The sequence below is a fragment of the Peromyscus leucopus genome, chromosome 20, assembly GCF_004664715.2.
Source record: "Peromyscus leucopus breed LL Stock chromosome 20, UCI_PerLeu_2.1, whole genome shotgun sequence".
NCBI classification, from domain to species: Eukaryota; Metazoa; Chordata; class Mammalia; order Rodentia; family Cricetidae; genus Peromyscus; species Peromyscus leucopus.
Window position 1 is genome coordinate 24,294,685 of NC_051080.1, and position 143,702 is coordinate 24,438,386.

Sequence of the window (143,702 nt, forward strand, 5' to 3'; positions counted from 1 at the left end):
AAAGAAGATGAATAGAGAACTCTCCTTTCTTAAGAAATGAGGTCCCTTTTCGACTTCCTTTTATGTCTCCCTGCCTAGAATTGGTCAGAGGCCCAATCTGAGTGAATAACTAAACAAATCATCAGAGTGACCTTTGGGGAGCCATGTCTGTGGTGATCACAAATGACTTCTGTGGGTACAGCCACTGCTGCTCCAAACAGACAGCATCCCCTACTAATGAGCTGCCAGGAGAGGGAAGGGAAGTGAATGCTTTGTGCACAGAATGGAGTCTTCCTACTAAGCAGGACTCGGGCAGGCAGCAGAGGGGAGGTGTCATGGGGACAGGACAGAGGAATGGTACTCAAGAGCCAAAGAGGAGCCCCTGGCAGACATTGGCTGACAATACCCAGGAGATGACCCATGCTGGCCATAATGCCAGTCTGCTCTGGTCTCTCTGGGATGCAGGAACAGGAGAATGCAGAGGGAAAGCTGAGGCGGGAGGCTAAACAGTACCCGTGGGGAGCTTCTGGGACTTCATGACGTGGATCTGGATCCTCAGAAGAGTCTCTGCTCCCTTCGCTTTGTCATGCACACGTGAGATTTCTTTGACTAGGTCTAGAAAGGACCAAGGCCAGGAGCCCCATCCCACCAAGAATAAGAAATATCCAAAGACACAGAAGGCAGGCTAATGGACTGAGGATCCTGGCTGCAGAACCAGCTGAGAGAGGAACTGCCACCAGCGTCCATGGCCTTGAGGAGCAGTGCAGACCCTGCTGATAGCTGGCTGGCACCTTCAGGCATGTCAGTGGTAAATTCTTGTCATTTCTGGGTGGAGTAAGAGCCTCCTTTGCTTGCGGCTGAGTCAGAGGTGGGAAAGACAGTGAAGAAAGGCTAGCCCGTGGGAAGAGAGCAGTGGGACAGAAGGGAAGCTCCCCCCCCCCCCAGCCCTTGCAAAGCCCCCACACTGTCTCCAGCATCCCCACATCCAGCCTGCATCCTCTGGCTTCCTCCCTCCTGCCCCCCCCCCCCCCCCCGAGAACCTGATCCTTCCAAGAACAAGGAGGACAACGCTGGGTGAGAATTCACTCCCCATGTGGAGTCAGTCCTGGGACTTTCCCTTTAAGAGCTGTCAGAGCGGGAGGCTGGCCAAGCTGGGCTGGAGGTGGGGACAGAGGGAAGAAAAAGAGAGAGGGAGAGAAGCAGGAAAAGTTTTTTTAGAGGAAAATGCAGGGCTCTAGTCTGTTGGCCTGACGTCAGATGTCGCTTTCATAAACCCCCCCGGGGGCTGAGGAAGGCTCTCCGCTGCTCTGATGGGCCAGCCCAGTCCTGGCCCAGCTCCCTGGAGAGGCATCTGCATCTTCTGGGCTGAAAGGTAGCTCCTGTGCCGCTGACTTCCAGGCATGAGGTGGCTCCTGCCCTGGACGCTGGCAGCTGTGGCAGCCCTGGTGGCGGGCAACGTCCTGGCCACGGTGAGTCCTGCCTGGAAAGGATCAGTGAGGGGGACCTGATCCCTTCCTGCCTGGTGCTGAGGCCAAGGGACTGGGGGTCAAGGCAAGATGGGTTGGAATGGTGGACAGATAGGGAGAGGGCTGCTGGGATCAGAAGCTGGTGGCGTGGGGGCAGAAGGAGACTCTTCAAGAGATCCAGGCTGCTTTCCTCTCTTTTCATTCGAGAACACTCAACAAAACAGGGGCTTGGGGATCAGCACCCCGGACTGGCTGTGTGATCTGGAGTGGATCACTCACCCATTAAAGAGCAGCATTAAATGAGGGGGTTGTTGGGGGCATCCAGAGCCTGTGAGTTTGAAAATCCCAGGACTCTGAGCATCAGCGCTCCCAAGAGGAGAGGTGCTGGGAAGCCCCAGGGAAAGCTAACTAGGAAGGAGCATGCCTGCTTTCAGCAAATTCCCTCTGAGCAAGCCACATTGGGGTGTTTTCAAGCTGCATTGGTTGACACCTTGGGTTCCTGTGGCCCTTCATGGTTTGTCCAGTGAGTATGTTCCTGTCCTGTCGTTCCCAGAAGGCATCTGGAAGCTTCTCTCCCACCTGGGTCCAGAGGGAGAGACAGCAGTTTGCACCCTCAAGAGCCAAGGAAAGGAGACACGTGGCAAAGTAGGGAAGCCTGCTGGAGCAGAGCAGGGGCGGGAGAGGGAAGGGGTGGACAAGAGGGCAAGCTGGTGGGGCAGTGAGGGGGGTGGCTAGGCAGAGGGGAGGCACCCTGGGGCAGCAGGGTGAACCCCAGCCCCTCTGAGTCTGAGTCCCACATGAGGGCCAAAACCGTGGGAGTCGCAGGGCTATTGTTATGGAATTATGCCAAGGATTTCTTTGGGGGGGGCTAACATGCCTATTCATGATTGAGGAGACTTGGAGTCAGGGTTCAGCTACCTTCCTGTGGACACACAGGCTCAGTCCATTTCCAGTGAAGCTCAGAACTAGACTGGGCTGGGACTGGGTAAAAGGCACCTTGAGGTGTTGCATGCAGAGAATGAACTTGTCCAGTGAGTTTGCACCCAAGTCCTCTAGTCCTTGCATGGTGCTTGTTGGTGCCAGCACTTAACCCTACAAAAACAAACAAACAAACAAACAAACAAACAAAAAGCCCTCTTCACAAAGGACAGCCAGAAAGAAGCAAAGGTTTGGAGTGACTTGGGACTTGCCTGGGGTCAGGATGAGTAAGTGGCCAGGGTCACAGTCAGACACTGGGGCACATCCTTCCCACTCAGTCCTCCCACCATTTCCTATCTCTGGAGCCCAGGAAGGAAGGAACTAGGCCTGCCTCTGCCTCAGGACTGGATGTGACTGGGTACAAGCCTGCAGGTGGCGGGGCCTGGGAGGGCCGGGTGTGGATGGAGAATTGGTAAGAGGACAGTCAGAGTCAGGGTGAGGGGATGAGAGGAGAGGCTCGTGGTCAGGCCTGCACTGGAGCCTGCTCACTTGCCACTAAAGCTGCCATGGCCGGGGCATAGTGGGGGACAGAATCAGGGCTTTTCAGGGGATCTCAGCTGAGAGATCCAGAGTCCGGAGGGGGTGCTTTCAGCAAAAGCTCCCAGGCTACTCACTCATCCTCTTAGGGGACTCGAGGCCTCTTAGTAGAAAGGTCTGGGTTCCTAGGATGTCCTCAAAACCCCTGACACAGTACCCTTGACGGTAAAGGGGCTGGGCTCTGCCCAGAAGCCAGTGCCTGGCTTCGTGACCAGATTCCACACATGGCATCCTCCAGAACTAATACAGAATGGGAGTTCAAGTCCAGCAAGGGGCCTGTGGGCCCCATGGAAAGAATGACTCGCATTGGCCGTATGGAAGGGAAAGTATGTGGGAAATGAGGGTTGCCAAGGAGACTTTGAGTAAGTGGGCCGGGAGGGAGAGGCTGTCTGATGTGCACGCAGCTTAATGGGCTGTTGGCAATGGGGGAGGCCAGCTGGGGAGGGGGCCATCCAAAGTGAGGGAGGCAGGTCCTCAGTTCAGACGCCAAGCCTGGTGCGTATGGCCGTGTTGTGGTTGACGCTTGGTGTGAGGAACAGTTTGTTTTTATCTCGTTTCTTTTTCTTGGACAAGTGTCGAGTGCCCACCTGCTAAGAGGTAGAGGATAGGGTATGTGAGCCTTCCCAAAGGCTGTGTCCCTGGTAATACCCACCCGTGTGCCATGCCTGTGCAGAGAGAGAAGTACTAGCCTTAGCACCCCCAACATCTAGTGATTCTCAGCGTCTCTGAAATTCCTGTCATAATAATAAGAAAATGCAATCAACCTCCTTTGTAGATACAAAAGCTGAAGCTCAGAGAGGGTAGATAACTTGCCTAAGGCCACACAGCTAATAGTCTGTGGATATGACATTTGAACGTAGGAGCAGCCTTCTTCAATGAAGTCTTACACTGTTCTGAGTCCTTGCCCAGAAATGGGGTACATGTGGGCTAGACCCCAATGGAGCTGGAGGTTGGTGAGGCTGGAGGTTGGAGACATCCACACACGTGTTGGAATGAGAGATGAGAGAGGACAAGGCAAGGTCTTCCAGGATAAACAGGTTGGGACGCGGTTCTGCAATTGGCTGAATCTTCTCTCCCTGTTTGTGTGTGCATGCTATTCACACAATTTGTGTGTGTGTGTGTGTGTGTGTGTGTGTGTGTGTGTGTGTGTGTGTGTAAGTGTAAGTGTAAGGAAAAGATGTGGGGAAGGGGGAGGGGGAAGAATTCATTGTTTAGATAGAAAATACAAACTCATTCTCTATTCCCAGAACCTATGACAGAATCCCAGAGACCTGGGTGTGTGATGAAATCTGCCCTCTAAATGAGAAATCAAGCGGGACCCACAGACAGTCTCCACAGACCTAGGCACAGTGCAGCCTGTGAGTCAACAGCCCCGCCCACCCCCACCCCCAGATTGGAGCCCTGCAGTGTCTTGAAGTCCTGGCTGGCTCAGTCCTACCACAGGGCTTGTCAGGGGGCTGCAGGAAGGCTGCTGACAATCAGTTTGGCCCCTTGGGTATGGCATTTGTCCAGGGATGGATGTCAGGAGGGCTACCTCATACCAACCTTGACAGACAAGTGCCCCACCTATGGGCTGGGCAGTCCTCTAGTCCTTTGGCAAACACACACAACACAGGGTTTTGTAATGGCTCTGTCTACAACTGAGCAGGGACCTGCCGAGGCTGCTTGGGACCTGGTGCAGACACCAACTCTAAAACCTGCTGTGGTACCCCACTATCTCCCAGAGACCACAAGAGTCTCCCCGAAATGATTCCACCGAGAGCAGGAAGGAGCCACACCACGGCTAGGCTACCACAGATATGGAAGCCACTCAGGGTTGGGAGGGCGTCTGTAAGGCCTCAGAGTTACGCTTTGGCATGTGAGCTCTTAGGGGCAGCGTACTACAGATGCCCCACTTGCCAGCCCCAGGAGGATAAGAGACCCACTGAGTTCTGGCACACAGCTTTAGCCTCCATGTATACCAACACATTGGAGCATTGTCCACTGAGAAGGCAGTGTGTGCTGGGTCCAGGGCCTCATTGCCCTTTGCAGCATCTGTCCCAGCCACTGGGTCCCTGAAACCCTGATGAATGGTCCATTGGATTGCAGACGTCAGTGGAGACAATCCACAGTAGTAGACTCTCTAATTCCTACCCTGACTCCTCTTGACAGGATATGTTTAGACTGTGTTTTGGGTTCAACAAAACATACAATTGAAGTCAATTTCACCTGCTTCTGGCTTCTTTTGATTTAGCTACTAGAAAATTCTGTCTGTGGCTGATAAATGGACACAAAGGTGCAATGTTTGGTGGGGAGGGGTCATCTGGGGGAGGGTTCTGAGCTGGGCTTGTAAGCTGAATATCTTGGGGGAAGGTGTCCCTGATGCAGAACTGTCCCTTTAAAGGGGAAAGTGTCCCTTTAAACGTTCACACTAGATTCCAGAGAGGGTGGGAGGGTGGAGAAGATGGAGGGAAGGCAAAGAGAGCCTGCAGACTCAGCAAACGGTCCCATTGTCCCAGCAGCTGTGCTGGAGCCCAAGCAAGTGGAGGCCCAGGCTTCAGGCAAGCCTCCAGCCCAGGAGTACAGGCACTAGGGGCCTGGGCTCACTACCATACCACGCATGCGCAGAGCAGGACAGGGTCTGCTCTCCAGGACTCAGAGCAGGGAATCTTTTAAAGCCAGGTCCCCAGCCCTGAGAGCAAAGTCAGTGAGCACTCCAGGAGAGTGCTGTGCAAGAGAGGAAATCGGGTGGCGGTGGCATGCTGCTGCTGGGCACGATAGTGGTCACGAAGGTAATGGTGAGGACAGAGACGGTGGTGACAATGGTGTTGTGATAGTGGTGAGGGGGTGATGATACAGATGGCGGTGACAACAGAAATCCCAGTGATGATGATGATGATGACGATGATGATGACAGGGATTACGGTGTTGATAGTAGTTATGGTGATGGTAAGTGATGACAGAGATGGTGGCGATAATAGTGAGGTGATACTGAGGATGCTTGCAGGGTTGTGTGTGTCTCAAAAAAAAAAAAAAAAAAAAAAAAAAAAAAGAACTGAGTAAGGGGCAATAGGCCCTCCATTTTGACTGTAGGGCTCATAGCTTATTCTGTTAGGAGGCAGGGACACCTGCATAGGATCTGCGTTAGATGGTTGAGAAAGCAAGGCACCTGCGTGGGCAATGGTTTCCTGATAACTCAAGCTTGCTTTTGGACTTTAAAACAATGGATGAGATAAACTATTCTCTGCTCCCATGCTGACATCCTGACACTTATTGGCCAGTGTTCCCCCACCCCATCCCCTCCTCCTCTACCTTCCTCCTCCTTCCTCCTCTTCCTCCTCCTCTTTTCCATACACTAAGAGGTGAAGGAGGCTGGAGGGAGGAGGGAGGGAGCGAGAAGAGGAAGAAACTGGGCCTCTGAAAGGGGATAATGGACATTCCAGGGATGCTATTTGATCTTGGCCCGCCCACCAGTCTGGGATTGGAGGCAAGACCAGGCAAGGTTTCCACTGTTGAAGATCCGCTGGGGGCAGGGGGTGGGGAGGGCAGAGGCCAGGCTCTAAGAGCTCCTCCAGGGACTCTGCCTCCAGTCTGTAAAGGAAGAAAAGGAAAGTGGGCTGTGAGTCTCTCTGGGGCTAGAGAGGTCTGAGGGGGCTCGAAGGATAGAAGAAGATTTAAGAAAGCTAAATCTTAACCCCGTCCTTAGTAGAATGGTAGACTCCCTGAGTAGCTGGGCAACTCTAGGCACCCCACTTTCCTCCCTATGTTCATTTTCTCATCTTGAAATCGAGAAGAGGTTGGACTTGACTCTTCAACTTGCTTCCTGCGGAAGCTACCTGGAAACCACACGTTCATTCCTGGAATGGAGCCACCATTGAACAAGCTGCAGGACTCACACCGGTTAATCGTGGGGGTTGGGGAGGTGGGGGAGATATTAATACCTTCCTGCAGAGAGCTGCTAATCTTGCTGCCAAAACCAATGTGTCCCTGTTCGGAGATGTCCCATTGGTCATGTTCCTCTCTCCAGGGCCCAGGGCTGTTTCTCCAGTCCTAGTGTTCGTCGCAAATCCACAGCTGTTCCCTGTTGTCCTGACCAGAGCTAACCCAGCCTGACCCTGGGGGTCCCACCATCTTGGTGGGCACTGCAGGGCCCTTAACCAGCTCTCACTGCCCATCCATGTTTTTGAGACTCACCCTTCATGACTATCTTGCTCATTTTGAAAACTATTTCCTGGGTTCATTTTCCCAGCTCTCCATTCTGCATACATACCCTGGTTGTTCTTCCATTCTAGCCTTGCCCATCCCATGCCATGAGTGGTACCTACTAGGGACACCTCCAAGAAACTCTTCTCACACCTCCCAAGTAGAACTACAGGTATCCCAAGAGATCTTATCCTTGTTGAGTGGAAGGGATCACATCACCCAACCGGAACTGCACTGGCATCACCCTATGGAAGACCTTTGTTCATACCCTGTACTCCTACAAAGCTTATAACATCTCTTAATTTTTGATCCACCTGGGCTCCTCAACTCTGGGCCTTTGCATACGCTGTGTTCTCCACAGGCCTGGCTCATGCTAAGTTCCTGACGTGCTGCCTACTGGTCTGTCAATGGCTGTTCTAGTACACTGTAGGTGCTCAGGGCAGGCTTTGCTGTGACTCATAAAGCCAGGCCAGGCCTGGTGGGGTCTAGGCAGATTGTATGTGGGGAGGGTGGACAGAAAGGGGTGACCAAGGATCTTGGTGGAGATGCCCTGCTGCAGGGGTAGGAGGGTGGGGGAGCCTGAGGGGGGCAGGGAATGTTGAATGAGAACCTGACCCAGTAGCTAAGAGGCCCAGGCAGCAATCAGTGGCTTCTAGACTTGGTACCAAATTAAGAATCTTGAACTCAGAGATCTACCTGCCTCTGCCTTCTGAGTGCTGGGATTAAAGGTGTGTGCCACCACTGCCAGGCTGTATTGTGATTTTTCTTAAAACTGCTGGAAAAAAACCACCTCTGGTCTCTGCATAGAAGCCTTGAGCTGTAGGCAGGTTGTGGCTGCCTCACCCCTCCCTTGGTCTTTTTCACATTCTTGTCTTCTCTGAATGAAGGGACTAGAGCTTGAAGTGGGTATATATCATTGTACCTGGAGGTCAATAGAGGCTCTAAGTACGTTGTCCTTTGCTTTTGAGATAAGGTATTGATATACATCCTAAGCTAGCCTAGAACATTCCAGGCTATCCTAGAACTCAAGATCTTCTATCTCTACCTCTCAAGGACAGAGCACTTGTTCACAAGCACTATTTACCATGCCTTGCCTCTGAGTAAATTTGAAGAATGAACAAATGAGTGCTTATAGTTTGGAAACATCTTTATCTCTTGTCCCCTTTATCCTCTCTACACAAAACTACCTTGTCCTGCCAGAGGATCCCAAAATACAGTATTTAAAATTGATGGCAAGAAAATTACAAAGTCTTCCTTGTTCCTTGTCCCGATCCCTAGCCAGCTGGAGTGAACATTTCGGCCAACTTCGCTCCCTGAAAACCCTCTTGAATGTGCAACATGGGAATCCAAGGCTGTGCTTAGAGGGCATAGGGCCCTGGCCCAGGCCTGAAAGACTTGGGGCCAAGATCCACCCATACAGTGGTCTAGGGGACCAGATGTCCAGAAGCTCCCAGGAGACACTGGAAAAGTGGCCCCATCCAAAGAACCAGAAATACAGCAACAAGGCAGTGGAATCCACAGGTTCCTGTAGTGCGCACCACAGCCTGGGCCCAGACCCACCCTGTCTCTTACCTCCCCAGAGCCTCTCTTCTCAGCCTCTGCTTCTAGGCAAGGAGACTCCCCCCAGATCCCTAGTCATTTGATGTGTGCTCCACCATTCTTGCCTCAACATTGACCCCTGGTGGAACATCTAGGCATAGCACCCCAAAGGCTTCAGCCAGGCTCTCCACCCTCACCGGCTGCTTCCTCATCATTGCCCAAGTGTGCGCTGGAACCTGTGGGCACTCAGGAGGTTTCCCCTTGCTGGACAAGTGGATAGAACTATTCTCTCCTCTTGTGGGACCCTTTGGAAGCAAGGATCATCCCTGTTTATTACAATCCTGCCGTGGCCCATACTTTGTCCCCCCAGGCTCCCGGTACTCAGCAGAGGCTTAGTGTATAAGTGTGATGGGAAGGTGGAAGAACAAATGAATGAACATGGATGGATGAGGGTGTGGTGCAATGACAAATTGCATAGTCATTCGTCTAGCAAGGGGAAACCTCCTGAGTGTCCACAGGTTCCAGGGTGCACTTGGGCGATGCTCAGGGAATGGAGTTGGGGTGGGGGGAGTGGAGAGCCTGGCTGAAAGCCTTTGGGATGCTGTGCCTAGATGCTCCACCAGGGGTCAGCTAGCAATGACAAATGCATACTCCGGAGGGAACACCAGGGTCAGACACAACTTCAAAGGAGTTCCTTCAGCTCACTGAGCCTTCATTTCTTCCATTGGAGTTGGGGATAACGCTTCCCATCAGGACTGATGAAGGGCCCTGCCACCACCATCCTTTTACAAATGAGGACAAGAGCTCAGATAGGATGACAGTCCCCAGTGCCCAGCCGTGGCAGTGGTGAGGATGGGAGGCTGTCACATGAGGTCCCCTCACTTCCCCCTGTCATCTCACCACTGGGCAACTCACGCCCTAGGAAAAGAGAGACAGGCATCACTGGGCCCCCTGGTGGGTCCTTTCCACCCAGGCTGGGTCCCATTTTCTGATCCTCTGTCTCTATTGGGCACCTTTATAAAAATGGAGTAATCCCGTGGTGGGAAGCCCAGAGGACTGACTTAGTTTCAGGGTCCATCTAGAGTGATGGACCGGGCTGCCCCACCCTCAATCACTGCTCACCGGTAAACAGCACATCACAGTTGCATATTCAGGCTTTCCCACGGCGCTGGACTTTCCTTCTCCACTCCAATCAGCTTAGGCGCTCCTGTGCGTAACAGCAGAGATTTTTACCCTGCCTGCCCACTGTCTGCTTTGTCCAGAAGTGTGGGACTCTTAGTGACATTGCCACTAAGCTCCTTTCAGACACTTTAACAAACTCTCGAGGGCTATGATGAGTTGCTATCCATCCCTTAACAGCATTGTGTCCTGAAAGGTGAAAGAATGGTGTATGCTCCACAGCTATGTCTGGAGGTTCTGTGTAGGGCACTTTGAGGCACTTTATACCATGCATAAAGTATAGGCTTCCCTGGCCCCCACCCACTGTTCTCAAACCATTGTTCCTATCCTCTTAAGAATCACAAGGATGACAGGCCAACTCAAGCTCTAGGCCTATCTAGAAGAATCTAGAGAGTTCATTTGGGATCAGGGCATCTGTGTTGGTGGTGGCTGCATTCAGAACTATCCAGAACAGCCTTGCTGCCCATCTCCTCTCTAGCAGCCTAAGTGTGGATCTCTGGGGACCGTAATAGATTGTCAGTGTATTCTGGCTGTCGAGGTGATTCTTCTGGTGGGTAAGAAAGTCCAGGAAGTTCTGTTGGGCTTTGTGTCTGCTAAAGAATCATGAGCAGGGAATGGAGAGGGTCTCGGAGTGGAGAGGGCAGGTAGGCCTTGCAGCTGTGGAGCTGGGTAGGCCAGCTATGACCGAGCATATACTGTGCATTCAGTCTGGGAGGCATCTCAGGCTTGCCAGTTTCTCCTCGTCTTCCCATTAACACAGTAGCATCTGCAGGGTCTGGTGCCAGAGGCACATCGTAAAAGGAGTTTTATGTGAACAACTTCAATTTGTGAAGACCAAGCCTTTTGTTTTGTTTTTGTTTTTTTCTCTTTTCCTGTCTCTGTCCTTCTTAGCCAGGACTCTCCTTACTTGATGATTTACATTCCCCTTTCTGCCTTAAGAGTAACACAGGGTCCCAGGGCAGCGTGTCTGCACAGATGTGTCTGCCTACGTTCAGGGTAGGCACACTGACCCTGTGATGTGTAAGAGGATGACAATCAGGGCTCTCTGGGGGAAAGCAGGGACAGAATTCCAAGAAAAATAAGAGTGCAGGAAGAGGGTCTTATGGGTCCAGGGCAGTATCCCCCAAAAGGAGGGTACCTCTGGAGATTCTATGGCACCTTAAGGAGCACAAAGGGCTGCTCCTCCCTTTAGGTCAGCAGGAGATTCTCCCCATCCTCCCACCTCACCCAGAGCCGTGCTCCCAGACCATGTGAGGCTAAGTTTTGCAAGCTATTGGGCTTACCTGCATACCTGTTGCTTCCACAGGAAGTTGATGGGCTTGCCAATTGTATTCTGAGTACAAGGCTCACCAAGTCTTGATCTCTTTGGCCCCAGGAGCACAGTCCTCCTGGTGAGTTAATTGCAAGGGCAGATGAATTAATTGCTTAAAAACTCCAGGGAAGAGGATGGAGAGCTTACTCTGCAGTTATGAGCACTTCGTCCTCTTCCAGAGGACCAGAGTTTGGTTCCTAGAATCCATGTCCACCAGCTCATAATCCCCTATGACTCCAGCTCCAGGGGATCTGATACCCTCTTCTGGTCTCTTTGGGCATCTACACATGCATGGCGTGCATACAGATACAGACATACACAGACATACAGACATAGACACACACAGTAATAATAATAATAATAATAATAATAATAATAATAATAATAATAAAAACACTTTTTTCAAAAAGCTTTGGGCAGAGAGCAACTTGGTCCCATTCATGACTCCCTAGGTGACCTACAGACCAATTGTTAGGTCGCTAATGCTCTCTGAGGGCCCAGTTCCTCACCACTCAGGAAAATCAGCAGGCCCATTTCGTAATATGTTAGACAATTTATGAGCTAGAGTGTGAGTACAACGCTACAAGAAGCACTCCATAAATGCCAGCTGTAGAGACCTCCAAGATTTGTGTATTTATTCATACCACAAAACAGGAGAATGGCAGGTGACCCTGCTCTCAAGGGTTCAAAGTTCAGCTGAGGAAATGTACATTAACTTATCTTTTCTGTTGACGGGGGCGTATTGACACCTATCATGTGTCCAGCTCTGTGAGGTCTGATCTCTGCCCCATAATTGCCAGCTCTTATTTATTTTTAAATTTTGATTGTGATCCTAATAATGGCCGAGCCATCTCTCCAGCTCATTCTTTTTTTAATTTTTAACTCATTTTTATTTAGTATCAGTTTGTGCATGTGTGGAGGCCAGAAGACAGTTTTCAGGAGTTGGTCCTCTCCTTCCACCTTGCTAAGGCAGGAAGACCCTTTCTGTTTCTGCTAGACTGCCCATTTTGGGCTAGCTGGTCCACAGGCTTCAGGGAAATCCTCCTCTCTCCCCACCTGTCCCACTATAGGAGTCCTGGGATTACAAATGCACGCCATGGCATCTGTCTTTCGTACATGGATTCCACGGGTCCAGCTCAGGTCATCAGACTTTTACAGGCGAAACCATTTCACCAGCTCCCAGGGGCTTCTTGGCTACCTCCCCAGATGGTATCCTGAATGTCTTTCAGCTAGTTCCTTTCATCAAACAATTCTCCCTTCATGCACCATAGTGGGAAAAATGCTAAATCCAACAGACCTGAGTTCTAATCCATGTTCTGAGATAGAAGGTGTTCTCATCATCTTCCTGATGTATAAAATACAAGTAATATACCTATCAACATAGGGAAAAGAGGTAGTCGAAGTGACAGAAGGTCCATTGGATGCTGGTCTCATGTCCTCCGGGTGGTGACTCTCAGGGGACAGACTGTACAGCTGGGGCCTATAGCATAAAGCTGTTCACTCAAGGATAAGTAAGAATGCCACTTGCAGAGGAGAAAACTGGGCTAGAGATCACTCATGCCACAGGAATGATGACCAAGCAAAGGCCTGGCACAATGGCTCAGTGTGTTTTGCTCCAAGCCCACATCTGCCCCAAGCATCTCCTGCTAAAATCTCTCAGTGGGTGGGGCCTTCGGGACTATTCTTGGCCAATGCACTCAGTGGGCATCAGCAGCCAGCCAGTCCCTGCCTCTTCACACCCACCCTGACTTATACAAGTGCTCCTGCACTCGGGATACCACATGCCACCAACTCAGTATTCTGTGCCGGCTGTTTCATGGACTCCAGTCCCCGGCCCTCCTTCCTGATGCTGGGTCCGATCTTGCTCTTCCATCGTGGTTTCTACAGCCTTGCCACTCCTGCAAGACGTTGGCCCCCATCTTGTGCACCTCCACATTCCTTCTCTCTACTCCTGAAGTCAGGTGTGCTGGTTTGCCTCCCCCACTTCAGTGCCCAGCCTGGCACCCAGGACCAAGTCAAAGCTAGAGTTGTGTTGAGTCGACAAATGAAATGTGTGAGCGGATAATGTCACTGCGGCTACTCATCACCTTGTTGCAATTATCGTGTACACATCACCCCTGGGTATGTGTTAGTGAGGGGAGGGACTCCATGTAATGCTGCTTCCTCCAAGGCCATCACAGAGTCTGGCACACAGTAGGTGTTTGGTAAGAATCAGTGGATTCATTAGCCAAAGAGCCAGTGCGTATTTCTGTCTGAACTGCCCATCTTCAGACAGAAGTCCTCTGTAGTCATCTGTGTGTCCCTGTATGTAACAGAGGGTTGATCCGTAAAAGTCTGAACTAGCTGCTAGCCTGTAGTCTTAAACCCAGATAATCCTGGGATGGCAGTGTGCTTCTTGCTTGGAGTAGCAGGAAGCCTTGCCTCCCACTAGATGGCACCAACAGCCAAGGCTTGGTCTTGGTTTTGCCTATAAGACACTGCCCAGTGCATCGCCTAAGTCTGAGAAGGCCTTCCTACCTTCCCTGCCCAGATGCTGGGGGCTCCAGGTAGATACCTAGAAAGAAGGCTGCCTTATGAGATTGCTTATTCTAGATGAATGGAGGGGGGCTGATGGTGACCCCACAGAACCTGTACACCAACTTACAGCCTGTTCCAATGAGCTGGGGAAGCATCTGGAAGTGTGTTGTCTCTCATGTGCTAAGCCCCCATGTTTCCACACTCACTAGACCTTCGATATCACAACAGCTCTCAAAGTGGCATCCTTGTACGCAGTTACAAGCTTCAGGAGGCCAGGGATGTGTGTCCAAACCCCACCTGGAAATACCCCTAGCTAACCTTCTCAGACTCCGTGTTCTCTTCTTGACTCTCGAACTTAATGCAGAGAGGAAAGGTTCGTTCAGAGCATGACGTCATGAATATCAGGTGACCCCACAGCACTTGCAGCCAGGACTCCACCTTCACATTCAGTTGATACCTAGGGAGCCCACTATGCACACTGTGTTACATTCAGAGAGAGAGAGAAACAAACCCTAACAGAGAAGCCACTGTGTCTGTCCCCAACAAGGCAGTTAGTCACTCCATCCACACTGCAGACATCTAGTAACTGAGGGTTCAGAGTGTCACCGTAGGTCACAGAGAGCAGGGACATGCATCTCAGCTGCAGAGAAGTACGCCGAAGATGCCTGAGGTAGGGAAAGGATGCACTACTAGGCTGGGCCCTAAATTAAGCCTGGAAGTGATGCGGCTGGGACCTTACATCAAGGCTACAGGTGGGCTACAGACTCACTATGATCACCTCGCTGGCCTTCAGTGCCTTCTTTTTTCTTTGCATCAATGTCTGTGCACTTGTGATGTCCAGGTCCTGAACCTGCAGGTCAGACTAATGCAGCAGCTCATCTCTGGTCCTCTTTAGTCAGAGCTACTCCTGTCCCACGTTCCAGAGAGCTTCTTTGCACTTTCCACAGCAACCATAGTCTTATGCTGTGATCCATAATTCCTAATGCTTGTCTTTCCTATACGTTGCATGAGCTTCAAGTATGGGACCTACTAAGTTTTATCTTCAAGTGTCTAAAACATAGAGAAGGCTACATGCTTGCTCAGCAAAGGTCTACTGAATGGCTGAAACAGCCCAGAAATAACTACAGGGTGCAGGTGATCCTCTTCCCTCCTTCAGGCCTCTCAGTCTCCTCTAGTGCAAGGCAAAGAACCCAGATAGGGCCTGAGTGGGCAGGTGAGTAGATTACCGAGATGCAAGCATCTTGAAGGTCTTATGCTTGGACACCAGGGTCCTACCACCTGCCTGCTATCCAGCGCAAGACACACTGGGGCATCAGTTTCCCTTTCCAGCTGACCCATTCTTCTCTTTCCCACATTTTCCAGAGGGGAGATGAACTTGTGGGCTGGGGGATAAGATGGCGCAGGTGGGAGAAATAAGGCGTTTGTTCTGAATGAAAAAATGAAGACTCCTTTCCATCTTCCTTCCTTGAGTCACAGAGCCTGGCTCTCTCTCCTCAAGGTCAGCGAAGACACAGCTGCAAAGAGCTGAGGTCAGAAATCTGCTACTGCAGCTCGGTGGCCCTGCTGCCAAGGCTCATGTGTTAACTACAGTGAAGAGCTAGCCTGCTGAACTTGGGTTTAGAGAGGAGCCATGTTGGGGCTGGAGAGAAAGGTCCATCAGTAAGGAGCTCACCACACACTGGGAGGATCTGATTTGCATCCATGGAACCCATGTGAGAGGCCAGGTGTGGTGTGATCCCAGCACCAGGGAGATAGGAACAGTCAACTCTAAGGTTGACTGGCAGCCACTGTAGCTAAAGCAGCAAGTTCCAGGCCAGTGAGAGACCCCATCTCAAAAGACAAGGTGTGCAACACCCGAGGAAAACAGCTGAGGATGTCCTCTGGCTACACACATCAACACACATACACATACATGCAAAGGCATACACATACCCATGCATGCATGAACACCAACACACGCACGCACACACGCACGCACGCACTCACGCACGCACGCACGCACGTGCGCCATCTTACTCTACCAGGCACAGAAGACTCAGTAGAGGAAGAGCTTGGAGCTACAGAAGGGAGCAATAGCTGTGGGTTGAGAGCAGCTCTCCAGCAGCAGGACAGATCAGCCAGTCTGCACTGTCCAATCCTGGGCCCCCTCTCCTGGGACTCAGTACCACCACACACACTCCTGCGGCTATCAAGACACCAAGGAAAGAAGGAAGCCAAGGTGGGCTGAGGTGGATGCCAGGCCCCAGCACTTCACAGACTGGGAATTGCTTTGAATCCCCTAAACTCTGAGATCCTTAATCTTACTGGCTTTATTGAAAGAAATGGATGTTTGTCTATTGATCATATGGAAGTAAATAATTGTGAAACCCCTCTAAACACAATGGAGATGGAAAGGCAGTTGCAACCATTTGGGCTTGGGAAGCCTGGACTCAACAACCCCCTTTTCACCTCTACCCTTCCTCCACAGGTCATCTCTCCAACCCCCACAACCATGACTTTCACCCCAGTGCCACTGGAGGACACGACGACACGCCCTGAGTTCTGCAAGTGGCCATGTGAGTGCCCACAGTCCCCACCTCGCTGCCCACTGGGCATCAGCCTAATCACAGATGGCTGTGAATGCTGTAAGATATGTGCCCAGCAGCTCGGGGACAACTGTACAGAGGCTGCCATCTGTGACCCACACCGGGGCCTCTACTGCGATTACAGTGGGGACCGCCCGAGGTACGCAATAGGAGTGTGTGCACGTAAGTGAGAGACTCCATATCTTCCAACTGCCCCCACGCCCCAGCTCTGGCCCACGAACACCCACGGCCCTTCACCTGGCCAGGCTTAGCTTGGCAGGAAGCCTGCACCAACCCAGTCCACAGTTAGAAGCCACAGGATGGGTCATCCTGGGGAGAAAGCAATAACTGCATTATTCCTATTTTTTATAGGAATATAGATTATTCCTATCCCTAAGGTCTCGTGTCTTGCTCTCTTCTATATTAGAGACATTTTTCCCTGAGGAAGGAAATTCTGCCAAGAAATACTCAAGCCTGGTTCTGTTCTCTAGGTAGATAGGACTCTTTAATAGATGCCCAATGGCCTCTCAGGTGACACCAAATCACTATTGTACTTCAGACATTTTAATGATCCTTTAAATTAAAAATGCTTAGTAATATGCTTAAGAAAAGCCAGTGGCCACGAAATAATGAAAACTGGCAACCTGCAGTCACCATTTCCTGGTGGCCAGGCTTTACCAGTGACTACCATTGCTTTAACTTAGCTAGCCCTTTATTTTTGTAGTTATCACTACATAGCAATGTCTTCTGCTAGATCTTAATTGGTTTGCTATACCAATTTTGGATCATTTATTAACATCCCTCCACGATAGTTGATGACTTAGCTCCCTGATGCTATCAGACATCTTCGATGTCTTTCAAACGTCCTTGTTCTGATTTTTTTTTTTTTTGGCTCTATAATCATGACTATTTATTATGTTCTGATTATGTTCACCAGAACCTAAGTAGGGTACCTGTTTGAACTCTCCCTTTCCATGGTGCCTTTTACTCTTCCTGCTGTTTCTAACTGCCTTTGCTTTCTTTGATTTGGGTGTGTATAGTATCCTCGTGTTTGGAGGAAGGCTGTTGCTTATTCTACATGTGGTCCATCCCGTGTCCCCTGTCCTGGCTACTGTTCCTAGAGACCATGTTTCTGAGACTTCATTACCTCCTGCTTCTCTCTGGACTCTTGTGTCCTTAGTCTGAATTCTCTAAACATCACTTTGCCAAATGATGAGAGCCAGCATGATGATGAACAACAGCCTGACACATGAAACATTCCTTGAAGTTTCATAAATACAGGAACTCTTCTCCCATTAGTATTCAATCAAGACTCCTCCATAACTATGAGTCTACATCTTGCCCACTATCCCCATATACAGTCCAGTCCCTCTTTCTATCCAACACCTTAGATTCCTGGGGGGGTTGTTCATGAGGATTGTGTGCACACAACCCAAGTCAGTAAACCCCACTTGAGCCTCTGGTTCCTTTGTGGCTCTTTTCTTTCTTGTCTTCTGTGTTTTTCATTCATTTACATTGATACCTTTGTTTTGTTTGTTTGTTTTTTTGTTGTTTTGATTTGTTTTGTTTTTTACTTTTCGAGACAGGGTTTCTCCGTGTAGTTTTGTGCCTTTCCTAGAACTCTCTTTCGAGACCAGGCTAGCCTCGAACTCATAGAGATCCACCTGCCTCTGCCTCTCAAGTACTGGGACTAAAGGCGTGCGCCACCACCACCCAGCTATCTTTGGCTTTTCCAGTAAATGCCCCGCTTCCCCCATCTCTCCTGTTTTCTCCTCTTGCTGGAATTTGTTGTTAATGCCACAAAACATGTTCAAGGAAGACTTGCACCATAATTTGTGCATAACCACCCAATGCATTGATTAAAAATGTATACCCTGAGCATCAGCCCCAGCCTGTTTAAATAAACCCTTGAGTCCCAGGTGATCTCTGCTTGCTGGTGCTCAAGACTGACATTATAAATAGTTATCTACCTTTTTCCATAACTCAGGGAGAATTGGCCAGCCTCCCTGTGCTGGAATCACCCATGAGACCAGGCCTACTGGACCAGTTAATAATTCCTCTCCTGGCTAACAGCTATCTTTAAGGTCATTTGAAAGGTAATTCAGTTCACTGTGATTACACTAATCTCCAAAACCATAATAGGATCTTACACGCCAGGCCTTGCCCCCTTATAGACATTGTCTCATGGACCCAGAGACTGTCTTCCCTGCTTCCAATTGCAGATCTCACCCCCAACCACTACAGTCTCTTAGCTCCCCTCCACCAGGGACCTTGATGTAGTTCTTTTCCATTTATTTGGGAAAAATAAATAAACACCCTGACCAAAGGTAGGATTCAATAGGTTTTTGCATTTCCTATGACTTCCCTGGCCATGTGGGTTTGCAGACATTGAAATAAATACAGTTAACCAGGACTTACAAGGGACTTGAAATGACTCAGCCCATTGTTAAGTTTGTAAAGGAGCCTCCACAGAGCACTGTTATTTCCAATTCCAACACTTAACTCTTTCATCCAGGTACATTGTTACCCACGAGCCCTACCACAAGCAGTCACACAAATGCACATCAGGTGCATTCTGTACATATGCACATGCATGCACTCTTATGCATACATACACACACACACACAAACACACACACATGCACATACATTTCATATTTAAACATGTGCATGTATATACATGATTCACTGGTGTTCCCCAGGCATTTCCTCAGAAATGCGACATGTCAGAATTCACGAGGCCCAAATGCAAGAAGCAAGACAGAGCCTGAAAGTGCAGAGAGGGTGAGAAAAAAGCAAAAGCGAGCCTCTCAAACAGACAGCCCGTCAGCACATGGTCAGCTTAGCTAAGGCATGGCCCCCAGGACAGGCTAAACCTGTCTGGAGATTTGCAGAGAATTAGGCCAAGACAAGGCGAGCGCAAAACAAGTCATCGGAATGCTCCACACAGGACCCAGGAGGCTCAGCAGAGTCATCGGCATGCTGGTAAATGCCAGCTTTGGTTGTCAGTGGTCACTGTCCTGGGCCACAGAGGCCAGGCAAAACAGTGAGTCTAGTGTTGCCTAGTCTGCTCAGCTGTCAGGAGGACTCTAGGTTTGTGTATGATTGGTAAACATTAGGATTACATTCAAAGAAACTTTTTAAAGGTGTTTCTAGGCCAACCTAAACACAGTGATGGGCACGGTGCCTTCTACTTCAGAAGGTTCCACTATTTAGGTTGCCCAAACACTGCCCTAATGCAGCTGAAACAAGCACCAGGATGAAAAGGTCTGCTGAAAAGAACATGGTGTTTACAGGCAGATGGGTGGAGGGCTGCCTCTTGCGGCTCCCCACCTTGGGCCACACACCTGAGGATCTTCATCGAATCAACCTTGTGTAGGAAGGGGTAAACACAGGGGTGGTGCCTGTGGCTTTTGCTTGCACTCTGAAAGTCATCTCAGCCCCTGTCCACTCTTATCCTTGGTAGGGGGAAGGTCTTATTCCAGGACCACCCCACCTTGCATTGCTAAAGGAGGAAATGGAAGACTCAGCATGGTGCTTGGGACTAGACAACTGAACTGGAACTCCAGTGCTACTACTAAGTACTCCTGGGATGGTAGGCAAGCTCCTGAACCTCTCAAACCTCAATGTCCTTAATAAGGACGATGTGATGAGGAGTGAGAACCTCTGTGGGGTCAGGCTGTTGCAAGCTTAGATACAGCAGGAATCAAGTGGAGGTTAGGGGCCTTGACACACGTGTGCTTCTGTCCATCCATCGGCCCACTAATCAGGACAATATGAAGGTGAGGTTACAGGACCCAAACCCTGTTCCTGCTTCCACAAGGCCACAGATGATGAGGACTTAAAGGTCCCACCCAGTAAAGGAGCATGGCGGCTTGGTTGCTGCAATTCTTTTAGCTACAAGGCGGCTGGCTGTGTCTCACCTGAACTTTCAAATGAAGTTAGACAGGAGCTGGCTCCCCCCCCCAAAAAAAAAACCAGTCTCCTGGGAAGGTAGAAAGGCTGTATGTGACCAAAGAGGGGTCCCACCTCTGCTGATGGATAATGTATGGTCATCACGTACCCTGATCTCCCTTTGGTCTATGTGGGACAGGTTTGTCGGCTGCCCATGTGTCCCCATTAGTCATCCTACAGAGATAGCATTTTTGGGCACATTTTCTTGACTTTCACTGCACACTGGACACTCCTGGAAGGCTTTAAACTACTGAGTCTAAGGAAAGCAATGCTCTAGCATGTAGACCTGTCACGTATTGTGTAACCTTGGTATCTGCATTTTCAAAGGATTTTCTGTGAGTTCCTTTGAGCTGATAGAAGGATTGTTTTGCCAAGAACTCCAGAGTCCCAAACTGACATCTTTACACATGGGAGCAGAGCATAAGTTTCAGTCTCCCCTCCATCAACACACACACACACACACACACACACACACACACACATGAAAGAGAGAGCTCTACCTATACATATATACACACATGTATATGTAAATGAATACATATATAAACTAGCATGCACAAAGATCTACATTCATATGCATACACATGTGTACACACTCACATATACACATGTGCACATACACATCTTCCTGAAGTCTGAGGGAGTGGCAGGGTGACTGAGGCTCAGGGGCCCCCTTGCATCCTGTTTTCTCTTCCTCTGCCTGACCTTCCTCCTTCCTCTCCTCTCATCTCCTTCCTTTTCTGATGTCAGGGAGAAGGAAGGAGGCTGTGGGTTTAGTGTCTCTCCATTCTTTTATTCACCAGCTTTTTGAGCACACGATTCCCTCCCTCTCCCAAACCTCTCCTGTTCCCGATGAAGTCATCATCGGGAGACCTGAATGAGATCATGGGCCAGAAGCTGGTGTCCATGCATGCCAGCACCTGCTTCCTGGATGTTCAGAAAGTGACAGCAACAGCCAGATGTACAGTACACACCCTGAGATTGCCGCTCATTGGCCAGCTTGCACTCTGACATCACCTTGCTGAGACTGTTTTGCTATACATAACAATGGAAGAGACAATGTGTTTCCTTACAAAACCTGCCAGGTGCCCTGAGACTTATGACCAGCCACTGCCCCCACCAATCCAGGAGACCGGGCAGAGTTCCTGCAGACAGCAGACTCCTAACTGTCCCTCCTCTGTGGGTATTCCTGCTGTCCCAGGAGCCCCTACGTATTGTTCCAGATGCTACACCCAAGAAGCACACAGCACCAAGGGTAGAATCTGGCCCAGCAATCCCCCAAGTCCCACAGTCCTGCTTGTATAAACAACTCCACCAGACATATCTCATGTCTAATGAAGACTTTGAAGCCAGCTTGTCCCAGTCTCGGCTTCTCCAGAGAAAACCAAAGATCTCACTTTCTGGATCTGAGTACAGAGCATTGAAAGTCTCCCTTGAATCCCAGGAGTCTTTGCAGCTTTCCTTGAAAATGTGTCTGGAAGCTGAGCTTTCTGGTTACTTTGGTCTGAGAAGCCACCAACCTCTGCCTGGGTCACTGGGGTGCCACCAGAACTGTCTTGTGGCTTTCTCTATCCTATTGTCTACTAGGTACCACAAGGGTTTTTGTTTTTGTTTTGTTTTTTTAAGTACATAATTCATCTCATTCAAGTTACTTATTGAACACCTACTGTGTGCCAGGAAGAGTTCTAGATCTTCTATTGAGACACAAGGAAGATATATCTGGTCTCACTGCCCCCCCCCACACACACTCCCTTTTCCTTCTCTCTTCCTGCTTCCTTCCCCCAGGCCTGCACCCTCATCAGGCCCTTACACCTACAGCAGGTACCCTCCCTACCTGGAAGACTGTCATCAACACCTGGCCTGCCTCCCTTTCAATCTACTCTTTGTGGAAGGCAGGCGGAAAGCCCTCTCAGGTCCATGGACCTTCCTAGTCTACGTGTTCTCAGTCTACAGCCATGTCCACATCCACCACCCCCTCCTTGTTCCATTATCCCCAACACTTGTCATGAGTGGCTGTCGCCATCAACAGACACTCCAGATGACCATTGGACCATCTCATCGTTATAGTGAGATCATCAAGAGCCAGTCCATGGTCATCCTGTCCAGGATCGGGTCCTCAGCTCCTACCAGACACCACAGTCAGTACCGAGGAAGGCAGCCCATTTTGCTCCTAGGCTCTGGTTTCCTGTGTATGCCTTCCTCCATTGGACAGGCATTCATCAGCACCAGGCCTGGTGCTAGGGACAGTGTAAGGAGAAAAAAATGCCTGAGCTCCTGCACTATGGTGCTGGACCCTCCCATCCAATATCCAGCACAGTCTCCAATGGCTGCCCCCTGATATCATAAAAGACCTTCACCGAACCTTTTCTTCCTGTTGTATCCCACCTCTTCACATGGCCCACTCTTTACCCTTGGGGTGCAGTCAGCTGATATGTGAGACAGCCCCTCCTTCCTCACATGAGTGATTTCTTGGCATGGCATCTTGGGCAGAGGGAAAACTGCACGGAAGTATCTTGGCCCAGAGCCCATGCTGCTCGGCCTGACCATGTCCACCGCCTGTGTTTGCAGAGGTGGTCGGTGTGGGCTGCGTCCTGGATGGCGTGCGCTACGCCAATGGCGAGTCCTTCCAGCCCAACTGCAGGTACAACTGCACCTGTATCGATGGCACGGTGGGCTGCACGCCACTGTGCCTGAGCCCCAGACCCCCGCGCCTCTGGTGCCGACAGCCCCGGCATGTGAGAGTACCTGGCCAGTGCTGCGAGCAGTGGGTATGTGACGATGATTCAAGGAGACCACGGCAGACAGCGTTGCTGGACACTAGAGCCTTTGGTAAGTGCGGGCAGGGACCAGTGGAGCCTCTGGATGCCACCGAGCCCCTAGAGTCCTGATTTTCCTTTCATAGATCAAGCCTCCAGGTCATTACCCACTCCACAACTCACCGGTTATGTGGTCTTGGGGATGTGTTGCCTAGGACCCAAATTTCCCACCTGTAAAATGCAAATGGAATCATCCTTACTGCCTGCCTTATGGGCTTCTCCCAGCATAAAAGCCTGGTGTGACACATACAGTCCTCTATCATCTTATTAAAGTATCCCAGGGAGTGGGTAAGGACCTAGAAAGAGGAGCAGGTGGCAGGGCATAGCGGGGAGTGGACAGACCTTCCAGATAACGCTGGGGTTCCAAATGCTATCCTCACGCAAGCAGAGGAGGCTTTGTCTAGGTAAGCCTGAGAAGAGTAAGCCCTGGGAGTAAGGACAGGAACATGATTCTTTTTTTCTATCATTGCCTACTAGAGCCCAGTGCCTTTACCAGATACTTGGAAAGTACCCAATGCATGTTTGCAGAGGTAGCCATATAGGTGTTTGGCTATAGGTGGCTGAATGTATGAGTAAATAGATAATAGATCAATGATAAATAGGAATGTGTCTATGTGCATGTGCACACACGCTCACACGCACACTCGTGTGCACAAGCGTGCTGCACCATCAATACATGCATGTATAGATAGATGCATGGAGGAGAAATGGTTGGAGAACAGAAGGAAAGTGGGTGGATGGATGGATGGATGGATGGATGGATGGATGGATGGATAGATGGATGGATGGACGAATGGACGATGGAAGGATGGAGGGACGGATGGACGGACGGATGGATGGATGGATAATATAAGATAGATGGGTTCATAGAGGATGGATGGATAGATAAGCCAATGTGTGAATAGATGGATGGATGGATGGATGGCTAAGTTAATAGAAACCTGGATACATGCATGCAGAGTAGATGGTTATAGAATGGATGAGAAAGCAATGTTTAGCAAAAGATAGATAGATGATAGATAGATAGATAGATAGATAGATAGATAGATAGATAAATGGTTGATAGAATTGAATGGATGATGAATGGATGGATGATGGATGGGCTGATAAAGGATAGATAAATGGTGTCTGGCTGGATGATGGTGGGTCAATGCACAGTTAAGCATTTGAACTAGACCAGAGGGAATAGAAGGAGGAAAGGACAAGAAGCAGTGATGGAGTACATCTCAGGGCTTGCATCTGTGCTGTGCATAGGGTAGTGGGAGGAATTCAGAGTGGCTCTAGGGACTGGCCACTGCTCGGGAGAGAACACAAGAGGAGCATATTTAGGGCAATGGTGGGCTGTCTGGCATAAGCAGACTGGGTCTGGGGAGGGTGAGGGGGGAGAAATGTCCAGTGTGGGCAGCCTCACAGATGGGGTCCCATAGGAAGATAGCTCTGCTTACAGCAGCTGCTGGCGGTTGATGTGGCCAGGGAATAACACACACGATCAAACAGAGGAGCCTGGAGCAGAGGTCTAGGGAGGCTGACCTTTGAGGAGTAGACAAGAGAAGAGGATTGACAAGGAGTTAGGGGTGGGAGTGGAGGTGGGGGCAGGTGGGGAAGATGAGGAAAAACCAGGAGAATCTGACACAATGGGCCACAGAATAAGGACATTGCTAGAGGAAAGTATCTATGAGGCAGGTGGCCCCAAAGGAGAGCAGACTGCTTGCTGCTGGGCTTTTGGGGGTGCTAATTTTTTTTTTAATTCTAAGTGTATGAGTTTGCTCAGAGCCTGTGTAAAATTGGGAAGGGGGATCTTCGCCTTGGTGCTAACAGCACATAGCATCAGAAGAATTTTGTTGTTGTTGTTGTTATTGAGGGAAGGGGCATTACAGACTTGGCAGTATCCCTAGCCAGTCTTTTTAAATGGCAGCAGCACTTTCCTAAGTTATGACCACCTGAAACACCTCCAAACATTATCAAATATGACTGGGGGACAAAGTCACCCCTATGGAAAAAAATGGTATGGCATGGATGAGAACCAGGGTCAGGGAAGACTTGGTCTCTGGTAGCTCAAGATAATCATGGCTGCTGCTCTCACTAGACCTCCCTCCAGCATATCTGCACAGGAGTCACTGGCTGGTGGAGGGGAGGCAGAGGCTGCCTGCTCATTGTGTGTGACCCAGTGACCCAGTTCTTAGCCATCCTAGGCAGAGCTGTAGGGAGGAGACCCAGAAACTGAAGCCCTTTAATCCTCTCATCCTCCCAGGCAAATCCCTCCTACCTAGCTTGCTACATGCTCCCAGCCAGCTCACCCCAGACTATCTGCCTCTGTCCTTGGATGGCTCCATTGTTTTCTTCCTTCTGTCTGAGGGTGCCTCCCCTCTCTCAAATTCACTCACCAACAGTGTTTGCCGCACACCTGCAAACTTCAGAGACTGCGTGAAGACCTCTATGTTACCCTAAGTAGACTCCTCAACTGCTGGGTGTGTTTTTCCTCTCTTCCTCCCCCAATTTCTTGATTATCTTGTTCTCTCCCCTTCCATCCCTCTGCTCCCCCCCAACTCCCAGGTCGCCTCCCTGCCTGCCTCCTTTTCTCCAATGTCCTACACCTGTGGGATGTCTCTGTGTGTCTGTTCCATCTTTTGCAGGCTGTTCTAGTATGTCATCTGCCTGTTTCCTCTTTAGCTCAACACTCTCTCCTGCTCACCCCTGGCGAAGCAGGCACCCATCAGATGCTAAGAGATCTGTATGGTCACAGGACCAGTCAACAACAAATAGTCTATAGCTGAGTAACTATACCAGCTGCCATGGACTGGCCTGACTCACTAAGCCAAGGAGTCCCAGTACATACACAGACACACACAAATAAAAAATGGCTGTCAAAATAAATCTCACTTTAATGAAAATGAGCATATGAAAGGAAACAGGAGAATGAGGTGGCTCCTGGTCACGTGGCATCCAGTCTGGAAGCAGAGAGTGATGAAGGCTGGTGCCCAGCTCACTTTCTCCTTTTTACTCGGGCTGGAACCCCAGCCCATGCCCATAGTTAAGGTAGGTCTTCTCACGTCACTTAACCCAATCCAGAAAATCCTTGCCAAACATGCCCAGAGGTCTGTCTCCTAGATGATTCTAGCTCCTGCCAATTTGACAGTCAATATTAACCATCACATTAACATCCACCTGGCTCTAAAGATGGGTTTCCTTCCACGACTTCATACTTCATCTCTTGGTCAGAAAAAAAAATGTTAAGGGTAAAAATGTAGTCTCCCCTCCCTGGGTGCCCCTGCTAATTAGAAGGCAGTTTGTCTTCCTGTGGGGAGGAACAGCCCAATTCTGTCTGTCTGTCTCTGTGTCTTTGTCTCTATCTTCCGTATTTCTGTTTGTTTCTGCCTCTTTCTGCGTCTCAAGAAGCCTCAATTGGGGGCGGGGGGAGGCATAATGATGGTGAAGACTGGAGGAGCTTGTGGAGGAGACTCACGGGTACTCTGGTGTCCCTCTACAGCAGCTTCAGGCACAGTGGAGCAATGGCATGGGAACTGCATAGCCTACACTAGCCCCTGGAGTCCTTGCTCAACCACCTGTGGCCTAGGAATCTCAACTCGGATCTCCAATGTCAATGCCCGGTGCTGGCCAGAGCAAGAAAGTCGCCTCTGCAACCTGCGGCCATGTGATGTGGACATTCATTCACACATCAAGGTAAGTCCAGAGCAAGGTATAGGCATGATGACCATGTATAGCGTATAGCTGGGCAGGTATAGGCATGATGACCATGTATAGCATATAGCTGACTTTGAGCCTGGCTACTGAATTTCTTGGGAGTCATTCATATGATGGAAATGATGAAGGCTGTCTGGCAGGCCCAGGGTAAGTGATTTAGGATGATGTGGCTGCTAAGCTGGTCCATGATAGATTTCACTGAATGGATTCTTTTGTAGTTCCCATCCTATTAGGAAGCGAGGTCACTCCAAGGAGAATTCAGGAACCATCCAAAGTGTTCTTTCTGTAGTGATTCCGAGGGACCTGCATCACCTTTCATCCCCATGGCTTTCCACACCCACCTGCGTGGGCACAGGACAGCTATATGGACAATGTGAATACTGCTAGAGCTTGCAACACATGGGGTCAAATGCCTCTCTCCTGTTAGTGTTTGCTACTGTAGCCAGTCTCCTGCTATCATTAAGCTCCAGCCCCTTTCCCAGGAGTATAACAATAGTAATCTCTGAATTCCTTCCAGCTTTGAGAGGCCAAAATGATGGAAATATAGCATCAAGGACATTTCTGCTAAGCTGCAAAAGGCTGAGTGCAGCCATAGGATTTAGTCATGGGTCTTCCTTGTCTAACTCAATACCCCTCACTTCAGTGCTGGTCTACCCGATGTCACATCTAACAAAGCAAACTTCTCAAGGCTCATCCCTGGGTCCATTAGTGGAGCAGGGTAGGTTCTCTGGATGCTGAGAAAAGGATGCCAATAGAGAAGAGAGCCCTGCTTCCCACCATCATCTTTAGGCATGGGGCTAGCTCCTTATCAAGACCACATCTTGTCATCTTTGATGGGCACATACTTTTCTTCCTTCTCGTCTTTTCTCCCTCTACTGTGCCAACCCTGGGTGCCATCAGGTCATCACTGAGTGTCTTCTAATTGGAAGTAGGGGTGTGAAGTGCCTAGCATAGGGAGAAATGAGAACTAGGGCCCTAATCCGGGCTAAGAAACTCTGTCACAAGGCTGGGCCCTTCACTGAGGGCTCCGGATTCCTCTCCCATCTCCATGATCATGTACCCTAGCTGGATTCCTCCAACTGGATAAGCTACATGCCCCACCCACACTGGATGTGCTCTGCCCCCAGCTCTGATATGGTGCTGATAATATACCCTAAGAAATACTACCCCAAGACATTTAGTAAGTGCCTACTGTATACCAGCTTTACAATTACATTAGTGAGACATAGAAAAAGAGGAGCACATATCAAGAAGTCCACAGCCTCATGGAAAGCTATAATTGTATTTAAGTAATGTCAATGCTGTTGAAAATACTGCATGATAATAGTGTGTGTGTGTGTGTGTGTGTGTGTGTGTGAGAGAGAGAGAGAGAGAGAGAGAGAGAGAGAGAGAGAGAGAGAGAGAGAGAGAGAGAGAGAGAGAGAGAGAGAGAAGGGGTGGAGTGAGGGAGGTAGGCATTGGAGTACAGGGAAGCAGTGAGGACAAAACATGCCCCTGCCTGATTGTGGCATTCTATGCCTGCTCAGTCACTCACTACTTGCGAAGCTTGGTTAGTTAAAAGAGATAGCAAGCCTTCCTGTGCTGGTGGCACTGACATATGGGCACCAAAAAGGCAAAAATGCAGGTGAGAAGGGAGATTGTAGGCTGTGAGATCTGAGCAAACTCAGCATGGTAGTCTTCTTCGGCAGTGGTGATGTTTGCCATGTACAGTAATGGGAAGGGAAGTACTAGATGCTTGGAGGGAATGAGGTGGCTGTGCATCACCAGAGCATACTCACAGAAGGCCCCTTTCCTTTCCTGAAGGCCGGGAAGAAGTGTCTAGCTGTGTACCAGCCAGAGGAGCCCACGAACTTCACTCTTGCAGGCTGTGTCAGCACGCGCACCTACCGACCCAAGTACTGTGGAGTCTGCACTGACGACAGGTGCTGTATCCCCTACAAGTCCAAGACCATCGCTGTCACTTTCCAGTGTCCAGAGGGGCCGGGTTTCACCCGTCAGGTCCTATGGATCAATGCTTGCTTCTGCAACCTGAGCTGTAGGAATCCAAATGATATCTTTGCTGACTTGGAATCCTACCCTGACTTCTCAGAGATTGCCAATTAGGTAGGTCTGTGGCTCGGGGTAAAGCAGCCAGCCCTCTGCGGCCCAGGACTTCACAACTGAGCCTTATTTCATCTACTTCCTACTCAATTCTGAATTCCCTGATCCCAACCCTCAGTCTCTGTTCCTATTTTGACCATCCCAATGGCCCAGGAGAGCACAGCTCAGGCTCAGGCAATGTGTCTTTCCTTGGGGATGTTCTACATCACTCCAAAGAAAACCCATCTCTGACTGCTCAAGAGGAATCCTAAGCCTGACCCAGCCTGTCTGGCTCCGGCCTGCTCAAGTTGTCAGAAATCCTGAGGAGGCTGCCCAAGGAACAGAGTCAGCTGAAGAGCCAACATCACAGACTCCTCCTTCAGATGCCAAACCTGATGATGATGTTGGGGTCCTTCTAGACAGACATATGGGACAAGGGACACAGGAATAAGCCATTATTTGGGCCTTGCTAAATGATACTATCATGGGCATTTCTGTCCACAACACACCAAAAGTGCTCTCGTTCCAAAGATCTTTTGTACCACAAGGTCACCAAACATTTTCCAAGTGAGGTCAATGGTTGTGCCAGTTTGCTTTGCAATAGAATGTCATTTCCATTAACCTGGGCATAACTGAGGATACATTTCTCTTATCCCTGTAGTGTGAAGGCTCAAATTGGGTTCATGATGATCAGAAATATAATTTGAGAAGTTTTATTGGCTGGTAGGTGACAACCCCCAATTCATCCTACAGAGATGGGGCAAGGCCAGCCAATCTCACAGACCACAGCTGATCAGTCATTGAAACTGTTGCTGACCAAATTCTTAGGGCAATTAGCAACTCTTTCTAAGATCTGAGCCTCCCTTGGGCTGGGGCTCCTGGGAATTGGTTGGGACCTCGGGGTGGCCTGTCTGTTGTCTCAGCAGCACCCTGGAACAGTGGGATGACGAGACATTGTTCTCATAGGCCTTGGAAGATTCTTTGGAAGTCTAGACCAGACTGAGCAGGATGTATGTGTCAAACATATCAGTAGTTCATCCTTCACTGGCCTGGGTGGCCTCTGGCAGGAGTGGTGAGGCCACAATAGTCCCTCGGCCCAGGATACATCTCTTTTGTTTTAGTGACCTACTTCACTGTGGCCTTAGTGGCTGTGGAGCAAAATAGCTCAGTTTTCTAGTCTGAAGATGGAAGTTGACCAACTGTTTAGAAATGGAAATCTATTTAACAGAGGTAAGGACCAAAGAGTTTGTAAGTTGAAGAAAGAGATTTCTCCCAATGATAATGAGGCTATTGTTTATTTTAGCAGTAGAATGTAAATTTTCCTGTCATCATTCTTTTACTGAGTTCTATGTGCTACCCATTATTCTCAATATTTGCCACATATTTCCTCATTGAAGCTTTGTGATCACATTGAGGAGTTCCCTTCATAATTTCTGTTCTTGAAACTGTGAAATGGAAGCCCAAAGAAGAAACTCAACCAAAGTCACTCATCTGGAGATTCGTGTCCCGGATAGATTAACTTCATAATTCATATTTCCTCTTTGCATCTGGACCTTCCTAACATGTCAGGGTAGGAAAGTCAACTGAAATCATCAACTTGTCCTTCTCAGTTTGGCCTCTTAATACTGTCTCTCTAGCTGCTTTCCCACAAGAGGGGAGTGTTTAAGTATTAAGCATCCAAACTAAGTAGGACAGGAAAAAGCCATGTGCATCCCCCGTGGCTCCTCATGCCTTGAAATCAGAACGAGCTCACGACAGGGATTTATAAGATGGGTTCTGCTTTCCCGGTACCACACATTTGCAGTGGTGGCAACATGCCTGTGGGAGAATTATACACAACACATAAATGGATTCCTAAGTGGGAAAGGGGACGTGAGATTTCCCCACCCTCCTGTAACCTCCCAAAGGCATGGCCTTGCACAAGGCAAACCACGGTGCTCAAGATGTATTTTAGGAAAATACATTATATATACACTCCTACTTTTCCTTAGAAGCACTCTTCTTCCAAGATCTCATCTTACCAGTGAAAATCCTCTACTAAAGGAGGCTCATTGCTTTGAATAAATGTATGTTCATATGTGTAAAGGAGCTTGCATGTAAAGATATGTTACCCCTGGAAATAATTACTTATGTAAGTATTTTGTGGATCATGTTAGATTTTCTTAGATTAGTAAAACCTGTCTTAATATCTAACTCTGAAATAACTTCCATAGAAGCCATAAGCTAGGGTCTTACCAGGTATCCACCCTTATTTGGGGAAACTATGATCAAAGAAGGCTCAGTTAGAGGAGTTAGGGTGATCCTGGGAATAGAAAGGAGGGATGGCCAAAGTCACTGAGTTATTATTGGTTTGGAGAAATGGACCTAGCCTACATCCAGATCAGAGGAACTGTCTTAGAACCAAGAACTAAAGTCCCAGAGAAGAAGATGTAAATGCAATGTAAAGAAATTCTTTCTAATAATAATAATAAAATAATAAAGCCTGTAGTGGTGTATCCTGGTTCAAGGAAAGTTAAGAATAGCAATCACAGTTAAAACAACAACAACAAAAGTCCATGTATTGATAGCTTGTTTGGTGCTAAGCACCACAGTGCATTTTATCAATTAGTAGAGCTATGCTCAATACACAACCTTCCTCCATTCGATAAATAGAAACTCTGAAGCTCAAAGAGACTGGGCGGCTGAGGCTCAGACCGACACTTACTCCACTCTACCGTGGGAAGAGATCTAGACAGAACCTACGTGACTGCTACGGGGTCTCCCATAAGCAAGGCTTTAAATCCATACCCTCCCTGACAATGCTTAGAAACAAAGAAAAGGAGCAACGATAAGGAGTTAACCTGCCGTGAAGAAATTAACTGCAGCACAGAGAGTGAATTTTTTGGGTGTGCTTACTCGTGAGAGAGACAACTAGCAGCTTATGAAGCCTTCACTTAGCATTCGGAGAGCCCTGAGCACGCCTCGACCAAGACTGCTGCTCTGTGCTTTATTGGCATAGCTCTCTTAATTCCTCCCATGAGCTCAGGAGTTATGGTGTCACCACTGCCCATTGGAGGGCTGAGATAGCAAGGGATCCAGGAGTTAAGTAATTTGCTCAAGTTCTTACCAACCAGGGCACTGCAGACAAGCTCCAAAGCCTAGGATCATGTGACACCCATGCCATTTCTCATGCCACTCAGACTACTTATCTGCTCTCAACCAAAGGCTCCAGAGTCACAAGAGGTGCTTTACAGGTCCTGGTGTTGAAATTTTAATTTTGAGGGTGATTAGAGATTGATCAAAGAAAGTAATTTCAAATGATATGACTGTCTGTAATCACCCTGATTAATTTTTGGCCGTGTATGCATGGAGATTGTGGAGAACATTACAACCTCTGACCCATGGTGTTGACTCATGTCATTTTTTTTTTTTAAAGACTTGTTTTTGACTCAAAGGAACTACAGTGACAGCCCTGAATGGCTGGGAAGCAGGAATGGCCATGATTAGCTGTGTGTCCCTGCGTAGGTGTGTGTGTGTGTGTGTGTGTGTGTGTGTGTGTGTGTGTGTGTGTGTGCATTTGAATATGTGTATCTATTTTCAGACTGTGATTGAGTATTTAAATATTCCTACTGCCATTTTGTAAGTGAATACACATGAAGAAATGTCTTTAGATTTCCCAATAGAGGAAAAATAGCCCTTGGGCAGCCTGTCATGTTCTACCACATTCCTCATTTTTCTCATGATTTGTGTAGCAGGGAATGTGTTTGTTCACCCGTGATGGGTTTTCATTGTTCAAATTCTTTGTTTACAGCTTTTCTCCTTAAAGCAATAAATCATCCGCAAAAGTGACTTCTTTGATTTGGTGGGGTTTTTTTTAATCCCTGGTAGATTCTATTGTTAGGAGGTAATGATTCAGGACTGGATGTGCTCAACCAATATCCTGCGGGTTGGAGAAATTACGTCCCAGATATTGGATAGGAAGGAATAAAAAAAAAAAAAATAGCTCAAATGCTTGAAGATGTGCCTTGAAGCATGGATTCTGAAACTCAGAGAATTCCAGTGTTGTGAGACACTATTCCTGAAGAGACCTGAACAAACGTCTACTCATTCTAAATGGGGAGCCCATGATAGACCAAAGGGATAGCATTGATGTCCAACTTGGTGAACCAGTGTGCTTTATTGGAACCACTTATGGGAGTCTAGATAAGAGATTATTCACAGGAGTGCATGTAACTCAAGGGCCGCTGCATCACAGAATGTGTACCCAGCTGGAATTTTCCAGCTCACTGTATGACTTGAAGGCTGATCAACAGGTCAGAATGTGTCTCTTGAGCAACTTAGCTGATCTGTCTCTTTAAGCAGCCCTGTTGATCTGTCTGTTTGAGGCAGTTCAATTGGCCTTTGTTCTCTTAGTAGTTCTTACTATTTTCATAGACTTGAGGGTGGCGGCTTGTGTTTCTGGTCAGTTTTAGGGACTTTTTGAGGATTCTGAGTTGTTTACTTCTTGACTCTTGGGTTGTTTTTTTTTTTTATTTTGTTTTATTTATTTATTTTTTTTGTCTTTAAGAACAAGCCTGTCCTTAGAATTTTTTTGAGGATTAACAAGTCTTTTTTATACCTTCCTGTGTCTGAAGAAGCTTCGAACTTTAGAGAAACTGTTACGCAACCACCAGAGTTGCCAATGTACCCACGCTTAAAGATAAATAGAAGGGGGATTTTTAGCAACCACTCCTTCATTCACATTCTTACTCATTTATTTAGTAGCTTGCTATACTCTTAACTAGATGTTGGGTACCTTGAGGTCAGGGCCGTGAGCATGTCAGGGGCTGGTGAGATGGCAGAGTATCTATTGCACACTGTCCTCAGTGCCAAATGGAGCACAGGGAAGCATCAAGCAGGCTGCAAGTTGTCATGGAAACAGTCCTGCCATTAGCGCTCAGCTGTTTCTTAAAATGCTGTAGTCCTTGCTGGGATGCCTCAGCTCAGTCTCCTCAGCAGGGGAATTCACAAAATGATAACACCTGTCTCTTGGTAGGGTGCACCTTGCATGTTCCATTGTTAAATAGAGGGCTAGCATAAAAGGGAGCTGTTTAACTTGCAACCCGAGGGACTCAGGTTCGATTCCCCCCCTAGAACCCACATTAGAAACAAAAATCTGACCGTGGTGACAGGCGCTTGGGAAGCAGAGTCATGAGGTTCTCTGGGACTCACCGGGTAGCCAGCCAACTTGAGTCAGCAAAACCAAGCTAATGAAAGACTGTCTGCAAAAACAAGGTGGGTGACAATTAATGAAAGACAATGACACCTGAGGTGGACTTCTGGCCTCAGCATACACACCTGTGCATGTGCAGCCATGTGTACCCACACAAACACCAGCTGAGCTGTTTCATAGCAGATGGGGTAGTCAGCCGGGTTATAGGAAGACTTAGCATGAATGCATGCATCTGGATATTTAAGGTGGTCATTACTTAAGGTGGTAAACATGAAGTGTCGTCAATGTTTAGGGGCACTCCTTCGCTTGATTCATAAACTGTTAATCACCAAATGGTTTTCCTTGGTGTAGTTCACTTTTAAGTTGTGACTCGATTTACACAGCAGCTTCTTCAAGGCAGGAAGAGCATGGTGGTCCTTTCTGCACACTGTGGTATGCTTAGCCATAGGAGCAGCTGCTGATGGCTGTGATGGCTGAGGCGAAGGACTCTGCAATCCCTTCTAGTCAACCCCTCCCAAAGCAAGTGATATCACAACACAGGCCACGGGGAGACTCGGGTCCGGTTTAGAAAAGCCACGTGACTTATCTCCATAAACACCTCCATTCTCAAGCACAGTATTTCTTTGTTCTCAGAAGGACTCTGTATCTTATCACAGAGATATCGGCATGTCCACTCTCATTGCTGCTTCATCCACAACAGCCAGGGGATGGAAACAGTCTCCAAGTCCCTACGTGGATGAATGGAAAGGGAAAACATGGTACATAGGCACAACAGAATTTTACTCGTCCATGAAGAAAAATAAAATACTGTGATTTGCTGGGTAATGGATGGAACTGGAAAATACTCTGGTGACTGAGGCTCAGACAGACAAATGCTATGTATTCAGTCCAATGTATGGATCTAGCTTCTGGGTTTTAATATGTGGATTTATGTGGGAATTGAGCGTGTATAAATAGACTACAGGAAACCAAAAAGATGGCCCATGAGAAGGGGAAACAGAATTTAAGGAGAGAATTTGGGAGGGTAATAGACACATGTGACATGAAAGTAGAAAATAGAATACTGGGGGTGGGAGAGAACAAAAGAATGGGGCAGGGAGATTGTGAGAGACAGGGGTGGGAGAGAACAAGAGGGGGGCAGGGAGATTGTGAGAGGCAGGGATGGGAGAAAAGCATCTGAAACTAGGTACAGAAAAAAGTGCTACAAGGAAAACTGCTTCTGTACAGTAATCAAAGTATACAGTGTATTTTAAAACAAATTGGAAGCTGGGGCCTGGAGACCTGTGGGTGCCTCAGATTCAGGGAAATGGGTAGACCTTAGCCGACATTTATTCAGTATCAGCTGGTTGAAGTTGGGGGAAATGAGACCTGGAGGAAACTGTAAAAACATATGTAGTGGTTGCAGGGCAGGATGGGGGTCCCATAATCCTGTTCCATGGGCTAAGGCAAGACGATCACTTGAGTGTACAGTATTGAGGCCAGCCTGGGCAACAGAGCAGAGCTCTTTCTCAAAATAAAATAAAATAAAATAAAAATAAAATAAAAGTCTGTCTATCTATTTATATATCTATTATCTATCAATATCTATCATAAATCTGTCATCTATCTCTACCTCTAGGTATCATATATCTATCAATTATCTATCACTTATCTATTAATCTATTATCTATCATCAATTTATCTATAATCTATCTAGCTATTATCTATGTGTCTCTATCATATATATCTTCTGTCATCATCATCCACCTACCTATCCACATCTTAGTGATTTAGAAATCTATATCCTGCTGGAATCAGGGCTCTTTCTATGATAGAACTGCTCAGCCATGGATTCTAAGGAAATGCTGGCACAGTCTGCTTACTGTTTGGTACACCCTGTATTGCATACCTCAGGCTCTTCACTCTAAGCCTCATTTATCTGGCTTTTATATAATACAAAAAAAATTGTGGATTTCTTCATCCATTTCAGTAAAAGGCAGCGAGAGCTGCTGGAAGCAGACTCACTGATAAGATTAAGAAATGCCAGCAGAAGAAAGGCAGAGAAACTCAAAACCACATCAAAGCTATTGTGTCTTGCAAGTTTGAATGGGACCATTTAATGGAAGAACAAAGGCACCTAGGGCCAGTGAAAACCTTTCAGGCCCACAGTGCTGATACCTGGAGCTATGTGATGTTCCATCATCCCTAGACACTGAAAGGTGAGTCAGTCCCGTGCTCAAGATTTATAGGCAAGGAGACAATAGCCCACTGGAATGGCTAGCCAAGCCATTCAGTCTCTCTGAGTTTTGGAAACTACTCTTTTGAGGGGGTAGAGACTCCCATGGAGTTCATTGGCCACCAGTCTAGCCAAACTGATGAGTCCCAAGTTCAGTAAAAGACTCTGCTTCAAACAACAAAGTGGGGACCAATGGAGAAAGATGTCTGACATTGACCTCAGGCCTCTAAACACATGCACACTTGTATACACACACAAATACACACTAAATAAATGTAATAAAAATTCTGTGTGAATGGGAAAAACAAGGTAACATATAATATATAGCTGCATACTTCACATCTGCAAGTCTCCTTGCTTGCTAGGAATGCTGGAAATTCAGGAGTCACTTCTCAGAGCAGGAATGAGTGACAGTGGGTTTTGTATCCAGGGACTTGGCTGTCAGTAGATGATGTCACTGTCAACTCATCAGCTCAACTGCACTGATTCCTTGGAGCTTGTCTTAGTCACTCTGTTACTGTGACAGAACACCATGACTGAGGCAACTTACAAAAGGAAGCATTTAATTTGAGATTTACAGTTCCAGAGGGTTAGAGTTCATGACCACTATGGTGGAGAGCATGGCAGCAGGCAGGCAGGCATGGTGTTGGAGCTTACATCTAGATCCACAAGCATGAGGCAGAGAGAGAGAGAGAGAGAGAGAGAGAGAGAGAGAGAGAGAGAGAGAGAGAGAGAGAAAGAGAGAGAGAGAACTAGAAAGACAGACAGACAGACAGACAGACAGTGCTAACTGGAAAAGGGTAGGATATTGAAACCTCAAAGTCTATGCCCAATAACATATGTCATTCAACAGGCCACACCTTCTAATCCTTCCCAAACCAATTGGGGACCAAGCATTCAAGCATGTGAGCCTATGAAGACCATTCTCATTCAAACCACCACAGAGCCTGCTGCATGGTGAGAGGCACAGTAATAATGTGAGCCCAGTCAGAGTTGACTGGATCCCTGAGGCAAGCTGGACAAATTTGATCCCTCCTTATTTCTTAAATTTATTTTGTTTGTTTAAGATTTATTATATTTTAATTAATTTTTAATTAATAATTAATATTTGTTATTAATATATCATAAAAATTTATTTTTATTTTATGTGCATTGGTGTCTCATCTGAATGTATGTCTGTGTGAGGGTGTTGGATCCCTGGAACTGGAGTTATAGACAGTTGTGAGTTGCACATGGGTGCTGGGAATTGAACCTGGGTCTCTGGAAAACAGCCAGTGCTCTTAACCACTGACCCATTCTGCAGCCCTTGATCCCTCCTTATTAAAGGGGCTGGAAGATGACTCAGTTAGTAGAGTGCTTTCCCCACAAGTGTGAGGATCTGAATTCAAGAGGCCCGGCTGCATTAATAAAAAAACAACAAACAAACAACAAACAAAAACTGGTCAAGCAAGTAAATGCCTGTAATCTCAGGGCTGGAGAGGAAAGAAAGGCAATCCTGTCTAATTGTCCAGACTGCATAGCTGAATTGATGAGTCCCAGGTTCAAAGAGACCTTGTCTCAAAATATAAGGTGGAGAGAAAGCAAGGAAGACACTTGCTATTTCCCTTGGACTTACACAAGTGCAGATACATGTATACACACACATACACACACACACACACACACACACAGAGAGAGAGAGAGGGGGGGGAACTGTTATTGGTTCTGGGTTCAAAAACAGAATGATTTGGCTATCTTTCAAGTAGGTGCATATTTGTGCCTCAGACTTGCAGAGGAATATAGTCCTAGAAGGACAGTGATTTATGTACACTCCTTTAACCTCTCCCACTGTGGGATTCTAGAATGGTCACCATGGAAGAGTCTCCACGCTGCCTAAAAAGCTCCAGACAAGCATGAGGACATAGGCGTGGCCCCACCTAGAGACCAGCCCAGTGGCTCTCACAGAGTTTGGGAAGGACCTGGAGAAAGAGGGCAACAAGAGATTAGATTGTCTCTCTGAGTGTGGCTGAGCTCTATAAACTTCTGATCTCCCAATCACTATTGAGATACAAGGTCAGGAATTAAACTGTGACCTCAATCAGCTGGATGGAAAATGGAGTCCTCAGATAGAGAGGCAGCCTCTGGCACACTGACCCTGAATAGCACCAGGCATGCAAATATCTGGTTGGTGCAGCTGTCCTGGCAGGGCTAGGCACCTCTGGGTAAGACGTTCAAGGAAAGTAAAGATGCTCCAATATAAGTAACAGTAGGAAGCCTGTCTGGGGCAAGGGCTGAGTACTCGGTGACTTGCTTCCAAGAACATGAAAAGGAAAAGCAGAGGAGCTCCTTGGCAGTGGAGAACCCCAACATACATCACCCTGGCGGGGGACCAAGATATATCTCACCTTGGAGAATCCATGTTGTAGAATGTGCCCTTGATATGATGTGACAAAAGCACTTGAAGGCTTGGAAGATGACCCAGTTGTTAAACTGCCTTGTAAGCATGAGAACCTGAATTCAGTCCCCTAGAACTCACTTTAAGAGGGAGAGGGGGAAGGAAAGGGGAAGGGGAGAGAGAGAGAGAGAGAGAGAGAGAGAGAGAGAGAGAGAGAGAGAGAGAGAGAGAGAGAGAGAGAGCGCAAGCCAGATACCAAGTGATAGCACATTGGTTGAGAACACTGACTGTTCCTCTAGAGGACCCTGTTCCACATGAAGCACCCTCATGGTGGCCCACAACTGTCTGTAACTCCAGCTCCTGGGATCCGACGCCCTCTTCTGGCCTCCACATCCAGGCAAACACCTACACACATAAAACACTATTGTAGAAAGCCAGGCATGGTGGTGCATGCTTGTAATCCCAGTGCTGGGGAGGTGGACACAGGAAGATCACCAAGGCACTCTGGCCAGTCAGCCTCGCCTACATGATGAATTCCAGGCCAGAGAGGCACCGTGTCTCAAAAAATAAGTAAAGCATAACAACGACACAGTGACTGTCCTCTGGACTCCAAGAGCACAGCTGTGCACCCGCACAACAAGGGGCATTGATTTCTGTGGCCATCCTCCAGTTGAGCAAAACCCTGCACAGACCTCAAGTGAGTGACCTTCATGCAAACACTCAATGCTCAAGTAGGGAAGACCTGCAAAACGATCACAGACAAGAATGAACTAAGGCACGAAGTTCTATCAGGAGGCATAGAATTGAGATACAGAGGGGCATGGATAGAGAATGAGTGCCAACCTGCTAATGTAAGAATGCAGGGACAGGGCCCCCAAGGGCCTGTGATGGGGAGTCTCTGAAGTGGTTGTGCAATGGCTTAGATATAAATTGACACTCCCCACCTCCCGGGGGGGGGGGGGGCAAAATTCTTCACATGCTGTAGATTTAGTGCTCAGTGCAACATTCAGAAATACAGCTGCATTATGAGGATACTGATCATGGGTGGGTCTAACCCATTAGTGGATTCAGAATTGAATGGACTATAGAGAGGTGGTCAGCCATAGAAAGCGGGGCCTGATTGGGGAAAGAATGGTTTTCAGGTATGTCCCTTCTGGGTATTTATCATCCCAACTTCTTGCTCTTGGCCTCCTGGCTGTCATTATGTGACAGCATCCTCTCCCACACTCCTGCTACCAGGATTTCTGAACCATCAGGCCACTGGGATCGAGCCAGTCAACCAGACTGAACTCTAAAACTGTGGGCTTGAAATACACCCTTTGGATGTTTACGTCAATGATTCTGTCAAGGCCACAGGAAACTGACAGATACCGACTATAGATGTTCTATAGACTTTAAGAAAACTACAAAATGCTTACTAGAATGAGGAGTTATATTAAACCCCGTTAACAACTTTCTCTTTTAAGAAGCACCAGGTCTCCACCCTTATCCAGCAAGCACTTTCTCCAAGCCATCTCCCCAGCCTGATGTTGGCATGTAATGGCGAGGCAAGACAAGTGCCTGGCGGCTCTGTGGCCAATGCAGCTGAGATGGTGGGCTCCAAGGTCAATGACAGACTCTACCTCAAACACAGTAAGATGGAGAACAACACAGGAAGACACCCAATGTCAACCTCTGGCCATCACAGCTACACATCAGTGCAACATGCATGCAACACATACACACAAAGCAAACATCTCCAGCAGGATGGCAAAACAGGAGTCATTTTTTACCCAAATGCTTCCCTCTTCTTCGAGGCTGGAAAGTGTTCTCATGACTGTGGTGACCTGCTATTGGATGCCTGGTGTGTGGTGAGGCTGAGTGCACAGTGTGTTCCTTAGCACAAAACAGATGTGTCTGGTAATTTGCATAGAAATGGTGGCAGTCTAGAGACATTGGGTTAAGGGGATGCAATATTTAAATGACCTCCACCTGATTCTTCTTTCTTCAGTGCTGCTACCCGAAAGTTTAGAGACCCATGTGACAGACATTTCTACTGGTCAGTACCAATCTCTGGCAAAGGATTCCAACAGTGAGGGGCACACAGCTGGGGCTCCGAGTGTCAAGGGTAAAGCTCCACCCCTTCCTGTTCCACCATGTCACAGACACACCCACGGGGAAAGGAAAAGACACAAGCCACTGCAAAGTTACAAATTTATTGGTCTGGAAATAAATACAAACATCTCATTAAGAAACTGCCCTGGAAAGACATGTACAATGGATTCTTGTCTGCATCCAGGCACCCTGGGCTGGATCCCTGATCTTTCTACACAAGGTTGGAGGAAGCCTCCATGGTAGGAGTTGGTGGATCAACTGAGTCTTTTGCCTCTCATGCCACCTATAGGGCGTGACTACCTTCCTCTAGCAACTCCAAGGTCCTGGAACTCCCCAGGCCTTGATGACTGCCTCCCACTGGTCAGGTGTCTCTGATCTGATCACATTTCCTATAGGGGAGTCCAAGGTTAGCCACAGTGAGAATCAAAAGGCAGTAGTAGTACAGGGCGTGGGCATTAGGCTGGCATCGCTTAAAAAGGCCAGTGCTACTAACCCAGTCAGCAGGAAGGGCAGGAAGAGGGGGCAGCAGGAGACGGAAGCGAGTTCCCATGGAATGTACAGATTCCCAAATCACCTTCTCAGCCCATCCCCCACCAGAGCACATGGTTCTCTCTGAAGATCCAGCAATGCTCCAGTTGGCAGACATTTAGCTATCAAGTTTAGAGCCAACCCCAGATGTCAATACTGGGAGACAAGGTTTGACTCAATCACACAAGATTCCAGGTCACAGGCTGGTGTTCACGGGAATCACACCCACCAGATTCTAGCACTTAGACCCTTACATTAGTCGCCCAATCTCATGCCTACTACATCCCCAGCCCTCCCCAGCCTAGAGACTCATCCCAGATAAGGACCACTGTCACCTGTTGAGTTCTCTGTCTCAAAGAATGCAACTACAAATCACAACTCTCTTCCCCAGGGACAAAGGTATCACCCACTCATTCATACTGTGGGATGGGAGCCAGGGACAGTGGGGCAGAGCTGGAGTCTTGAACCATGGTGACACCCAATATTTGCTGGATCAATTTCTTTATAAAGCTAGGAGTTTGTTACCCGTCTCCCTTGCATGTTAAAAGGGTATCAGAGAAACAGGCTGCAGGGTTTCAGCATCCAAAACTCGAATACCAATTCCTTCAAGTAAACTGTGTGGACTTGGTTTTCTTCTGTCTGCCCTAGATCCTGCCTCTTTTTCTCCCTATCCTGTTTTTCCTTCTTAAAATAAGGCGCCCAACTTCCCTGCCTTGCTCCCCTTTCAAATTAGAAATAAGTTTGTTTCCAGGAATGAGTTTAGTGGGGAGGAAACAGGAAGCAGAGGACTGGCAAAATGCCTGTGAACCAGGATGCTGGATCAGCCTGGGCTTGGAGCCAGGCAGTGTTACAGCTATGTGTTTCTTAGTTTTGGCAGTTTGGTGTCTGAGGGTAGAGAGAGGGGCCACCAGGCCACTTGTTAGCAGAACAGAACACTGAACTGCTGCTTGCCTTTGTCCACCACCACCCACTCTGATCCCCGGTGGCAGCCTGAACAGCCTGGGTCTGCCACGGCCAGAGTTCATTCTTACAAAAGCAGCTTTAGATTAATACGCATTAGCGCAGGGTGGTAGGCAGGGGTTGGGGGCTAAGGGAGAGACCACCAGTCCAGGATGACTGATGCACAGACTGCCTAGCAGGACACCTCCATGGACTTGGGCCCGGCATTGTTCCCGGTGGCACCCGAGTTGGGGGTGATGTTGAGACGCGCATCTTCGCTGGTATGGGAGCGGCTACGGGACCCCTCGCTGGTGTGAGAGCGGCTGCGGGGGCCCTCACTGGTATGGGAGCGGCTGCGGGGGCCCTCCAGGGATGTGACACTGGAGCCAGAGGCTGTGCGGGACCGCATCAGGCGGGTCATGCTGGCAGAGGGCACTGGAAACACAGAAGACAGTGTGGTTAGGATATGGGAAGCCTCTACAGGTATGGGAAAATACACCTGTCTCAGTCATGACGCCGTTCTAAGAACCCAGCTGAGCATCACGTCTCTATTGCCTTCATCCTTGGGGCCATCTACTTTCTATGCCACTCACAAAGGGGACAGGAAGGCCTAGATATGGGAAAGGCATATAAAGATCACACGGCAAAAGATCTGAGCCATTATCTAGGTCTGAATTAATATGTGCTTATTAGCTGGGTAGCTGCTGGGGTGTCACTCTCAAAACTTTCCTGTTCCTGTCTGCAAAATGAAGACCTTCATATGATCAGGCAACCTCCTCTGCAATATACTATCAGTAGGCAGGAGAACATGGAGGCCAGCAAGGCTAGTCTCTGCACCTCCCAAGGGAGGACGCAAAGTCTTACCACATGGTTCCTGTGGAGATGTTAGCAGTCTGCCTGCCTTCTGAAATTCTGCTAGCTCCCAAACCCTAACAAGACCCAAACTGCCCATGCCACAGCAGGTGACTGGCAGAATTGGATAGAACATAATGACCCTCACCCTATCTGGGGTTGCAGTGTTTCCCCCAAATTCATGCCCACTTGAAACCTCAGAATACGACCTTGTTTGGAACACTTAATTTAGAGATCTTTAGTTAAGATGAGGTCATTCTGGATTAGGCTGATTCCTAGTCCAAAAGCTGTCCCCACAATAAGAAAACAAGAGAGGGCCAGGCCCGTATGGATGGAGGAGACTGGCAGGATGCAGCCACAAGCCACAGAAGGCCTCTGGTTGATGTAGCCAGCAGAGTCCAGCAGGCAAGAAAAGGTCTTGCAAAGTGAGCCCAGCCCAGCCCACATCTTGACCTCAGACCTGCAGCCTCCGAATTTGTGGGGGAAATTTAAGTGTCCTATCTGGAGGAATCTCTAGGGGCACTCATTGGGGTGACTAGTGCCACACCCTAATGAAACAGTGCCCTAGAGCAGACACCCAAAATTGGATTAGTCCTCTATCAGTGGAATTCCCTCCTTAAAGAATCAGCGTTGTTATTACTTCTGGTTCTCTCTCTCTCTCTCTCTCTCTCTCTCTCTCTCTCTCTCTCTCTCTCTCTCTCTCTCTCTCTCCATTTTTTGCTTTGTTTTGTTTTTGAGTAAGGTTCTGTTTAGCCCAGGCTGGCCTCCAACTCTCTATGTGGCTGAGTTGACCTTGAACTCACTCGTGATCCTTCTGCATCCCAAATGCTGAGATTACAGGGGTGTGCCACCACATAACAAACAGCCTATTTTTAATTCAGAAAGAATTGGGGTCAGTGCACATCTGTGGCTCATATGTTTTTCACCCCGAGTCTCTATTTCTCCACCCAAATCCGTGAGTCCTGATGACCTCACCAGGAAATGACAACTTCCCAGGACACCAGACACACAATGGACTAGTCCTGTGAGCCCAGCATCACAGGCAGGAACCTCCTCCTTTGGCAAAGCCTTTGGGCCTGTGGCTCTTCCCATTGTCTCTCCAAGGGAAGAGATTCCTATTATCTTCCATGGGAAGCGTTGTCAGACTGAACTGGGGGACAGAGGTGAGACAAATTTGGGGAACAACCAAGGCCTAGCTTTCGATTCTTTTCCTCCCAGAATACACAGCAAACAGGCTGTGATCCACACCCTGCAAGGGAAACCAGACTGCCCAGCTCTTCTCCCCCCTTTCTACCAGGGAAAGCATGATGGATGGAGGGGTGTCCACAAGCAAATGTGTTCCATTGGCGAGGGACAGCTAGAGATGTGGACCTTGTCGGAGGCACTCGCATCAGAGGCTGCCTCACTCCATCTTGCTGGGAAGCAAGTGTGGGTGAAGGCCCATGGGGAAACTGTAGGGCTTCACCAAATAGGCCCATCTATTTCTAAATGAGTGGGTAGTGCGGGGGGAGAAAGCGTGAGCTTTGACTTTTCCAGCTAAGAAGGATGCATGGATGGGTAACTCTGAGCGGTAGGCAGGAAGAGTGGACCGCTGTGACACATAACTAATGTGTCAGTCAACCAGTGCCAACCAAGGCTGCTGCCCAGCCGAGCCTGGGAGTCCCGGTCACAGCTTGGCATTTCTGAAGAAAAGAGGCTGCATGAGTGACCAACTCCCTCTAAGCTTGAGGCAAGAAGAAAGAAGTCCCTGAAGCCGACTGCTCTGCCCTTCAGTTCCCTGATCTAGCAAAGAAGCATTATGCCTTTGGTCTCAGGCACTCTGGTCTCCCTCTTACATGGAGCTGTGGCTTCATCAGCCTTCCACAGATCACCTCTCAGTGGCCTGCTTACCCCCTCCCTTGTAGTATTATTGTGATGGAGAAAGGAGAGAAAAAAGAAAGACTTACTAATCTTTCCTACCCACCTTTGCTACAACTCTTGAGCAAGCGTGTAATCAAAATTAGGGGCATTCCTTGTTCAGCTCTTGGTCACTATTTCTTTTTTCCGGGGGCGAGGGTGGTGCTTAAAGGGATAGTTCTAGCCTAGTATAGTGGTTCCTGCCCTGTAATCCCAGCACTTGGGAAACTGAAGCAGGAAGATTATTACGAATTCAAGACCAGCCTGACCAATAAGGATATTCTGTCTCTCTCCTGCCCTAAATAATCTTTAAATGTTTCTCACGTAAAGCTAAATAAATGTCAGCTCTTCTGTTCACACAGACATAATGACATCTCATTTAACAGACTGGATACACGATGAGGTCTCCTGAGACCGCACTGCCCAGACGCCATCACCGTCTTAGTTTGTGTCACCAGGCTGTGTGATGTGTGCCGCACGATAACCAAACTGGTTACTGGCTCATTCCTCATTTAGCCATGCATGCTTGTGAGGACTCCTTTCTCAGACTTGCCCCGCGCTTAAGAACTAAAGGCAACCAAGATGACAGATTCCCCTCCCCCACTGGCTGTGACATTACCACCCCCACACCTGCCTAGTGCCCAAGGTGTCATACTCACTGTAGCCCATGCCCTGCACAAAGTACTTGAAGGCTTCAGCAAGCTTGGCAGGCTGTAGGAGAGAGAGAGATTATGAGGTCAATGGCTGGAGGTCCAGACCACCATGGGCCACCTGTAGCTGAAAGCCAGAGCTCTGCCCAAGAGGAAGCCTCCACACGTAGACAGGAAGAACATAGAAGCCAAGGAAAAACCAAAGGGATGGCTACGAGGACCAGAATCAGGAACAAACATCTCTAATCTGCCTCATGGCTAAAAAAACATCATCGATAAGTTACAGGACTTTCTGAGTCAATATCCTCAGCTGCATATAGAGTCAAATCATTCTCTGTGCTCAAAGCCCAGAGTCATGAACCTGCTAGGGACTCTGCAGAACTCCAGGAAACCAAACATCAGTCTGACAAGGCCAGTGTTCCTAGGTGCACACGACATAGATGAGCAGATTGGGTGGCAACGTCCTACCCAAAGACCAGAGCTAGTAAGTGAGGGTCATATGGATGAACCAGTTCCTCCATGCCAGGAACTCTGTGCTTGAGATGCTTCACAGAGGGTTGATGGTGAGATGGTTGGGTGAGTCGAAAGGACAGTGATGGGGAAATATCAGTGGAAAGAAGGAAGGGTAGAAAGAATGGAGGGAGGAGGGAGGATGGAGAAATGAAGGGGAGGATGGAGGGGTAGAGAGACAGAGGGAAGGGCAAAGGGATAGAGATGGAGGGAGGGAGGGAGGGAGGGAGGGAGGGAGGGAGGGAGGGAGGGAAGGGAGTATGAAAGGAGGAAGGGATGGAGAAATGGAGGGAAGGATGGATGAGGTGATGGAGGAAGGGAGAGGTGGAAGAGAGAGATGAGGAGATGGCAGGAAGGAGGGGAGAGAAGATATGAAGGAAAGAAGGATGCAGAGGCGGAGGAAAGGACAGAGGGAGTCCGGAAGGAACATGGAGAAGGAAGCAGAGAAGAACAGGTTGGAAGAAAGGAAGAGGCACAAAAGGTCAGAAAGTTCATTGATGGATGGATGAAAATGGGATTGATGGGTAGAGAAAGGAAGGGGAGAAAGATGGATGTGAGAAGAAAAGGAAGGAAGGGAGGAAGGAAGGAAGGATAGAAGAAAGATCAAGGGAATGGATGGCTAGAAAGGTGGATGGCTAGTATCACTAGCTGGGTTAACTAGGTTGTCTTTGGATAAATGAACAGGCAGTGCCAGGGCCACCTCCAGAGCCACTGTTTCCTCTGCAGGACCCATTCAACCTAACTGGAGCCAAGGAGATGTCACCAAGGACACATCTGTTGTCATCCCTTGATCTGAGCTCAGGAAACCACTGCCCAGTGGCTCACTCTCCTCCCAGACAGAGACCATGAGTCCCCACCCTGCACCTTCGCCAACTCCTGCCACTCCTCAGCAAGGAGGCAAAGAGCCTGGGTGACATTTAGCTATGCAAAAGCTGCCCCCTGGAATCTTGGAAGACTCCAAACAATGGCAAAGCAAGGCCTGACTGTCCTGTAGAGAGAAAGGACTTCTGTTCAGGATGGACCAATTCCGAATGAGAAGAGAGGGCCAACTGAGCACCCCTGGCCACTGTTACCATAGGCAACATTTCCTTTTCTCCAGACTCGGTTTCCCCTTAGGCTGCTGAACTGAAATGCCAGCTCCTCCAGCCTCTGAGAACTACAGCAAAGGTGTAATCTCAACAGCCCTGAGAAAGTCTTTGGCAGACACCCCGCCCTGGAAGGGACAGTGGGCGGGGTTACAGGGGAATCAGGCTTGAGCCTCAGTTCCCACCAGTGTTTAAATAGTTTCAGTCTAGACCCAGGCTAGATCTGCCCTAGCTGCAAACAGATAAAGAGAACAGGGAGCAGGCCAAGGACTGGAGGAAGATGAGCAAACAAGGTACACAGATGGAGGGATACAGGTTCCCACACACGTGAACACATGTGCACATAGGCATGTGAATTTACATGTGCACATACAGGCACACATATGCAACTCTCATGTGCACATGTATGCATACATGCATGCATATATATTATATATATGATGTACACACATACATATGCATATAAGACACATTTACATGTTTTGGTTGTTCCTCTATTCTGGACTTGAGCTCCCAGTGGCCCCTGGCTAAGGCAGGACAACCAAGATTCTGACCCCATGGCCAAGCCAGGTCCATCTGGCAAATCTCTTAAGCCTACTGACCTCGGGGTCACCCAATCCCCAAAAGCTGCTAGATGGGGATCTAGTGAATCCACAATATTTATAAAGCACATTTTTATGAAGAATATATTCAGAAACTACCACTGGATGCCACACAGAGGGAGGAGGAAAAGGGGGCTCTCGGGCCACGAAGGCACACATACCCCACCAGTGGGAGATGACAGGTGTTGAGTGAGAAAGCCACAGTTTCACCCACCTGAGAGATCTGTGGGAGGCCGCCACAGTCTGCCATCTAGAAAGGAAGGAGGCTGGTTAGCACCAAACACCTAGGCCATAACTGCAGTGATCTGTGCTCTGTGAGACTGACCCCGGGATCACCCACCCGACACGGCTCTGGGTGGGTTGCTTGTGGTTGGGTGATGCTGTTGACTGTAGCCCCTTATCCTCCTTGGCAACTACTCCTTGAAGCTTACACACAGGCCCCACAGACCACTCCATTTAACCCCTGAAAGCATACAGGGCTCAACTGTGCCGTTTTAGAAGCCAGGGTGGCTTATGAAACTTCAAGATCCCAGCCTCCAGAGTATACCCAGTGGGGAGATCCTCAGGATGAGCCTGAGCCTGTGACACAACCCAGACACAGATGCCACACACAGGTGCCTTTGGGTGTGTAAACAGCCCTGACTGCAGGCTGTGGTGTTTCTGCAGACCTCTAACCCAGCACCAGGGAGCAATCACACTGAGCTCAGGAGACGTTGCTGGAGGAGGCTTCCCTGGCCTCCCAGCCTCTCACTGCACAGGGTTGTGGGATAGCCCACTGGTGCAGATACTTGCCCCATCCTAGGAAAAAGAGACTCTTGTCCTGTGCTCCCAGTCTATCTTCCCCCAGCTGCATGGACGGAAGTGTGTAGAGCCCTGCAGTCTTGTCCCCAGAATGGACTACTTCACTTTGCAGCCTCAGATCGGCTCCAAGATTGCTTGCTTCCTTAACTAACACCCTATCTCCATGTTTCCCTTCCTTCCTCCCTTTCAGAGACAGGGTCTCAAAGTATGGTCTGGGCTAGCCTAGAATAGGCTGTGTAGCCTAAGAGAGCCTCAAACTTGAGATTCTCCTGCCTCTGCCTCTGGAGTGCTGGGATTACAGGATTATTATGCAGGACACCCAACTCCATATCCTTATTTTTATGACTCTAACAACAGTTCTATGTGTCAACAAGCTTAGCTCAGTTCCAAATACATGTGGGGCTCTAAATCATGCCAGCTGCAGCCTCCACTGTTGCTCATACCTTGAGCAGGGTGGTCTTCGTGGGGTCCAACTTGGAGTTGCATTCCACCTGAACAAGGGCAAAGACTAGGTAAGTATTTGACTCACAGCCAAAGTCGAAAGTGTTCTGTTCTCCCCTCTACTCTGCCCCACCATCTGAAACACCAGCGTTCCTTCAGCCGTGAAGAAAGAAGGTGGGCTTTGGGTTGTTAAACACTTGTGAGTTTGCAGCCTGGCCCTGCCATGACTAGCGCTGTGACCTGGAGACGAGTCAGGGTATATACAGCTCTGTGGCACACTGTAGAGGCAGAGCGAGGCAGTCTGGTCTCTGAGTAACAGTCTCATGTCACACATCTCCCCAGGTGTGGGATGTCAGAAAGCAGGCATCCTCTCCATGCCTCCCTAGTACTGCAGGTGAGAATTAGAGGGTAAACTGAGGGAGAAAGCTTTGCCTGATTCGTCTGCCAGCCTCGATCTTCTGCTAAGTGGAAAGGCCCAGCTGCTGCTGAGACTGAGGGAGAATGCTTAGCCATGACACCTAGCCTTAAGCCTGCCATGGAGATGAGGTGCCCACAGACAGCAGGTGGGTGGGAGAGGCAGATAGCCAGGCAGTCAGGACTGGTGGCCACAGTGAGAAGCTGGCCTGAGCTCTGCCCCAAGGCTGCCTGTGGCATTTAAACAGTGTCCTTGCATTGGGAGGGGAAAGCAGGGGGGACTCATACAGGTGAGCACCTGGGGCCTGCTGAACTGATACATACCACAGCATCCACGGCAGGAGAGTTGTCCCCAACCACCAGCAGAGCAGGGCACCTGCACAGGACAGGGAAAGAAGAGTCATCCCAGGATCCTTTTCCAGGGTCTTACACAGACTCTGGGCTGCAGCAGGAGTCTAAAAGGCTGCTTAGGTTTCCTAGCACCCTTTGCACCTCTATGGCCCTGTGCTAGCTAGCATCCTCTGCTTTGAACTTTGAATAGGATGGGCTAGCGGTTACTTATACCTCCGTATAAAATTTCAGCCCAGTGATTCCTGTATCTTAATGCTTTCATTCCAAAGCACCCTCTTCCTGGGGAAAAAGGAACAGGGATTTTTCAGAAGTTAAGATGGACAAAAAAAAAAAAAATGTCTGGCATAAATGACTAAGAAAATGACATATGCCACGTTCACAAGCATCCAATAGCATGGCACACACGGAGAACCATAGCAAGACACCATCACTGCCGGTGGAAGGTGTTAGCCACAATCATTGACTGCTAGATACACAGGACTCTCTCATGTCAGGTCCTGTGTCTTTCATCTCTAGGCTTTGGGAAGCACAGCCTAACTCAGCCATGGGTGTTGAACATGCTTAACGAAGGTGGTGGCCAGCCTCCTGATTCGAAAGTTCCAATTATGACCACACACTCCCTGACCCAGTGGTGACTCCAGCTACACAGGAGAAGCTCAAGTCAGATCCCTTGGGTAAGACGTAGACAGCCGTCTCTACCAAAGTGTCCGGCCCTAAGGTGGCATTTCTCACACCCAGCAGAAGCCTGCACCAGCAGCCCTGCGTGAAGCATGGCAGCCTGGCAACACAGGGGAAGGAAGGCACTCACTGCAGGGTGACGGTGTGGGTTCCAGGCATTGGCCGCTCAATCTCCAGGTCCCGTCGGCTGCAGACAACGTGCATATGGTTAGCATCGGCAGACCTGCCCCAGAAGCCACTCCCACCATAGCCCATTCTAGATGAACACCCATAACATAAATTATCTTTATGAGGTCACATAGCTCTCAAGACCCCATGGCCATGTAGTGTCCATAGAAGTGATTAAGAACCCACAGGTCTCATCTGTTTCTAGCAAAACCTTCCTATCTTGACTGAAATTTATTATCAGTGTTAATATTATTCTACAGGAAAACAAATCAGGTCCTCACTAGAGGTCCCTGCGGGGGGGGGGCCCCCCCCGCTAGAGCCCCCACCCATCATTGCAAAAACTTCAGATTGGCCTCCCAGCACCCCTCCACTCCTAACTTAAACCTGCCCCCAGCAGCGCTGAAGCCTCAACACAAGAGGCCATCTCTAAAACTCGAACCTGCTCTCCATGTGTTCCCAAGCCTGCACTGGTGTCCCGCTCTGCTAGCAGAGGTCCAGTGTGGACCCGGTCCCTGCATGGGAACACCTGGCCTCTCTGCCCTCTGAGGCTCTGAGACCTTCAGACCAAAGCTAGCACTGCAGGATTCAAATCACACCGCGCCACTTCCTAGCTGTGTGACCTTGGGAAAAGAGACTAAACCTTTCTGTGCTTTTGTCTCAGTAACAGCTCCTTTCCATCGGCTGCTGTGCGGGGGACCAGTCACTCCTGGGATTCCCACTGTCCAGCCAGGAGCCCATCTCCCTCTTCTTGGTACCCAATTGCATCTTCAGACAGCTGTGAGAATGCCACAGGTCCCCTCCACCGAGATGCTGACAGGATTGTGGAAAGGGCACCAAAGTCCATTAGAGATGCTAAGTTCATTACAAATGCAGACTCACTTCCAGGAGGTTAAGTTAAGGCACTGTCCTAGGTTACAAGCATGCAAGGCTCACTCCTGGTCCCTGTGCTGGGAGCGTAGCAGTGGTACCTCTGCAGGCTGAGGGAGTGCACGTTCCAGAGCCTTGACTGATGCTAGTGACCCTGTGTAGTCCCCTCCCCAGGAAAGCTCCGAACAAGCACCTCATCCATTATCCTCAGCTGGACAGACTCTCTCTTCCTAGCAGCCTCCAGGGTTCTGCATTCCCACAGCATTTTGCTCCGTTGCCCAGGTCTACCCCACAGCAACTTTTACTCTGAGTCAGCCTCGGGCACATGCCTCAACTCTGCACCCCGATGGCTCAGCTGCATCCCTCTCATCTGGTCCCACAGTCCGGATAGAAGGAAACATCAGGCAGATCCTGGCAGAGCTCACTCAGTGCCATTGTCCTCTAACCTACTAAGCTGCACAGCCCTGACCTTCGCTTCCACCGCGGACCTGCTGCAGGAGGCGGATGAGGACCCCAGGCTGACATGGCCCATTCCTGCACAGGGCCCTTACCTGTTGTAGGCGCTGATGAATAGGTGCAGGTTGCTGGGGTTCATGTCGTTGAGGATGTGCTGGCGGTAGGTGTGCACCACCTCCACGTTGTTATGCATCTCCTCCTGTGGAGACAGAGGGGAGAGTGGGGAAGGCTTGTCGCCACTCGCTCGGGCCACGGGGATAGGGAGAGAGAACACAACTGAGGCAGAGACACCTGTGATCGGTGGTGACCAGTGCAGACCGCTGAGTGATGGCCCCTGGCAGCCAGAAGGAGCCCACCAGGGAGGTCTAGCTTTCCTTCTGGAGCCTCAGCTAAACTCAGGGTTCCTGCTCCACGGTAGCCCTCAGAGCCAACTGCCCCTGTCACTTAGGAGGATCAGAAGGTCATTTTGTCAGCAAGCAGGCCAAGCTATGAGAAAAAGACATCCTGGGGGAAATGAGCTGAGGAATCTGATCAAAATAACAGCTCAACTTGGGGGCATCAGCCAGCCTCAAGGGACCTGAGGACACTCTGAACTATGTGATGATAATCTCGGGCTGGCCTAAGCCATCTCAGTGACAAGCCTAGGGTGACACCAAAGCAAACTAGGGTGTTTCCTGCTACCCTGAAACTCAGGAAGGCATCAAAGTGCCATCACATTCATTAGCTCAGAGCAGAGAAGGCTCCGTCCAGTAAGCAGAGCACTCCTGAGTCTGGGCAACCAAGGGGTTTTCCGGACATTGAACTTGAATGTGAGCCAAAAGTACATCCTCTCTCAGGGTTGGTGGCTCTGGCTGAGGTCAGATATGTGACAGCAGACAGAGGCAGAGGCCAGGCCTGCTACCAGGACACTACAAGGATGCCTTCTCTGCCTTCAGCCCATGTAAGAACCAGGCAAGGGCAGAGGCTTAGGGGAATGGATGCTGTAGCCAAACTCACAAGTTCAAATCCCAGTCACACTTCTGGGTTGGGAGATCTTACAGGAGTCATTCAGCCTCTGGTCTAAATTATCCCACCTCAAACTGGAATGAATGTCTGGTCACAGAGCTCCTGAGCCAATTCTATGAGCTAATCCCTGGCAAATACTAGGGACAGAGCCCCACATAGACATGGAGCTAATCTCAGAGACATGAACACTACAGACCCCATTCATAATGACCCCAAACGATTACAAATTAAGGCCCAACAAAGGTCAACAGAAAAGCTATGGTAAGTTCACTGAGTGAAATATTACCAAGTACCAAATGGATGATGGCGTCCAGAAACATAAGTAGATTCTAACATAATCATGTGAAGGGGGAGAGGCCCCAGCAAGTAGAGTAGTACGGGATTCACAGACAAATCTAGAGTGACAGAGAGCAGCCCAGAGGGTGCCTGGGAGGAGTGTAAAAAGGTTTGAGGACATGGGTGTGTGTGTGAAGGAAGCTCCCACTATCTCAGCTGCTCTGATGGCTGACGGATTTGTGCAAATACATGCTGCACATTGTGCTTCAACAGGAACAGGTTATCAGGAAGCCCCGCCCCCGGCTGAGGAGCTATTGGCTCTTGATGGCTGCTGGAGGGAAGGGGGAAATCTGTTTTCTTCAGCAATGGCGCCCCAGGTAAGCTGTCCGATGCCAGCGGACAGCCCTATACTCTTGCTCATACCAGCAGCACCAGAAGGATTCAGTAATTTTTAAAACACACATTTAGTCAGGAGGGAAAATCTGGGAGGAGCTGGAGGGGAAGGACTCAGGGATAATACATTTGATCAAAAGACATCGTACACATGTATGAAATTCTCAGAAGGGGGTGGGTAGAAAAACGGTATGAATGGCTTGCTGGCTGGGCATCAATATTTCATGATCATTCCCAGACCTCAGACTGGGTCGCCCCTTGATTGATTGTGTCTTGGATGTACCACCTGCCCATGTGGCCCTGTGCTGAGAGCCATATGGTTAACTGCTCAGCGGGGACAGCAGGAAGCCTACAGCACTCACCTTGCCGAAGAGGTGGGACACCACCATGTCTGGCAGGGCTTGGGTCCATCCTGAGATCTGTGGAGGGTAAGCAAAGAAAAATTGGCAACTAGGACTCAACAGCAGAGACAGAAAGTCAGCCAGCCTGGGGCCCTGAAGGGCAGAGTGACATCTGGCTCCCTGAGCCTGATGCAGGTCTCCATGACATCCTGGCCAGAGCTTGACTCTGGGATGTGTGCCATAGACCAATTTAGTAAAGGCTTGCTCAGTAGCTTAGTACTATTGGGGTAAGGGGGAGCCTTTAAGATGTTGAGGTCCACAGTAGGCCACCTGGAGTAGTTTTGTTTATTTTTGCCCCCAGCCACTGCTATGGCTTACCGTCTTGCCATAGGGACCAAATCCTCCAAACTGGTGAGCCCACACAAGCCCGTTCTCAGCGGAAGTCCGTTACCTCATACATCTTGGATATCACACATCTGTTTGTGTGGCAGTGTGGCTCCTGTCTCTGGTCCCCTCCTGAACCTACCAGGCCAGGCCTGACTTTCCATCCAGTTCCTTCCTCTTACAGCCCACATCAAGGACACACAGCAAGTGGGATGGGACCATAACCTAGCTAGGCCAAGTTTTCCCTGCTCCCACAGCTCATCAGGTGCTCAGCACAGAGGCCCCACCCCAACACAGTGATCTCCTTATCCACAGCGCAGGGTCCACTCAGCCCCGACTACTCCTTCACCATCTCCTAGTTTCTCCTCTCCGTCCCAGTTTCTGGTCTATGAAGTCTTTGAATTCATTAATTACTTCCCACACCACCTCCCAAACGACTGTATACAGCAGGATCTGAAAGCACAGCAGTATGCAGATGGTGCTCAATAAATGTTCGGATCATGACATAAAATCCAAACCACTAGTTTACACAACAGGAACTGTATAAATGCTACATGTACACTGTAGGTGCTCTACAGATACGGCAAATACCACAGGTAGCCCTGCTTGGGTAGAGATGGTTAAGGAATTTGAGCCTTTGGCCTGCGGTCCTGGACTGGCCTAATGGCTACCTGCAGCTGCTGAGCACTGGGCTGGCTGAAGGCGTCTCTCATCTCTAACTGGAGGTGTTAAAACCCATGTCATCAGGACATAAGAAGGCTCCCACAGTAAGGATCCGATAAGGCAGCCGGGTATCCCAGGCTCTGACATTCATGTCTGGCATACCAAAGAATATGCAGGTTGCCCTTCAAGGCCAGAGGGACAGACATGGGGAATTCATTAAAACCAAAGCATATCTCGGCCGGAGGCCAGTGCCCCAGCCCTCCCTGCTTGGCTCAGAAGAGCTGAGCAGCATCCAAGTGGACCTAAATGGAATGTCCCTTTCTCAGCTGGAAAATAAAATAAAAACCAGGGAGGATGCTTTGCTCCTGACTGCCTTACAGGCAGGGCCAGGCCTATCCATGCTTCAGGAAGAATCCCAGCATCTTGCAGACAGGAAGGGGGTGGGTAAGGGTCGTGCCCTCTTCCCCAGCAGCTGCCCAAACTAACAAAACCACCATTCCAAATGAGAGAGCAATCACTCCAGCCTGAGCAGCTTTGTCCCACCCCGATCGGACGTTTCTCCCTATCCTTGGCAGATGCTGGGGACTTTACAGAAAAAAAAAAAAAGGAAAGCAATCATCACTTAAAAACAAAAATCAACAGGATAAACAGGGACCCTTGGGATAGCAGCCAGGGCAGAGTGACTTAGACCTTCTGAGCAGCAAATGGTTGCTAGCCTAAACAGAGCTGCGGAAGGTTGCTCTCTGTGCAGTAGGGAACGAGAAGAGTGGGACCAAGAAGGCGATCCCCTGGTGGGGGAGGCTGGGACCCCATCTGCCTGCCCTGCGCAGTCTCACCTTGGAGGCGGCCCAGTCCATCCAGCCTTCAGCACAGGGGTTCACATTCATGAGCACAAGGCCCTCCACCATCTCAGGGTTGTTGAGCTGTAATCGGAGACACAATGTGAGATACAACCAAGAGATAAAACTATTGAGGCCTTGAAGCCAATCATAGGAGAACCTTGCAGCCAATGATAACAGCTCCTTGACACAGTCAGAGCAGAACTGAGGCTCGGTCAAAAGTGGATGAGGTCCTCAGAAGAGCAGGAGGAAGAAGCCATAGAAGAAGAAAGAACACACTCACACTTGGAGGACCTGCTGATCCTTCACCTCACAGAGCTTCCGCTTCCCCAGATGCCCAATGATGCAATGGCCAAGCCACGCTAAGTGAGAAGGTCCCAGAAATGCCCTGTGACTCTGTTATCTGGAATGCCTATGTATTTAGGACTCCAAGACCATCCCAGCATCTACTTGAAGCTGATGCCCAAGCTGATTTGCACTTTGACGGTATGCCTGAGCATCATCGAGGCACTGCACTTTAGCAGGCATCAAAATACCTTGGGCTGAAGGACATGAGTCACTTTAAGGTAACTGGCAAAGGCATGAAAGGATACCCACAGTGCTGGCAATGGGCACTGCCACATTCTCATGTGGCTGACTCTTATTTAGACTCCATTAGGATCCCAGGGGACCTGGGTCACAAAATTCTGAGATAAAACATTGCAGGATCAGAGGACGCTGTGAGTGCGAAGCCATCCACATTTCCTGCTCAGTGAATAAGACCGGTGACCAAACGCCCTGTCTACTGTGGCATTTCAGCCCCAGAAAAACCAAAGCTGTTAGAATGAATGCATGAGAACACACACACAGGTACCCATGTAGCACATGCCACAAGTGGCCCTAGTGCCTCTTGCTGGGGAAATAGAAGTGGGTTTTTTGATGCTTCTCAAATTTCATTTATTTATTTACGTGTGTGTCTGTGTGAGTGCCACATACATGAGTGTGCAAGTATACACACCCAGCATAATCATGCAGAAGCCAGGGCAAGGCACATGTGTTTATCTCTGTTGCTCTCCACTGTGTTCCTTTGAGACAGGGTCTCTCATCAAATAGGAAGCTCACCTTTTAGGCTAGGCTTGCTGGCCAGGCACCTCTCCAGAGTCTCCACCTATCTCTACCCCATGCCCATGCTGAGGTTACAGGCACCTACAGCCACGCCTATCTTTCACATGGGTTCTGGGGATTCGAACTCCAGTCCTCAAGTCTCCATGCCTGCATAGCAACATTCTTTCCTACTAAGCTAGCTCCCTAGCCCCTAAGTAATTTTTTTTAAATGCAATTTTACAGATTGTAGAGGAACTTACTGCAAAGCGGGTCAGGATGTAGGCGCCAGCTCCTGTCCCCATGCCAATGACACTCTTGAGCCTAGAAACAAAGGAACATTCAGGTCACCAAAGGGAGATGTGATGGAGCCCCTGCCTACCCCAATAAACTGCGCTCACTTACTCCTAAGAGCTCCGCCCCTTAGATATCCTTGCTGAGAATGCCAACAAGTTCGCCCGTGCCATGAGAGGCAGGTGGCACTGATGTGCCCTCCAAGTCCAGAGCTGTGACCTTGGGAGCCTCATCCCTCCTGCTCCATTTCCCCTTGCTGCAGCCGGCCAAGGCTCTGAGACGCCTAGCGTTTACAGGAAGGTCCATTAAGACGATGGTTACCTCACCCCACTCACAAGCTTTAGTCTGGATGCTAAAACTCGGAATGAGAACAAATTGGGCCAGAACCATGGGGTTTAACCCTAGGCGAGGCTGCAGTGAGAAAGAAAAAGGGAGCTTGCCAGGGCAGCAGGAGAGTCTGGAGAGAGAAGCCAAGCTCCCACCATTCCAGTATATTCCATGGGATCAGAGGGCAAGGACAGAGTGGCACTGGGGCCACTCAAGAAGCAAGACTACAGTCAAGGGACACAGAGGGGGGCCAAGCTGGGGAAAACAGTGGGTACAAGCTGCAGCAAGCTCCTTTCTGGACTCATCTGAGAACTCCGACCTGCATTTTAGTGGTCAGGCCAAGGAAGAGAAGGAGGCCGGCAGCTGCCCTGCTGACCAAGCTGACAACCTTAGAAGAGACTCCCTTGCTCTTACCCAAACTGGTGAAGGACTCCAGGGAGCATTTCAGCCAGCTGATCCATTGAGGGGTACATGTACCTGTGGGAGACATGGCGAGGCAGATCTTGAGAACCCAGACCCTCGAAGAAACAAGTTATCCATACCAGGATATTCTGAAAGCCCAGACACCAGCTGTCCCCTCCACAGAGCAACACAAACATGACATATCACACCTCGGCATCCACTGTCTGAGGACACCCCACCCTAATCCTGCAGCTTCCTCTGTCCTGATCCTACACGACTCTTCTCAGCTACTTGGGAGCCCCTTGGCCATCTAGACTCACAAAGTGGCTAAGCAGAAGATCTATCCTATCTCTGATGAGCTGGGAACCGATATGACACAGATCACATGGCATTTCACAACTGTGGCCTCAGGAAGAAGGATCTAGAACAAGTGTGAAGAATCTGAACCCATGCAGTAGTTCATGGGTTGGGTACAGAGGTCAGGTTCTCTGTGAGGAAAGGAGCCTATGACAACCTAGCAGATAGACAGTAAGAGACTCGTGAGTCAGCAGAAAAGAGTGTCATGGGTGACGTGAGCTAGGAAAGGACACCAGGGAGGACATGGGTGCTGGGAGGACATGCCAGCAAAGGGATCCACTCTGTTCAAGTGGTCAGGAAGTGCTTCCTAGAGGAAATGCTGCGGAGACAGTGCCAGAGCCCAATGGGGGATGGATCCTAGACAGGGAACGTATATGGAGGACCCTAAAAGAGCTGAAAGAGCCTAGATGGTGTGGCTTTACTTAACTGGAAACAGTTTTAGGAGAAGGAGAGGGGGGAGCAAAAATATGGGGCTGCTTTTGGAGTGGTCGTACCTCAGCATAGAGCCTGAGTCTCCCAAGTACAAAATGGAAAAGCCACCTAACTATAAAGGATTCTGTTTCCTGTCATCTTCCTGGGGCTAGGTATACTAGAAAAGAGTGGCAGATTCCAAAGCAGGAAGTAGATTCCAAAAAGAAGGAGACAGCCATTGATCCCCAATCTTGTTTTGATGGCCCCAAGAAAAGGAGTATCGCCTAGTCCCAACTCCAGAGAACGGGAGGAAGCCACATCCTATTCCAACAGTGTTCTACACTGAAGTTGCCTGGTAAACTTGCGGGGCACACACCCCACATCTTACTGCAGGTAAACTTCATATATTACTCTGGGGAAGTCAGGTCTAGAAGCATCATGAGATGCTTCACTTGGGGAGTAAGAGCCTCTGTATGATGCCCTCATTTCTCAGACAGTTGTCCAAGCTGACTTAGTGGAGAGAGTCCTGATTTTGTCAGCTGTTTAACAGTTAACTGTACCCCATTGTTGAACAAGTACTTTATGCCTGTGCCTGTCCCTGAAGGAAAAAATTAATAATTAAGTTATTAAATAATTGATAATAAAATTCAATAGTTAAGAACTCGGACCAGTGATAAAGAGGATATGTGTCTGTCAATGCTAAGAGGGCACTCTGGGAAGCCTGTAAACTCAGGGAAAAGGCTGCTCCTGCATGTTCCATCCAGCATCCGTGTTGGAGGAGACCTCTAAGGTGGGCCTCCTGCATGACATATTGTTGAGAATAGGCAAGTCCAACCTCTATATCTGCTTTGGAAAACCAAAAGACTATGAGAGGTGCACAGCTGGGTGAGAACCCTGGGCAAGGGACCCTGATTCCCCCTGACGGAGCCTCCCATAGGCAGACCAGCCCTCCATTCCCATCCTGTGGCCTTTCATAAGCTCTGAAGCGCCCTCTGTGCCTCGGTGTCTTCACGAAGAATAAGCTAATAACTCCAGCCACAGGTAAGGATTAAGTGAAAATTTGTCATTGGGGAAGCATGACAGCAGTCAGGTCCCTCCCTCCCTTTTTCTTTTTCCCTTCTAGGTTTTCTCTGCTGCCTAGTTGGTCTTGGCGGGGCTATTTCCAGCCTTGCCCTTCACAGGTGAAATACACTGTCTCAAGTCAGCCTAGCTGGGATGTGGAGTCAGGGTTTACTGGACATAGTATCTATCAGTTTGAGATAGGAAGAAGTCCTCAGAAAGATGGTAGCCACACACTAACAATGTTGCAATGCACTCTTAAAGACATTGCTATTTAACTATTTAAATAGCCATTTAAGGCTAGGAAGACGGCTCAGCAGTTTAAGCTCTTGCCACCCAAGCATGAGGAGCAGGGTTTGGATTCTGAGAGCCTATGGAAATGCTGAGCAGGCATGGTGGCCTGCCTGTAATTCCAGCCACAGATGATGGAGATAGGGCATCCCTAAAGCAAAGAAGCTAGTAAGACTAACCATTATCAGTGAAGTCTGGGTTTGATTGAGAGACCCTGCCTCAATGAGTAAAGTAAACAGTGATTTGGGGTAATTCCCCACATCATCTTTGGGTATCTACACATCAATGCAGATGCACCCACACGAATAAAAACATGTCTACACACATGAAAGCACAACACACATACACAATGGAAAAGGAAACAAGTTAAAGGGTAAATGTTATGGTATACACACATGTAGCCATAAAACAAACAAACAAAAACACTGAAATAAAATATGCTGTCTTGGGTTTTCTTCTTTTGGTTTTAAAAACTTTTTTGGAGATGGTTTTGCAATGAGCCCAAGCTGACCTCAAACTAGCGATCCTCCTGCCTCAGCTTCCCAAGTGCTGGGATTCCCGGTATGCACCTCCAGGCCCAGCTTAGAAATTGTAGATCTAGTATTACCATGGCTAATTTTTATTTTATGTTGATTGACATTCCCCACCCCACCTGCTCCTGGGGTAAAGGTCTCTGCTCTTACCCCACTGGGAAGGAAGGGGCACCATCCTGTTGACCAGGAGCATCCACGTGGCAAACAGCAAAATGTTGTGTGATCTCCTGCATGTCCTCGGAGTTGAAGAGGGGGTTATAGCAGGTCTTGTCTGCAGGAAGACATGAGAAAGAGGTTAGGAGAGGGGGCTGGCAGCAAAGCACACTCATTTATTCCTTCACCCAGCAGCAGCTGGGAGGAGCTCCCTAGTGGGTGCATCTCTGTGAGTTCGAGGCTAACTTGGTCTACACACAGAGCGTTCTAGACCAGTTACACTAGACAGGTTCACATAGGGAAACGCTATCTCAAAAGAAAGAGTACAAGTCTGCCCACCCCACCCCCAGGACTCCCTCTGGAGACAGAAGCAGGTAGAAGTCGGAGCTAAGATCTGGTACAGGGTAGAACTGATCCCTAAGCTCCTTGATTCCTCCTCTCTGGCAAGATGGCCATGGGGACAGTACAAGGCATATCCATTTCTCTGGGACTTCCAGGCTGTAGAATCTGGGACACCATTCAAGGCACACATAATTTTCAAACAAAAAGTGTCTGCCTGTGTCTTCTGGAATGAGCTTCTCACTTGCTAGGCGGCTGAGGCAAAACCAGTCAGCTGTGTAGTTGAGGCTGGCCTTGAACTCCTGATTTTCTGCCTCCTCTCACAAGTGCTAGGACCAGAGAGGGGAGCACCAATACCACCACACCTGGCTTTTGTTGTTGTTGTTGTTGTTGTTGTTGTTGTTGTTGTTGTTGTCTGTAGCTCAGGCTGACCTGTAATTTACTATGTAGTCTAGGTTGGTCTCCAACTCACAGCGATCCCCCGGCCTCAGCTTCCCAAATGCTGGGATGACAAGCATAAGCCATCAAGTCTGGTTTACTTCCTGTCATCTTAAAAACCCAATGTGTCAGCATTCACTACAACACTGTGTATAAAACACTTAAGTCCAAAAAGCCCAAGTATCCATCCCCTAGAGTGGTGGTTTGAACAAAAATGACCTCATAGGCTCATGTATTTGAGCGCTTAGTCATCAGAAGCTGGCACTATTTAAAAAGATTTAGAAGAATTGGGAGTAGCCTTGTTGGAGTTGGGTAGCCTTGTTGGAAGGAGTGTGTCACTGGAGGTGTGGGCTTGGAGGTTTCAGAAGCCCATGCCATGCAGCCATGTAGTCTCCCCCTCTTCCCACTTGCAGATCAGGATGTAGCTCTGAGCTACATCCCCAGCATCACACCTGCCTGTCTCCATGCTCTCTGCCATGACCATGCACCCAACCTCTAAAACTGTAAGCAAGCCCCTCATTAAATGCTTTCTTGTACAAGCATTGCCTTGGTCGTGGTGTCTCTTCACAGCCATAGAACAATGCCTAGGAAGAAAGTTGGTACTGGGAGTGGGGTATTGCTGTGACAGGCCTGACCACGATGTTTGTTGGAGAAATATGTATGAATAAGTGCGGTTTCCATTCAGTAGGATCCTATTCACCATCAAAGAAGTGAAATAGTGCCAAAGGCTACAACAAATATAAATCTTGAAAACATAGACAAAGCCAGTCATGAGCCAATCAGGAAGGACCACACACGGAAGGGGTGCGCTTATATGACAGGCTAGAGACATACAGAAGGAAAGAGAGTGTCCTCGGCAGGGCTGGGGAGTGTGGAAGATCAGGGCAGCGGAGGAAGGGATCAAGGCTTCTTTTCAGAGTGACTATAGTGTCCTAAAGCTGTTGGTGCTGCTGGCTGCTCATCTCTGGAGTGACAGGAAAGGCTGTTGCATGTATTCATGTTTAAGTCCCTCTAACAAGTTGTTAGGTGGCAGAGGCACTTGCTTCCTGTCCCCAGAGCATCCGGTACTAATAGCACTGAACCACACACAGTGTGATTCAGGTTTTTTCCAGGCTGAGGCAGGAGTTCCCTCTGGAATATCTCTAAGACGTCCCCCAAACAGAAAGAGCTGCTGACTTCCTCTAGCCCTCCCTAGCTGGCATTTCCCCTGACCCCCACCCAAGTGACCGGACTCTCCAAACTTACGGTTCATGCCGATGTCATGATAGGTGAGGATGACTGGACGGTTGCCCTTGGGGGTCCCACACAGTGTGACATGCAGGGAGCCATGTAGGGTCTCAATGTCCTGCTCCTGAGGAGAGATCACAGACAGAAGCCCGTCACATGGGATTCACAGCAGCAGTGTGACTGATTCACGGACTGTGGACAGCTGTCATGTCCCCAACTGTGTGCTAGGGATGCCTCAAGCCCACACTGCCTTTGGTCCCCAGAGCTCTGCACTGGCGACAACAGATGTCTGGGGCCAAAGGAGGAAGGGAAGGGAGAGGAAAGCTGTGTCAGGAGGCAGAAGACAGGGCCCTGGCCTGTTGTACCCTACACTGTCCCTACACTCCAGGAACAGGTGGACGCAGCCACACTCCCTGAAAAATACTTTGTTTTCTGTATCTGGTATGAGCTTCCTCGATTTCCTGCTCCTGTGCCTCACCTCTCCTATGGGCAATAAATATTTGCTTATTTGAGGCTTCCTAGAAGTCACTCCCCATTTCAAAGGACAACCTCCGGCTCCTGTGGGAACACACAAAGCGGTATTTTGAGTAAGAATCCCCCCCCCCCCCCCCCGCCCTGTAGGCTCTTATATTTGAATGCTTAATCAGCAGGGAATGGAACTCTTCAATAGGATTAGAATTTGAAAATTAGGAGCAAAGGCCTTGTTGGGAAAGTGTGTCACTGGGGGGTGGGCTTTGAGGTTTCCAATGCCCACACCTGGCCCAGTGTTCCTCTTTCTTCTCCCCCACTCCCTGTCCTGATTCCTTGGCCTGTGGATAAGGATATAGCTCTCAGCTACTGCTCCAGCACCATATGTGCTGCCATGCTGCTTGCATGATGATAATGGACACACACAGACACACACACAGACACACACACAGACACACACACACACAGACACACACACACACACACACACACACACACACACACACACACACACACACACAGAGGCTCCCTTGACTCCAGTATCTGTTGATATTCACCTCTCCTGTTTCACAGGCTGAGGTCAATTCCCCCATTGCACCGCTCAAATGTCATGTAATATTAGGTGATACCAACCAATATTAGAGCCAGCCTCCATCACTGCAGAAGTGGACTGGGCTTGACCTAGCAAAGCTTACCTAGCAGCCATCATATTACCACAAGGCAAAGGTCTGCCTGCATCAAACCATCATCCCAGGGCTGATAAAGGCAGAAAGAAGGTAGAAGCCTCAGCATGGCATCCACCTCCTGGGGCTGTCAGTGTGGTGGGCTAACTACTTCCCATTCTGGACTGACCAGGGAACCTGCAATGATCCACCTAAATCCTTTCTCTCTCCTGCTCCACTCTGAGGCCACTTTTTAGTAATCCACAGTCCTCCTCATACACCCTCATAAAAGCAAGGAGCATGTCCATCTTTCTTCCACCCTTAAAAAGACAGGCTCCACCTCAGCTCCCTGTGGGTGTTTCACAGGCTGAAGTCAATTCCCCCACTGCACTTCTCAAATGTCATGTAATATTAGGTGATACCAACCACAGCCAGACTCCATCACTGTGGAAGTGGATTGGGCTTGACCTAACAAAGCCTACCTAGCAGCCATCGTATTACCACAAGGCTTATTACTTCCCGGTCATTGTCATCTGAACCTCCCATGTAGATAGTTGTGAGCCTCTATGACCTTCTGTGACCCTGCCTTTGTCCCATGTTGCCTGTCCTCTTTGCTGTCAATCAAGGCTTCTGAGGACCCAAGACACACATCTCCCAGGAGCCAATTTCCTCATCTGAGAGCAACAGCTTCCTCCTCTGATATGGTTGACTCTTGGCTGCCCTCCCCAGGTCAGCTGGAGACACTGAGGCCTTTCTTGTAGCTGGACCATTTCTCTCCAGACCATCTCTGGCAAGAGCCCTGTGCTATGTGGCACCTCCGTCCACCACTGGTGGTCAGAGTCAGGCAGGGGACGCAGAGGCAGGTGCACCAATCCACCAGCTGTGCTTTCCTGAACCTGTCACTCCACTCACTCACAGAGGTTGGAAATACCAGAGCCTGCTTTCACCTCAGAAGGCCACTGTGGATCAGCTTGCCACAGACGTGAGATTAAAGCAGGACACTGAAAATTCCAGGTGCCACCAATCTTCTCCCAGAATCTGAGACCCATACAAGGTTCCTGAGGCGGAAGACAAGAGACAAGAGTGGCATCCATGGTCGAATGTGAGATGATAAGGGATGGGGGAGCCACCCACTCAGGAGCTATGGTCTGGGAAGTCACCCTAAACTGCCTTGGGAGCAGCCTCCTTCCTGCAAGACTTTGAGTGACCAGAATAAGGCTGTGAAGCCCACAGGGACAGGGATTCCCCGACTGGGGCACTAATGGAGCACAAACAGATGTTCATGCATGTACAACAGAGCATGTGGGTGTACTTGTACAGCAGCGCTCATGCCTGTACTGAAATAGCAGCGCATATGTTTGTAGTAGGGGTGCAATGCCTCTGGGTGAACTAGCACAACAGTGCACATGGATGTACAAATACAGCAGCAAGCACAGACGAGTGACTAACGTGGTGCACACGGATGTACTGGAATTGCAGTGCTCATAGATTGGTTGGTAAAGCAGCACACATAAATATCATACCATTACAACACTGCACACAGATACGCATGTGCTGGTTTTAAGTAGAGCAGTGCACACACTTGTGTCCTAGTATACAGTGCACATGGATGTCTCTGAACAGCAGTGCACATGCATGTACTAAGCGCATCAGCACACATGGGTGTACTAGTAAAGGAGTGTGCAAGGATTCACCAGTACAAAACAGAAAGAACGGACCCTCATTCCAGGGTCTCACCTCCAGAGTACAGTGTCTGACTGCTGTTTCCTTTTTTTTTTTTTTTTTTTTTTTTTGCTAGTTGTACACACGGGAGGTGGAACCAAGGACCTCGCACCCACTGGGCAAGTGCTCTATCCCCGAGCTACATCCCCAGTGCAGCATCTCACCAAGGCCTCGCCCTAGGTGGCCGTGGTCATGCACATCTGTAACACCAGCACTGAAGAGGATAAATCAGGAGGATGGAGAGTTTGAAGACAGCCTGGGCTACACACCGTCTCAAGCACCTATGAGCACACAGACACTCAAGAGCTGGCCCTGTCCCCACCAAGGCAGAGAGGGGCAGAGGGTCCTAACCCTGACCACTTTTGCAGCAGGCAAGCCCAGAGCGCTCCCCTCTTCACTCTGCAGAATAAGAATTTTAACCTGTGGCAGTGTCTATGAGGGAATGATGATACCGCAAGCGCAGGCAGGCATTGGCGCAGGCACAGGCAGGCACAGCCAGGTACAGGCAGACACAGGCAGGCACCAGAAGACACAACCAGGGATAGGTAGGCACTGGCATGCACAGGCAGGGACACCTAGCTCCTTGAGCCCCCAGCACAGGGGTCTCCTGATCGCTATGCCTTATCGCCCCCAAAACAAGTCCCTCCCCGCCCCCGCTGGGAACATAGAGTCCAGCCCTGCCTCCCTCTCCTCTTTCCCTTCAGTCTCAGCACTTCTTTCCTGCCCAGAGCAAGCTCTGGAAAAATCCATAGGACAGGAGCAACAGCGCAGCCCCACGGGACACGGGTCATCTGCTGGCCCCGCAGCCACCATGGAAACAATGGTCCATTGTGGGGCCACATTCTTCATTGTCCTCGGGGCTGACCCACATGGCTCCTTCTAAAAATAGGCCAAGCCAGCCTCCCTGCGGATCCTACTCTTCAAACCCTTGTCCCATGTGACAAGCCTTCGGGGCCTCACCTCTACGAAGGGACAGCATGCTCCCAACCCAGGAGCCTTAGCAACAGTGACGTGAGGGCAAGGGGAGTTGGGACACACCAGGCAGAGGGGACCCTTAGCACTTAGCTACCACTGAGAGCAGCTAAGGGATGGAGATGCACATCTGGCTTTGGCTCTCCTCTTTAGAAGCCTTACAGACTGTAATTTCAACTCGAAGGGTCGCCCCTCTACCCAAGAAAGAAGTGCTGCCCTGGTGTAGCGTCCTGTTCTACATGGACGATGTCTGTGCAAAGCAGGGCTCAGGGCTGCAGGGACATCGGAACTGCATGCTGCTTTCCCTGTCCTGGTGCCCACAGTGGACAATCCCCTGTGCTGGAGTCTTCAGGCGACATCTCTGGCTGGGATGCTATGGGAACCTGTCTTTTGCTCCTCCAGCTCTACAGCCTCACACTCAATGCTACAGCAGGTCCAGAGATAAGAGAGCAAAAGACCCATCTCAGAGGTCATACAGTCAGGAAGACAGGAGACAAATCCCATCTCTCACTTGCTCTGAAAAGTCTAGAAACTACCTTTCTTAGGGGCGGGGTGGCTTATGAAGGTGTCAGCAAGGACCACTGCAGTCACTCCATCCTACTGCAGACCCCACCTGGAGCGTCTTCACAAGTTCTCATGGGATCCATGGGACTCCACTACCTAACGACTACCATCCCGCATAGATGAGGAAGCTGAGGGAGGCTCAGAGAGGTCAAGTCACGTGCCTGAAGTCACACAGCTAAGATGGTGGCACAGTGTTTGACCTAATCTTGGATTTAGACAGCCCAGGTTCAAAGCCTGGTCTCTGAAGGCCCATTCTCTACTTTGTGCAGATGAAGAAGTTTAGGAAAGCAGTAAGCAACACATCCTCTGACCCCCTGGGGACCACCTGCACACTGGGTCCCTGTTCCTCTTCCCAGCAGCTTAACCTGTGTATGGTTACACCAGCACGTGGAACTGAGAGTAACTAATACCTGTTCTGGTTATCCTGCTAAAGTGTGCACACCTGTCCTCACTGCAGGACACACACCTGTCCCCAACACACCGTCCTCACTGCAGGACACACACCTGTTCTCAACACACCTGTCCTCACTGCAGGACACACACCTGTTCTCAACACACCTGTCCTCACTGCAGGACACATATCTGTCCTCACTTCAGGACACACACATACACATGTGCCTTTGTGCACAGGGCATCGGACACAGAAAGGTCTCAACACAAGCCCCATCTGCCTAGAGAAGCCTTTCCCACCACACCATGCCACACACACAACACACAAACACACACCCTTGTTCTCTCGGCTGTACATGCTACCATCAGGGCTACCCATTCACAGCATAGCGACATACCCAGACCAGCCTGGGACTTCCAGAGAGAAGTCCTAGCCCTGAGACAGAGAGGGTCCAACCCAGACTGGATACTTAAGAGTTCAATGAATGACCCATATGGCCAATAAGCCAGCAAACAGACATGCTCTTGCCCCTAGTTCATACTTCCTGCAAGTAGGGAATGGCACTTGGGGACACCTCCGAAGAAACACACCTCTGTCTGAGAGGTTGAACACTGCAACAGACTCTCTCTGGACCCTGAGATGGGGAGCGTCTGATCTACGTGGGAATCCCCGTTGTGCACCAATGTGACTATGTCTAGCCAATCTCTCCTTTGTCCTGTGTGTCTTCTGTGTCCAAGGATGGTCAGGAAAGACTACTCCAGCAAAAGAAATGCCAGCAGAATTCTTTCACATTCCTGGAGACTTTTAAAGCTAACAGATCAATACTGGAACTTTTTTTTGTATGTATCTTTCTCTCTTGCCCTTTCACCTGTTTCCTATCTGGACCATGTACGGGATGCTCAGGGATTTCGCAGCTACGTTATTAAACATGAGGACAAAAGCTACACATTTGGAATGATGGAGTGGGAAGATGGAGGGAATCTGGGGCTGAGTGGTATTCATCTCCTGCTAATTATAAACAGGAACCATGCTTGTTTAGGGAACTGTGGTGTGAGGGCTATTCATCCACGTGCACGTCCGTTAGGTGTCATTGTTACACGTTATCAGCCATAGCCGAGAATCCCTGCCCTTAACCGTCAGCCTGGGTCTGCTCTGGCTTCATTTGCGCTGTGATAAATACCCTGACCAAAAGCAGCTTAGGAAGGAGAGGGTTGACTTCAGTTTACAACTCCACACTACAGTCCGTCATTGAGGGAAGTCAAGACAGAAACTTGAAGGCAGGCCTGTTTGCACTTCCACACACCGCTACTGCCAAGAAACTTAGGCCACAGCCACAGAAGTACGGTGGGAAACACCGAAGATACGACTTGCCGGCTGGCAGGTCGGTTTGCACTTAGCTAGCTTTCTTATATAGCTCAGGACTACCTGCCTAGGGAATGGTGCCACCCACTATTCACTGAACTCTCTACATCAATTAGCAATGGAGACAATCCGCCGCAGACATGCTCATAGAATAGCACGAGATTCTCTTCCCAGATAACTCCATGACAGCTAAAGCTAATCATAACAGGGGTCAGGGCAAGCCTGCTTCTCCCCAGGCTGCCACCCACAACTAAGACCCAGAAGTGCTTTTCACATTGCTACCTCTCTCCATGTTGGTTGTTTAACTGCTGGAGAGGTGATTGCTGGGGAGACAGATGGCTTAAGTCACTGGCTGGATACTCTAGGACTCTAGACACCAGCAACTGCAGCCGCCATAATCTCACTCTTTCCTGAAGGGCCTGGGCAGACACCAGAGGATGGCACTCTCCAGGTTCTAAGGCAGCTAGTGGTATGGACCGCCCCTCCCCCAGGCCAGCAAGCCTGGAGTCAAGCCACACCACAGTGGGGACACTGGGGGATGAGACTATAAGGACCCAAGGCTCCACCACCCTTTGTATCACCATCCTACAGGGACAGAGAAGAGAAGCTATAGGTCACAGTTGTTTGGACACTGGGTCAGCCCAGGTCACAGAAAACACCTAAGGTCACAGTGGAAAGCCAGAGTCCCCAAGGAGGGCAGACAGGGGAAGAATGTTCTTGGGACAGGGAAAAGAAAAAGGAGTGATCAATGGCTACCCACAAGATAGTAAAGAAGCACAGTGGTCTGAGCATAGGATCAAGATACATGGATGAAAGGCTGGCCATACCCTCTGTGGTAGTGACCCATCCCCTTGTTTCACGATTAGAACTAAGCGTTGGTGAAGAGAAGCAGGGAACCAAAGACAGGGGCCTTCTGTCCATGGCTCTCCAGTTCCCAGAGGAAGGTCTATCTGGGTCAGCCTGACAGATCCTGGCCTGGGGCAGACATGTCCGCACAGCTCTAAGTCTCAGCCTAGACAGCTTGCCTTTACTGTTCCAGGGGGATATTTCTAGGAAACCCCAGAGCAGGCAGGTGGCATGCCACATCCATCCAGATGCACAATGGGGTTTCTGAATATCAGAAGCTTCTCTGGGAAGTAAGACCAGGAAAAGGAAAAGGACAGGAAATGGGAGATTATGAACTCTCAGCCTTCTGTGGGAGTTCTGCCCCCTCTAGCCATGAGGAATGAAAACAAGAAACAAAGGTGTAGAGAGAAAGAACTTAGCCCAAGATGGCTGCTTGTTGGATGTTCCCATAAGCTAATGGGCTTGCAACAGAAGGGTAGAGACACAGCCTCCAGCCTGACTTGCTCCCGTGAAACAAGGAAGTAGGAACCGGACTCAGGATTCCCCGAGGCCAGCCACCCTGTCTGGCCCTCTACCCTCCAGGACGCCCTGAAGGGAACAGCTGTTCATTTTCCAGAGTGCTCTGTGTGCACTCACATATTCCCATGGCAACCAAACTAGATGAAGCCATTTTCACAAGCGCAGGGCCTAGGTAGAAGACATTAGCCAACTGAGGACTTAACAGCAAAAGCCAGCCAACCAGCCTGGAGCCAGAAGTGACAGGGTAGAGACAGAGTGGACCTCAGCTCCCCCACCCCCCCCACCTCCCCAAACTACTTGGAAAGGAGACCCTGGCTCTGGATACAGGAACTGAGTCAGCTTCAACACCCATCTCATCATCACGTGACTTCCCTGGAGTTATATTTTAGATGTTAACACAAAGTGGGCCGATGCATTGCCCTTACTAGTGTCATGAGACTCACATATGGCTGTTTGGGGAAAGCACAGCACGGTTTCCAGAAGACACTCTGGTTCAGAAGTCAGCCCTTTCAACTCTACAACCTTCCTGGACTATTGTGTTTTCAGGATTCAGCCTAGACTTAAACTTAGGACTATCCCAATAGTACCCCTGGGCATCTTCACACAGATCTCCCTGCAAAGACAGATAACACTGTGTGTGACCTAGTACGGAAGCCCTGGTACATCCACTGGCCTAGACAGACTCATCTAGAGCAGCAGGGCAGGGCTGGGCCATCTCAAAGGCACCTGCCAATTTTGATCATCTTGAATTCCAGAATTGTAGTCAAAGGAAATAAGTTCAAATCCCACACAGTGCCCCAAGCCCCACTCATAAAACTTATAGACAGAGCCGCCATCCTCTGAGGACAGCTCTCCCAGCAGGACCAGATCCAACCGTATCCTTCCTGAAGCACTGTAGGCTAGCAGCCACCAGCTGGCACACTAAAGGATCCAGAGAGCATTTAGCAAAGGGACATGCATCAATATGAGCTAGAACAGTGCCCAGCTCAGACAAGCAGATCGCCCTAAGGTGACATTGGCAAGGAGACACAATGCCCATACCACTTGGTCAGGCAGTCAAGCCATCTCCAGAGAAGATCAATCCCTCTTCTTGGTGACAGAGTGTCTTCTGGTTAGCTCTGAGCTAGGGAGCACACATTTCTATTCACTAAAAAGACTTCAACTCTTAAGACCACAGAAAAGGGAGAGTCAGCTAGGTTCACTGAAAATGACAAAATGGGAGTTGTTCTCCGTGTGGCCATCCAGACTGCCTTCAGATGGGCATGGTAGGCAGCTGGGTTCCTCAAGCCAACTCCCATGATGTGGGAGGAACAGGTAGTGAATGAAGATGCTGAATGGCTGCCAAGAAGGCACAGACATTGTAAGCTTCACACCGCCTCCCCGCAAAGACTTAACAAGTAATCAGTGGAATAGTACAAGCCATGTGGTTGGCCAGACAGACCGAAGAGGTACGGCAGAGGCAAGACATAGTGTAGTCTTAATGACAAGGGATCCCCAAGTCTGAAACTAGAGGAAAGTTCTGCATGGGAGAGTTCCAGCCAAGCTTGGACTCATGGGACCACCTTCTAGATGCTGTCATAGGATAATGAAATGATAACACGGGTGACTGCATTTTCACCAAGAGCACAGGGCACCTGCCTGGCTTGTCCATGAGCCTCATGGCAGATAAGTGGCATCGTTTTATTACAACATGTTGTGCTTTGGGGTTACAAAGATATGTAAAATTAGCGAGTCACCAAAATACAGCTGTTACGTGGTCTCACTTACATAAAGTGCTTGGAAACAACAAACTCATTCACAGAAGGTAAAATGGTAGTGGGAGCGTCTAGGAGAGGAAAGATGGACTTTTAAAATCTACGCATTTACTGCCCCCAAACCACACACTTAAAAGTGGTAAACATGTCACCTGCTCTGTGTATTTTACCACCATGAAAATCAGAGGAAACCCACAACATATGATGGGGTGTGTTCTGCTTGACCCAGCACTGATGTTATAGCCCCAACTTTACCCTCTCTATAATACAAAGTCACTTTTAAGAGTCTATAGACTTTTCCATATCACAAAGGAGGAAACTGAGGCTGGAGGGACTGGGTTGATAACCAGAAAAGGGCAACTGATGCTCACATCGCACACTCTCCGAGTCCACACACAGCCTTCACTCTGAGAACAGATAATTACTATATAAATCATGCACTGAGCAGGGAGGCCCACAGAGCAAAGGAAGCAAGTCACCAGGCTCTTATCAGGGAGAGGCTTGTGTGGCGCAGCCCTGACTGCACAGGTGGGCCCCCTGGGACCGTCAGTTACAGCTCTGCTCAGCCCACACAGCCACTTAAGTAACCACAGTCTCAGGGGACAGTTTCATGGCTCTTACTACCCTGGGACAAGAGGACACAGTGATTAGAAACAGGATCGTGTGTCACAACCTTAGCCACCACTGACAGATAACTTCGGCTCCTACTCTGTCCTTCCATGTCTCCAGCAGGACAGAGCAGGGCTGGACAAGATAAACCAAAGTCCTCAGGATACTCCATTGACCTCCAGCGTACCACAGTACCTGCACATCCCTGAGTCCTAGAAAGGGAGATGGATGGTGCGGAGTTCTGGACATTGTACACAAAGCAAGGAGACCAAACATACCAGCTCAAACGGTGAGCCAAAAATGTACATTTTCCCCAGTGCAGCCAAACCTGGACCTGGTGTGACACCCACTTTGACCTCCATTTTTCCATCTGAGCTACATGGACATGACGCTTCTCCTGACTGCTGAGGAGTTAAATGACGTACTGGCTGGGAAGGCCTTGGTGTGGTACCTGGCATATGGGGAGAGGCAGTGACTTTATCAGTCCCACCCAGACATCCGTGGGTCTGAGACAGGAACGTACAGGCCGTGACACTGCCTCCCACAGCAACCTCAGGGTGGCCTCTGGCAAGCCACTCTCCGGAACTGTCTCTCCCCTTCTTCACAAGAATGTGGGTGGACCTGCAGGCACTGGGAGCTCTGCTCTCCTTGGAGACCAAAATACGTGCTCTGGGTGCTGGGCACAGCCAATGAAATGATTTCCCCCGCATCCTCAACCTTCGGCGGGCAATGGACCAGATCACAAGGAGTCAAACAGAACGTATACAGTCAGGCAGTGATAGGGGTGCAGTGAGAAGCAGTCCTCAGTGGGCCTTCAGTACTCCAAACCCCTTCCTGATCCTTCACACCCAAGGAGCTGCCCCCACCCATGCATAGTCTCTCTCCTGCTTCCACAGACAAGGCTGGCAGACCCGTCTACCTGTTCGTCTTCCATCGCTGATGGGATGCATACTGAATGCATACTGCCTTACTAATTTTGGGGAGAGGGGCTTCTCCTGACTTTCCCACCCATGACTCCTTAGAAGCATGCTTCTGGCCTGACATCATGTCTTGCCACCCACCAGGAACATGGAGGTAAAGAAGCTGGTGGCGAAAATGTCAAGCTGGATTTTAAAGGCCACTTCTGCCCACTTGTGCCTCTGCCATATTTCCTCGCAGACCACAGCCCTTTCTTTGAGCCACTGCTGGGAATTCTCTTGGTATCTGAGCTGTCACAGGGTGGGAGACACAGCCAGGGTAGAGGGAGAGCTCTACAATAGCCCCAGGCGTGTGTCCCAGCAACACCAGTTACCATCCAAGCAACATGGAGGCTCTGATCAAGAGACAACACGGAGCCCATCACTTCTTGGGTCTTCTTCTGACTGAGATTAAGTGGGAATGAGAAGTTTGTGCGTGGGACTTTTGTGGAGACTGGATGAGTGCTTCTCACAGTGAAAGCATTAAATTAAGACTCAGAGTGCTTGTAACCATGCCTAGTGCATAGTTAAGTACTAGAACTTTCTTACGTTTGCTGGACAAAGCTTATTCAGGAAGGTGAAGTGACTTGTCCAAGGCACAGAGTTTTGACATGTTAGCTAAAGCTAATAGCATTGCAGACTCTTAAAAAGGTCAGCTTCTTCAGGATGCTGAGGTTGAGCTGTGATCTAACCTTGGGCAAGTTTCTGTTTGGGTGGCTCAGTTTCCCCATAGAATGCAGAGATGCCAGCCCTACTGGAAATATCAACTGCAGAGAGAGGCCGAGACAGCCAGGGCACTGGGAACTGGGGCTGTGTGTCCAGCAGACTCCTCTGAAGGGGAGAAAGCTAAGCTTCTTCCAAACAGGAACCCTGGGATGGAAACCACAACCTGATCCTCCACGTATCCTCATTGTACCAAGGGTGCAGGCTTATGAGGCCTCGTGATGCCAGGGGCATCACCCTAAAATGGAAGAGAGTATCATCTCTGTATAGCCTTCAGATGGTCACTGTCCTTGGCCCAGGGCTCCCTCTCAAGGGCCAAGAAGAGTGTATGCTTGTCTGATTAAACACCCACAGGGTCTCCTGCTGGCTGCAAAAGCGTGGGCTAGACCATTTACCTCTGATTTGGACACAGACATGTCCCCCACTTTACAGCATTATCAGGATTTGGAGGAATATCTCTGCACTGTGAAGGTGCTACTTTCTTCGTGGACTCCAAGGCCTGGATACAGCAGTAGCTTAATACCTCATTCCTGTTGCCAGCTACGTGGGATGGATTGTCCTCAGAGGAGAACAGACAGAAATCATGGTCTCAGAGCCACACTGGGTGTCCCTGGAGCCCCACGGTCCGAGTAGCCTGCAATCAGACTGTCACTGGGCCCTCAGAGGCCTGCCTCATACCTTCATACAATTTATCAGGACCTGTGATGGAACTGAGCAAGCTTCTGACCCTTGTTCTAATTCTTCCTTTTCCTTCTAGAGTCAAGGCCAGAATCCCCACCTCTATGTGGGAGGTTGGGTGTGCACCAAAGCGGGAGACCCTGGGAGATGTTACGGATGGTTCCTCTGCAGGAATGGGCTGAAGTCAAGAAGCGTGGGTGGGAACTGCTGGAGAGCTAGGTGAGCATGTCTGCAGACAACCCTGCATGTGCCTATCACACCCTCCATGGTCCTCATGCTTGGGGATGATGGCACAGGGCACTGGATAGACCAGGGTTTCTCCACTCTCTACAGACGGCTCTTGACAAAGCTGGAAAGACACCTATGACTGGCTCTTCAGCTGGCTCTGAGTGGCCTAGATACTCCAGTCATGGGCAAAGGACCCCAGTTTCAGATTTCCTAACACAGCCAAGATTGGTACTTCTCCACCTCACAGAGTCCCAAGTTTGCTGGACTTCTGTTAGCTCTCCAGGGCCACATGGCAGTTTGTCTGTCTGCCCTCCTAGGGGCTGGTCAGCTCCTGCCTCCCTGGCTGGAACTCAGACTAGCATCTTCCAGGGGAAGCTACAAAGTGTGGGGATAGGCTGAGCCCATTCCCTGCCCTCTGCTGACTCCACATTCAAACAGCAATCCACTTCACGATAAGAAGGAAGGAAGGAAGGAAGGAAGGAAGGAAGGGGATAGGTGGACCGGTGGATAAAAAAGGAGACCACACCCTCTACTTACCTGAACATCGAACTCTTGCAGGAGGCCAGTGATGGTCTGTGGAGAGATGACAAAGTCACAGTTAGTTTCCTTGGTTAGAGATAAACCTCAGTACTCAGAGTCCTCTCCATTGCCTGAATCTGAACTCTGCTCAGTGGGCTTCCCTGAGTCCTCACAAAGAGAGCCTGTTTCACCTCAGGGAACACCAGCCCTATAGAAAACCGGCCCATCTGCTAGATTCTTTTCTGAGGACAGTTGGCCCGGAGAGGTCTGAAGGAGAAGCAGGGCACAAGCCTGAGTGACAGAGCACTGCAAGTGGCCACACAGTTCATGCACACACCCAAGTGCTGGACTCCTGAAACTCAAATGGGACCCTGTCACCTCTGCTCCTGCAGTTCGCGCGTGGCTGTCAATGTCTGCATTCTGTGTTTAAACCTAGTCTTGTGTGGGGATTAGAGGATGATGGGACCCTCGAAGCCTCTTCCTCAGTCTACACATAATGAATTTTAAGCCAAATAGCTTTCATCCTCTAACAGCTTTCCAGGGCAGGAAGGGTCCAGGAGGGTAGGAGAAGGTCTAGACTCCACTGAAGCCAGGATGGTGTGGTTCAGGGAGGGCCTGGAGCCTCACTGGTCCAGCCAGCATCTGTTAAGGATGGCTACTGGCTCATTTTCTGCCCGACTTAGAGACTGAATCCAGTTGTGGACCACCAGGCACCACCCAGAGCCACAGCCTCCAGTACAGAAGACGGCTCAGCAGTGCCAAATGCCCAAGAGGCCAGGGAAACAAAGCAGGGCGTGGAGGGACACAGGGGCTGGAGAACTGTAAATCATGGTAACAGATGCCCTGCTGCAGGGGCTGGGGCTGGGCGATAGCTAAGAACATCAGGAGTCACTAAATGCAGATAGAAACAGAGGGGACCAATGCCTGTGCTGTGTGTGTGTGTGTGTGTGTGTGTGTGTGTGTGTGTGTGTGTGTAGTGGGTAGCTGTTCCAGCTTTGACCTGGAAGTACTACCCCTAGTGAGGCTTCTGGTATCTGCCATGCCTACCTGTGACCTACCCCTGGGGCAGGGCAAGATCCGGACATGCTGGCCTCTTGGTTCCTCGTGATCCTGGTTGCTGGATGGCAGACCAAGTCAGAGTTCTCCAGAGAACCCCACTAGACTGCACCTCACCTCTCCCGGATCCTTTACTAGCTGTAAGTTGCCCCAAAATAAAACTCCTTTTGAACTGCACAGAATTGCCTTGTTAAATCCCCACATTATGTGTGTATGTGTGTGTGCTCCATCCATTTGCTTATATGCTATGCTCTTGTTCACATGGGTGCATGTTGTATACAAATGAATGTGTATTCATAACCATGAGTGTGCGTGTGTGCCCACTATGAGCACGTGATGGGGTAGCCTGAGATAGCTCCACTCACCTCCCCTTTTTCCACCAGAGGCTTCACCTCGGCGAGGTCCACGTCCTGTAGCTCGCGGGACATGTCCCTGCTGTCACAGACCTACCAGGGGACAAAGGGCCAGGAGGTCAGCACTTCTCCGTGAGGTAACTTTCTTGGAAGAAGCTAATACATGAGTGGAACAAACCGGAAGACCAGTCCTCCCCGCTGCTCCCCAGCTCCTCCCACCCACATCCATGCCCATGCTGTGGGCTACAAGGAAGCCGTCCTCCCCCTCAGTCTTTCCCAAGCTTCCTGGCAGAACTGGGTAGTAGATTTCTGAAAGAGGAACCAGGTTCACTGTCAGAACTGCAGCAAAGCAGGTGAATGGAGAACCGAAAGCGGGTGCCACATCTAACCCAGACCCACCAAGCACACCCCAATGCTGTTGATACATTCTAGAAGGAGAGGCCTCTACTGATCCCAAAGCCAGACATCTTCAGCTTGACCATCGAGGGACCCAAAAGCCCCTGGGTGGCACCATGTACAGGTGCTATATACACCTCTGGGCAGGACTCCGGGTCACCTGACCACAGTGAAAGAACAGGACACAGGGACAAGCCCAGGCCAAGGGACTGGCAGGTACGGAGCACTCAGTGGGATGTGGGAAAAAAGAACCTAACATGAATGGTACTTCCTGAGCCAGACCCCCAAAGGGCAAGCAGGAGTGGCAACAGGAATCTCCTTGGCTGGCACTGGGACACATATTCCCACAGGCCAAGAAATAAGGGCTACAGAAACAGACAGGTGCAGAGCTCAGAGGAGCTGGGAATCCCAGCCTAATGGGCTCATGGGGAGAGGAGAGGGCACAAGGTGATACCCACAGACCTGGGAGATAAACACACGTATTTCTATATCCATAGTCACGTTGGAAAAGTAAATGCCCACAAAGAGCAGGCATGGAGGAGGCTCAAGGGATGCTGAAAAACAACAGAAGTGTCACAGGTGGTGCACAGAGGCCTGAGGTGGAGGAAAAAGCCACGACACAGGCCCAGGAGACAGCCTTCTATCTACCTATAGACGGAGTATGAGTTAGAATCCCAGCTGCTCAAGGCCCTGTAGATACTGCAGCAAAGGGAACTTCAGTCTCAAAAATTCCTGCGAACCAGCTGCCCGAGCTCACAGGAACCCTGTGACCCTCATCTACAGGTCAGCCTGCAAGAGCAGGCCACTCTAATACAGACCCAAGCCAAAACATGGCATGCTGTGGGTGGACGGGGTGTGCTGGTCTGGGGCCCCAACGTGACTTTCCCCAGTAGATAACCACCTCACAAGAATGTCTTTATGCAGCCTTTGGGGTCTGGGATCCAGAACATTTCCAAAACAAAGTCAGTTTTATATCTGTGAACATTCCTGGGCCTCTGCCAGTTCGGAGGCAGCAGGCATGAAAAGCTATGGTCTGAGAGCCTTGCTAATTCAGCATGTTCAGAGTCCCGAGACCTTAGCCGTGGGACACCTCGCCTACACAGCCTAGAGAGACCTTCCAAAAACCCTGCGCTCTGGCAACACCACCTCTCATGCTGAGAGTGGAGGACTTCAGATTTCACAGGGACCCTGAACATCACTCTGCTCGCAGAGAGCTCAGGGGAAGCGGAGGTCTTCTGCTTTCCCACAGGCTGGGTTCTGACAAGACCTCTTCGGCCCTTGACGGTGAGCCCCACCCATCAGACAGCGCGCCTGCCTTGTGCCTCTCCCTCTAGCAGTTATTTCGATTCCCCTTGGTTGGTCCCTAGCCCACAGAGAAAACTGCCCTGCAAACTTCCTCCAAAGACTCATCACACACTGTAGTCTAGCTCAGTTTGGTCAATTCTCCTCAGCTTCTAGAACATAATGCCAGCCTCCACCAGCTCTCTCCTCCTTCAGAAACTAAAGGAGATCAAGGGTAGCCTCTGGTCCCCTCACTGGACTTCCTGATTCACCCACCTTACACCCTTTCTCCTTTCCCTAGACCACAGGATGAGAAGGGATGAAAGATGGAACAGTCTTCTGACACCTCAAGCACTTGCCAATCTGCTCTTTGGAGGCTTAGAGCCCTCTTCTGACAGGCCTTCCATCAACTCAAGGCCTGATGGGAAGTCCACAGGTGAACGACACTGAGCATAATCTCCACTGGGGTTGATTTGTCTCCAAGAGGCCCTCTTGCAGTATTTCAAGACCTTTTTGATTGTCAGGAATGGGGTGCTACTAGGATTCATCTGCATGAATAGAGGCCAGGGACACTGCTAAAGATCCTATAATGCACAGGACAGAACCACAGCAACGACCACCTGCCCCATGATGCTAACAGTGCAGAGGGTGAGACATCCTCATCCGGGTGAAGACTCAGAAGCTGGTGGGGACAGACTACATCTCTCAGAAGACCGTGGGGCATGCTCGGGGACAGAACTTTCTGAGTGTGAAACACCTGCTCTATCCAGGTCACTGTTTCTCAGTAACCAAAGCTGTGCAGTAACCAGGACTACAGACGCCTGGGCTACTACAGGCCACCTCTGTCCCATATCTTCATCAGCGGCTGGGGCCCAGGGTATCACCCTTCTACATTCACTCTTTTGACAGGACCAATGGGGAGCCAGTCCCTAACTGGATTTGACAGCCCAGGAAAAGTGTCTTCCATATGTTTATTTTTTTCCATACACTTCTGTACAAAGATAGTCCTTTTAGGACATACAGTATAGAAAAACAGATTTAAAACCCAAACAGGAAACTTGGATACAGCCAGGGCTACAGGTATGGCCATTCTGTGGGCTCTTGTCCTCCTCCTCCCCAACCCCACCCATTCTGCTTTGCACCTCCAAAGCTGCCTTTGGCCAGCAGCGGGATGCCATGGGCAGTTGACAAGGTCCATGATAGAGTCTCAGTGTCTTTCTGAAGGACAAATTTATTAAGAACCCCTCACAGGATCAGGAACAAAAGCAACTGCTGTGTTGAAGGGAATTTGCCATGTGATAGGTCTGGGGATACAGCCATGACTGCTCCCAGGAACTCAGTGTCAAGGATCGTGTGTGGCCCCAGCCCCCTCTGTAGCCAAATGGCACATCTGTCTGTCCCTACAGGACCTGACTCTCCAGGATCATGAAAAAAAAAATGGATGCACCAGTGTGTTTTAGCACTATGACATTCAGACCCTTGAGCATCTTATGATGTCTAAAAATATCCCCCGGCACTGGTTAACCACCCCCTCAAGCTGTGACAACGACAAATGCCTGCTGACACTACCAAATGTCCCCTGGATCCAAAAAAAAAAATCAAACCTGTCTGGGATTGGTTGAGCTTGGTGATTCCTGGTATGAATCGGGCAGCCAGAAAACATCAGCTAGGCACGATTCTTTAATCCAGTACACATTCGTAACCACACACTCTTGCCCCCAAGTCTAATGACTTCCGCTCACACAGACAGATGCAGGGATTAGAGGAGGGACTATCTCCTCCCAGTGAAAGTCTCCTACAGAGGTGGGGCCCCAACTCCTACGATCAGCTGGCAGCCTGGCTGGCACTGCTTCTTCCTGTCCTACCTGCCTGCTCCAGGAATTCAGGAAAAAAAATAAAATAAAATAAAATAAATAAATTAAACAAATAAATAAATAAATAAATAAGAGAAGCGAAGGCCACCTGGTGCTAAGTAGCAGGCGGTGGAGCAGACTCTAGTATTACCACCAGCCTCCAAACCCAAGTTGTCTGAAGCTCCACCTCTGTGTGCTCACTGATGTGTGTATGATGCCGGGGACTTTGTAAGCCCTGCTCCCAGCAAGCAGCAGGGCTTAAATTGAACAAGGACACAAAGGATCTGCAAACAGCTGTTTAATGAACCAGTGTCTCTTCCTTCCCGAGTTGCTTGGGAGTCCCTGGGGCCCTGTGAGGACACGGCCTGTGCTTGGCACATTGTTAGTCCCGGGGTGGCCCAGCAGGGAGGAGACCATGTGAAGAATGTTCAGCAAATGCCAAGCAGGTCTCAGCGCAGCACTATGAGGTCCCTCTAATATCAGCGATGTTAGACCAGGAGTGACAAGGCCCAAGAAGGCTGGACAAACACATCTTGGTCAGTAGTGAACAAGAATTCAAGGGCTCCTGGCCAAGCCAAGCTAACATGTGCTGGGAGCAGGGAGAAATGTAACCCTGTGCTTCGAGGGGCAATGGCTGGAGTCCCTCTACCACCAGCAGCAACCCAAGGCCACTTGAGAAATCAGTAGGCAGTCTCTGAGGGCAGTGGGGGACAGAGTCTGGGATTCTCAAGAAGCCTCAGAGAAGTGGCAGGACACACTTAGGAATTCTCAGCATGGGAATCAGGTGACCTTCTTGCCTCATGACTCCCAGTCATCATTCTTAGAAGCATTACTTGCAAAGGATGTATATCTGTCCATGGGCAGTGTCTGATTCCCAACAAACCCGGTACACATGGGGACCCAGGCAGGAAGGCACAGCCCCGAAGACCAGAGTGCCGCATGCATTGTGCAGGGCTCTGGCTAAATGGCCCTGCCTCGTCCTCCTCTTCATTAGCTCTCGGACCCTTCTATGCTGACACTGGGTTTTCTACTTAGCTCTATCCCTCCTCAGAGCTGAAGCTGCTATGTGGAACCCAGTCCTCTGCTCACCCTCTCTGGCAAGCTCTCCTGGACCCATGGGATGAAACAAGAGACATATAGCAAAGACCCATTCATAAACTGCTCCGGGACTTCCAGGACCCAGACTCCCAGGAAGAGCATCCATCCGGGCTGGACAGCATGAAACCCCACATGGCCACACCATAGTAAGTGCCATGGGTCACTTCCACTTCCATGGTGACACACTCATTTCTGTGCTCAAGGAAGTCCTAGGCAGGGGCATCCCCAGCTTCATAGAAAGGAATCAGTAGCTCTGTAAATGTCCCTCATGTAACTTCCCAAAAGGTCCATGTCTCCATCCTCCAGCCTAGAGAAGGATGGCCACCTCTCACTCCTTTGTTGGAGGCAGACAACAGACACCCAGAGTCCTGTAGTGAAGCAGAGAAAGGAAAACCAGAGGGGACCTATGGCTGGCTCAGCACTGACTGTGTTACGTCAGCAGCTGGCCCAGATTCTGCCCTTCAGGTAGCAGTCACAGGAGCACGGGTGTTCCTCCCAGCTTGTCCTTTACAGAGCCTGGACTAGGGATCAGTGTGTGCTACCAACAGCAGCACAGCAACCCCAGAAAGGCCTGGAGGGCAGTCTCACTTCTGAGCTAACCCAGGGAAAACTACCTTGGGACATCCCCAGGTTTTCCCACATGCCTGTTGGGACGTTCCTATGTCAGTTCAAAGTCACTCTGAAGTACTTGCCCAGCTCTCTTGGTGTTTTCTGGACTTTTGGAAGCAAAGGCTCTGGGAAGGGTGAGGCTGTGGAGACCTGAACTGATTTTCTTACATAATCCAGTTCAGGAAGAATGCTGTGGACAGTGCAGTAGATGGGCTGGAGTTCTGAGAGAGATCTCCAGTTAGGGGAAGTGTAGAATGGGATGTAAGGTCTCAGAGAGATCCAAACACTAAATGAGAGTACGAACATCCTTCTCAGAAACTTCCAGACCAGGGTTCCTCCAGGGCCTCAGGGCTCTGCAGAATATTGAGCATCACTGCCTGGGTCCGTATTGGAAAAATGGGACAAGGGTCATAAGGAGAAATCACCTGTTGCCAGGCAACCAAAGCTGCTCCATCCCCTGTGCATCTGTAGGGACTGGAGCTTTTGTTTTTTAGACTGAATCTAGTATGTGACCAAGGACTCTACCACTGAACTATGTTCCCCACCTCTTTCTATACTTTTTCTTCTGAGACAGTCTCAAGTTGCTCAGGCTGGCCTTGAACTCACAATCCTTCGGCCTCTGCATCCCAAGCAGCTGGATTACAGAGCTGCACTACCTGCTGAAAGTGGGGGGGAGGGGAGGGAGGGGAGGGTGTTTTCTGTTCAATCAGAGCCCTGGAGCAACCAGCAGTGAGGTAGGCAGAGTAGAGGGCTGGCTAGAACAGAATATCAGGAAGAAGGAATACCTGGAACCTGCCCGCCCTGCTCGTCCCAAAGTGCTCGGTGGTGTCTTGGCACTTGGGTTCTGGCGGTTAGTGGTTTGGCAGATGACTGTTTGAGTTATAATCCAGTAACTGGAAGTCCGACGACGGACATTGGTCACACTAGAGGACTTTTCTGTGAATCCGTGGGATGGGTAGAAGCTGTGCTCATGAGGCTAAGACAGTTTATTGGCATCACAGAGTCAGTGTTAGCCAAGAACAGAAATGGATCTTCATACAGAGCCCGTTGTCCCCAAGATCAGACGGCATGCTGGCCACTCTAATGAGATCCTTCCCCATAATGGCCCTGTCACTTTCACCCTCCAGAACAGCCCCTGCCGTCCTTCCTGTCCAGATGGGCTGGTTTATTGCCCTCATCAATGGAGATTTCCTTCAGGCAGACGTGGATAGAGTACTCACTGAGCTCTATCTTGGGCCCTGGGAGGGGGCATGGGAGACAGATGACAGGACAGTGTGATCCCTCAGGACAAATGGAGAACAGGGCGGGCACTCAACCCAACTGCCAGCCATGGAGGGGCCATGGGAGAATCTGGAAGGAAGGGCAGAGGCAGGCTGGCTGGCTGAGGAAGGCTCACAGAGTCACCTGTCCCTTAAGAAACCCCATCACATCTGTGTTTGGAGAGGACTCCTCAAGACCCATTTCACTAGCAAGTGGGAGGAGCTGGGGATGGAAACCAGGGGAGATGGGGACCTGCCTGCACTCTGTCTCTCTCAGCAGAAGACTACAAAGTGAAGATTGAAAGGTTGCTTCAGACTTAAGGAAAGGGTGAACCTGTAAAATATGAACTGCTTTGGGCCATGGTGGCGCACTCTAATGCCAGTGCCCAGAGGAGGCAGAGGTAGGCAGATCTCTGAGTTTGAGGCCAGCCTGATCTACAAAGCAAGTTCCAGAACAGCCAGAGCTGTTATACAGAGAAACCCTCTCTCTCTCAAAAAAACAAAAAACAAAAAACAAAAACAAAACAAAACAAACAAAAACAAAATAAATAAAAAAAAAAATAAAAAAAAAAAAACAAGAAAAGATGAACCACAAGTCCCTGGGGTCGTGAGTCTTTCATTTTACTTTTTTGGGGAAGGAAGGGCTAGCTAGACTGATGGTCCTAGAGAGAAAGCAGGAGTAGGCAGTGGGCATACAGGTCTACTAAAAAGATAGGAAAATAAATAAGAAATTCTTGGTTCAAAGAGGCTGTTTGTGGGCCAGATTTTGTTAAGCATCTTCTTATTCTGAGAGGCCAAGGCAGACTTTCTCATTCTCCCTAAGGGCTTGAGCCCTCCTCCTCCACAACACCCACCCTAAAGAATTAAGTTCCATGCCAACATCTAACCCCAAATGTGGTCCTCCACCTCTAAAGTCAACCTCCTGTTGGACCACAGTGCTCCCATTCTGCATCCCTACAAACGCCTTTATGATAAAAGAATTGGACGCCAAGTTCAGCAGCTCCATCTCCCAAGAAAAGAAAGAGCAAGTGAGAAAGGCGAGCCTAGAATAAGATGTGATCAAGAAGGCCCTGGGGCCTGCAGTGTATTCAACCAGGTCCACCACCCACCCCAAAGCTGGGCCCAGAAGCTCTATGTGGCCTGAAGGGGCAAGGTGAGGGTTTGGAGGTGACTAGGGGTAAATACTTTTGACCCAGATCTACTCACCAGATTCCAAACAAGTGCCCAACCTGTTTCTAACCTGAGAAGTAAGACTTGTCTCCTACCTCAATTGTGTGAGCTAAGATCTTAGACCCCCAAGGCAATCTAGGTAGGTAAATGCTATGTATTGAGCACTGTGAATTTCCAGACCCAGGGAGCCAAGAGGGTATGGCAGGAATGGCCTCCTCCCATCTGCTCTCCCCCAGCCTCCGGGAGCAAAAATTCCCCAGCGCCTACCTTCAACCTAATCCTACTGTTTAGCGCTTTGATGAATCTCGAAAAGAAAAGTCTGGGTCCATTGGGAGTATTCGCAGACCCGGCTAGGGTTATAAGAAATGGTGGCTTCAGACCGATTGTCAAGGAGTTGGCTCTATAGTGTCCTTTGCAACTGTTATGGGAAACGAGCACACAGTGCCCTGGCCAAGTGGTGACCATTAGCCTCACTTCACACAGGTTAGCTTAACCAAGTTCCACACCCCCAGATGAGATTGTTTGTGTTGTTCTTTCTTCATAGAAGGGGAAACCTGAGGCACAAAGCCCCTGAATGGTTCATCTGCCCTGCTTTCTCCAGGCGCCTGGATATATATTGCGGTGCTAGAACACAAAGGTCTTGAGGGCTGACTCAAAGGGTTCGGTCTGGTTCTCCCACTATTTTTTTTTTGGGGGGGGGTTGGAGACAGGGTTTCTCTGTAGCTTTGGAGCCTGTCATGGACTAGCTCTGTAGACCAGGCTGGCCTCGAACTCACAGAGATCCACCTGCCTCTGCCTCCCGAGTGCTGGGATTACAGGCGTGCACCACCACCACCCAGCTGGTTCTTCCACTTTTAACCATATAGCTTCACACAAGCCTTTGCTTTCCTAATCCACTCAAAAGAGAGAATACAGCCCAACCAGTGTCTCTGTGGAGACCAAAGGGACGATAAGGGCACCAGGATGCTCAGTCCGCCCCATCCCAAAATTCCTTCCTGTATTCTGCCCACTCTGGCTAGACCCTCAGATGCTAGGTGTCATGGCGGCTTGCCTCGGAAGCCACAGGACCTTTGACGCACACCTTAGATGGCTCCTCTGGAACTAGGTCTTAAGGGAAGTCCCACAGCCTCAGGGACATTAGAAAAACACATTGCCTTCCTTCCGTCCCCTGCTGAAACTAGCTCAGGCCACCAGGGGTCAATGCGCCCAGGGGCCCCAGCACTTGTTCCCAGGGGCAGCTAACGCAGAAAGCCACCAGGTGGAAGGATGGTGACCCTTGTCTCTTTCTCACTAAACTGACTTTGCTTCTACCTCAGCAGCTGATTTAAATACTTTTAAAGAAAAAAACAAAACACACTCTGCCTTTCCCCCCTGGGTGGCTTCGCCTGAAACTTGCTTTTAAAAAGACAAATTTCTATTCATAACTTGTAGCATACAGGAAAAAAAAAAAAAAAAAAAAAAAAAAAAAAAAAAGATCAAGTCCAGTGCCAACCAAGAGACTTCTGAGAGGGGACCCTGGCTCTCGCTGACCTCTGTCTCCGATCTCAGTTCTCATCGCTAAAGAGGCAAGAGATTGGACAGGAATGCATGTGCTTGGACTTCTTTTTCAAGTAGCCCAACCAGTGGTTGGCAACCTCTGGTTTGCCTTCACGGGGAGAAAACTAGCCAGGGCAGGAGACCGAGACCCTACAATGGACCCAGGAACCAAGCACTACCTCCAGCCAAAGGATTGCATCAGATGCCTACCTGGGATCAAAGGGGGTCAGAGCAGAAGGCACTGGCTGTCCCAGTCATTTTTAATGTATGTGTGAACCCTTCCTGTGAGCCAGGCTACTGTCCTAGGTGTGGCAGGCAAAGTCCTCCTTACCGAGGTACCTTGTACTGTGGCTACTGGGAGACGAAATCTCACCAAGCTAAGAAGAGACAGATGGGGTTAGGTCTCTGACACCATCAACCACAGAGCTCCACCCCTTGGAGCTTTTTCCGGCCCTTCCTGAAAAGCTTCCCTCACACCCTTCTTAGCCCCCACTTGGTACCATCCTGGCCTGGAGCTGGTTGAGCCACCCTACACAGCAACAGTGGCCTGTCCCTTCCCTGCCACTGCTCCAGAACTTGGCACGGCCTTTGAAGACAGGCTGGGAGGTTTTCCTCTGCACCTGGCTTTCTCTTCACTCACACACGTGAAACAAACAAAAATGCTAAGATTTCTAACAGGAAGAAACAACCTGGAAGATTTGCCATGAAACTCCTTTCACCCATCATTTCACTTGGGGCAGGTAGTGTAGGGGAACATGGGCAGAGGGGTGCGTGGCGACCTGAATGTCCCATCTCCTACAGGAGCTTAAAGGACTCAAATAGGCTGGCATGCCCGGGAGACTTGTGAGGAAAAGCTGAAGGCTGTTCTAGAACACGGACCACCGGACTTCCCTCCCCAACTTGCGGTCCGAGGTGTGGTGCTTTGGGGATCCGTGACGACGGCCAGCAGGGGCGACAGACAGGGAAGATGGAAGGTGGCAGAGTAAGGAAGCGATCCTCAAGTCCCAGCTCCAGCTACTCATTTGACAGAGGCAGTGACAGCGTGTCCCCCGCCCCCTCCCGAGCCTGCAGCATTCCGACCGCCCCTCCCGAATCTCCTCGACAGGGTGAATCAGAGACCGCGACGGGTCTCTCGGGAACGGACGAGCAGTTCCAGCTGCTCTCGCGGCTAGAACAGCAGGGAGGACCGCCTGAGAGAAAGAAAGGGGCGGGGGGTAGGGTGGGGGAACGATAGGCGGAGGCGAAAATGACGACACTCGGAGCTCCAGCCAACTCGGGGGCTGCCAGGTGCCCGAGCGACCCTGGCGGCACAAGCCCCCTCTCCCCGCGCAGCCACAGCGCCAACCCCGGACTACCTAAAGGGCCGCACCCTGCCCATGCTGCGCTCGCCGCCAACACTCGCTCTGGCGCGTGCAGCACGCGCCGGGACACACCCCGGACTCTCCCCCGGCACACACATGTTCTTTCACACGCACAGCTTGGAAAGCACCAGACTCTTGGACCGAAGGGGAACCTGGGCTCAGGTCACACTGGTTCGGGACACCAGTCTCTGAAGCAGATAGACCCTTGCCCCCTTCTGCAGAATTCCCTCCAAGACTGCGGCGTCTTGGAGTACTCACCCCGCGGGTACACGCTGTGCAGTCGTTCTTTCCCTAGTCATCCCAACACCCATCCATACCCCTTCACACCTCTGTGTACATACAAGCCCACTGGACAGAAGAATCAGCTGTGACTCGGGGGTGACGCCAGGAAGAAGGACCCAGTTGTTCCTAGGCTCTCCGCCCCAACTTCGACCCCCTTCCCCAGTTTGAAAGAAAGAGAGAACTGAACATGTCTTTTTCTCCCTTTCAGTAATCGAAACCCCCTCCAGTGATGCCAGAGCCCCTCTCCCACGCCGACGCCACCAGGTCCTCGCAAGGGCCACAGAGGCGGACGGGGAGTCTTGCAACACCTCGAAGACAAGCCTCCTGAGGGTTCTTGTCGTGCCCCGGAGGAAAAAGGCGTCGGGGAGGTGGGGGGCTTACCTAACGATCGAGCACGGAAGGAAGACAACAAGGTTGGCGGCGCGGCGCCCAGCCGGAGGTGAAGAGAAAGGCGAGGATGGGTGAGCAATCAAACGCACGACAGGGTGGCCTGGCAAGGTTTGTTTATGTCCGGGCGTAGGGCGATTTTATAGGCACCGGGGCCCCGCCCCCAGGGCCTCGCCCCTCCCCGACCCTCGGCTCCCAGCGCAGAGGGGGACACACCCCTTTTCCCCGGTTCCCCTCGCCGCTGCACCCTGCCTGGGCTGGGCGGGGCGGGCTGGAGCCGCCGCCTGTTGCGCAAGCCTTTGCAGGGGCGCGGCGGGAGGGACTGCCAGGCCCCGGCTGCCGCTCCTCCCTTCGACCCCCCCTCCGGGGCCCGCGGCGAGCGCAGTGGACGTGTGTGCACCCAGTGGTTGTGTGTGTTCCCGTGAGCGCTCGTGCGTGTGCATGCAGACTTCCTGTGTCTCTGCGCGGCCGCGTGGCCCCCAGCGCCTTCTCAGCGTTTCCTAAGCGTATCGGCGCCACGCCCTTCTGGGTGGCACCCCCACTTCCTTCGGGTCTCCACGTAGTCACTCCGGAGCCCTATTTACAGCTAAGGCTCCAGACTTTTCTCTCCAGGTTCCTTCCCACGTAACCACGGCTCCCTTCATTCTCTCGGATCCTGACGCCTCATAACTCCCTTCCAGCCCTTTTCAGTTCTACACGCAGCCACCAGTCCCGAGCTGCAGTCTCCCGGCCGCTCCTACCTGCCTAGTCAGCAGGGAGGACTCTACAGGCTGCCTTCGTGGTCCCCAGAGTTTGCAGAGTTCCAACCTTTCCAGCCGTGGCCAGCCCTGCTATCCGGCGCTGTTCTAAAAATCTTGACCTGCTTGGCCTTGTTAGCAGGTTTTCAGCCCTAGCCTCCCTCTGAGACTCTCCAGGGAGGCCTTTCTTAAGCAGGTGGATATCCTGGCTACACCTCAAAGTGGCTTAGTCAGAATCTTGGGGAGTGTGTGTCCAACACCGGGGCTTTGGAAAAAGCTCCCCCATGGGTGCAGCACTGATGGCTTAAATGGTAAAGACTTTTGCCTGCCACGCCTGAGAACCTAAATTCCATGCCCAGACACCAAAACGTAAAAGGAGAGAGCCCACTACCGTGTAAGTTTTCCTCAGATTCCACATTGCCCAATCCCCACTAAATAATACTAACCCAGGTCGGCTCTAATATGAAGCCACGTTGAGGACCTCAGCACCCAGCACCGAGAAAACATTGTAAATAGAGAGACTGAGTCACAGCAAGGCCCAGTCCAGTCATTGTCTGGAAGCCCCCTCCCTGTTCAGCCTCTCTGCCTCCAGTGACCTTCCCCTCTCCCTCCTACTAAACCATGATCTCAAGGCTCAGTACCCACACTCCTCTTTGCTTTCCAGTATGCTCTAGATACCCTGACCCTCATTCTGTTGGTCTATGAATATCTAGGAAGCTGCTTTTGGGCCTGGCCTGTGCTAAGGCACTGGGAAAGAACTAAAAAAGGAAAGCCCTTTGTTTTGAGAGTACAGCAAAATCGAGGCCCAAGATTTCAGTTTCCCAGGACATCCGTTGAAGATGGTTAAGCTGAGCTTATTCAGTATGTAGTTGTACTAAGTACCTACTATGCCCAAGAACTGCCCAGACCCTAGGACCGTGAGAGTGAACACTAGCATCCTTGGGAGCCATCCTGTTGGTTAACAAAGCTTCAGTCTGTTACCCCACTAATAACCACTTCCCCAGAATCTTCTCTGTTTTGTCTTTCAACAAACATTTTTTTGAGTACCTACAGTCTGCTCTCCTGCCAAAGAGTGTCCAATTTGAAATGCTGACAGAGTTGCCAATTTTCCCAGCAATGGGAAATGTGGCCTCAGTGTGGGCTAGAGGAGGGCACTTTTCCATTAGAAGCCATTTCCTGTCCCTTTGAGGAAAACATGTAGAAAGAATGACCCAGACCTGCCACTGAAGCCTTGAGTATGTTGCCGGTGGGACCTAGGTCTGTCTTGAAGAAACCAGACCTTCTAGGTAACCTGCAGCACTGGATTTGCAGCTGGACAACCTGGGCCCTGGTGGCTCCACCTGGAATTTCCAGGCCTCAGGAGGCTACAGCAGAAGGATTGCTAAGAACAGCAAGGGCTGTGGAGGAAACCTTTGTCTCAAAACAGCAACAGAAGAGAAACAGTATGAGGAGAGCAGAAGACAGAAGGGCAGAGAGAGGAAGAGGTGTTGTTGGTTGACATTTTTACTCTTAGCTCTTTGGGGGCCCACCACCCAGGTCCCAAATAAATTACACAGAGGCTTATTCTTAATTACAAATGCCTGGCCTTAGCTTGGCTTGTTTCTTGTCAGCTTTTCTTAACTTAAATTAACCCATTTACCTTTTACCTCTGGGTTTTTATCACTTTCTATTTTTTGTATCCCCCCTTTTTTTAAACTTCTTACTCTATTTATTCTATAACAAGGAAGACCTTGACCCTTAGTGTAGAACTTTCAGAGCAGTGGCCTTCTAACCCCACATTCAAATCACCTTAGGAAAGTTCTGAGTAAGATCCATTTGAAACTCCACACACTGCAAGTCTCTATAAGCCAAAACAGCCACATTTCCCTTCCTGGTAGAATTGACCCGTTGAGTATTGGGTGAATCATGTGTGTGGCTACAACACCTATGCAGAGGTAAGACACTGACCCAATGCACACCCAGGTCAGAGATGCTTGCTCTCAACAGAGGTCACCCACTCAGGAGCTGAGCCCTGCCTGGACACCCACCTCCCCAGCCCAGGCCAGCTGAGGCAGCAGAGTCTGTTGAGCTGAATGTGGCTGTCACTGCACTGAGCTGCTGGAATGAGTCCTCTTTCTCGCTGGTCAGCAATAGAATTGGATTTGCTTAGCAAATACACACAAGCTGCCAACCCCGCACAGCATGAGATTAGATTTTCTAGATTAATGTGCACTGGAAATTTCTATTCGGCAACACCTTTGATTTCTAAATGACTACAGGACTCATCTATTTCTGGCCTTCTTTCTTGTAGTCTGTTGAGTACTGGGACTGGGAGAGACCCCAGGGCTGGCTGGTCTCCTGGGGAAGAATGTGGAGATCTGTGGTGTCTTGTACACCTGCCTTTCTATCTTGGGTTCCTATGGAAATGACCCCGTTCTCTGTGACAAATAGCTGTGAGCCACTATGAAACGTGTGAAAGAAAACTGGCTTCAAACTGGGCAAAACAGAGGCTGTGCTCCAGGTACGGAATGAATACTTCAAGCGTAAGTGAAGAAATGACATTTGGTTCTTTAGAAGGTAGTGTCTCCTAGCTTCTGAATTACAGGAGCTTGCTAAAGCAGCCATAACCAAGCCTCACAGGTTGGAGGAAATAAAGCCATGAAGTTTATTCTCCCTCAGCTCCAGAGAAGAGAAGCCAGGGTCAAGACACAAAATGGGGTCTACTTCTTGGGAAGCCTTGTCTGGGGTCTGGGGTCACTGATGGTCCTTGATCTCCCTTGCTTGTCCCTGGGCATTGCCAGGTGTCCTTCCCTCTGGCTTTGGGTCTCCTCTTCTTAAGTGTTCTTCCAGAAAAACCTCTGTGATAGTTATGCAATGATTCTTGCATGTATGTGTATGTGCATGCATGTGATGTGTGGGGGCACATCTACCACAGTGATGGTATGGTAGTAAAAGGACAACTTGTTTTCATATGTGTGATTCTGTGTGTGTGTGTGTGTGTGTGTGTGTGTGTGTGTGTGTGTGTGTGTGCCTCATGTGTACCAGTGCCTGAGGGAGGCTAGAAAAAGGTGTCAGATCCCTTGGAACTGCAGTTACAAGTAGTTGTGACCTGCCTGACGTGGATCTCTCTGGCCACAGAGGACAACTTTGTTTGAGTCACTTGTCTCCGTCCATCTTTTTATAGGTTCTGGAGACGGAACTCAGGTTGCCAAGCTTGCATCATGGAGTGACATCGGCCTTTACCTGTTGAGGCAGCTTGCTGTCCCTATCTACAATGGTTCATTTTGATTGTTCACTCAGTTGGGTCTGGAGTCAACTAGGCAATAACCTCTGATTCCATCTGTGGTGTATTTCCAAGAATTGTCTGACAGGAAGAAGACTCTCCCCGAAGAGTCTTGCTTACTTCTTGCTGGCCGATGACTTTGTCCCACTGTGTCTGTTTTGGCCACCTTTCACTAACACTAGAAGCCAGCTTCTTAGGCCTTCTGGTGTAGACTGAAGAGCTCTCCAGGAGTCCTGCGCACCTTCATCAGCAGATTAGGACTGCTGAGGCATCCAGCTGTGGAGACTGGGCACCTAATTGGGTTCTCAGTCTCCCTAGCAAGCAGCCAGCCATTCTGTAATGCTTATTCAATGAGTACTGTCCCTCTAGAGAACCCCGACTAACACCACCTCATTTTAACTAATTGTCAGAAAATGAAACCAAACCACACCAAGTGTTCCCCAATGCAATACAGTTTGCAAAGTCTGGGAAAGCATACTTTTGGAGGTTACTATTCAATCTAGCATATGGTTCACATGGATTTAGAAAGCGTGCACAGAAGATTCCTGGGAGACCTGCTCGGTAGCCTGCTCAGGAAACCATGAGGTTGTAACAGATCTTGGTGGCCTCAATCTTGGTGGCAGTAAGGAGAAAGGAAGAGTGTAATTCCAGCACTCGGAGGCTGGCTATGACCTTTCCTACCTGGAAGTTGGGTCATTTCCACTCACCTTTCACCCACCATGCCATGCTCTTATGCCTCACTTCAAGGAGGGAGGAGCAGGAAGTAGGGAACTGTTAGCTTCAGGTGTGGATAGGGGAGTGGACAAGAGAAGTAAGTGTCCCTGGAGGAAGGATGTGGGTGGAGCAACAGTGTGTGGGGGGATGGGGGTGAGGAAGACATTCACAGAGATACCGCTAGCTGGAGAAGTATGCAGATAGGGAGAGAAAAGCTTGGGCTTCTGGGGATGGTCCCATTTCCCCAAAACGGGAGAGGGTGGCAGTCTTGATAGCAGAAACAAAAACCAGGAAATGTGTCTGAGGCAGTACCTATTATTTAAGTGACAGCTGTGCATGGATGTTGTCCTGAGATCTCCACCTGGAGGGCAGAAACTCAGAGCAGAGCCCCAGCCCACACAAAACAGACATGCGGGGCGGTGTCTTCTTCCAGGGACTCACACAAAGACAGGGATAAGAGAACCCTCACCTGGACATGGTGGTTCAGAACTGGAATTCCAGCACTGAGAAGACCGAGGTAGGAGGACTGTCATGAGCTTGAGGCTAGCCTGGTCTACATGGTAAGATTCTAAGGGGGCTATTCCTAATAGCCTGAGTCAGCCCTGTCTGGCCTATTAATCTTCCTCCAGAGCCCATGCAAAAGGAGGGTTCCCCCAGCAAACCTCCCCCCATCTCTGCCAAGCAGACTTTTAATTAAGTCCCACACCTGTCCGGTGACAATTTACAACTTACCAGGCACAGTATGGAGGGGGGCGGGGCTGAGAATAGCAGGATTAACAAAAACACTTATTTCTTGCCCTATTGAGAGCCTTTATGGCATGACTATCAGGAAAGCAACTACTGTGAATCTTCTGAGGTGAGACCCAGCACCACAGACAAAAGACCCAAGAATCCATCCTACTGTGGAGACAGAGGGAAAGGCCTCTGGAAAACATCACCTGAAGCAGAAGCTGCCAGGGTAAGAGCAGGTGGCTGTGACCTTGCGACTTCTCATCCCCTAAGCCAGTGGCTCTCAACCTTCCTAGTGCTGCGATCCTTTAATACAGTTCCTCGTGTTGTGGTGACCCCCAACCACAAAATTATTTCATTGCTACTTCATAACTATAATTTCGCTACTGTTATGAATTGTAATGTAAATATCTGAAATGCAGGATATCTGATATGTGAACCCCCACAGGTTGATAAATGCTGCCCTGAGTGCTTAGCATCACTGTGTCTTATTAGTTAGAATTCCTTAGTACTGCACACCTGACATCAATGTAATTTCCAATGTCCCGAGCAATAAAGCGGGTGTTTTGTTGTTGGTTGTCTTACTTGTAGTGATAAAGTCAGGGTCAGATCTTTCTAGGCCGATGTCTGTAGGACTCAGTTTTGCTTGGTGTTGGCTTTGTTCTCAGGCACATCCTTACCGATTAAATTACACTTCCATTAGGTGATTTAGTTAGTTAGAGACTTCCTGATCTGATGAAGGCAGAGCCCCAGGCTTTGTGAGCTTAACATCCACCTATCCAGAGCTTCCTGACTTCATGCTCTCCTTACCTACCAGGCCTCGCCTGACTGGATGTTCCACCTCCAACAACAACTGACCCTTCTAGCTGAACATGGCCCTGCCACAGCCAGTCATGGCAACGTCTTTTTACACCTCTGCCTTATGCCTCTATAGGGTGGAGCTTACTTACTCCTGAACACCGTGGTTCCTCCACCCAGGAAATGTGTCGGCATGTGTAAGGTGAGCATTCAGTGATGTTGGTTAAGGGAGAGAAGAGAGAAAAGGAAGAGGGGAAGAAGAAAGGAATAGAAGAAGGAAGGCAGGAAAGGAGAGCGGAGTGGGAAAGAAGGAGGAGAGGTGGTGGTGGGCACAGAAGGAAGAGGGAAAGAAAGAAGGAGGGGGAGGAAAAGAGAAGGAATGAGGGAGGGAAGAGAGGATGAAAAGGGGGGAAGGAAGAGAGAGAGAGTGAGTGAGAGAGAAAGAAAGAGAGAGAAAGGAAAGGAGCGGGAGGGATAGGAAAAGAAAGAAGGATGCTCTTGAGTCTCATAATACCTACAATGGGCTTAGCACCACCCCATCATCCAGGTTCCTAAGACGTCAGGGCTCATCGGCATTTCCCAAGTTTTAGCCTGTTCTTTGCCTCCAAGGTTGGCTTTAATGTATCCATGGAGATGCTCATTGAGTCACATGAGCAAAGGAGTGTCTTTGTAAGCAGAGACGTTCACTCCAGCCTGACTGATCTCCCACCTGGCTCCAGGGCAAGGTCACTGGCACATTCTCATCTGGGGCTGGGCCAGGAAACACAAAAGGGTTTTCACAGCAAACCATAAAAGGAACTCCCCAACAGGATCACAAGGCAAACGTCACCTGCCAGCATGTCATGTGATGACTTACATGTCAGGTAGCCCTGCCCCTTGCTAGATCCAGTAGTAAATGCCACCTTGGTCAATAAGGCCTCCTGTTGGATGTTCTTAGAACTGAGGAGTCTGGTGTCTTCCCACTTCTCTTTTCCTTACCATGCTCTTTCCATTTTATTTTATCTCATTCTCTCTCTCTTCTTCTCTCTCTCTCTCTCTCTCTCTCTCTCTGTGTGTGTGTGTGTGTGTGTGTGTGTGTGTGTGTGTGTGTTCCCGAGTGTGTGTGTGGCCAGTAAGCACCAGCGATCTGCCAGTCTTTGCTTCCCCAGCACTGGCCAGGATTATAAGCACGTGACACCACACCCAACTTTTTTTTTTTTTTTTTAAACCGGGCTTCTGGGGATTAAACTCAGGTCCTCATGCTTGCAAGGCAAAAGGCTTCTGGGACTGAGCCATCCCCACAGGACCCTTGCCATGCTTTCTGAAGCTAAGTATGAATGGCTGCTGGAGTCACCATTGCCAGGAGCCTTCAGCTCAGCATCTTCCCTGGACAGGCATGGTGAGTCCCACCTCACCAGGGACTCAGGCAGTGTATGCTTTTGACTCCCACTAGGGTCAAAGACAAGAGAAGGGGGTTCTGTGCAAATTGTCCATACTGAGCAACAGGAGCAGGATGGGATGCTTACTCAGTCAGCCACAAGAAGTGAAACAGCAAACATCTATGTGTAGGGTGTGGTGCTGGAGTCCTTGACCACCCTGAATCTAGGCAAAACATAGGAGTGACCAGAGGAGGAAAGCATCAAACCTTTATCTCAAAATCCAGCAGAGATTTAACGGAGTGGGTAGAGAGGTAGAGTTCGGTTGTCTCCCTGGTAAGCGCAGTATGGCCTCTGCCAGCAGCCCATTGCAAAGACATGGAAACTGAGGATCACTTCTCTAAGATGACCAGGAAGTATAATTCTCTGCCAGGGAAGGTGATACAGAGGACCTGGAGGCAGCAAGGTTGCTAAGCAGCCATCTGGGGATGTGATCAGGTGACTGGGCCAAATAGCAAATCCAACCAACAACCCTGTTGATGGCAGAGGGAGCCAAGCCAGGGCCAATGAGAAGAAGAAACATGGCTAACAGGCACTGCCTTCCCATGTCCTACCACGGCCATGCCCAAGGAAGGAGTGGCCCCATCCACCTAGAACACATGACTGTCCTACTTTATCGCAGGTCCAAGCTCTTATTTGTACAGGCAGACAGTGACTTTGCCTTGAGCACACAAACTATCAATAGCGCTTGGCTTAATCCAAAGCATCCCATAAACCAGGAAGTGCTGTAAAAAATGATGGGTAAGTTCATCTTAGCAAGTTTAAAGGTTTTAGAAGGAAATGCTTTGTGTATAATTATCAGCAAATGCTACATACTTACACACATATTTAAGCATAGATACATACACAAATAAATACAGCACATACATACACATACATCTGAAAAACAAATCACAACAAAATATAAAGTATAAGACACACAGTGAAGCATAAAACAATGCCTCATGTAAAAATAATCTTTATTATATTTCTGAGTTTCTCCTCCTAGAAATTTTTCTGTAGTTTTGCATGTGTGTTTGTGTGTAAACTTATCACGTTTTTCTAATATTTTAATTAATTCTTAGAGAATTTCATGCAATGTATCTTGATCATCTTCACCTCCCACTTCTCCAGGCAAACAACTGATTGTGAAATTTTCTTTTTTTTCAAGACAGGGTCTCATATAGCTGAGGGTGGCCTTGAACTTTGAATCCTCTTGGGTGTACCTGCTGCTCTGTGCCGAGATTACAGGTGCATACCACCACATCCAGTTTATGCAGTGCTGGGGATCAAACCCACAGCTTTGTATGTAATGGAAAAGGTCTCTCTAGGCTAACCTGCACCCTCAACCCAAGTATATCTACTTTTTATGTAACTCCCTTTTTTTTCTAATAACCACACATTAGAAGCACCTTTATATTTAACAAATCTACCCACACATCCTTTTCACTCGTTATAAAATAGTCTGTGCATAAAATAACAACAACAAAAAAAAAAGCATCACACTTGGGTATGTGGTATAATCAAAGATTTAGGTGAGGAACATCAGGATCCAGCAGCCCCCTGGGAGAGACAGAGAGCCAAGCAACTGCTCACCATGATGTCTGCAGACACGTTCTCTTGCTGGCAGACTTTGGCTGCTTCTGCTTCTGTGCTGGCTTACCTAGCCCCATGTACTTGCACACAGAGTTTAAAAGAGGAACTAGTAACCTCTTCAGGTAGAGTCGTCAAGGGGAAATCTCTGGGTCAAGGGGTCTATATGACTTTTGAGACACTGTTGCACTCAGCCTTCCAAAAGCAACCAGAGAGCTGTGTCTGCAGGCTGCTCCATCCCTGTCTCCGCCCAGATGCCTCCTTGCTTGAGAAGCGGAGAGCCAGAATCCTGCTTTTGACTCCGGCTCTTAATTGTCTTCTTTGCTGAAGTTAAAGTTGTTATTTATTTCATGTATTTATAGTTGACCCTCATGCATCACAAATGAGAGGCCCTGCTACCAAGACATATCATCTCAAGATCCCTGTGAATCAAAGCCCCCATCCCACCCCTCTTCTCCATTCCACACTTGGAAGCCATTGCTCAGCTCCCAGACAGGAAGCCAGCCTGAACTTGGGTATCAAGCCACTGATTCTGCCCAGCAGGAGCTGTGAAAGCTAGGCCATATTACTCCCTTCTCTGAACCAACAAGGAACTAGCCAAGGAGAAAAATCATGAAAGTAGGAAATAATTATGGCCCTAGCTGTAAATAACCCAGGCCTTGTGTCACATCTGGTAGCTGCTGGATGTAGCACTCGAGAGCCAGAGTGTCTTGCTGCTGACTTCTCTCCATCCACCCTGTGAAGCAAGAATTCCAGTCCTCAGACACAAGGAAACAGGCTGAGAGAGCATAGGTAAGTGACTCACAGGAGGCCCTCACAGCTAATTTCTAGGACCTGCTATCTGGGAAAACAGATACCATCGGCACCTCTAGTTGTTGAATGGAATGACTGTGACCAAATAGTGCCCAGAATGTTTTCCCAGAGGGTTCTCAGATCATCCTGCTCTTCCCCCTGTCAGAGCTACCACCACTTGTCACACATCTAGAATGTTCCTCATTAGAAGGCCTGACCCAGACCCAGGCCCCCTTTAGCCAGCTCCCCAAGATGGAATGTTGCTCACCCCTCCTTTGGTAACTCGGTGTTCACTAAGCCTTCTAGGCTCACCACAGCACCTACTCTTAGCCTGACTTTGCTCAGCACGGTTCCCTCTCTCACAGGAACTCAAAAGGCCTGAGCTGAAGGGATCTCAGGAACAAAGGATGCGCGGGCCTGCCATAACTAAATGTCTGCCAGGAACTCCAAACACTCAACACACACAGGAAGCAGCCTGACCACCAAGGAAGGGTTGCAACATCACCCTTACTTAGGCAGGGAAGCCGAGCAGCAGACATTGCAGGTCTTGAACCACCAAAAGTTCTCTGGTTTGAATAAAAACAGAGTACCTTAGTAACACAGAGTACCAAGGAAACTGTAAGCCCTTTGCATGACGTCATCATCATCCTCACAACTTTCTAAGAAGTGAGTGTTCGATTTGTTTTGTTTTTTAATCATCCCCACTTTATGACTGGAAATACCAAGACTGGAAACAAGCAAACAAACAAACAAAAAAAAAAGTCATTTGCTCAGAAAGTCCCAGGTAGCAAAGTAAAGCTGGAACTGAAAGTCAGGCAGTCTGCAAACTACCTTGTCTTATGATCCCTAAACTCACACTCCGTCCTCAAATCCTCAGCTCCTGTGTGACTCTAAGCACGTTCTTGCAGGCAGTGTCGGTGGGAACATGCTTGAAGCCAGTACTCTCTCTGCCACCGGAGGAACCTGACACCCACAGAGAGTACACCTGGCCCCAGGTACCGGGTCTTATGACTAAATCCGGTCCTACAAGATTTCAGGCTGCTCCTACCTCCTCCCTGGCCCCTGGGCAGCATGGGCCTGGACTCCAAAGAATGATACAGGCTTAATCACCAGGTGAGTAACCCTGGCCGGCTTCTTCAAGCTGCTTATTAATAGAATGGAGGTGTGCGTGCCCAAAGATAGTCTGGCTGTTTGGGAAGCAAGGCTGGCTGGCTGTTCAAATGTATGATGTCATCTGGATGAATCAGGCTTTGGGCCACCCCCCTCGATCCTTTTCTGGTGGAAGGCTTGGCTTGTCACCTCCGGAACACCTCATTTCCAGAGCAAACCAGTGCTGTACCTGCCCCTTCCTGATAAATGACGTCATCTGTCTCCAGGCTGGCTACAGCTCCTGAAGCTTCTCGAGGAAGACGTGCATGAATCCTAGGAAACCCTGACCATATTGTCTAACATCTTTAGACTTCTGTTTTCTTGTCTTTGTAATGGATATACCAAAAAGGAATTGTATTTAGACACAAAGTAAGTTACCAGTCACCACTGTGATGGGTATGACAAGGTGGCTGTCAGGTTGAAACTCCTGCCACAGCCCCAGAGGACCTTATCCTTTTATTTATTTTATTTTAATTGTTATTGCTACTTTTATTTTTTGAGATTATAATATGATGATATCATTTTTCCTTTCTTCTTTCTTCATTAATTGTTGTTACATGCATATATATATACATGCATGTACATACATATTCCTAAATAGAACCTCAATCTGCATAATATTACTTAAATATGTCTGTTTTCAGGGCTGACCATTTGGTATTAGATAACAACTGGAGTTATTTCCTAGGGAGGACTATTTCTCCCTCTGGGGCATTCCTTAGTTGCCGGTTGTTCTTTGTGTAGGGTTGAGGCCTCATGGGTTTTCTCCCATCTCCTTTAGCAAGTCTACTGTGTTTAGGCAGTCAGGTGGGTGAGACTTTATGGCTGTAGCTTCTGACTCTATAAGGAGGCACAATCCCACAGCAAATTCCCTGATCCTCTGGCTCTTACAGTCTTTCTTCCCCTCATCTTTTTCCATGAATGCCTCCCCGCCCGCCCCCTCTCCCGCCCCACATCCCCTATAGTCCTCAACCAATGACAGACCTCTGAGAAATGACAAAATATTGCAGTATTCAACATGGAGTTCATCTTATTTGTAGTAGAGTGTTTGAGAAGAGACCTCCACCCAAAGATTAGAGTTACCGAGCCCCAACTGAGACACAGCCCTTGCTGGTTTTTGTTTTGGCAAAACCGGAGGCATGAAAGATTTGGGCCAAGAATACCGAATACCAGAATGGAGGGAAGGAAAAGTAAAATAGAGAGAGTACCACCTGTTCTGGGACAGGGCAAGTCCCCAGGTGCTGTGAACAGCTAGGTTATTTCTTTTCCCTTCCATAGCGAGCTGGAGGAGGGATGCTGTGTCCCCAGCCCCCTCTCCTTGTCTTGGGAGACCCTTCAAGAAGTAGCCCTGCCCTGAGGACCCTTGAATACTGTCTAGTCCCTGTTGCATAGTCTTGAGCTCTTAGCATTAGTGGGAGAGCTGGAATGCTTTACTTGTAACTCCGACTGAACTTGCCACTGAGTCAGCAAAACATGGACACACTGACTTCAAGAAAACAAAGAAATGGAGGTTATCTAACTATGTTTTTGTTGGTGATGGTGGTGGTAGTATAATGAAATTATGGAGACTTTTTTTAAAAAATAAAGAAATAAGTTTATCTTGGCTCAGGATTCCAGAGGCTGTGGGGCATCCAAGAACAGGGCCTGCATCTGGGGAGGGATCGGTGCTGCCTCGGTGTGTGGTGAACACAGGCTGAGTACACAGGCATGGAAGAGTGTACCCAGCTCTTGAACAACCTGCTCTACAGCTGGGTCCAGGGGTTCACATCAGTAATTCCACCATGAAAGATGGGAGGCAGAGGGATTAACAACAGTTTCCATCCAGCCTTATATATGGAGACCCTGTTTCAACCTTACCACCTCCAAAATGACCCAACCTGACCCAGAGGTAATGGGTCCAGTCCCAAAGAGCTAGAACTTACTCCTTCCTACAAAATGCCAATGATTCATTCCTGAGGTTCTGTTCTGAGATGGGGCAGGTCTTTGAGTGCTATATGCAGCTAGGAGGCTTCTCACTTTCATGAGGCAGGACTTGAGGGTAATTCTAGGTCCTTGGGAGGGAATAAGTGACCATGACCAAGCATCTCCCACTAGGTTCCTCTTCTGACATTGCACTCCAGACTGAAGCCTTGGCACAGGTTTGTATGGATATGAGCCATAGTCACACCACAGCAGACGTTTCTTGAACATCAGACTTGGAGGCCCAAATCCCCCATTCCCCACACCTGCAATAGGGTCCTGCACCTCTACAAAAGACAACTACCACTGAAGACCACACAGAAAGGGGAGGCTTGAGGATGTATGTACTATAAGAATAGTGCCTGGGAGCCAGGAGGAAGTATTGCTCTCCATGGCTAGACATGGGCTGCTTCATTCAACAGCCGGTTTCCACATGCTTAAGTCAGATAGAAGAAAAAGACATGTCACTTTAGCACCATTTCCAGGCATTAATAAACAATTGGCTACTGGACTAGTCAAAACACATTTCAATCATCAAAGAAAGTTGTACTAGTTTACTGGTTCAAGAGCCTAGAAAATTCTATCTAGACTAGCACAGAGCAATCCTTTTAGTAAGTTCTGCATGAGGTGCTCTGCATGGGGATCAAAACAAGATATTTTATTTCATTAGACAAAGGCAAAGTTTCCCATATTTAGGAGCAGTTTTATTTCCAGCAGTAGGATAAAGTAGAAGCCTTAAAAAAAGATGAGGGTGGGTAAAAGTTACATGATGAAAGAAAGTGTGTGTAAATCATTTCCTGGAGTAGGAGGTCTGGGCCTCTGTGTTCTCAAAGACACTTCCTTCCACAGGTCCCTTCTTTGGAGGCCTTTGGGGACATTATCATGGGTGGAGTCTCTGCTGCCCAGGTATCTCTGAAGGCTTTCTGGGACAACATCATACAGTCATTTCATTTTCTGTTCGGAGGTCTACTCTGCCTCAAGGGTGCTGGCTCTTGGAGGAAAGCCACTTACTTGGTCAGGAGAGTGGCCCTACCCTCCTTAGCCAGTGTGCCCGTCAGCCTAGAGTCACCTGGGGAAAGTCTCAGGGAGAGATTATCTACATTGTGTTGACTTGTGGGCATGTCTTGGAGGAAGTATCTTAACTAAGTTAATTGATGTGATATAGGAAAACCCAGGCCACTACGGGAGGCCTCATTCCCTAGGTAAAGGTTCTGGACTTATATAAACTTAGAGAAATTGAGCTGAGAATAAACAAGCAAGCAAGCACCATATGTGCATTCATTTCTCTCTGCTCTTGACTGCAGATGTTATGACCAGCTGCCCCCTGCTTCTGCAGCTGTGACTTCCCTGCAGCGATGAACTGTGATCAGAAACAGAGAGCTAAATTAATACCCCCTACAGAGCAAGGAAAACCCATGTTGGGATCTGAAGTGAATAGACCCTTCTGTCCTAAGGTTTTTCTCATCAGTGGCTGGAAATTGTGTGGAGATGACTTTGGAATAATCCACATGGGCCTTTTATCAGGATACTGAGAATCCCATAACAGATAAGTGCAGGGAAAGCCCTTTGGAAAGCAGTCCTATAGGACAACCTGAAGAAGAGCTCTGCTTAGAGCCCAGGCCCTGAAGTAAACTGGATTCTGGAAGGTAGGCTAGCTCTGGCTGACCACCCAGTCCTGGGTGTTCCTCAGCCTCCGTGTGCTGTGGTCCCAACATTAGAGACCTCTCATCTGCCTCTGGGGATGCAGGCTCGGCCTGCCCTGCCAGCTTAGCTCCAGAGGTAGCTGCCAGCTCCTTGGGCAGGGCCGGTGCCGTGCACTGGCTTGCCCGTGTGCTCCCTCACGTCCCCCTCGTCTGCCTCGTTCCTCACACACAGTCTGCACAGCCTCCTGACATGCATATAACCTCTGGCCTGAAGCCAGGTGTGTCTGGTCTGGCTGCCTGCTGGGCTGGTGGTGGCTGTTAGCGTCCCTGCCCCCACTCTCAAAAGAAACCTGTCATTTCCACACACACAGGCATTCGCTAACGATTTAGCTCTGGTTTCAAACATTCAAGGGCCTGGGTAGCTAGCTCAGTCAGTAAAAGTGCTTGTAGGAGCATGGTTGCCCGTGCTTGTAATCCCAGCACTGAGAAGAAGGTGGGCACAAAAAGATTTCTTGGGACTTACTCCCACCCACCCTAGCTTATGTGATGAGCACCCAGGACAAGGAAAGAGAGACTTTGCCTCAACAAACAAGGTACATGGTATCTGAGGAAGAACACCTGATGTTGCCCTTTGGCCTCTACATGCACACACACACACACACACACACACACACACACGCACGCACGCACGCACACACGCGCAAGTACTCTCCAGCACACACATGTGCATCCATGCATACATGAATACACATATGCACCCACTTACAGCTCACTAGCTATGCTGGGATTTTAGCCCCCGTCTCTTCCATGGAACACTGAAGCAGCGTTCGTCCTCTCGTCGTTCATTCAGTCAGGCATCTGTCCAGTGGGGTCCACTACTGTGATCAAAGTAGTCTGTCCTCCTGAACCCCAGAGAAAGGGAAGAGACGATGAGCCTTGACTAGGTCAGGAGGCCACTCTGGGTGGTATCAGTTGGCATAATTATAATGTCTACCCACATAGGCCAGACCCTGCACCAAGAGCCTTTTATCCCTGAAGTCTCAGAACATTCGGAGAAGGGTGATGATTCTGATTATACACAGGGAACGTGAGAAAGTGTCATACCGCGTCGGTTCCTAGGACCATGGTGACTAAGTTTCTACAGGGATGGTGTAGGCCTCAGAATATATTTCGTGCAGTATATTGACACCAAGGCCAAGGTGTCAGCAGTGCTGGTGCCTCCTGAAACTTAAGGATGTTCCTTGCTTCCTGACTCTTCAGTCTTTGCCCTGTATCTGACACTATCCAAATGTCACCCTTTATAGACCCCTCAATCCTATTGGGTTAGCTCACCCCACTAACCTCATTTTAATTGGGTTTACTTTTGAAAGACCCCAGAACAGTCACATTCTGAGGTCCTGGGAATTAAACTTCACCGTATGAATTTAAGGGACACAGTTCAGCTCCTGTCACAGCTAGCAGAAGGTAGAGCCCAGATTTGACCCCAGGATGGAACCCCCAAAGTCCATGCACTATCTGTCACAGAGAGTTCCTCCACAGGCTGACAGAGTCACAGAGGTCTGAGACCCTGGACCTGGACCTGGAGAAGGATGCCTGTGCTGGCTAGTTTTTATGTTGACTTGACACAAGCCAGAGTAATTTTGGAAGAAGGAACTTCAACTGAGAAAAATGCCCCACCTGTGGGATGGCCTATGGTGCATTTTCTTGATTGATCATTGATGTGGGAGGTCCTAGCACACTGTGGATGGTGCCACATCTGAACTGGTGGTCCTGGGTGACAAAAGGAAGCAAGCTGAGCAAGCCATGGAGAGCAAGCCAGGAAGCAGCATCCTTCACAGTCTCTGCATCAGTTCCTGACCTTAGGAACCCCTGCCTTGAGTTCCTGCCCTGACATCCATGGATGATGATGGACTATAAGCTATAAGATGCAATAAACCCTTTCCTCCTCGAGTTGATTTTGGTCCTGATATTTCACTACAGCGATAGAAACCCTAACTAAGACGGCACTCAAAATGAAGGCTTTCAGGAGGTGTAGGCTTCTATGAGTATTGAGGTCCCACAGATTCCCCCAACAGTCCCCATGTCAGAGAATCCCAAACTCCCCACATGTTCTGATGCTCAAATCAGCATCTTCTTCCATGATCAAGGAGGTCAGCGCCCTTCCCCTTTGCTCCCCTGCAGCAGGAAGGCAGACAGGGATGCTGAAAAAGACAAGGTCGCTTTTCACTCAAGCCTGAGTGGAAAAAGTAGCCACTTCCAAAGGGACTCATCCAGGGTGCAGAACAACTGTGGTCAGTGACTGTTATCTCTAAGAGGGAAGACTAGGCAGGTCCTCCCCCTTCCCAGAGGCCTCAGAGACATCTGGATAGAGTCGAGCTGAGAGTCCTACTGGTCAACATGGGTGGGACAAGTCTCAAAGCTGTGATGGTCAGCCCTAGGCTTCCAGAAAAATTGGGGGCCATCAAAGCTACAAAGCCAAGTCTGTTCAGGACAGAATCTGGTCACCCTGGATTCCAGGATGGGGACTCGGAGGAGCGCAGGTAGGCCCTTTGTGTGCATTCAAGAAAAACGAATATATTAATGGGAAATAAATGAATGAATTCCTAGCACAAACCCTTGGTTTTGGATCCGGGTCACTTAGGAAAAAGTCACTAACCTTCATTCATCCTCCTGCCCCTGGAGACACTTGATCTCTAAGTTCATTTCCATCTAAAATAAATATGCTTCTGAGAGCCCTTACATGTAAATATGTTTTGGCTAATAATTACTTAGAAAGGGTTGAAGACTTCTAGGAAACAGACTTAAAAGAAAGGAATGCACCAATTAATCTGCTTCCTGCTTTGGCTGGAGCCCTCATAGTCATGATGGGCCATGAAGTGACTAGTTAGCAAGGCAACAGAAAACAAAAGAGAAGGAATCTCGTTTCTCAATACTATGAGACACCACAACTACCATGAGCAGCTCCTCTTGGCATTTGGAAGATGGGAAAGAAGTCACTTCTACATCGTCTAAACTACTATTATTTTGGAATTGTTTCTTTAAAGTATTCCAATTTGGTCATCTGAAATCCTCTGGGTGAGCACGACTCTCAAGTGGCAGGGGAGTCACACAGTCATGGGCTCCAGCTAGCTGCCTGCAAGTTCTTGCTATGGCGCGGCCTCTTTTCTCTGCTCTTGCTGAGCTAGCCAGGCAGTCTCCCTGGATTCCTGACTGTGGCTCTGAGACAGGCTTTGGCTTTTAACACAGATGGGTGGGTGGTTCCTGCTAAGGTTAGCAAAGCCTGTGTTTTACAGCAGACAGGTCATCCCAGGCCAGGAGCACGTTCATCACGGCCTCACCTTTGCAAGCCATTTCTGCATGCAGGGGCAGGGCTGGTGCTGACTCAGGCTTCCTGGCCTCTGGGTTGCTTACTGCAGGAGAGCAGGACTGTTAAGATCTGTGTCTGTCCACTAGCCCCAGACAAGAGGACGGAAAATCTGAGGGCCTGGGCAGGCGCATGTCAGAGCAGAGGACCCAGTTTTCCCTGTGGCTTGCACTGTACTCTTCCCACTGCCCATGCACTAAAACTACCAACATTCCCACATTCATTTGGATAGGGAATATTTTAATAGCTTATCAAACAGACAGTGTGAAATGGTATTCAGGAAGGCAGAGGGAGTGGTCAAGCCTGTGATCCCAGCACGTGGGAGACTGGGACAGGAGGATCAGAGTTCTAGGCCAGCCTGGGCCGCATAGCAAGTTCCAGTTCATCCTGAGGGAGATCTTGTCTCAAAGTGATAATGGTGATAGTAACATAATACTGAAAATAAGGATACATACACAGAGAAAAGTGTTATTGTTATAGTCTTACTGTTCTTATTCTTTGAGTTCCTCCAGCCTTTGAGCTCCCTGTTCCCACCATCATTAGTTTTGCGCATTTCCTCTCCTGAGTGTCCCATAGAAAACAAACTCATGAATATACATTGTCTGCTTCCCTTAGGTAGAAGTTAGCATACGGTTGCACAGACCTGCAGACCTCATGTCACATAGCCAACATCCCAGAGCTCTCCCAGTCCACGCTGAGAATGGCTTCGGTCTTTGGGGTATTTCAGTATGTTCCCCTGAATGAATGTGCTAGAGTCATTTCATCTCCTCTCAACAGGCATCATGTATGTCTCCAGCTTGCACGCAGTGCGGTAACTAAGCAAGGTGGATGGGTAGCTCTGTGGGTTCAAAGGGTATGCACACAGTTGCAACTTTGCCAGTGCAGATGGTCCTGAGTCACGACGCTCTAATTTGTTTTGTTTGTTTTTCAGGAAATGTGGTCGTTTTCCGGGTTAGCAATGTGTGGTAAGATCTGCTCTTGCAATGCCGGGCGGCCCAGAGCCAGCTGTCAGATGTCTTCCTCTATCACTGTCGAATTGCCTTGAGGTGGGATCTCGCACTGAACTGGAAACACACACTTCTGGCTAGGGTAGCTGCTCAGGGCGCTCTCGGGATCTGTTGTCTTGTCCGTCAATGTTGGGGTTCTAGGTGGGCACAGCCATGCCTGGCTTCTTAACTTGAGTGCTGGGAGTTTGAATTCAGACCCTCAAGCCTTTCCCATTGAGCCTTCTTGCAGCCTCTTCCTTAGTGTTTAATGAATGTATTAATTACACCCTCACAGGTTAGGAAGTATCTGTTTGGCTCAGTGCTTTCCAAAGGGCTTATCCTAATTTACACTTTCACCAGCACCTGACTAATATCTATCCAACCTTAACATAAAAATACATCATTAGTATATTTTTAATTAGTCTTCTGGGTGAAAATAGCATCTCAGTCTAGTGTTGGTTATTTTCTATCTTGTGTCAAGCTGTAGATACTTTTTACATTTTAAAAAATCATTTGATTTTTACATCTTTCTTCTTTAGCTTTGTAGCCCAGGCTAGCCTTGAACCTCTGAACCTCCTGCAGTGGCCTTCCAAGTGCTAGGATTATCAGTCAGTACTACCATGCCTACCTTTACTTTGCACACTTTCAACTCATGTTTTCAACTACTCTTCTTTTGAGCTACCAGTCCTTTTCTTATTTATTACCATAAGCTCTTTGCATATTCAGAATATTAAAATATTAGTGTACGACATGAATTGTGAATATTTTCTCCAGTGTGTTTATCTATGATTTACTAAGCGCTTTTGGTTTGCTACTAGATTTTGTTTAGTTGTGTAAAATGTTAAGGGATTTATTTTTTGTATAGTAAAGTTTATCAAGTGAATGTTTTATGAACATTGGATTGGAAGCTACTATGGGTTGAAAATGATTTACATGTTTCCTCTTAAAAGTCCATTTTGCAACAATGTGAGTGGAGCCTTATGGGAAGTCCTTAGGCCACTGGGGGTGTGCTATGGGAAGGGAATGGTCTCTTGTCTCAAAAAATTGACCTTTCACTCTCGTATATGCTTTCCCATTTACTATGTGACTTCATCACATCATCTTTACACTGTACTTGAAACGTCCCAAACTCTGAGCTAAGCAAGCTTCTTGGCTGTATAGTTAGCCTGTCTCAGGTACGTCACTAGAGCCATGGGAAACAGGCCAACCCATCTTCAGCAGGACTGCACGTCCCACGTTTCCTTTGACATCTTTATGGTTCCGATTTTTATTGTTTTGTCTGCTTGTACAGAGTTAGCCTCTTATCACGTTCACCCATTGTCTTTGTTCTAAAATTCACTTGTCTTTATTTTATGCTTAGGAGTGTTTGTCCACATGCATATTTATGCACCACATGTGTGTCTGGTATCTACAGAAACCAGAAGAGTGTGTGACACCCTTTGGAACTAGAATGATAGATGATTGTGATCTGCCATGGGGGTGCTAGGAATTGACCCCAGATCCTCTGCAAGAGCAACCAGTGCTCTTAACCATAGCTCCCTAGCTCTCCCTTATATTCTTTCTGTTCTTTTCCCTTTTCCCTGATGGCCTTAGGGGCTATCTTTATTTTTACACTAAGGAATGTGCTTAATTCTATTTGCTCTTTCTATTTATTATGTTGGATAATTTCTGTATCTGTGTCATGACAATTTAATTAGCAATTAACTGATCATCAAAATTCATGATATACTTAAAAACCTGCCATCATTCTTTCTTTAGATTTGAGAAGCCTTGAACTCACTGTGTAGATGAGGATGAGCTGAACTTCAAATCCTCCTGTCTCCACCTCTAATGTGCTAACATTGCATGGCATGGGCCACTCTGCCTGGCTTTATGAAGTGAAGGGGATCCCACTCCAGCTTCCCAGCATGCTAGGCAAGCACTCCTCGGGTCTTCCTGCAGTTGAGTATGAAAATAACCTAGTCTGCTTCTAAAACAAAAACAAAAGCTTGGATTTTGTTTTTGGGATGGCACTAAATTTAGAATACAACCTTCATAAAATCTGCCGTTGTGCAACTGAGTCTTCCTGGCCAAGGTCAGGGTCCTGTTGTCTTTGGTTCAGGTCTACCATTGTGTCTTTTGGCAATGTCTTACAGTTTCCTCCATAGCAAACCTTATTTCCTTTAAAGTTTATTCCTAGACACGTAAACATTTTATAGCTTCTGTTCTTGTGTGCTCATCCACTATTATCTGTTTGATCAGTCTGTCAGTAAAAAGAAATCCTGTTAGGTCTTTCATTGTGAGGAAATGGAATACAAATGGAGTTGGCTTCAAAGTTGTTGGAAGAGCTGGGAACAAAAGAGAAGTGGAGTTACTTTGGACCAGAGAGGTGCTTGCATACAACTACTCATTAAAGACTATCAAGATACTGCCAGTGCAGCGAGGTCTCTGGAGTTTTCGGTTGCCACACCAAGCTGATGCTACTCTCTGGAATATTTTCCAGAAGAGTTTGAGGCCCCATCTCCAGCCCCACTGCATCTCTAATTCTTCTGCCCTGTATTTCCATATCACCCTTTCTTTGGGTCACACCCAAGGCTTTACTATATCCTAGGTCAGTATTCTACCATTGAGTTATAACCTAACCTAATTAACTTTATTCTTAGTCTATTTCCAGCCATCTTTCCAAAATCTCGATTACTTTGAAACAAGCCTTATATGTCACATTATTTTGTCCATAGACATTTCAATATTAATCCTTAAAAAAATAGGTATTCTGGGCTGGGGAGATAGCTCAGCCAGTCAAGTACTTGCCTTAGAAGCATGAGGACCTGAGCTTGCCCATCAGAACCCACAGAGAAAGCCAGGGAGGCTGGGACAGGTGAATCCCTGAGGCTTGCTGGCTCACCAGCCTCGTGAGAGAACTTGTCTCCCAAAAAAGGTGGCTGACACCTGAGGCATGACATATAAGTTTGCTGTATGGCCTGTGTGCAAATATGAATGCACACCTACACATGTACACACACACACACACACACACACACACACACACACACACACACACAGAGAGATTCTGTCTTAGTTAGGGTTTATATTGCTGTGAAGAGACACCACGACCATGACCACAGCAAATTCTTATACAGAAAAATGTTTAATTGGCAGTGGCTTACAGTTTCAGAGGTTGAGTCTCTTATCATCATGGTGAGAAGCATGGCAGCATGCAGATGACATAATGCTGGAGCAGGAGCTGAGAGTTCTACATCTTGATCCCCAGGCAACAGAAAGTGAACTGTGTGTCACACTGAGCATAACTTGAGCACAGGAGACCTCAATCTGGCCCCCACAGTGACACACTTCCTCCCACAAGGTCACACCCACTCCAACAAAGCTATACCTCCTAATAGTGCCACTCCCTATGAGCTTAAGGGGCCAATTACATTTAAACTGCCACATAGTCTTTTTAGTGCTAGCCTTGAACTCCTTACCTCCCTGCCTCAGTCTCTGAGTGCTAGACTTACAGACATCATCTACCACTTTTGCCAAGTCTTCCTTTCTAACACAATTACAATCATATCAAATACATTAACACATTGATTGTAATCAGATATTTAGTAAGTATCAAAATTTCTCCAATTGTAATATGAATATCTATATATTTTCACTCCTTTTATTGTTCAAATCAATCCAAATAGTCTAGATAATTGGAGCCTCTAGAAATGTAGAACAAGTGAGTTAATTCCAATTTTCCTCAAGCCATGTATCTTTTTAAAACTTTAACAATCAAATAAACTCAATCCTGTCCTTTGGTTGGACTCCTATAGTCTGGGCTTTGCTTGCATTTAGTACACTCTCATCTCCCAGTATTCCTTTAGTTTTTTGTTCAGCCTAATGACTGGATCAAGTTCAGCTGAGATGTGGGGGACTGCTAAGAACACCTCAGAGGTCCCTAAAGGTAGTCATGTGTCAAATTTATTGGACAGTTGAACAATGTTCCTTTCATTTACTATTTTAAAAATAAATAAGCAAACAAAAAAAAATTCCAGCACTTCTGTTCTGTTTATTTAACTTTCCCCTTGCTCTTCTCAAACAAATTAGAAGTAGCTATCTATTTTATTTGTTTATTTGTTTGATTACTTGGTTGATTGTTTTGTTTTGTTTTGTTTCTAAGACAGGGTTTCTCTGTGTAGTCCTGGCTGTCCTGGAACTCAGTCTGTAGCCCAGGCTGGCCTGTAACTCAGAGATCTGCCTGCCTCTACCTCCCAAGTGCTGGGATGAAAGGCGTGTGCCACCTTGTTTTGAGATAAATACAATTGGGTTCCCCTTTCTTGATTTCCACTTTTATCCTCAAGCTACATCATTACTGTTGTGTGTTTGGGAGTCCTTTTTTCAAACTTGATTTCCCATGTTTCCTGTCTTCAATTTCTGTGTCCCTGAGTCTATGGAGTCCTCCTCTGAGCACTGGTTTCCTCCACCCACATGATCTGATATGTTTTTCTCTAGGTATTCTGCCAGGTGGACTTGATTTGCCTTTTGAACAGTTGTTTCAAAGGAACAGTCGGGTGGAGTTTTTTTTTTTTTTTTTTTTTTTTTTTTTTTTTTTAATTCTGTGGTTTAGATATGGCTTGTGTCCAGAAAAGTCCTGTTGAGACTTAATTCCTCGGTGTGGTAGATGGTGGGAGGCCTGACCTAGTGAGAAGAGTGGGCTGAGCGCTTCTTAAAGGAGTGGGTTATCATCATGGGAGTTGGTTCCTCTTCCTCTATGCATGTGCCTACTCACCCTCACTAGAAAGCCAAGTGGATGCCAGCACCATGCCCTTCAGATTCTCTACCTTCAGAAGCATGAACCAAAGTCAATCTCTTTTCTTTTACCAGACTCATGTATGTTATTACAGCAGTAGGAAATAGACTAAGGAACCAAGTGAAAGAGCCTTTTGTTTTCAGTGTTGTTGTTATTATTATTTTATTGTTGTTGTTGTTATTATTATCAATTAACCTTATTTTTTTAATTTTGAGACAGATTCTCAGTTCTCCCAAGCTGGCTGGAACTTACTGTGTAGCTGAGAGTGACCTTGAATTTCTGATCCTCCTGCCCCCACTTCCCCAGATGTATGCAGTGCTGGGGAACCAAACTTGTGGCTTTTTGCTAGGCTGTCCCTCTACCAATAGAGCCACATTCCCAGCTCTTGGCTCATATTATTAATTTCTAGTTCTAATGAACTGCGGTCAGAAAATGGTTCCTATTATTTTCATATTCATTAAGGTTTTGTTTGTGGCACAGTATATTCAATTTCAGCAGATATCACAAAAACACAACATAAAAAAGCGTATCTGTTTTTCGAATTGAACATTTAAAATCTCTACTAAAAATAGGTTTTTGAGCAAAAGTTTTAATTCTGTTTTACCCTAATTTTTCTACCAGATTCTAAGTCAATCAAAATGAATTAAAATCTGCTATTAACAAGTGTAGTTTTGTCTATTTCTCCTTTTAGCTAATAAATTTTACTTTAAGAACAGTACCACTGTTCAGTTTAGACAGTATTCATGGCTGTTTCACTGCACTTATGAACCACAGTCTTTGGTATTATGTGTTTCCAACTTTGTCCCATTTCATACTCTTTCACCAGAATTCCACTTTGCCCCATAGCAACATTTCAATCACTATTTTTCCTCTCTCTGTCTGTCTTTATGCCATCTGCTTTAATGGGCTTCATGCTGGTTGTTTCTAACTCAGTACACTGAAAAACTGAGTTTTTCTTTGTAATGTAATCAGGATTTTTCTCTCTCACAGAAAAGATTGAAAAGTTGCATTTAGTGTTAATGTTGTCATATGATTGTATGTAATGTTCTGTCTTAACAGTTAAAATTTCAATGTATGATCTATTTTAACATGTTATATGTAGTTCGTATAAGATGAGAAAATTATGTATTATTGTTATTATTATTATTTTGCTTTCAGAATAAAAGGTTCCATGCAGTCCCAGATGGCCTCAAAATTTACGATGTAATTCTGTGTGGCCTTGAACTCCTGGTCCCTCTCCCCCTAACTCTTTTTTTTATTAAAATTTTTTTAATTCATTTTACTTACCAACCACAGATCCTCCTCTCACAGATCCCTCCTCCTGCTTCTCCATGCCCCGCCTTCCCCTCCCAACCTACCTATCTATCCCCTCCTCTGAAAAGGTAAGGACTTCCCTGGGGAATCAGCAAAGCCTCCTACATTCAGCTGAGGCAGGTCCAAGCCCCTTCCCCTGCATCAAGATTGTACAAGGTGTCCCACCCTGGGTAACAGGCTCCAAAAAGCCAGCTCATGCACCAGGGATAGATTCTAATCCCACTTCCATGGGCCCCTTAAACAGACCAAGCTACACAACTGTCTCGCTTATGCAGAGGGCCTAGTCCAGTCCCATACAGGCTCCACAGCTGTTGGTCTAAAGTTCTTGAGTTCCCACTAGCTTGGCTCAGCTGTCTCTGTAGATTTCCCCATCATGATCTTGATGCCCTTTGCTCATATAATCCCTCTTCCCTCTCTTTGACTGGACTTCTGGGGCTTGGCGTGGTGTTTGGCAGTGGATCTCTGTATCTGCTTCCATCATTTACTGAATAAAGTCTCTCTTAGTCCGATTGGAGCTGGCTGATTCTGTGTCTCAGGAAGCCACTGAGGTTGCAGAGGGATGAGTGGGTTTGAGGTTAGGGAGTGGGTATTGTAGATTACATGGTCCGCTAGGGGGTGTTGGTGGGAGGCCTGCCTGCAGAAGTCTTCCCTGCTGGCCTGCAACTGGGGCAGCAATGGTGGGGGTAGAGGAGCAGGGATTGGGTGCCCTGGGGCCTAGATCCTAGAGACAGGACTCTCTGGCTAAGTGAAGAGTCACTCACCTCTTGGTCCAATCAGAGCTGGCAGATTCTGTGTCCCTGCCCCTAACTCTTAAGTGTTAGGATTATGGGTGTGCATCATCACACTCAGATTGCAGTTAATATGTTTATGATAATAATCATCTTCATATTTATACCTCAGTCTTCTTTGTTTATGCCCAGATGTCATAATGAACCTCATGTGTACCTGCCCTTTTCCCTATAGATTTTAGCTGAGATTGGTATCTATCTCAAGCCATTACCTTTGAACTGTTAAATATTCTGAAACAGCTATTTGGTTGGTCAGCTCTAAGCAGCAACTCTTAGATTCCCAGCTATTCCAGTAAAGAAGCTACCAGCAGAATTACCATACTTTCCACCCCAATCTTTACATATTTTTAGAGCAGCTAGCTGTCTGGTCAGCTCCAACTCCAATCCCTCTCTGTGTTTAACTCTCATATTTCACTCGTAGTTTCTAATCTATTCATAGTCAATGTCCATGGCTAACCATGTGCCCATATGACTCAGTGATATACTGACTGGCTGAAATGAAGTTACATGCCAGTAGTTCCCTAGAGGACTGACTCAAGAGAACATTGTCCATGCCTATTTAAACCTATCTATGGGTAAGGTTAGTTTAGCTAGGTATAAATCCTTGATTCATGCTCTCTTTTCCTGAGGATAGTGCACTATAGTTTCAAAATCTTCTGGCACTGATGTGCCTGTGGCCAACATAAATCTACCTTAGCTCCTTTACATGTGACCTGAGCTTCTTGTCCAGCTGTCCAAATAATTATCTTATCTTTACTTCATTAGCTTCATATGTATATGCATTAATATTGACTACTTCTGTAAGTTTTTCCTAAGGCAAAATACTTTCTTTAGATACATAGCTTTGGAATTTTTATTAGAAAAAAAGACAAGGCCATTTCATTGTCTACAAGATGGGTTTAAGGAAGTGGTTGGTTGTGAAGCTTTATGAGCTATTCTGTGGAAAGGCACACCCTAGTGTCCTTTAGGAGTTTAGGTGAGTGGGGTTGCTATTACTATTATCATTGTTATTATTTAAAAACTACTGGATGAGATTCTTGTCTGTGCTGAGCACAAAACAATGTTAGATATGGGTAAGGCATGTGATTTATTCTCAAATATCACCATATGGGGAGCTCAGATATCCACCTCCTCAAGTGGCCAAGGTGACAACTGTGGTGGCAGCAGTTACCTCTAGTATCAGCACTCAGCAGAGTCACCTCTATTGAAAGACACCTCTCCCTCCCCACTTCCTATCATGAGTCTGCTGTTCATTCACCATTGCCCACAGCATTCATAAATGCTCATGCATCTGTTCTTACTGGCTTGTATGTGGCTTGATTCCCCTGTGACTCTGTGTGTCCAGGAGGGCAGGCCATGTCTGTTTTTGTCACCACTGAATCCTTTGTGCATGAAATACAACCTGGATCATCACAACACCGGGTAAATATTTTTGCACATGCATGAATAAATACGCAAACATTTCTGCCCCAGTTTAAAAACAACACAAAACCAGGGTTGGGGATTTAGTTCAGTGGTAGTTGTGCTTGCCTAGCAAGCACAAGGCCCTGGGTTTGGTTCTCAGCTCCGGAAAACAACAACAACAACACAAAACCAAGCAGAGCAGTACTATATTCACAGCTCTCTACCACTCAAGGAGGAATCTTTGCAGACAGAGAAGAAGTGGGGAGTGGTCCTATGAGGTGGGTCAAAGCTTGGAGGAGCTTTGATTGATTGGTGCCTGAGTCTAGACTGCTTAGGGAGGGATGCAGGGGGCACTCACCACAGCCTACAGCCCTCGGCCTCCCTTGTTTCTGCAGAACCCACAAAGGTCTGTCAGGTAGAGCATATATCTGAGTCCATCGGGACTTGAATTGCTGGAGCCTGGAGTTCAGAGAATCAAACATAGGTTTGCAGAAGCTTTGGGAAAACAAAAAGGTGCCCTTCACTCTGAGTATCTTAGTGGAGCTGAATGGCCCAGCAATGACCCAGTATGGAGGAGGGTAATCAGGAGGAACACATACCCTGGGCAAATTTCTCAACGGTACATTTCTCAAAAACACATTTCTCAATGGCAAATTAAATGGATGGCTTTGGGGACTGACTGGAATGGGGAGGAGGAAGAAGGGGGAGGAGAGCACTCTCCAGAAGTGTCACAACTGACAAGTGATGTGAATACTCCAGTTGTCTGCCCACACTATCTCTCCAATCTCTCTATTTCTCTCTGGCCAGGATATGGCAAACCCAGTGTCTTGACTATGGAGATGACAGTTGCCAAGATGCCAGGTCTTGGCACTAGGAGGCACCAGGGACTCAGCAGGGTATCTTGTTGGTCATCACTCTCCTATAAAGCTGAGTGCCTCTGGCTCTCCTGTCTTCTACTAGGTCTGGGGGTCTGAGTATTATTGTTCAGACAAAGAACCAGCAATGTGCCCCATACTGATTTCACACTTCTGTAGAGTCTGGTTCCAGGAATATGCTCCTACGGCTTCTCATCCTGGCTGCAGAATTACCTAGTTCCTAAGTGGCTGACCTCATTCTTAGGAAAGCAATGTCCCACCACTCTCATGGGCTGGAAGCCACAGGGTGAGGGGACTACCCTAAAAAACTGGGTCACTTGGGGTCTGGTCTCAGTGAAGGTGCAAGGACAACCAGATGCATATGTCCTCCTCCTCAAAAATGGAAAAAATGGAAGCAAAGCATGTCTTCTCAGGCTGGGACAGGGAACACATTCATTGCTTGGTCAGCTGGTCACCATACACATTGAATACCAGCCACTGAGGGACCTATGTTGGCAATGCGGAACATGTCATGGCACTCACCCAGGGGAGAGACGATGACATTATAAACAAAGTGGAATTGGATACTCCTACAAACTAAAAGAGAACGGAGTGAGAAGGAGTGGTAGGAAGGCCCAGCAGTGCCAGCTGAGATGCTAAAAGGACCGCTGAATGGAGATGTCATGGGGAGAAGGAACCAGCACCTATCTGGGTGAGGCCTCTGCATGGAAAGATGTCTCATGGGAAGGTCCTGGGGAGAAAAAGGGAAACAATGGTAGAGTCAGAGCACAGAGATAAGAAGCAGGGGCCTAGCTGGGTGATGGTGACACACCTTTAGTCCCAGCACTCAGAAGGCAGAGGCCAACCTGGTCTACAGAGCGAGTTCCAGGACAGCCAGGACTATACAGAGAAATAGCCCCCCAAAAAAGATGCCCCCTCCCCAGGGGCTAAGATGGGACTCAGGAACTGGGACCCCTACCCAAGTGACTAGTAGTGTCCATCCTAAGGGACAGTACACACAGAAGGAAGTGAACAGAATTGAAATGAATTTTGGAGGTGCCACTTGATCTGGTATCCAGTTCAGTACCTGGTGTGTAATAAGTAAGTGCTCCATAAACATGAAACTCCAGCAACTATGAATCCTGTTCATCAATGGTTTCGATATTCCTTGTGCCAAGCACAACCCTGAAGATAATAGATACTTGCAGTGTCCAGTGCCAAGCACGGCCCTGCAGACAGCAGACACCGAAACATCTGGTATGGTGAAGTGAACATCTTTCGTCTGCATGACCTCAACAACATCCTGTAAACTCACCGTGCCTCAGTTTCCTCCTCTGTGAAATGAGGATAATAATATACGCCCAGAATCCTCATGAGGAATCACTGAGTTATAGCATATGAGAAATACTGGAGACTACCCAACACATAGTAAATATACAGGTGCTAGAAATTACTTTTATCCTCATTATTTACCTCCAGCCTTCCTATATATGCCATGGTTTTCTGTGTGTTACATGAAAAGACATGAGTTGCTCAGATGTGCACCCTATCCCTGCCTACATCCTTCACCTGTTTACTGTACAATAATCCATCTGTAACCCACTAAAAATGTACCACCTTGTCCATGTGAGAAAACCACTTCTATGGTGATCTGAGCCAAGGACCTAATTTAGGGATACTGGGAGTGGGGGGTTGGGAGGGTTGCATGTGGTTCTTTGCTTCTCGAAGTTGTAATAACAGGATATCCAAGGGTGGCTAAATTATGGAGAAGAGAAATACATATCTCACCATTCTGGAGACCAAAGTCAGGGAGCTGGTGAGGCCTTTTCAAAGCATGACACACCAGAACATGTTGGAGGACACCAGGTGATCAAGGCAATGAGTCACTCTCTTATGATACTGACATCAACTCATTCATGAAGTCAGAGCTTTCATGATCTGATCACTGGTCAACACTGATACACTGACCACAGACTTCCAACACATAAACTTTGGGGGAGCCACAAACCATACCAGCACGGTACTAGGATTGCCTGGGTTTTCTAAGAAGTAAACACAGTGTAGCTGGAGAGAAGTTTGTGCTCCACTGTTTTGGAAGGCCACCATGACTCAGGGGAATGCCGATCAAGCACTGAGTCATGCCAAGCACACCCAGGTGGATGTGTTTATAACTGGTTCAGGGCAGTTCTGACTTTAGATGTTAGCAGCCTGACAGCTCATTCTATCTCCCAACATGACCATACTAGAGGTTACAAATCATTTGATTTCTATTTCTCCTTACATGTGAAAGTTTGAGCATGCTATATGTCGCCTTAAAACTACATGCATAGGAAGATCATACTCTACATTTTGTTGCTTTCAAGGATGTCACTAGTAGACATGGAGTAACTAGTGTTGGGTCTTCTGCAGGAAGCAGACAGATCAGAAGACGGAAGCTTGTCTTTTAGAAGGGTCAGGTGGAGTTTCAGGTGTGTAAACATCCCTTAGAGAAGTTACTCCACCCAATCACCTCCCTGACCTTAACACTGTACTTTCATCTGTCCTATAAAAATAGGCCCAGCACTCGGGAGGCAGAGCCAGGCAGATCTCTGGGAGTTCGAGGCCAGCCTGGTCTACAGAGTGAGATCCAGGACAGGCACCAAAACTACACAGAGAAACCCTGTCTCGGAAAAAAAAAAAAAAAAAAAAAGGCAATAGCCACACTTCTTTGCTTTGTTTAGTGTATTTTCCTTATACAAAAGAGCAGGCTTCACAATAACGTCTGCGTATGTGTATATCACATGCTTCGGTCACTCCCCTTTGTTTCCGTCTCTCCCTCAGCTCATCCCCTCTCACTTCCCAAACACCTACCTAGCTGCTTTCATGGCTTTTTGTCTCTAGACTCCACACATGAAACAAACCGCAGGATTTTCATTTGTCTTTCTTAATGCAGTGATTTCTAGTTCCCCTCATTTTCCTGCAAATATCAAGATTCCGTTCTTCATCTTTAAGGCAGAATAAAACTCCACCAGAATACATTCAGGATTGTCTTCACTCATTTGTTGGTGGACATCTAGACTGGTTCTCTTTCCAGGCTCTAGTGAATAATGCAGCAGCAAGCATGGGTGGGCACGAATCTTTTGGTGTGTTGACTTAGAGTCCTCTGGGTATAGATTTGAGAGTGACAGAGCTGAGTCATACGGTATGTCTCTGATTTCCATAGTGACTACACTCATTTGTATTCATGACAGCAGTGTGTTAGGGCCATCCCCATCCTCTCCAGCATTCGTTGTTTAATTTCTGGATAGATAACACCTTTTAGCCTCTTTCCCTCTAAACCAGTGGTTCTCAACCTTCCTAATATTGCCACCCTTTAACACAGTTCCTCATGCTGTGGTGACCCCCAACCTTAACATTATTTTTGTTGCCACTTCATAACTGTAATTTTGCTACTGGTATTATTCATAATGCAAATATCTGTGTTTTCTGATGGTTTGAGGTGACCCCTGTGAATGGATTGTTCAGTGCCTTCCAAGGGGTCACAACCCACAGGCTGAAAACCATTGCTTTGAAGGGTCTATGTCCTTCCATCCTGATTGGGTTTTGTCTTTCAGCGTAAAGGACACCAGGGTAAGACATGGGAGACATGTTTGAATCCTCTTCCCATTGACACTGCTTCTCTGGACCTTTGTCTCTTCATCTCTCCAAGTGAGAAGAAGGTGTGTGGAGACATCTCCGTGCTATAGAAACACAAGGCAGCAGGCCAGACAGTGCTGAGACCACATCCACTCGGGAAATAACTCAGGCTGGGCTCATAAATCAAGGCAAATTAGGAAGCGCTCAGGACCAGCTCTGCCCACCAGCCCATCCCAAGCCCACTAGACAGTTTTCCTATCCTCAGTTTCCCCAAGTACAAAGCAGACATGGGCAGAGCTAACTAAGGAGAGGTAGACTGAGGCCCATCTACCTTCAGAAGCCTTAAGAGACTTGTTAAAGGTTGGGTCTACTGAGAAAGGGAAAATGCCTCCATGCCAAAGAGACAATGAAGGCTGCATTTTATGAGTCAACTTGCTTGAATGAAGGGTTCAGGGGTCAGACACCTGTGACGTCTGTGAGAGTCACACTTACATCATATGGCCTCCACATAGCTGATAACTTCCCAAGGGAGGTTGGAGACCCTCCAATTCTCTGAGCAAATGTGGAGGAAGGAGGGATTTGCTCTCTTTTGCATACCTCACGGCCAGGGAGACAGTACTTCCCTTCATCTCCTCTTGCCCCTGAACTGAGCTGTGTGCCATCCATCCCGTGGCACTTGAACTTCAAGTGCACAGTCTACAACCACACCCGTGGCTCCTCAGACTTCCTCCCTGGCTAGCAAGGATGGATGCTGGTACTTCTCCAAGTCCAGAACTACAGGAACCACACCTTTTAATAAATCTCATGGGTATGAGTTAGTTGTCTAAAGAAGACACAGCAAGGTCTCATCTGCAGGAATCCACAGCACTCACGGGTGCTGTATTGCCCGGGACCCCGAATGACAGAACCTCAATGGCCTGTGCCGGGTTGTTGAAATTCCTCTCAGCATCAGCGTCAGTCTCTTGCCCTGCTGCTGTGACAAAATACCTGAAGAAAATGACTCAAAAAGGGAAGATTTTGCTTTTGCTCACACAGTTCTGGAATCCTGTTCATCATGGCAAGAAGGGAAGGTTAAGACAGCTTGAGGCAGCTGCTCACACAGTCTTAGTGTTTTATTGCTGTGAAGAGACACCATGGCCATGACAACTCTTACAGGAGAAAGCATCTAGTTGAAGCTGGCTTACATTTTCAGAGGTGTAGTCCATTATTATCATGGCGGGGAGCTATGGCAGCCCACTGGCAGACATGATGCTGGAGAAGGAGCCGAGAGTTCTACATATGGATCCTCAGGCAGCAGGAAGAGAAAGACACTCGGTCTGGCTTGGGCCCTTGAAACCTCAAAGCCCTTCTGCAGTGACATACTTCCTCCAACAAGGCCACACCTTCTAATTCTTTCAAATAGTCCCATTTCCTGGTGACTAAATACTCAAACCCATCAGCCTTTGGGGACCATTCTTATTCAAACCACTGCACACACCCACATGGAAAACAGAGATGAATGCCCATACCCAACTTGATTTCCCCTTTCTGTCTAGTCTGGGGTCACAGTCCACATTTAGAGAAAGTCTTCCCATTTCAACCTCATCTTGGAACTCCCTCACAGACATACCTAGTAGTTTTTTGTTGTTTGTTTTAACATGGTAATTCTAAATCAAATCAGGTTGACAGTCAAGATTAACCAGCATACTGGTCGCACAGAATACTAAAGAAACCAAGCATGGAATAAAAAAACTAACAAAGGGATAGATATGAATGTGCCCCATGGCCTCTCAGGACCAGATGTCATAGTCCTAGCAACCCTGGGAGAAAGTAGGCCTTATCTAAGCCCATCATTCTAAAGGTCGCTGGTTATTATGGTGTCTAGAAATGGAGAGAGAAGTTTCTAGTTCTCTTTGTGCCAGACAAGGCATTGATTTCTTCCGTGATGAGCTATAATCTACCTCACAAATCACCACCACCACCACCACCCCCCACCACCACCACCACCACCACCACCGGTTACCCAGGAGCCTCTGCTCCCTGCTTATTTCTATTGGGCTCTGTGGGTGTCTCATTCCTGCTGAATAGGTTATGGTGGGTAAGAAACGCTCACTGTTAGCTTTGAGGGAAGCCGAAGTTCCCACTTGGCTTTCCTCAATGAAACCACATTTTATACCATTCTCAGCTCAGTTTGAAGCCTGCCATATCTCTGCTCCCCACCCATGGTCCCTGAAACATGCTCAGAGCTGTCACTAGTCTTGAGCCCATCCTCAGCCCTGGGGAGCTCTCTAGGTCTTCCTCCTGCAGCCTTCCCAGTTAGACAGTGAGTGATCCTCCTGAAGAGCCAGCCTCATCTCCTCATCTGTCTTTTCTTTCCTGGGATGTGATTGCCACCACACTGTTGCATGAATCCTGGTGAGCAGAAGAGCCAATGAATGGATTTCAAAGATGCTGGTGAGATAATGGGTGGTTAAAATGGGCCTTTGGTAATTTAAAATGTTTCAAGAAGTTATTTTTATACAGTACACCCTGGGTCCAAAATATCCTTAAGCCTCAGAGTCTTAAAGTGAGTCTCCTTCTTACCTCCCAATTCCACTCCAGAGATTGAAGCCCACGGAATGTGTCTTCTGTTTTGAGACACTTCCCTTTTAAATGTTATACACAATTGGAGAAATGCTATACAAATTGCTCAGGAAAAAAAAAAAAGATAAAATGAAAAATCAAAAGATCTATGCACTCTAAAAAGAAACCAGAATATAAAACAAGTGATTGCTTAGTTTTACTTCTTTCAACAATATGAGTATAGGAAGAGTTTTATAGCACACACACACACACACACACACACACACACACACACACACAAGGACGATGCATATTATGGTCACCACCAGGGCCTGTAGCCTCCATCCTTGCTTTTTATTTTTTTACTTTTTGATCTAGTGGCTTTCTTTTGTAGAACAGAGGTGGGGTGTCCTTGTGAATTTATCTATATCATGTGGATTGTATTTATTTGATGATGAATGTGTCATGCTTATTGCTTCCCAAGTCAATAAAGACACTTCAAAGCTGGGACTAAGGTACAAGAGACAACTGCTCTCAGCACATCACCTTGTGCATTTGTGGATAAATGAGGAGGCAGACATCATCAGACTGTCACATTTCTCCCCAAATGATTCTAGGTTGCTTCAAGTTGGCAATTGGAAGTAACTGTCACAACAGCTTGGTTAGTAGCATAGTTGCCCAGCATGCACAAAGCCCTGGGTTCTACCCTCAGCATAACTTGAATGGGGCATGGTGGTGCATGCCTGCAGTCCCAGCACTCAGGAAGTGAAGGTAAAAGGTGCAGAAGTTCAAGGTCATCTTACGCTACCCAGCAAAGACAGACAGCTGGACTAGATCAGACAGACAGATAGACAGACAGACAGACAGACACACACACACACACACACACACACACACACACACACACACACACACACTTTTGGCTAGAATGGTCAGGCTATTCCATAACAACAATGCACTTTGAACCCTCAGGATCTTGACACAAGGGAGGTTTGCTCCTTGCACAAGGAAACCCTGATACAGGTGAGACAAACACCCAGGATGGCTCTCTTCAAGGAAGTCATGTCAACATCCCCCGATCTCTGCAAATTTTATGTTATAATCTCATCACATGGCCCCCAAGGTCCTGAAAGGAAGGGAAGCAGGAGGGAGAGGGAGAGAGAGAATTTTCCAGGGCCCTTTATACTGAGGCTGAGAAATGGCACGTAGAACTCGCAGTCATGTGTGCTGGCCAGTGCTCCTGTGACCTCAGCATGACTGTGCAGGAGTGGGCAGCACTATTCTGCTGTGTGTTGGGAAGAGGAAATGGCATGCTGAGCACACAGTATTGTGTTTGCTCTATGAAACCGGACCGTAAAGCTATAAACACAGAAAATGAAAACACCATTGAAAGTGACTTTGTGTATGAGTACATTATGAGTACTTTCTTGTTGTTATGTTATTATGGCAAATAATTTACTGGTGTATCATCCAAACAATGGAAAACATTTTTAAAACAAGAAAAACATCTTTATTTTTTCTGTGCCTCTGGTGAATTAAAACATACCCATTTTGACTGAGGATGGAGCTCAGTCGGTGGGTGGAATGTTTACCTAGCATGTATGAGGTCCTGGATTCCATCTCTAGCACCCCAAGAAGGAATAAGGTGTCATGGGCCTGTAGTCCCACCCAGCACTTGAGAGTTCAGGGCAAGACACAAGACCCTGTCTCAAAAAAGAAAAAGACAAAGAGAAGAAGGAGGGAAGGGAAAGAAAGAGGGAGGAGGGTGAGAGGGAGAGGAGGAAAGAGAGAGGGTGGGAGGGAGGGAAGCAGGCAGACAGGCAGGAACAAAAACACACCTATTTTGAAGTTCATAAAGCTAAGCAGTAGAGGATCAAAAGAAGGCCCAGTGCAAGTGAAGATCAAATCCAAGTTCTCTCTGATTCCAGCGCTCAGTTGCCCCCAGCTTCCTAACAGAATCATTTCAGTTTGTTTACAAGAAGAAGTGTGAAGGATAGCTTTGACTATCTCGCTTTTCCTTATGTGCATAGAAGGCATTCCTAATGATCAGAGTTACTCTTTCCACGGCCTGGACGTCAGGACCTGTTGCAGGAAGCAGAATTACAGCAAGCAAGAAACTCACACTGAATGGTCCTGTCTGCAGTTCCTGGATGTCACATGGAGTCCTGAGGAGACACTAGGCCTGGAACCCCCAGAAACAAGCCCCAGAAGGAACATGTAGATATCCTGCTCCCCAGAGGGCAGATCTGATGCCAAGCTTCACACAGGCCTAACTGTGAATTGAAGCTGAGCCCAAGGATTGAGACACTGAGCTCCGCAAAGCTATGTGGACTACCCTGCTGTTCCTCAGTGGACACATTATGAGCTTGTCTTCCAAGGCCACTGGTGCCTGTAAGCACAGGACTGAACAGGAGAAGTTGATATGGATCTTTGGGATGTTAACCCAGAGGTTAAAAGAAAGGGATTGGGCCCTCAAACCATTTGATCACATTCTTTGAACTTGTGGCTTCTCTTTGTCATTCAGTCTGACCATGGGAGATTGGCAGGTTTCGTTCCAGATTCTCAGTGAATCTGGATCATTGATCTCAGTGTGGCCTCTCATTCCATTAGTTATTTTATAACAGCTCGGGAAGAGTGTTGCTGTATAAGGTAAGCTGAATGGTATGGTCATGAAGCAATTGTCATGGCTGATTTGCCTCCCACATCCAAATCCACATGGTGAAGCCCTAAGTCCAGGGGTCTACACTGGGAGGCAGGACTTCATCAAGGTGATCCATTAAAATAGTCTCATATGATCCATGACAATCTTGTAGAGAGTGATGTCCTGAGGGGAAATGGAGGTTGAGACAGAGATGCAGAGGCAGAGGGTCACAAGAAAATACCAGGAGAGGCCGGGCGGTGGTGGAGCATGCCTTTAATCCCAGCACTCGGGAGGCAGAGCCAGGCGGATCTCTGTGAGTTCGAGGTCAGCCTGGGCTACCAAGTGAGCTCCAGGAAAGGTGCAAAGCTACGCAGAGAAACCCTGTCTCGAAAAACCAAAAAAATTAAAAAAAAGAAAAAAAGAAAGAAAATACCAGGAGAGGATCCTGCCTGCAAGTGAGGGAGGGAGGACTCAGCCCCGAGGCCCTTGATCTTGCACTTCCAGCCTCCAGGACTCTGAGAGAAGACTTTGCTGCTGTGGAAGTCTGCGACACTTGCCTACTATGGTCCAAACTAATATAGCAATATATTAGATCCTCACCACTGTGGCAAAATACTAGGTGCCAACAACTCGTGTGTGTGTGTGTGTGTGTGTGTGTGTGTGTGTGTGTGTGTGTGTGCAGGCCAGAGGCTGACGTTGGTTGTCTGTCTCAGTCACTTTCCACCTTGGTGTTTGAGACAGCGTCTCTCACTGAACCTGGAGCACACTGATTTAGCTAAACGCCACCTCCACACTACAGCACTAGGGTGACAGTCGTGCGTTGTTTCACTTGACTTTTAGATGGGTCTGAGATCAGAACTTAGGTCCTCCTTCTCATAGGGCAGTGAGCCCTTTTCCCAACTGAGCCATTTTGCTGAGTCTGGTCAAACAGAAGGTCAGTTGTGTAGGCTGCCCCACGCACTGTGTGCGGTGTCCTGCATGCCAGGACTCAGCTTGCACAACCTCTCTGACCTCCCTGCTGCCCTGCCAGGTCATCTGGTCCATTGACCATGCTCACACATTTAAAGGCCTGGTCGATGTCTAGGGCATGGCTTAGGAACTGGGGCATAGACCACTATCGATTGGTGGAGATGAGGCAGGCAAGGTCATGGGGAGTTCATTTATCCATTCACCCAGTTATTCATTCAGTCAGGAAACTGGTTTCGAGCCAGTGATTATTGACCTGGAGGTTGGAAGATAAATGTGGCTTGGTCCCTATGCTCAGATACTCACCATCACACACCTGAAGATATGGTGCTGGCTACCTACCATATATATGCTGTCCAGAGTGGGTCATGACTTGGAGGATGAAAAGCCAGTACCTTACTAATCCAGGCTAGGAGAGGGGAACAGGCGGAGGGACTCACAGAGGGATATGTATAGCAATGTTGGTGTTCTTGTCTTGTCTCCCCACCAGGGTCTCAATAGATAGCCCAAGTTAATCTGGAATTTGCAGCCCTCCTGCCTTAGCCTTCTGGGTGCTGAGATTATAGGCAAGTGTCCTTACACTGGACTAGGAATGCTGTCTTTCCTAGGGCTCTTGCTTGTGACAAAGAGGTACAGGTAACAGCAGCTTACAGTACCCTCCCAAGGTTCCCAGAGCCTCAGCTGAGCCCACTTTTATAAATGGGGAGTCATACAGAGCAAGGTGAGGCAATACTCCCTAACAAGGAATTGGTACAGTGCTGGGAATGTGGCTCTGGGCACTTTGCCAGGATGTGTAGAGCCCTGAGTTTGAAAGTCAACACCTCAGGGTTAGGTGTGAGGTCCAAAACCCCACACCCACACAGAAGCCACACCACCGGCTTCGCTGCCACTGCCAGAGAAGGCCCAGGCTGTCCAGGCAGGGCCCCTGCAGAAGAATAATGTGGTTGTGGGAGGGGAACCTGGAAGGGACTGGGCCAGAGCCATGCCAAATGGCTTCACTGGGGGCCCTTAATTCCCAGAGGGGTTGAGGAACTTGTTATGGTGCTGGGAAATTGGGGTCAAACTACAGAAGTTGCTGTTCTTCTTTGCAAAGCAAACCTGCTGGGCCCTGGGAAATCTTGAAGTCAAGGTCATTTGGCCATGGGGTAGAAGTGGGGAGATGGGAGAAAGGGTTCATGTGCCTATTCTCTACTTTTTCTGCTTCTAGTTAAACACAAACCCAATAATAAAAGTGCTGCCGAGGTTCTCAGGACGTGTGGTAGCAGCAGCTAGGTGCTTGTGCTGAGCTCTGGTGGAACTCCTCAGTAAATGGGGCCACAGTAGGAGAATGTTTAACCAGGGAGGGTACAGGGAGGTCCATGCTTCCCAGAGCCCAAGCTGCTGCAGTGACCTTGGGCTTTCCAGAAAATGCTGAGCAGGGTTGCTGCTGCTCAGAGCCTCCTCCACTGTCCAACCCAGGCCTGGGCTTTGCTCAGATCTGTTTACCTTCCTGACCAAAGCAAGGGTCCCCCAGAGACGATAGAGATACATTACAAACGAGGACAGAATATGTGGAAGTCGGGTCACTCTTTCAGAGAGAAACACTGAGCACAGAGATAGGGTCCATGCTAAGGAAGGATCTGTGCCATCTTAGTCAAGGATTTGTAGAAAGTAGGAGCCTGGAACCCAGTCACAGCCTTCTTGCTGTCCCACCACTAGTTCACACTAGTTCAGGACAAGATGCACACTAGTTCACACTGGTTCAGGACTAGATGCACACTAGTTCACACTGGTTCAGGACTAGATGCACACTAGTTCAGACTGTGTCCTCATTTGAAGCCAAGAAGGATCCTGTCTCTTGTCTCTTTGTAATCGAGGTGATCCCATCATGAAGCCCGCCCATGTGACTTCATGTCAGGAGCTTCTGTAAGTTTCTCTGCAATCCCACAATCCCACAGCTGGCTCAGTCCAGGCACAAGCTGGGGTGCTGGACTTCCTCTCTTAATGTACCCACCCACCCTACCTTCAGATTTATCTTTGTGTTATTATTTGAGGGGAAGTGCAGGTGAGAGTTGAGTTGTGCAAAGGCCCTGAGGCAGGAGTGTTCACAGTCATTACTAGTGAGTGATGGGGCAGGGCATTGCTCGGGATAGCTGCTGTGACTAAGTCTGGGAGTACACTCACAGAGATACCTTCTGAGAGCCCAGAGGGTATTCAAGACCTCATTTACACTATTTTCTTCTATACATATGTCTTAGTGATCTGTTGCTGTGAAGAGACACCATGACCACGGCAACTCTTATAAAGGAAAGTACTTGATTGTTGCTTGCTTACATTTTTCAGAGGTTTGGTTCATTATCTGCATGACAGGAAGCATGGTGGCACAGAAGCACTCATGGTATTGAAGAAGGAGCCAAGACTTCTGGACATCTGGATCTACAGGCAGCAGGAAGAGAAAGACAGAGGGCTTGGCTTGAGCATTTGAAACCCCAAAGCCCATCCCCAGTGACCCTCTTCCTCCAACTAGGCCACACCTACTAATCCCTGTCAAGTAGTGCCACTCCCTAATGACCAAGCATTCAAATATATGAGCCTATAAGGGTCATTTATATTCAAACCACCACAACATACATGCCCATGATAAAAGTCAATCAATAAATTGGACACAGTAGGAGACTGACAACAGCAAATAATAAAATTGAATGGTTGAGGCAATATACCAGATAATAAAAAGGTCAGCTTCACTACTCTTGCACATCAAGGCCACCATTAACTACAAGGAAGGTAGCTGGAGCATGATCACCATGAGGACTCAAGAGTCAATCTCATAACAGAGATGGCCACTAAGTAATGGAGACTACTGTGTACAGTGAGTGACCTAATGCCTGTCGTCATAGGCAGTAGACAACTAACGGGGGTTAGAGCATTCAGTAAATGATTAAAGCATGTGTGTATGGAGTATTGATATTCTAGACAGTACTGGTTATACAGGCATGTAAGAAGGCACAAGACTTCATAATGCTACCCAGAACAAAGCAGCACTGAAAACTTATCAATTGTTTACTTCCAGAATCTTCCATTTAATGTCTTTAGAACACAGTGGCTAAGAAACTGAAGCCACAGAAAGGAAAAGCTGTTGGAAGGGACCACTATGCCTGAGACATAGGCCTTAAGCAATAGAATGTTCCTCCTCTTACAGCGTAGGTTTAAAGAGCTGGTTTCTGCTGAGACCTCCAGCCTTGGCTCACTGATGGCTCTTGTCTCCCTGTGTCTCACTCTGTCTTCCTCTGTATCCATCAGTGTCTTGGTCTTGTCTTGCTAAGACATCATTCAGAATGGTTTGGGGCCCCTCTCATTACCTCTAATTGACTGTCAAAGATCCTCTCTCCAAAGGCAATCATGTTCTGAATTTGGGGTTGAGGTTTCGGCAGGTAAATCTTGGGGATGTAGCTCTGCCTATACAGGCAGGGCCTAGCAGAGTCCCAGAGTGCCGTGGGATGTCTTTCTGTATGCTGTGATATGTGTTGCTATGATCGGTTAATAAAAAAGCTGCTCTGGCCTATGGTGAGTCAGGACATAGGCAGGCAAGAAATCCAAGAAAGAGACAGGAAGAAGAAGGGCAGAGTCAGGAGTTTCCAGCCAAACACAGAGGAAGCAAGATGACAAGGCAGAACTGAGAAAAGGTAGCAAGCCACATGGCTAAACATAAACAAGAATTATTTTAAGTGTAAGAGCTAGTCAGTAATAAGCCTGAGCTAATGGCCAAACAGTTATAATTAATATAAGCTTCTGAGTGTTTATTTTATAAGTGGGCCACAAGACTGAGGTGGGGGTTGTCTGGTGGGAATGGAGAAACCTTCCAACTACACCCAAGGGACTTGATAAGTTATTCTAAATTGACCCTAGGCCAGCAGAGGAGGAGATCAGAGGAACAACATACTTTTCTAAAAGACCCTCTTGGATGGTGTGGTGTCCAAGGAAGTCTTGTCTCAATTAAAGAAAAGGGCCCAGGAGTGGACAGCAGGGAGAACCTGGTGAGAGTCTATGGTGGGGCATTGTTGGTAGGAAAATGGCTGGTATTTGGAATTTGAAAATAGAAGTGGCGGTCCAGGATGATGGATGATTAGACACAGAATGTGAGAGAAAGACATGGCCAAGGTCACATAACTTCAGCACACTCCCTCTCCCCCCCCCCCGCCCCAGTTAGTGGCTTTATGGGGAGGGGCACTTCATGTCTTTGGGAAGAATGAGGAGATGTGCTTGTCTACTATTGATGGACCAGGAGGTAATAGATCTTTTGGTTGCTCATGGTACTGGCACAGCAGGTAAATCTCTTCTGGGCTGCGGACGATTGTTTCAGCCCCATGGGATGGCTCCTGGGCCTTGGAATCTATCCAATACTCCAGAGCTCACCAGATTCTGAACTGTAGCCACCCCTCAAACTTATCCTCTTGCATGCTTCAATCTCAACTGTTTGGGATGAGACATTCCACACCGGGTTCTTCAGGTAGGGAGGATGTCCCATGCCCTGTGATAGGACAGCATACTGGAGACTGGATTCCCGGCTCTGGCTATATGATCCTGGCCCATCCCTTTCCTTCTGTATGATAACATGAGGCTGGTCATGACTGTCCCATGAGCTGCTGTAAGCAAGAGATAAGCCTCTATAATGGTTAACTAGGGACAGAGCATTTTTATCTGCCATTAGCCATTATCTAAATTCTACATGTGACCAAAGTGAACGCTACTAACCCTTTCCTCACTCCCCTCCCACAAGGCTTCTCAGAGGCTGGAAGACAGTGCAGACTTCGGATTATACATCTTTGTTCGCTGAAGACCAGTGGCCTCCAGCTGAAACCTTCAGGAACAGCTTGACTAACTTGGGCACTCTCACTACTACAGACCACAGTGGTCTTCTCTATATGGAACACACTCTGTCACATGATGGTGTCCAGAAAAAAGTCCCATCCTTTCTTGCAACTGTAGGCCAAGCCACAAGGCTAACATCAGCCTTGCTTCCCTGGACCTCATCAACTTCCTGTGGATGCCCAGGCACTTCCTGCCTCCTCTATTCAGGCATCATGGCCACCTCAGGCGGCAGGCTCAGACTGATGTTGGTTCAAGGTGTTTAACGAGATCAAACCTCAGAGTTGCACATCATTCCGAGTTCATCTGTTACATCCCAGTGACATCTGGCACCAGCGCTTTGTCAAAACAGCTTCCTCCCCGCCCCCCAACCAGAACAGCCCCAGGCTGAGCGGCAGTGTGCAATCAAAGGGAAGGGGAGGAGGAGCAGACATGGGTAGGCATTCTCTCCCTATGCTTCTCACCACTGTGATGGAAGCCGCTCAGCCCGCCATGCCTGTAATGGTTTAGCAGAGGAAGGCGACCTTGACGGCTTGGAGCCAAGGGGCACCACAAAGTCACACCAAGCAGCAGAGCTCACGCGGGAGGTTTACTGGGGGGAGGTGCAGGGGCTGCAGAAGGAACGAGAGAGAGGGGCGAGAGGGGCTTGCCCTGTATAAGGGGGTACAGCACATGCGCATAGGGAGCGTACTCCACTTGGTGGCTGCGGTAACTACAGTGTCACACCTTGGCTGCTGCTGCTAAGGTCCCAAAGCAGGCGGCTGTAAATACCTGAATGCTAACAATGCCCTCCTGCCATGAAGGCTGAGGCCCTCTGAAACGTTGAGACAAATTAATATTCCACTTTGAAACGGTTTTCTGCAGATATTTCTGCATCTCCGTCTACACTGACTGGGGCAGAGTTGTTGCTGCCTCTGGGCTTGGACCGCCAGCTCTGCAGCTCTTCCTGTCTTCTGGCCTCCACATGCTGGGGATCTGAATTCAGGACCTCATGCCTGCACTGCAGGCACTTAACCATCTGAGCCATCTTCCCAGTCCCTCCCTCCATCTCTCTGTTGGCTTGGTTTGTTGGTCGGAGTGTTGGGATGGAGTAGGAGCTTACTTGGACATACATGGAGATGGGAACACCTTTTAGTGATAATGCAGAGTGACCTGCACCCCCTCCGGCCCACAGTGGCTGCCTGCCCTTGGAGATACAGTTTGTCACTTGGGCTGGGGTGTCTTCCCCTCATTAGACTCGGAGCAGCTGCCAGCACAACACCCCTACACACACACACACACACACACACACACACACACACACACACACACACACGGCAGCCCAGGCAATCGGCTGCCCTGGGTCAAATCTGGAATGTGTTGTTTTGTTGTGTAATTAACAGTATTCACTTTTAGGGCCTGACTTGGGACCGGGCGCCAAGAGCATTCCTGCGGGGTCAGAGGGAGCGTGTTTACTGCAGCAGGAAGCGCCTGCCAGGAGCACTTGATTTGTGCGCTCTCTGTCAATTGCTCAGCAAGCCTCCCTGGGCCCTGCTGTGTGCCAGGCCTGGAGAACCACAGAAATTGGGGGGTGGGAGGGGCTGTAAGAGCACAACTGTGGGAAGGTCGGTGATATCAATGAGCCCAGGACATTGAGGATGGGAACAGGTGACCCAGAGGGTAACGCCATGAGCCCTGAGCACCAATGTCCTTTCTCTGCTGGAGAGTGAAGCCTTTGCAATGGTACTTTTCAAATCCAAAGGGCGTTTGTTTCAAAAACAAGAATTGCTTGCTCTTTCTTCCTTTCAAAACTACAAAGTGTTGTGGAATGTGCCCGTTCAACAACACATCATCCTCAGACATCACCCATGTGAGCTGTGAGCATTTTCTTTTCTTAGCATTTTCTCCCAGGTTCCAGAATAACAGCACCCATGGAAGCTCATAGCACTGGGGCTGCACCCGGGCCTCAGAATCCTGCCCGTGCACTCCTCACGGTGCTGGTGGTCACAAGTGCCCATTCTGCACATCAAGGGACTGGTCACTCAAAGAATGGGTGTTGGTTTTTTCAGTGGCGCTCTTGCCCCAAAGGAAAATTCATGACACACGACAGAATCCGCTAACAAGAGTTTTATCAAGACAAAGAGAAAGGGATAGATGGGATCAGGCCTGTGGAAAGACACGTGCAAGAAAGAGACGTGGAACATGGCGCCGCCTTATAAAGGCCAGGACGCACCTGTGCATACAGGCCCACACACAGAGACCACTCGGTCACGTCCGTGCAACTACGTGACCTCGTAACCATGGGGCATGGGGCACGCAGGACATATGACCTGGAAATGACTAGGCAGAGATAACTAAGTGTCCCCCCGGGTATGCGCGACCATGCCCGACTGTGGGGGTGTGGTGGGAATTTTTATCAATGGTCACTCCAGACAGGAAGGATGGGATAAGTCAAGACTCATAATAGGACACCTGGATCCCTTTCTGAGCACTTGCTTGACACAATGGCAGGAAGTTCAATAACTTGCTACCTTCGTCAGAAGCCCAGATTTGCTCAGACCGAGTCCACTCTCTGCTGCCATCAATGGGACTGAGTGTGGCATCCTTGCCTGGAATCGCAACCCTAGGGAGGTAGAGGCAGGAGGGCTTGGAGGTCAAGGCCAGCCTTGAGATCTTGAGAGCTTGTTTCAACAAAACTAGTCAACCACAAACAAACACAAGAAAGAAAGAAACCATGTTGGTGTTTGTCAACCGAAATCTAGAACCAGCTGAGAAGAGAGCCTCATTAGAGGAATTATCAAGATTAGGTGTTCTCAAACTGCAGGTCACCACCCCCTTGAACAATTGAGAGCACACAAACTAAGTGCTCCTGTCAGGAGCTTCCTGTTGAGGTAAACACACTCCCTCTGACCCCTCAGGAATGCCCTTGGTACCCAGTCCCAAGGTTCCCCTGTCTTCTAGAGGGAATGGAGAAGCCAGCGGGGCTTCACTGCCTTCCCCCACCCCCACCCTCCACCCCACGTGACTGGGAAGAACTGCACTTCACAGCATCACTATGCTTGGCCTTTCCAATTGCCTTCTGGATGACTTGGAGAAGCTCTTGCCTTGAAAACAAAATGTCACGCTCAGGAACCGCAAACGTTGCATGTGGTCAGCACTGTCCTCTGGGGACACTGGTGGGGTCTGGCAGTCCTGGTATGTAAGCTACACAGAGCTACCACACACATAGCCAAGACAGCAGATCCTAGCTGTACTGTAGCCTCTGTGTCCCGCAGCCAGGCCCTTGTGCAGTGCACTGCTTAGCCAGCCTTGCACATCATTCTGGTCAGTGCAGTAAAGGTGTTTCTAAGCTGCCTGCACTCAAACCCGTCTTCAGTTCCTAGTCGTTCTTTGCTCTTGGACTTTAAAGTCTTTGTTTCAACTGCTTGGTGTGAAATAGACTCGTGCTGTAAATCACAGTGTCTGCCTTATATAATGCAGCTGAAGAGTAACGTTACAATACCGGAAACTTCTGAGAACACCTGGAGTGTAAGGTCCACTTGGCACCGGCTACCAGGCTGCCAGCAAAGTCCCTGCTCCTGTGTATACACCCCATCACTTTACCTCCATCCCCCCAACACACACACACACTTTCCTCTCATACCACAAAACCCTTTGCTTTGTAAGGTAACAGATGTTCACGGAAAGAGCGTCAAGTGGGGTTCAGAGGGAGATGGATCTGGTGTCCTGGCTTCTTCTCTCCATCCCAGTGACTCTCCACACTCCTTTGCCCCCCTGTTCTCCATAGTGCAGGGCTTTGTTCATGTCTACCACCTGCAGGGGTGCCTTGCAGGGAGGGGGAGGGTTTCACAGAGGATGCTGCTCCTTCAGCTGCAGTGATTCTGGGGCCCGGAAGTTGCATCTGGAGCATGTGAGGCCTGGAGGGAGAACGGTTATAAAAAAAAGTACCTGCAGAGAACCGTGTGTGTTCTGTCCCTAAGCCGAGCTGCCTCAGCTCCATCTGCTCAGGTGTAGGGTCTCTGCATCCCACTGTGTTCACTGTCCAGGACCCAGCCCCATCTCCTGGCAGCCTGCTCCGCTAGGTCTCCCCCAGTGTTTACTTAGCTCAGTCCTTCCTCCAGGTGGTAACGTAGGTTTTAACACCCTTTGTTGCTTTGCTCTTGCTGGGAAATGCAACCTTTTCTGAGGGCAGAGGTTGGTGTAATGTAAGATGCGCAGCATAGAAGCGAAGGCAGTGAAAGCATACGGTGAAAACGTTGTGAGGTTCAGTCTCCAGCTCCACCTCACTGCTCCAGTACCCTTGAAGGGGACACTCCACCTCTGTGAGTTCATCCTCCTTGGTAGTATCACCATTTACGCATGCCTACTCTGCCCCGCTTGGCACTGGGCAGCCACATGGCCCACCCCTTGGTCCTTAGGACAGTATTTTAGTCACTTTTCCTATTGCTGGGAGAAAATACCCTGATCACAGCAACGTAAAAGAAAAGGGGGTTTATTTGGCTCACAGTTCAAGGATGCAGTCTATGCCAGTAGGAAAGCCAAAGCCGATGGAATTCCAGGCAGCTGCTCACATTGTCTCCCAGATGAGAGGCAGAGGTACTGGTCTCACTTTCTCCTTCTTTATACAGTCAGGCCTCTGGGCTGAGTTGCAGTGACTTTCATACTTAGTGTGGGTCTTTCTACCTCAGCCTCACAGGCTTCCATTGGGGGAGGGGAATACAGGCTTGTCTCCTAGGTGATACCAGATCCTGGGAAGTTGACTATCAACACTAACCAAGGAAAACAGGAAGGCCTGGGAAGAGACAATAGAGACCCACAGGCAGCCCAGCCCACATTCCTTGTCTTTCCCTAGGGTCAGGAGACTCTTTGCGCAAGATGGCTTTGTGACATGAAACTTGAGCCCTATAGGTCCCTTAGCCTCAGGGCCCTGGTGTGCATCACCCTAGACTCAGCATCCTTCGGATATTTCAGCCTGGGTGGAGCAAGCAGCACTGTATTGGCGTAACTGTCTTCTTTAGACCTGAAACACCCATTGCCTGTTGCCAGGCAGAGCTGTGGGCTGTGGTGACTGACAGAAACCATGCCCTGTAGTCATGGCAATGAGGTCTGAAACTGACAGTCCCTTCTCAAGGATTCTACCCACCACCCCCTGCTGCTCCTGGGCTGCACGTGGTCTTTGGGTGCTCAGGGGAGTGTATAAGAGATAGAAGTTGACTGAGGATGGGACTCCAGGAGCATAACTTTTCAAAATTGTCAGCCATGCTGGACTAGACTTTCTAGGGATGCAGCTGCCTCAGTTAACCATGCTCCTATGAGTCACCCCTCATTCATGCTTTTGCAAGCAACTCATTACCTATGGCTCTTGTATGAAGCCCACCATCCAGGCTCCTGTGGGAAACCCTCACCCAGGCTCCTGTGAGTAAGCCTGGTAATTCACTGGTTCACCAAGCTGGAATTGGGTAGTCTCATTTCTTTTGTCTGTCAGTGGAGTGAATATTCAAGTTTCTCCAAGGAAAGTCATACAAGTACCAGGTCCCACTAGGCCCAGAAACCTGACCTAGATGAACAGGTCAGGGGCTAGGTTTGAAACCACGTTTATTTTACTCAGCCCTGATACAACACCCCCCCCACCCCCCCCCCCCCCCCCCCCCCCGCTCCCACCCCTGGAGTCTTGGTGTTATTTTACTGTGTTTGCCTGGAGAATTCAGAAACTGAAAAGGGCCTGGCTCAGATGCCCCACTAGATAAAGAAGGTAAGAAACTTCCCCTGAGTTTGTTCCAGGGAGATTGCAGGACAGTGACACACCTCACAGACCTCCCAGTCCTGTGACGATAATCAGCCTCTCTGATCCCAGGCTCCTGCAGAGGCATGACCTGACCACTTCCATCCATCTGGCTGTTTGGCCCACAGACAGTGTTTATATGAGGACTCTAAAATAGGTCTGGACCCTACATATAAAAGTAGTGTCTGAATCCCCAGACCCCTGTGGCCACTGCCTGCGGCTGTTGTGATATGGCTGTAGGTTATTTCTACTGACTGCTGATGGCTCTCTCTCTCTCTCTCTCTCTCTCTCTCTCTCTCTCTTCTCTCTCTGCTCTCGCTCTCGCTCTCTCTCTCTCTCTCTCTCTCTCTCTCTGTGTGTGTGTGTGTGTGTGTGTGTGTGTGTAGGAGGGTGAAATGTGAGCTGAGATCTCCCTAGCAACAGCCTGAGCAATGTCAAATGCTTCTGCTGGCCTCTACAGCCACCACACACAATGCTCCCATCTCTTAAACTGCTCCTAAAAGAGATTCAGGTTGGGAATGATGTGAAACAAGGCAGACAATGTTAGTTTCTATAAAACATTGTTCCTCACCCCAATGGGTCCATCCCTCCATCATGGACTGTTATAGGGGCCACTGTAACCACGGGACCCTGGTTCTGGGCTGCGTGATCACAGGAAAGTCACCTAATCTCTCTGAGCATTACTGTCTTCACTTGATAATTATATATTATATATTATATCATAGTATGATTTATTAAGGATTTATAAAAAGCCATGCTGGCGATTATCAATATGCAGACAATAAAATGCCAATGCCATGTAGTTCTTCTCAGGAATCTCGTTAGTGTCCTAGGGACCAAGAGGGAGTGATGCGACTAGGGTAACTCACGGCCAATGGGATGAAATGAAGTCGAATCTCACCTCCATTTCTAGCAAGTTCCCAGGTGCTGCTGGGTCGAGAGCAGGAGAGGAATAGGGGGTGAGATGGGGATCTAAATCCTCACAGGAGTGTCACCTACTTGATGACACCCACATCTGTCCCACACTGGCTGTGGACAACAATGCAACTCTACCATCTCTCACTGAGAATGCTCATGTGGCCCTGCCAGGTGCTAGCTCCCTGATGGATGCTGGACAGAATTCACCATTCTGTACTTGGCCACATCCTTACTCTATCAGGCTCCTGGTCCAGAGGAGGGTAGGGTGGATGTTGTCACATAATGTCACAATGCCCACTTCTCCCTGGACATTAGGATGCAGTTGAGTCTGAAGGTAACACTGCCACCAGCATCACCCTGGCTTTTCCTGGAACTCTAGAGTGCTAAGAAGGCTGGGAGAGTTTCTGCCAACTTCCCAGTAAATGGAGGGTTAGGCTGACTGTGGGTTGAAATACATGGTCAGCTGCTCCAAGTGCAACCAAATTAACAGTCCTGAAGAAGACAGGAGTTCCTGTCTTCTGCAACAGTCTGGCTCAGCCAGCTCTGCTCCAAAGGTTGCTCAGCTCTTCCCAGCACTCCAGCAGTCTTGGCTTAGGGTGTGATGGTGATGACTCACCCAGGCCACCCAGCACGTGATCTCTGGGCGCCTGGCAGAGAACACAGTGATTGATCTTGTGGTCTCTGGAGTCACGGACACAAATAGCACTTCTCACTTCTGTTCATGAGCCTCAGATCACAGCTAAACTAAAGCTCATGGCCTGGCTTGGCTGCAGCAAGATCTGGACAGGAAGACTGTGTCTTTGTGTCCCCATACTCAGTTAGTCATGAGACATCCATGACCACAGAATGGTACCTTCCATCTCAACCTTGTAGGAAACTGTTCTTCCTGAAATGTCATTCTCTGTCACCTTGCTTTCTCCTTTGTAAGCGGGAGAAACATAGATATAGAGCCATCCCCTTGTGGGTAGCTTTTTTTTTTTTTTTAGATTTATTTATTTAAGCCAAATGAATGGAAACACATGAACTATGAACCAAAGGCTGAGGGGCCCCCAGCTGGATCAGGCTCTCTGAATAGGTGAGACAGTTGATTGGCTTGATCAGTTTGGGAGGCAGCCAGGCAGTGGGACCAAGTTCTGTGCTCATTACATGAGTTGGCTGTTTGAAACCTGGAGCTTATGCAGGGACACTTGGCTCAGTCTGGGAGGAAGGGACTGGACCTGCCTGGACTGAGTCTACCAGGTTGATCGCAGTCCTCGAGGGAGGATTTGCCCTGGAGGAGGTGGGAATGGGGGGTAGGCTGGGGGTAAGGAGAGGGGGGTGGGAGGGGGGAGAATAGGGGAACCCGTGGCTGATATGTAGAACTGAATGGTATTGTAAAATAAAATAAAATAAACATAAAAAAAGATTTTTTTATTTATTATGTATAGTGTTCTGTCTGCATGTATACCTGAGGGCCAGAAGATGGCGCCAGATCTCATTACAGATGGTTGTGAGCCACCATGTGGTTGCTGGGAATTGAACTCAGGACCTCTGGAAGAGCAGTCGGTGCTCTTAACCTCTGAGCCATCTCTCCAGCCCCAGCTCTTGTTGTTTTTAATTTAACTTTTTATTGATTCTTTGTAGATTTCACATCATGCATCTCAATCCCACTCATCTTCCCATCTCTTCAAATCTGCCTTCTGCCCCTGCAAACCCCCACCCCAGATAAAGCAAAATAAAATTTAAAAGAAAAGAAAAGGAAAATCTTGTTGTAGAAGTCTCGTAGTGTAATACAGTGAGTATATGATATACGCTTTAGTCCATACGTTTTACTTGCAAGTGTTCATTGCAGAGTCACTGGTGTGGTTCAAGGCCTTTGGTTTCTGCTACACTATCAATACTGGGCCCTCACTGGGACTCCTCTCAGATATCCTCTTGTTATCCTGTGTTATGGGGATCCTGCAGCTTCGGGTCTGCAGGACCTGCCCCTTCATGTGCTCCAGCAGATCATAGATTGGGTGGATGTTGGGCTTGGTGGTATGCTCCTGTAATCCTAGCAGTTAGGGAGGCTGGGGCAGGATCGGTGATTGAGAGCTCCGGGCCAGTCTCCTGAGCAGTTGTTTTGTCCCATTGAACTTCTTTCTGACTCTTCTAGAATTCAGGTGAGTCATGTTATGTGAGAGCCAAAAGTTGTGTTTTAAGTTTTAATTCCTGTGCCTAAGAGACCTGTGAAATAAAAATGCCTCTCAAGCCGGGCAGTGGTGGCTCACGCCTTTAATCCCAGCACTCAGGAGGCAGAGGCAGGTGGATCTCTGTGAGTTCGAGGTCAGCCTGGGCTACAGAGTGAGATCCAGGAAAGGCGCAAAGCTACACAGAGAAACCCTGTCTCGAAAAACCAATAAATAAATAAATAAATAAATAAATAAATAAATAAATAAATAAATAATGCCTCTAACCTGTAAGTCCCTTGCCCAAAGACAAATGCTTCCTGGAATGCTGGCAACTATTGTCTATGGGAGACAACAAGCCATGTGTTTCTCCCCTAAACAAATTTGTTTGACCCAACTGCCCCAGATGTGCTTGATCACATGTAGGCGGGAGGTTCATGGACAGGAAATACATCACCGTATATGGTTGCCCCTGGATGGCCTTGTGGGTGTGCCTTTTTAAGCCTCTGCAAAATGTGCCTGGTGGCCATTTTCTGGGAACCCAGAAATGGACCTGGTCAGAGCCGATCATCCTGGCCAGTTTTTAATTAAAGCTTGTGTCACATTTGGCTCAAAACTGTGGTAGTGGTTTTCTTCTTCCCTAGTGGGGTTCACAGTTGCTCTCAAGTCTAACTTCATTCAGATTCATTCTCGGTGAATGCGACTTTTAAAAATACTAACGTCAGGGTTTGGAGAGATAACTTCGTGGTTAAGAGCTAATAGTATTACTATTCCAGAGGACCAAAGTTCAAATCCCAGCACCCATGTTGTGTGGCTCCCAACTGTCTCTAACTCCAGCTCCAAGAGAATGGAAGCATCTGGCCTCTCAAAGAACCTGCATTCACATACACAAATCCACACACATTGATATAATAGAGAAATGGAGATGGCTCAGCCATTAAGGGTACTGGCTGATCTTACAGAAGACCAAGGTTTGGTTCCCAGTACCCCCCAGGCAGCCCACAACTTTCTGTAATTCCAGGGGATCTGATGCTCTCTTCTGGCCTCTGTGGACATCAGACATACACATGGTTCACAGACATACATGCACGCAAACCATCCATATACATAAGAAAAATACTTTTTTTTTAAAGGTAGTGACCACCAGGTCCCCCTTTTCCCAGGAAAGCTTAGTTTAAGATATTTGAGTTGCATCAGAGAAGCCTCCTTTGCAGTAGATAGTGATTAATAGAGACCACAAATGGCCAACATGCAGAGCCTAAGACATTGTGGAGTGCTCAACTCTAAATGGGACATTTACTTCACACTTCCTATCCCTAATGAGCAGGGGTCACTACAAACCAGGGGCAAAAATATTGTAAGAGCCACAAGGGATAGATGTCAGGTGTTGCTGTGACTACATTCATAAGACCCGCATCAGCTCAATCCAGCCAAAATCCTAGCATGGATAGAGGAGGGGCTGACCCTTAGCTGAGGAGCTATTGGCAATTGATGGCTTCTGGGTGTTGGAGGGTCATTTTTCTTCAGCTATGTGGGTCCTGGCAGGATACCCATAATCCAGAGTCCAGTAGACAGTCCTACATCCATGTGCACACAGGCAGCACTAAGTGGACCAGTGGATGAGAGAGAGAGAGAGAGAGAGAGAGAGAGAGAGAGAGAGAGAGAGAGAGAGAGAGAGAAGTTGGGAGGAAAAATTGTTGGAAGGATAGGGGAGGAGTTGGAGGGGGATTGGAGTATAGATTTGATGAAGCATATTGCATGCATGTGCAAAATTCTCAAACAAAAAATAATAAAACCATATTCAAGAAGAAGCTGTGTGTTGGTTGCTTTTGTATCACTGTCACCAGACTTGACATAAACAGAGATTGATCTGGGCTCATAGCTTTGGAGGGTTAGATTTATCATGCCAGGAAAGAATGAAGGAGAAAAGTAATTGACATTGTGTTAGTCAGGACACAGAGAGAGACTAATGCTGCCTCTCGACTGGATTTCCTCCTTTTCTCTTTGTTTAAGCAGTCTGGGTCCTCAGTTCATGGGAAGGTGCTACTCACATTCAGCATGAGTCTTCCCTCTGAATTATTCTCCTGGAAATCCCTCTCAGACACCCTTGGCTGGGGTGTACCTCACTGTCTCAGGTTTTTTCTTGTTGCTGGGATGAAACACCCTGACAGAAGCAACTTAAGGGAGGAAGGGTTTTCTTGTCTTCTTACTCCAGGTTACACACAGTCCATCGTTGCTGGAAGTCAAGGCAGCAGGAACCTGAAACAGCCTGCAATGTAACGTCCACAGGCAAGAGCAAATAGCAATGAATGAGTGAATGCATGCTGGTGTTCAGTTCACTTTCTCCCTGCAATCCTCTACACAGTTCAGGATCCCCTGCCTAGAGAACAGTGCCACCCACAGAGGCAGGGTTTAACCACCTCAATGAGCCTAATTAAGACAATCCCTCAAATACATGCTCATGGGCTAACCCAATGTAGACTGTTCATCACTGATACTTCCTAGTTGCTTCTAGTTTGTGTCCAAGTGACAATTAAAATTAATCTTATACTCACCTTCCCCTAGGTGCTTCTAAATCTAGTCAATCTGATGATGAACATCAGCCATCAAAGGTTGGGAACAAAGCCCCAGGAGATGCATATGGCTGTCCAAGCTGGGAATGGCTCCCCCAAGCTTAAATCCTCTTTTCCCACTAAGAATTAGGCTGGCACTTCTGGACACTGGATGACAGATTCACCAGAGTGAGCCAAGATGTTCAGAGAAGTGTTAGGATTGTAGTGGGTAGCCATTCCAGCTTTGATCTGGAAGTTCCAACCCCCATTGAGGCTTCGGTAACCATCACACCTACAAGGCAGGGCCAAGAGAGGACACTGAAGACATGAGATCCAGTTGTGCTGCCTCTCTTGGTTCCTGGACCCTGGACAATGGAGGTAGACCAAACAGAGTTCTCCAGAGAACACCGCTGGACTGTGACACACCTTCCCCAGACCCTGCAACCTACCTATCCCTTCATTTATAAGTTACACCACTTTTAAATAAACCTCCCTTTTAACTATGTGGAGTGGCCTTAATAATTTCACCAATAAGGATGGTTATGACCTCTATGTGTGCTAACTACTGATGCTTGGTCTGATACTTGGGGCCATGCAGAAGCTGTCACCTGCTGTTCCTGAGATGGAAACATCCTCCCCTTGACCCTCTGGTGTCAATGATTTCTTGACAGATCATCAAGAGCCATAGAACATAGATTCATCTCACCTCAGTGGAGATGGAAAAGGAGAGTATTCTTTCATAGTCCCCTCACCTGGAAGCTAACTTTTCTCTCCAAAGGTTTCCAACCCCTAGTTATACATGAGTTTTATATAGCTACTTAACTATACAAACCACACATTTTATATTGGTGACGGTTTTCTAGTTTGGTTCTCACAGTGACCTTTGCTGTATTTGCTGTAACTCCATCGCTCCCCTGTCCTCGAGGCCTGGGTCTGCCTCTCTGCCATGCCTTTCTCACACCTCTCACCTCCACCCTGGGCTGGGAATCATCCATGTCTCCACCAGAGAAGTGGACGGGACCCACCCAACTGGCTTCTCATATTGCATCCTCTAGCCTCATGGCCTTTCCCTAATCCTTCCTCCAAAGCAAGCCTGCCTGGCCAAACCATCTAGCTGCTG

General features: G+C 48.6%; 2 protein-coding genes and 1 long non-coding RNA gene across 4 annotated transcripts; 2 read left to right on the forward strand and 1 right to left on the reverse strand.

Annotated features, from left to right (window-relative positions):
* Positions 1 to 1,133: 1,133 nt before the first annotated feature.
* On the forward strand, positions 1,134 to 32,632 carry Ccn4 (cellular communication network factor 4). Of its 2 annotated transcripts, none has more exons than XM_028876004.2 (5): positions 1,134 to 1,448; positions 16,157 to 16,436; positions 22,776 to 23,036; positions 26,511 to 26,704; positions 28,529 to 32,632. In XM_028876004.2, exons 1-5 carry the CDS (start codon positions 1,380 to 1,382, stop codon positions 28,826 to 28,828), a joined length of 1,104 nt encoding a protein of 367 aa, XP_028731837.1. In that variant the 5' UTR covers positions 1,134 to 1,379; the 3' UTR covers positions 28,829 to 32,632. The 2 variants fall into 2 exon arrangements, with proteins under 2 accessions (XP_028731837.1, XP_037053407.1); XM_037197512.1 differs by lacking the exon at positions 1,134 to 1,448 and adding an exon at positions 1,472 to 2,090.
* An 8,128-nt stretch (positions 32,633 to 40,760) lies between these two features.
* Positions 40,761 to 88,497, reverse strand: Ndrg1 (N-myc downstream regulated 1). The gene is made up of 16 exons (XM_028876003.2): positions 88,337 to 88,497; positions 77,123 to 77,203; positions 75,720 to 75,755; positions 62,747 to 62,852; positions 60,722 to 60,842; positions 57,933 to 57,995; positions 57,161 to 57,221; positions 55,815 to 55,901; positions 53,953 to 54,009; positions 52,012 to 52,115; positions 50,556 to 50,612; positions 49,721 to 49,772; positions 48,985 to 49,032; positions 47,955 to 47,990; positions 45,553 to 45,604; positions 40,761 to 42,580 (listed from the first exon to the last, which is right to left on the reverse strand). Exons 2-16 carry the CDS (start codon positions 77,183 to 77,185, stop codon positions 42,339 to 42,341), a joined length of 1,185 nt encoding a protein of 394 aa, XP_028731836.1. The 5' UTR covers positions 77,186 to 77,203; positions 88,337 to 88,497; the 3' UTR covers positions 40,761 to 42,338.
* A 3,747-nt stretch (positions 88,498 to 92,244) lies between these two features.
* LOC114697692 lies at positions 92,245 to 98,427 on the forward strand. Its single transcript, XR_005089564.1, has 3 exons — positions 92,245 to 94,013; positions 94,602 to 94,784; positions 97,932 to 98,427. It is a non-coding gene; the product is annotated as an uncharacterized LOC114697692 (long non-coding RNA).
* Positions 98,428 to 143,702: the final 45,275 nt, after the last annotated feature.

What these genes read in the sequence shown, in the direction of transcription:
- Ccn4 (XM_037197512.1), top strand. Translation starts at nt 1,866, where the DNA reads ATGCCTGCTTTCAGCAAATTCCCTCTGAGCAAGCCACATTGGGGTGTT. An exon ending in CGCAATAGGAGTGTGTGCAC is followed by an intron (nt 16,437 to 22,775) that starts GTAAGTGAGAGA and finishes CTGTGTTTGCAG; the next exon opens with AGGTGGTCGGTGTGGGCTGC. An exon ending in ACATTCATTCACACATCAAG is followed by an intron (nt 26,705 to 28,528) that starts GTAAGTCCAGAG and finishes CCTTTCCTGAAG; the next exon opens with GCCGGGAAGAAGTGTCTAGC.
- Ndrg1 (XM_028876003.2), bottom strand. Translation starts at nt 77,185, where the DNA reads ATGTCCCGCGAGCTACAGGACGTGGACCTCGCCGAGGTGAAGCCTCTG. An exon ending in TGGACTGGGCCGCCTCCAAG is followed by an intron (nt 54,010 to 55,814) that starts GTGAGACTGCGC and finishes TACCCTCCACAG; the next exon opens with ATCTCAGGATGGACCCAAGC. An exon ending in GCCTCCCACAGATCTCTCAG is followed by an intron (nt 45,605 to 47,954) that starts GTGGGTGAAACT and finishes TCTCTCCTACAG; the next exon opens with CCTGCCAAGCTTGCTGAAGC.